This window comes from Oreochromis aureus, linkage group 3 (genome assembly GCF_013358895.1).
Source record: "Oreochromis aureus strain Israel breed Guangdong linkage group 3, ZZ_aureus, whole genome shotgun sequence".
Taxonomy (NCBI): Eukaryota; Metazoa; Chordata; class Actinopteri; order Cichliformes; family Cichlidae; genus Oreochromis; species Oreochromis aureus.
In genome coordinates this window covers 83,330,121-83,452,310 of record NC_052944.1, presented here as the reverse complement: position 1 = coordinate 83,452,310, position 122,190 = coordinate 83,330,121, and the positions used below count along the sequence as shown (strand labels likewise).

Genomic DNA, 122,190 nt, shown 5'->3' with positions numbered 1-122,190 from the left:
TAACTAACATTAAAAACATGTTTAAGGAGGAGAGAGAGCAAATAAATTCGATTAACAGCTGATCTTTGGGTTTTTGTTCAGTAATCAGCGTGACATGCGTATAAACGCATAAAAGAGATAGCGTTGGTGTTTCCGTCATGTAGTAACTGCTGGCTTTAACTGTACAAAGGTTGAAACACATACAGACTGCATGATGTTCGGCTAATTTTTTTATTGTGAATATTAATCATGAGGGTAAACGGACCTGTACACCACGGAGCGAGGTCAGCATATCCACGATATCTTCAGTTCTCTGAGTTAACACACAGTTTCCCAGCTGACTAATCTAACGGTCATCTACAAATATGTCACGGGTCATATCAATATGATTTTACAGAAAATCATCCTTAATACTGCCAACTATTCCAGAGACGTGGAAATCTACAGCATAAAGAACAAAAAAATATAGCAGTCTAACGCTACACTGTAACAGAGATGAACCGTCAGTTTGTCGCAGATCAAAGTGGAATGAAAGTGATTGGTTGAACTGGTGTTCGTCATCTGTGTTTTCTGCATTTTCATCAGCGTAACAGACTCAGCAGCAGATTAAAATAACATTTATACATTTAATAAATCACCAAATGAATACACTCAAGAAAAGATCGGACCTGTTCCGACAATTGGAGTTTGTATTCCCTCAGCTGCAGACTCGCTGCTGTTTAAATGTTTGAGAGGAAGATTAGATATAAAGCAAACGTCAAACATAGACTCAGTCTGCGTTCACATTTGATATGAGGCCAGCACGTAAAATTGTTGTCTGACCTGCATCGATCCAGCCGCTCAGAGTCCGTGGTTACCATGGTTACTGCATAAGCAGCTGTAATGTAAACAGCTGGCACAGCGGAAACCTACCGGCGACATGAGTGTTTATGTTTTTCATTGCAAAAGAACTGTCTGAATGGTTAGCTGAAGTAAACTTGGATAAATGATAGTTAAGGAGTATCACAGATAACACCCACGTGAGCTGTGTGACTGTTCACCACTGCACTGAAATCAGTAGGCTATTACTGAAATACACGTGCTATATCATAAACTATGATATAAATAGGGAGGTCCTTTTAACATGTTTAGTTTTAAAGGACACCTTCCTGCCTTTAGTCTCATTCATGAGCAGTATTAGTTTTCTTCTAACATCCAGAAGTCTGCACGATGTGTTTCATAGTTTGTAACAAGCCTTTGACAGTTAAACATAGCATGACCGAAACAAAAAAAAAAAAAAAAAAAATCACACAAATTATATGTTAATGTGGCAGGATGAACGTTATTCCTTGGTTTAACCCACTTTCAGCCTGGCGCATTAGGGGGCGCTAGTATAAATAGTGGCCATTTGAGTGTCCCTGGATCGCTTACCTGTGATCTCCCCTTTGGTCACCTGACTTCCCTTTGGTGTTGCCGAGATCATTTGCGGGTTACACTTCTGAAGCCTCCATCGCGGCTGGTAGGTGTTTACTCATTGTAGTGTGTACATTACCTTACTTGGTGGTAAACGGCTATTGTTTGTAGGTCGTAGCTGTAGAAGCCTCCTCCGAGCCATTCTGCTCACGTTCTATGACACGGCTTACTTGGTACGTAATCAACTTTTGTTACGATCTCTGCCTTCTATTGTTCTTTTATAGTAATTATTTATTATTCTTTGCAGGAAGTGTGGGCCTTAGTTTTACGCCACGCTACGCGAACTGAAGTGCTGCTGTTTTGCTTTGCTTTGCTGTGCTTTTACCGTCTGTTCCTGTTGCGAGATTTCTTTCCCTGCTGCTGCCAGCTCTTACAGTGGACGTCGGCGTGGACAGCGGCCATATGCATGCCGGTTATGGGAGTCAGCTGGCTTGCATATTGATTCACCGTTAACTTGTAGTCGTGCAGACGGCAAGTTGGAGCAATACGGCAATTCCGTTTGCTCCAGATGTTAGAGTTTTATCCAGATTGTATGTTGTTTTACTGTTGTTTGATTTGTAGTTTGGATTTTTGTTACGCCACTGGTGGGAGGCCCTTTTTCTAGCTGTAGATCACCAGTGTGGTCCTGCAGTTGGGTTATCCCCCAGCGCTACACATTAGTTTGTTGTAATGTATTAAAATTTTCTTTGTTTCTTTTATTCAGATGCGGAGCGCCGACGTGGAGGAGACTAGGGTGCCTTGGTGGTGGGATCCTTTGAGTGTACACACCTGCCTTGTTTCGTTTATTAGTGTGAGTGTGTGATTTTGTGTTGCACTTGTGTCTTGGTGTTCTTTTTTCTGTTTGTGCGTGGCATCCCTGCCCCTCCACTGGTAAGCCTCAGCTCTGAATACCTTTAAGCATATTTGTACATGGATATTTATGATTGTGCTTTTATATGCTGTTTTAAATAATTATTAATAAATTGTCAACTTGTTTATCATTGAACCTCGTCTCTGTACTGAGTATAGCGAACTTAAGTGCCTTTGTGGTGATTTTGTGTTACTTCCAGTATTCTCTGGGTGAAATTCCCAGAGTGGCGTTGTCTTTTAAAACTGTGAAGAGTATTTACTTTATTCCCACCTCGTGCTGCCACAAACTTGGCGTTGCCGACAGGACATACTCTTTAAAAACAGAGACGTGTGTTCCTTTGTTTATATTTTTATTATCTGGTGTAACGTAAATTGTTTTTTTAAATTTATTTTGTACAGGATAAAAGCAAAGCAGCAGCTACTTTGGTGTGGGATTCCACAGCTGTGGTACAAGAGTTACAGGAACTCAGGGACTTGATCGCGCAGCTGAAAGCAGACAATGAGAGGCTGCGTCAGGAGAGGGCTGTTGGGTCAGGTACTAGTGCTACACCTTCTACTTCAACTGCATCATCTGTTAACCCCCCAACTGCTAGTGTCTCTGTAGCAGAGAGACTAGTTTTTGTGCCCCGTGACAGAAAATGCCCTATGTTTAGAGGAAAATCAGGTATAGGGTTGAATGAATGGTTGGAGGAAGTAGAACGTTGTGCTAGAGCACGTCATTTGTCTTTGGCTGATAAAGCATTTTTCCTGTTTGGCCACCTGGAAGGGGAAGCACGTGAGGAGATCAAATATCGCTCTAGTGCAGAGAGGTCTGATCCCGCTAAGATAATCACTATATTGCAAGAACTTTATGGCTGTTCAGACTCCTATGTAGCATTGGAGGAAGCTTTCTTCTCTGGAAGCTTTCTTCTCTCCATCTTCTCTGCCACATTAACCTCATTTATTTTTAGTTAAGTAAACTCTAAAAAAAAATTCTAACAGACAGCTGGTGCTTAGAATACAGTTGAATAACTATTAAAAAAAACAGATGATATAATATTTCTGTCCAGGTTGCAGTCTTCATGATGAACATGCTGTTGCAAACTCTGCTTCTCTCGGAGGAAATGCGCCTTCTCTTTCCTTTTTGTATAAAACATTTTAAAAGTCAGTTTAATCTCAAAATTCACTGTTAAATCCAAAACACACCAGAAAAGCGAACGGTTCAGTCTAATCTATTATCTAGGCAATCGATTATCTAGGATCGACCTGTTTTGACTTACTTTGCATGGCAACCAATCAAATGTTAGAGAAGCTGCATGGGCAGCGTTAACCCCGCCCACTTAGTTTGATGAGTGAGGCTGACAGATAAAATTATTTCAAGGAGAGAGATGAAGGGGATAAAAGTGCCAAAATGAATTAAATAAATCATTAAATAATTAAAACTGTCAATAATTAATTAATTACATGTGTTGTAAATATTTATGTAATTAATTATTTCCGATTTTAATTAATTATTGCCACATTTAATTATTTAATGGTGTATTTAATTCATTATGGCAGTCCTGGCGTTCCATAGGTCTGGGCCACTTACTAGAAATTAGGTATATAACCTTAACTTTAATACACTAAAGTTAGAAAAAAATCACTTAAAAGTGGTCAAATATGTTATATTATTGAATAAAATTAAAGACAAAACTGCCTTCATCACAGCTTTCCATAAATGGATCTTTATTGATTTATTCAGAAAAAGCTTTGGTAGCTCATTCTCAGAACAGCAGCCTCAGATTTCTTCTTAGACAGAAGATTTACAGTACAGAGAAAAAACAAAGGGGGAAATGGGACGGGTACATTTCAAGCTTGTTATTAGGCTTTTGATTTGATATACCTTTATTAGTCCCACAAGGGGAAATTTCATGTTAAGGCTGCCGACCTATTCCACGCAATGGCGGCGCCATCTTACCCTCCGACCATACATACATTACACAAAAACATCACATGGGGAAGACAGGTCAGAGAGGTATAACAATGGAAAATGCACCACATGAGGAAAGATAAGGAGAAAAAAATAACTCCCCCCAGACTGAGCTCCAACAGGGAGATCAGTTTGAGAACAGAAAAAAAACACCTCTGCACATAGCACATGAAAACTCTTAATACACCAAAGAAACACATGACAAGCAACAGGGGTGGGTAAAGGGTGAGAGTCAGCCAGTGTAGACAGTACATCCGGGCCTGCAGCCTATGCGCTGGTCTCCATGATCCACCGTCAGCATCGGAGGGGAATAAGCGTTGAAGGCGTTTGGAGGGGGGAGGGGTGTGTGTGTGTGTATGTGTGTATATATATATATATATATATCTCATCCTTGATTGCGTCAAAGCAGGTCACCTCACTGCCGGACATGTTGACCTTGCAGTGGTGTGTGTGTCCAGAGTTCAGCTGAGACAGTGTCCTTCGCCCTGCCAGGCTAAGTAAACAGTCTTCCAGCCAACCCTGGTGGCCTTGCATAGAATGGGAAGAACAGTCTAAACACAGTCGTTATCAGGGTGTTGTTGTTCAGCTCCAGCCTTGAGACCGCAGCTGGCGCCAAAGGGGCATCCACATGAAGTGATGGTGGTTTTAACTTTAATGCGAACAACTCATATGAATTTCAAAGCTGTTCTAACGACACTGGTCTCTCAATCTCCCGTTGGAGAGCCGTGAGCTTCTCCATGATGTTATCAAACTTACGCTCCGTGATGTTGTCATTCTTGTGGTCAAAGAGCAGGTTCTGAGAACTCACGACTGCAGTGCGCTTCCCAAGATGTGATCCAATTTGCGCTCAAAGGTGTTATTTCGAGCGAGCCCCTCCAGATGTAATCCAGTTTGCACTCAGAGGTCTTGTTCTGAGTATTCACGGCAGCCGTAAACTTCTCCAAGATCTTATCTGTGCTGCACTCAATGAGCCCATTTTGAGAAACTCCCGCCTCGTCCCATCGTTTCAATCCCAGCGGGCAGCCTTGTGGGGGTGTGAATAGCTGGTTCCGCTTCCTTAATTCTTCGATAAGCCAGGGCCAAGCCAGCTCCGATCAGCAAGAACCCTGTTATCATGGTTCCGAATAGGTAGATATCTTCAGCAGTCAGGCTCACCCGAGCCCAGACTTCTCATTGAAGGGGTGTCAATTGCATTCAGAGACCAGTTGATCAAATCCATAATTCCTCTTTAGGTTTTAGAGAACAGACTGTGAGAGAGTGTTCCAGGGGAAAGTAATACAAAAAAAACACGAGACTAGACAAAGGATACAAGAAGCTAAGCAGGGAAGCTAAGGGAGAGGAGGAGAGGAGAAAAGTGCGACCGCCTTCGCCAAGAGCAAGAGAAGAAGTCTTAGTCTTAGAAGACTTAGAAGTCTTAGAAGGCTTAGCAACACACCTATGAACGTTCATTTGAAACGGTTATAAACATTAACAAACTGAACTGGAATTAATAACAGTGTCATGGTCTGGGCGGGCCTGAGTAATTTTCCACGGCATCAGCTCTCCTCCTCTGGGTGGAGCCCTTCCTGCTCTTCCCCGTTCCTCAGCTGCAGGCAATTATTCTGGCAGTATTTAGGAGCAGCGCACACTATGAGTCTTCGCCAGATCGTCTGCTAACCCCAGTTAGTTCACAGCTTCATGTTCCTGTGTATTTATCAGTGTGTATACTTACCTCTCTCTTCCTGTCTCCTAGTCGGTACCTGGACTCATCATTCCAAACCCTGCCATAGCCTCACTCCTGGATTCCGGTCAGCTGCTGCTCCATCCTTTTCAAACAAACTGCTTTTCACACCTGCCTGCCTCCCTGCATTGGACTCAGCACTCACCTGGACCTCGCCTCGCCCCCACCTCCAGCTAATCCCCGCCATGGACACGTAAGCCATCTCAGCTTATCAAATGGAGAAACACTCCCAACTCTTTGGACAGTTCTGATTTTCCTCTCCTACGTTTCAGTGCCCTGGTCTGCCATAGCTTCCACCAGCCCCACTCCAGTCCCAGCAGTTTAGTGACCTGACTATTCCATGCTTGCCCTAGCCCCGCACCTCACAGACACCACGTTTTTGCACCAAGTTTAATCTTGTTTTCGGTCTTGAATATTTATGTTAGGAACACGTGTAAATAAAAGTTTTTGTTTTTCGCAAATCACTTCGAGCTTCCGGTCTTTGGTTCTGCGCCTGAGTCCATTCCACGCCACGGGCCTCCGGGCTATGACAAACAGGAGTGCATATAATTTTAGTAAATTATTTTGGTGAGTTTCAGCTGCGCTGGGTATGTAAATCGGGCCATCCAGCCGCGGTGCTGATCGTCCGCCACTCGTGGCAAAAATCCGGACAAATGTCACTTGATCAAGGAGCAGATCTTTATCAGATGAGATCAGCTGACTTTGCGTGTGCGTGCGCTGTACACAGCGGTGTGTACTCTGTGTGTGTTAACAAGAAAAACGCAAATAAGAAAGTGGTGCGCAAAAGCAGGTTAGTGACAGAATTGATGCGCATTATTGATATTTGAAGCATGTGTACCTGCACATGCATGCTTGTTGCGGCTCCTCCAACCTACACCCGCGGCAGGCTAAACATGAGGACACAGATGACGCGCAACAATAAACGCATAAAATACACTTCTGTGCCATTTGCTTCTTTTATTCCACATGCAACGGTCCAATATACAAATCAGCACATGGGATTAACTATTAAACAAATGCACAGACTGCACAAACAAATAACTGCAACTCACAAATAACTGCACTAATTACAATGCCAAATTATAACTTGGCCTATGGCATCAATTAGTGCACAAATATACATAAACCATCAAGTTACAGTCAAAATACATGAAAATAATTCAAGCTGTGCTCAAGCTGCGGTCAACAGAAAGTTTTGCCTCATGCTCACCCTACCTTTCTGCTCATGAACAGGTGAGTGCAACCACATTTATCATCTACCACACCCATGAGACACGCCCCACACCCGTGCACCAATACAGTGAGTCCATTTAAACCAACCCACTTAGTCAAAAAAGAGCAACTCATATGGCTCCTACAATGCTTATTAGCACACGGGTACTGTGGAATATATTTTTTACTCACCTAAAGCGCTCGTGCTCTCGTCCACTCCCCGCAAAAAAATAGCAGCTGTGCGGCGTCTGTGGCATCAGTGCTCTCATCGCATGCGATGGAGTAAAAATCAAAAGCACAGCTTTATCAAACAGTTGCAGTTTAATGTTGGCTGACGAGTCTTCAATGCGTCGCACAACTGTATTTCTGGACATGCTGACGTTGTTGAAGTCCTACACTTTTTCCGGGCACGTTATTTCGGTGACTTTAACGAGGCCGTGTTTTATGAGGTCTCCATCTGAAAAAGGCTTGCCATATCTTGCGATGAGTTGGGCGACCTCATAGCTGCTATTGGAGCCTTTTCCTGGACTTTTTGAGCACGAAAAAAATACTGTTGCTGACCCTGCAGGTAGGGATGGGTATTGAAAACCGGTTCTTGTTGAGAACCGGTTCCCACTGTTTCAATTCCTTGGAATCGTTTGCCATTTTTGCAAACGATTCCCTTATCGATTCCAGTCGCCCCGAATGACGTCACCACGTTGCGGAGCGTCATTTACCTGGCAGGAAACATGGCGGCTCAAATGCTCAAAAGTTTGTTTATACTTTACCAGAACGGATGACAACAGCGCAACTTGCAATACTTGCAAAGTAGATATTTCACTTAAGGGAGGAAACACTACGAATCTGCAAAAGCATTTGCTCACAAAACACGCGATGACCTTAAATGAATGTCGTGTTTTTAATTCCGCTCCGGACTCGTGAATCTCAACCCGGCAGCAGCGGTAATGTTTGCGCGTCCTCTCCCAAGCACGGCAGGTAAATAATCAACTAACAGTGCATATTATGTTAGCGCAATCTGCTTTATTACAAAACCTGCCATTACTGTGCATTTAGGTGACCGTGATGAGAGAGACAGACAGAGTCTGGCTGGCAGTTTTCGCTGCAGTCTACCGTTAGCGTCTCCTTTCAGGCCAGGATGAATGTCACCGAGCAGTGACTAAGTTTGTGGTCAAAGCCTTGCACCCATTTGTCACAGCAGATGCCCCCAATTTTCGGTAAGTGAAGTTGTTTAATTGTAGGGAGGGACATTACTGGATATTCTTGTGTAATTGCTACAGAATAATTTATGTTATAGTACAGAAAAATATTTATTTTATTATTTTACATTTACATTTTTTTTTCCTGGGGACCCTGTGACACCCCATTGAAGGCTGGTTCTCTTGAGATCGCACTGTTGGGTTTGTAAGGCCATGTTACTCCTAAATTTCTATCTTGTTCAAAGAGAAGATAAAAACAAAGTTCTAAGCTAATCGACCCGAGTGTTCTCCTTTTTCAAAAGAATCGATAAGAGAATCGATAAGAGAATCGATAAAGAATCAAATCGTTAAACAGAATCGAAAATGGAATCGGAATCGTTAAAATCTTATCAATACCCATCCCTACCTGCAGGAGAGCTACCCTTTGCTTTAATTTCTGCTCTCATTCAGCACCAGTGTAGCCTGATGTTTGGTTTCATAATGACGTCGTACATTATACTCTTTCATAACTGCCACAGTTTCAGTGCAGATCAAACAGACACTTCCCCTTGAATTCTTTGAAGAAATATTCACTCTCCCACCGTGTCTGAAATTTTCTGCACTCACTTTCTACCTTTCGCTTCTTTGGTTCTGCCATGTTTAGGAACTTGGGGATAAATTTCTTCTGTGATTGTCCTTTTTGGTGGAGCAACTGCCTTGATCAACAGTGGCTCCCCCTGGTGTTAAAACTAAGAAGTGCAATACACTCAAGTAAAAGTTGAAGCGCGGGCCATATTCTATTCTATTTATAAAATTACTTGCAGGCCAATAAAAAATGGACCGTGGGCCGCATTTGGCCCGCGGGCCGGAGTTTGGACACCCCTGGCATAAGCGAATCACTCAGGACTCACTAACCCCTCCCTTCCTGTGCTGAATCATAGAGGGAACAAATCACTTACTGGCTGTATCCCAATTCAGGGTCTGCAGCCTTAACGGTCCTCAAGGGCTGCGTACTCAAAGACCGCTAAGGCCGGAAGTACGAGGCTTGTAGGCTTGTGAAATGGGACAGTCTAGCCTCCGTCGCACTGCCCAGGTTGCCTAGTGTAATGATGTAAAATAATGAATATGGTTTTGTTGTTGTTAAATTCCTGTTAAACTTGGGATCGCAACCATGGGTTTATTTTGAAACTTTTATTTTGAAAATAAATCCGCAGCGGAAGTCTGCTACTGGTAAACTAGTTTTCCCTAAGCTTATCTGTTAGTAGCAATGAAGCTTTTGCTGTGGTAAGTTCTTTCTCAGTCCGCCCTGACTGAACATGAGTTTAAAACATATTTGAAGATCCTCATTGAGGTTAACATGACAGTGCATTAACAGCATGAACTGCCAATACAGTAGCATCTGAGTAGATTTCAGTTTTATGATCTTGTTTTCCAATGGGTTAGACGGTAGGAAAAATGGACACGCTGAGCTAGCGGCTAACAGCTAGAGGAGACTGTCATGTCTAAAAATTCGAAACTTTTCTTGATAGTTTGGGCGGAATCCTGTTTGCTGGAAACCCATGGTTATTCATGTCCCATGTTATTGCAGGTATGTGTATTTTGAAACATGTATTTGGTTGAGCTGCAGGCTAACTCTGTTTAAGAAATACTGCTTATTAAGTTTTGCCCAGTAGATGGCAGCATTGTTCCATTTAATATTGTACATGAAAGGAAATTTTGGCTTTGGTCTGGAAGTTTATTTATTTTCACATGAATGTGCATTTAAGTGAATTAATTTCCCTTTTTTTTTAACCTAAACCACAATGCAGTAATATTTTTATTTTATTTTCCGTAATAAGTTTTGTTGCCATTTTATTTTTCAATCAATAGTTGTTTTTTATTTATTTTAAGAAAACTGAGAGTTCCACTATACGATCATTTGTTTATCTGTTGGTAGCAATGAAGCTTTTGCTGTGTTCGGGCGGAATCCTGTTGCTGGAAACCCATGGTTATTCATGTCCCATGTTTTTGCAGAGACCCACAAAAGGAGAATAAACCACGCCTGAGCTCTACCCATCTCGAGTTCAGAGAGTTTTACTCATACAGCACCGGACATAGAGACTGAGTGGTGTTACACTAGCAACCATGATACTAACCGCTGGAAACATTTCACACAGCTTTGTTTGACAGAAATGAAGGAGAACATATTTTGTTCATTTTTTTGTTTCTACATGAGCTCTGTGTGCTCTGTGTTGAGTATCTGAGTCTGAGACCACAGGACTCTAAAACATGATTGTTGGGTTTCATTTCTTTACTGAACAGTCATTTTAAGATTAGTTAGTAAATAACAATTAGCTAATGTTGTTCATGAGACTAAAGTCAGTGTAAATATAATATGGCCAATATTATAGTTATTATATTAATCATGATTAGTTATTACAGCAGTGAGTTTGAACTCCGTGTCAAATACTGAGCTTCAGTAAAGATTCAAGTAGCAGTTATTTATATTTCCTATCACCTTAAATCTTCACTCAAAGACAAGTATCTCTGACAGTGTATATACAGATGTATTGTATATAAGAGACAAACATTGTTCGTTTAATATGTTGGCATTACTAAATTTGGCTCAATGCTTACATATATGTGTAAAAGGAAAATGTACGAGCTGTGATAACTGTTTCTGATAGAATGAAGATCAGACTGATATATGAAATGTTCCTTTATTGGGTGAGAAAATCAGACCATGTCATAACTGCTTTAAGTCATACAGAATAGATATCAGAGCCTTAAACAGGCTGACTTCTGCTAAATGGGTCAAACTGGGCAGAAAGTATACAAACACATAACATCCTTATAGAATATGATGTAACACTATAGATCAACTTACCTCAGAATATATAAAGCATATAAACAATCACAGCAATATGATGCAACAAACACAGCAGTACTACTGATCCAAAATACTCAAAGCTTCATAGAACTGAAACAAACATTTATTTTTAGGTCCATTCTGCTGCTGATACATACTTTATGTTTCTGAATATTAAACTTGTTGCTGCCTTTCATAGTGTGTAACTTGAAGGCCCTGAGTACTTTCTCCCACACTGAAAACACTGGGATGATAACATTATTTGAACATTACCTAATAAGACTGATTCAGGACAGACAATTAGTTATGTTAAACTTTCCTAGCAGTCCTTCACAAACAGGGAACAGTCTGTCTATTCTCTCCATCTGTCAGCTGCTGCTGGCTCTTCCTCCTCCTCTTCCTCACACACTGTTGAGTTTGTCTTGGTGGATCATCAGGGTGCAAAGCCTCACAGATGATGTGCAGCAGTGGGTCCCTCAGTCTGTCCTCACTCTGGACACTTGCAGTTGTCACACATGGAAATCAAAATGTGATAAGCTGCAGGATTCAAACACAAGTGTAACTTATAAATACATGTTCATACTTTTATTCCACAATCAGAGAGAAAGAAACAGAGAGAGTGCAGGACAGACAGACAGGTGACAGTCTCAGGTGTACACACTGCTACAAAACAGCACAAGAGAAGGAGGATTTAGTGTTTGTGTTATTACGAGTGCTAAACAAGAAGAGTTCCAGATGGTCCAGTGGACACATGTGTGACTCCTGTGATTAAAGCATCTTTCTTTCAGCTTAACGAGTGAACCGTCAGCTCGTTCAAACACACGTTAAAGTCCGTTTGGCTCGACACCACCGAACAGAGGCAGCAATATAACATAGCTAACATTAACAGTGCAGTGAATCCTGCTTGTGCCGTCATATTCAGGACTGCAAACCGAGCAGCATCACTGACTTTCAGCTCGTTGTGTTTGTGGATATATGACTGACTTTAATTATCCATAAAATCATCACATTCTCTGTAAGATTAAAGTCGACTATATATATATTTAGAAGTAGAGGCTTTAAAACCAAGTTACCGCTGAAAGTACAAACATCACTAATGTCACATAACTTCGCCGACATGTGGCCAACAGTAATGTTTTAATGTTCTTCATTATTAAACATTCGCACATAAATAAGTGACATAATATTCAGTACTTACTTTTAAAAGTTTACTCTTTGGCTGCTCCGCTTCAGCCGTTTTTTTTTTCGGCAAAATTATCCACAGTGACTGCCGTGTTCTGAGGCCTGGGATATATTGGGCCATGAAGTCTACACCGCCACATCCTCAAAATTCAGGGAAATGAAGAACGCATTTGAGGGCCGCATTTCGAGCAGCCTTTGAATTGCTGTTTTCGCGATCGCGTCGCGCATGAGGATATCACCAGGTAAACTCGCAACATTTTTATACATTTTGTTGTTCAACGGCATCAAGACTGACGGAGTGTGTTTGAGATAACCTCACAAGTGTCACAGATGACACATTTGGCGTTTTTTTTGCTGGTTTGTCGGTAGCAGCTCCTGAAACGCAAGACTGCCACACATCTGTTCGACCAACGCCAGTTGATCTGGAACAGAGGACAAGGAGCACATCATCCATCAGCCCCATATGAGAAACTCGCTGCAGTGAACATAGAAATCTGGATACTCCAGCATCCATAAGAAGAAATTGTCCTGTAAGTGATGACATCCAGCAATGATAGCAGTCTGTGTAAATGTAAGATACTAAGATACATAAGATATTATAAGACACGGGGTAATGGAATACGTTTACATGTAAAAGGTTGAAGCCAACTTTTTCCACTTCTTTGTTTTCTTTACATGCGTTTTTTTCCTATTTTATTGTAATTCTGAGCATTTTGTCGTAGTAAGTAAATAATAAGTAGTAGTAAACAGTAAATAATGACCGAAAAGCAGTAACAGTATTCATTTTAAAGTGTGTCTGAATTAAATTCAAGTAAAAAATGTTAATGAATCACTCGCCTTTCTGGTGAAATGTTAATACTAGCGAATGACACACAGATTAGTGTATAATGTACACACTGTTAGTAATGAGACCCTGACTGCTCTGTTTGGGAAGCGGCCTTCTTCACTGACTCCTCTCCTGCTAATAAAGGTTAACAGGGTTAATAATAACTCTTCACAACAAGAAGGAAACTGTAAAATGATTCATTTAATCATTACTGTTAAAACCATATTAAGCCATCACTGGAAATAAAGGTTTCTGAATAAAACTGTGTGAGTTAAACATTAGGCATTGCTCTGATCTGTTTGCTTCTTCAAACTTTTTTCTCACCACCTGCACCAAGTTTACTGTCAAGGAAATGTGGATTTAGAGTAAATGTTCCAAAAGAGTCAGACTGTGCCAGACAGACATGAGTGGATGATGTAAAAGCCTCATACATGAGCTCTCCTTACAGTCAGACAGGTTGTACTTTGGAATTTAGGCCCAGTTTCAACATCATATCAGGACACGAAGCAGACACGCCTCAACCTTTGTCCTATCCTGTCTTTTATAGTAATGATAAAAGTTGTGAAATATCTTGTGGCAGGCAGGTTGTGCTTCATAGTATCAGGGTAATAATCAGAGACCAAGACTTCTTCGGGATTATTGTGCTTGATTCAGTTTTACACACAGGAGTTAGATTCACACTCACAGCTGATTTGATGTGAATCCATTAACATGTTTTTTCATGTTTTCACGTTATTTTTTATCCCATCATGATGAGGAGAAGAAACACTGACGGTTCTCCTGAACTCCTGACAACAATAAGTGATCTGAGACCTTCTGGTTTATGTTGTTCAGGTTACTTAGTTGATGTTAATCAGTTTATAATAAAGTTCAACAGTTCCAGATGTCTCAGTACATCTGTTCACAGTTATGGACAATGAAGCAGCAGAAACACACACACAGACATAAACAGCAAATATTCTGCAGACAGAGGATGTTTCTGTTTCAGCTCTTCCTTCTTGATGGAAATGAGAAGAATGTGAAATCAAACCAGTTTGTCTTTCTGTCAGGTTTAAACAGCATTTATTATTAATCCCTCATGACTACAGCTAAATGCTGCCTCCTCCATAGAACAATATACATTTTCATACAGTGAAGTCATTTTGAAGTCCTTTGGCTGATGATGGTCTTTAGTGTGTAGCTGATGATGATGATGAGATACGTTATGTTTGTGTTGTTCTGTGGAAATCATTCAAGAACTGAACCTGTTAAACACTCAGACCTGCTTTAGATTTCACCACTTTAGTTATGACGCACTTATTTATGATGGTCCAAAGTCCAAAGTCCAAACATCACTCTAACGCAACTTTGATAAGAGACGTGGAAGTGTGGAGCTGGAGTAAGTGGCCGAAAGACAAATCTTTCAACTTTATTTAAACCTTAAACTTAAACTCATGTAGTCAGATTTAAACTCAGGTTCAGTTATTCAGTGAAAATACATAGACACTGGAATAAATTGCATGTTGGATCAACTGATGGAGGACAAGGAGCACAGAAATGTCTGCTGTAACTGCGTCACTCTGCTCCACGCTGATGTTTGTCCTGTTCGTCTCTGCAGGTGAGATTTAACTGTTAGAAACTAAACTGAGTTTATTTCTGAGATAAAGAGTCTCAGTCTGGTTTACATGCTGATAATATTTCTGTAAGAATTAGTTTCTTATTCATTCAGTGTTGCGATCGACACAAAGCTGGGTGGAGTCTGTGTGTGTTGGTGCAGTTTGCAGCACAGACACAAAGAAGTGTAATGTGTGTGTCAGTGTGATGTGTTATGTTCACTTATTATCAGCACATGTTGTTGTTCTGTGGAAGCTAACATCTTGTAGTTTCTGACACTTTGCATGTTTAGCATGAGGCTAAAATTCCCCCTCAGTGGGTCACTGGTGACCTGCTGGATGTTCAGAGGTTCATTAAATCCAACATGACTAAAAACTCAAATGTCAAAGGAAATAAACAAAATATTTAAAGTCAATCATTCTGATCATGATTGTACTTTGACCTTTAACCTCTCTGCTCTGTGTTGTTTCCTCTTTCAGACCAGAAAAACATCACAGCTGAGTCTGGACAGGACGTCACTCTGACATGTCGAGCTTCAAACAACAAGATCAAAGTTGTAAAGTGGAGCAGAGCTGACCTGGAAGATGAAAATGTGTTTTTGTACATGGATCAGCACTTTTTTACAGACAACCAGCATCCATCTTTTAAGAACCGGGTGGATCTGCAGGACAGACAGATGAAGGATGGAGACGTGTCTTTGATTCTGAAGAATGTGACGATTAATGACACTGGAACATATGTGTGTGCTGTCCTCACGGAAAGAACCGGCTCATTGAAGCGCATCAGCATCGTCTACTTGAGTGTAACTGATCCTCCAGGTGAGTGAGTAGAGTTGAGTGTGTGTGATCAGAGGTGAAGCTGCTTCCTGGTTGTTGATGTGTGTTTGTTGTATGGATGAGCTGGTGGATGTCAGAGGTAGACAGATGTTTCTCCAGCTGTTGTCTTTGTGGCTGGTAGTCTAGAGTTGTAGAGCAGCATTGTTTGGGTAAGGTTAGAGCAGAAACAAAGACATTTATGAATCAGTCTCTTCTTCTCTTGCTCTCTAACTCGTCTGTAAACATGTGTGGGGAAACTCAATGTTAAAGCCTACAGCTGGAGGGGGAGGGGAGGGGTGGAGCTGGTGGTTGTGAGTCTGTGAAAGTGAATCCTGCCGGTGCCATAGCTGCTGAAAACGTACTTAGTGCAGACACAAAACGTCCATCAGCTTCAAAGTGTGTCAGAAAAATGTCCACATGATGACTGATGGATGAGAGAGGTCCCATTTTTGTTGTTGTGCACAAATCATTGAACAACACAAACACTTAGAGCTCCTTTCAGTGCTGCCTGTTTTGTTACTGCACACATTTCTGATGGTCCTACAGTCCAACGTAGCAAACATCTCCCTGAAGCCTCTTCATAGAGACCAAAGGTTGGATCAGAGCAGCTGAAAGGACACATCTATGAATGCAGGCAGAGACTTTCTCACAACCTCACACTTCATCTGATCACAGTTAGACTAAGGTTCTCTGTTAGTCAGGTACAATTAAAACTGTAGGATCAGCAGTAATAGTAACACAGTGATGGCTACTGTAACTTTCTCGGTCTGCTTGACAGGTGAAGGTTAGTTTGTATAAACCAAACTGTGTTTACTTCAGAGATAAAAACTATCAGCCTGTTTACATGTTACGAATATTAATCTAACAGTCATTTTCAGATGAATTCAGTTTGTGTGAAGGAGACACGAGGCTGGGTGGACACTTAACATCTGTAGTCCAGCTGTGGCAGAGACAAAGAAGTGTAATGTGTGTGTCAGTGTGATGTGTTGTAGTGTCAGGAGTCAGTATACAGCTACAAAGCTTTTTGTTCAGTGTATACAAACAGCTGTAGCTCCATAAAGGCAGCATGCAGAGACTCACAGTGTCTTATAATGAGAGGCTGCTTTCTCTCACACATTATGTTCACTTATTATCAGCACATGTTGTTGTTCTGTGGAAGCTAACATCTTGTAGTTTCTGACACTTTGCATGTTTAGCATGAGGCTAAAATTCCCCCTCAGTGGGTCACTGGTGACCTGCTGGATGTTCAGAGGTTCATTCAATCCAATATGACTAAAAACTCAAATGTCAAAGGAAATAAACAAAATATTTAAAGTAAATCATTCTGATCATAATTGTACTTTGACCTTTAACCTCTCTGCTCTGTGTTGTTTCCTCTTTCAGACCAGAAAATCATCACAGCTGAGTCTGGACAGGACGTCACTCTGACATGTCGAGCTCCAAACAACAAGATCATAGTTGTAAAGTGGAGCAGAGCTGACCTGGGAGATGAATATGTGTTTTTGTACCGGGATGGACACGTTGTTCCACAAGTCCAGCATCCATCGTTTAAGAACCGGGTGGATCTGCAGGACAGACAGATGAAGGATGGAGACGTGTCTTTGATTCTGAAGGATGTGATGATGAATGATGCTGAAACATACGAGTGTTGTGTCTTCATGGAACAAACATGGCGATGGCAGTCCATCAGCATCATCCATCTGATTGTCGTTCCTCCAGGTGAGTGAGTAGAGTTGAGTGTGTGTGTGATCAGAGGTGAAGCTGCTTCCTGGTTGTTGATGTTTGTTTGTTGTATGGATGAGCTGGTGGATGTCAGAGGTAGACAGATGTTTCTCCAGCTGTTGTCTTTGTGGCTGGTAGTCTAGAGTTGACTTGTTCTTACTTATTATCAGCACATGTTGTTGTTCTGTGGAAGCTAACATCTTGTTGTTTCTGACACTTTGCATGTTTAGCATGAGGCTAAAATTCCCCCTCAGTGGGTCACTGGTGACCTGCTGGATGTTCAGAGGTTCATTAAATCCAACATGAGTAAAAACTCAAATGTCAAAGGAAATAAAGAAAATATTTAAAGTCAATCATTCTGATCATGATTGTACTTTGACCTTTAACCTCTCTGCTCTGTGTTGTTTCCTCTTTCAGACCCAAAGATCATCACAGCTGAGTCTGGACAGGACGTCACTCTGACATGTCGAGCTCCAAAAAACAACGTCATAGTTGTAAAGTGGAGCAGAGCTGACCTGGGAGACAAATATGTGCTTTTGTACCGGGATGGACAGTTTGATCCAGCCAACCAGCATCCATCTTTTAAGAACCGGGTGGATCTGCAGGACAGACAGATGAAGGATGGAGACGTGTCTTTGATTCTGAAGGATGTGACGATTAATGACGCTGGAACATACGTGTGTCGTGTCCTCACGGAAAGAACCGGCTCATTGAAGCTCATCAGTATCGTCTACTTGAGTGTAACTGATCCTCCAGGTGAGTGAGTAGAGTTGAGTGTGTGTGTGATCACAGGTGAAGCTGCTTCCTGGTTGTTGATGTGTGTTTGTTGTATGGATGAGCTGGTGGATGTCAGAGGTAGACAGATGTTTCTCCAGCTGTTGTCTTTGTGGCTGGTAGTCTAAAGTTGTAGAGCAGCATTGTTTGGGTAAGGTTAGAGCAGAAACAAAGACATTTATGAATCAGTCTCTTCTTCTCTTGCTCTCTAACTCGTCTGTAAACATGTGTGGGGAAACTCAATGTTAAAGCCTACAGCTGGAGGGGGAGGGGAGGGGTGAAGCTGGTGGTTGTGAGTCTGTGAAAGTGAATCCTGCCGGTGCCATAGCTGCTGAAAACGTACTTAGTGCAGACACAAAACGTTCATCAGCTTCAAAGTGTGTCAGAAAAATGTCCACATGATGACTGATGGATGAGAGAGGTCCCATTTTTGTTGTTGTGCACAAATCATTGAACAACACAAACACTTAGAGCTCCTTTCAGTGCTGCCTGGTTTGTTACTGCACACATTTCTGATGGTCCTACAGTCCAACGTAGCAAACATCTCCCTGAAGCCTCTTCCTTAGAGACCAAAGGTTGGATCAGAGCAGCTGAAAGGACACATCTATGAATGCAGGCAGAGACTTTCTCACAACCTCACACTTCATCTGATCAGGTTTAGACTCAGATTCTCTGTTAGTCACTGACAATCAAACTAAGGGTTTAATCAGCAGAAATAATTGACCAATCTGTTCTAACTGCATCACTTTCGTTCATATGTTAATAATATTTAATAATAATAATATTTCCTAAAGATTTATTTTTATATGGATTCAGTTTTTAATTTTTTTCTTATTTTTGCATGTGTAACTGTAACTCTGTCCTTATATTAAAATTTTTGCATGTGATAAAAGAAAGAAAACCAGAAAATCATTCAGAAGCAATTCATCCTAGAGTTGTTTTCACTTGAAAGTTAAGTTCATTTTCTAGTTCTTCAACATATGTTTAATTAGCATGTGGCTAAACTTTAAGTGATGCACTGTTGACCTGGTGTGTGGTAACAGGTTAACTAATCACAACCAAATTAACTCAAATGTAAGATAAACAATGTAAAAATTAAACATCAACAACATCATAATTCCCCCATGATACAGTCCACTCAGCACTTCCTGGGGTTTCTGAGGCTCCTCATTTGCTCGTTCATTGACCCTGATTACTTACAGAGACTCTGAGCATTAGGGCTGGGTATCGTCACTGATTTCTAGAATCGTTTCGCTTTGATTTGAATCGGGGGAAATTTTGCCTCAGACAATAGAAATATTATAGAAATATTATAATTCTGATCACTAATCAGTGCATATCAATATTTTTATACCTATAAAAAGAAAGCTGACACTTGTGAGACTTCATCAGAGGTGTAAGCATCACAGCAGTCAAAGTAACTGAGGTTAAAACATAGAAAAACATGAAGGAGATTGAAGTACACTGAGGGAGAGAGAGAGAGAGAGCTGTGCATGAAGTGTGATTTTATTTTATTGTGCTGGAAGCAAATCAGCAAAAGTCAGAGGGAAACCATAATGATTTTTCGATCTACTTTTGCTGTTGGTTCAGTCATTTTGGATGGAGAGAGAAAAAACTTGTCAGCTTTCAGCCCTGACGGTATGTCCATGGGTGAGAAAGGCGACATCTCACTGATTCTGATCCACGGGGCCGCGCTTTGTGTTTACGTCTTTGTGCAGAATCCGTGTTCCTGCTCTCATTTAATGTTTTAGCTGTTTGGTGGTTGTTGAAATTTTGTGAGGTTTCACCTGAGATTCTGGCGTTTCGGGCAAAATAAATTTATATTTAAAAATTGATTCAGGATTTTAATGAATCGATATCACGTTATCCAAGCTAGAATCGATTTTAATTTGAAAATTGATCATCAAAACCCACCCCTCCAGAGCTTCAAACACTGGAAAAACAAAACAATGAGCACATTAACAGTACTGAATATTAAAAGTAATATTACAAAACCATCAAATGTTCTAACCTGTCCAAATGTTTGAGATATTTATACAATATAGAAACTTAAATAGTCAATTTTCTGGATGTTACATTGTTGTCACCCCTGAAACATTGTTTTCAGTATATCAAACTGTAAGTATGATGTTTGTTATATTGTGTACTGTACTGGTGGATTTTTTTGTGTGTTTTCATTTAAAATCAGGAAACACTTGATCTGACCAAAACTGCCTCCATCTTGTTTTGAAACATGGCCACCAGCCCCCATAAAACCCACAACAAACCTGCATTTCCACTATTTTAATAATGCTGGAGCATACACTGACTCATGTGATGATTCATATTTATGGATATAATTAGAATCTTTTTTTAAGATACTTAAATCACCAGTTGACTCCCAGGGCATAAATTATTATGATTTACTTACCTATATTATGTCCTGATAGTTTAACCTTAGAGTTTAGTCCATGTGTAGCTGAGCAGACTCGGTGCTCCCTGCATGTTTCAGGTGTTGCTGTTACAGAGAGAGGACGGCTGCTGTCACTCTGTCATGTTTAGATCAATCTGAATACAGGCAGTGCTTATTGTAAAGTATATATCTTTACTGTAGCTGTGTTGTAAGCAGTTTCCAAATTCCTGAATCACTGCCTGGACTGTTCTGCAAACTTTGGAGGAGACTGAGCTCATCAGTGATCCCTGACACATCTGGACCAGCTGTGATAAACTGTTGTACAGTAAATTCCATGAAAGCCTCAATCCACAGTTTTTGTCATGATCCGGAGTCTGTGACTCCGTGTTTATGTTTTAGTTTATTATTATTCTGTGGTTTTGGTTACCTTGGGTGTTTGTACTCTTCTGTTTCATGGTTCATGTTCCTATGTTCTGTGTCCCCCAGTCTGTGTTAAGTTTGTGTGTTATGTCATTACGTGTATGTGTTTCCTGTTTTACTTTGAAGGTCCATGTCTGATCTCAGTGTGTTCAGTTTACTTTTCCCCTGTCTCGTCAGGTCGGATTACTCCCAGCTGTGCCCTCCTTTTGTGTCTCATTCCCTCGTTATCCTTCTGTGTATTTAAACCTCGTGTCTGCCTCTGTTAGTTGCTGGTTTGTCTGTGTTCTTCCCCTCGGTCTTCCTGCGTCTCTCCGGCCGCCTCCCTGTGGATTTTCCTGTGCCTCCCTGCATCTACGTTTCTGGTTTGTTTTGTTAGTTTTGCCAAGTTTAGGTTTTCCCGTTTCGTGTTCATCCACCATTTCGGTTTGTGTCTTCTCGTGTTTAATAAATACTCGCCTGCACCAGAGCTGCCGCACTGTGGGTCCTATCTTCTACTCCACACGTCTGCCACACCGGACGTGACAGTTTTTCTGTGTAACAACTGTATTAAATATTGTGCATTTTACCTGAATTAATTCAATAATTGTCTGAGATAATGATCACACTGAGCTCACTGAGATGTTGTAGTGGAAAAAGTCATGTTTTAGCTATAACTTTGAAAGCAGTCTGTCAGTTTGCACTGTTTTAAATATTATTATTATTATCGTATTATTTGAAGTGCTTCATATATAAATATTGTAAACTGTGTACTGTTGCGAAATCAGTTTTACTCCGGATCTTTTATTCGTCGAGGCATCCAGAGACGACACCGGAACTCAGTAGTTATTTTCACAAAAACTTTATTCATCTTCATTTAAGCATGCACTTCTAGAAGGGAAAACGAGGCCGGTGTCCCTCTGCAAAAATCTTCACCCCTTTGTTAGTTACAGCCAGCTTTATAGAGGCGACCGCATCATAAATCCCCCATGGTGTGCTCCAAGCTCTGTCTCTGTGTGTATGCACGAGCACGTGAGTGCCTGTGTGTGCGCGTACCCATGTGTCTATGTGAGTGCACGTGAGTAAGTGTGCATGTGGGTGTGTCGTAACAGTCGAAGCACTGTTTGTGTGTGTCTGTGTACGTGACTTCCTGGGGGTCATAAAAGTCCATCTCCCTTCCAGACCACAGTTATCCAGTTACAAATGTTGAGACCCCCACACAGGTATCCTCTGGGGAATTTCCACTCAGCATTAACTCCTCTTTGTCTTACAGTTCAACTGGGGAGGGTCTCCTAAAATCTACTCCTAAGTTTATGACACAGTCAGGCCTTTATTTATATCCAGGGCAGTGTCAGTGTCTCACAATTCTACATCCTATCTAACACATTCCTAAACTCTAAAATAAGCTAAACATTCCTACAGCACACAGTGTAGTTTGGTTGGTGTGACAGAGCTGTTATCACTGAATCACAGGTTCAGATGTTTCAGCCTCATAATAAACAAACAGGTTCAGAGACTCAAGGCTTTGACCCTCAGACACGTTTTAATGAGCTCTCATAGATCTGCAGCCAAACAGGTCAAATTATATAGAACAGCTGGATGAACCCAACATGACCTTTGACCCTGAAGGAGCTGTCAGACCTGTTAAGTAATATTTTTTATTTTCATATATTTTTATGGTGAAAACAAGATGGCAGCTGCAGTTTCAGTCAGATCCTGTTTTTAAATGAAAAAGCAGAAAAATCCACCAGTATGAACATTTTCTCACTTTTTACATGTTGTGAATTATTTTCTAACCTAATCTCTTGAACTACATTAGGAAATGGATTCTGTTGTGTTCTTCACTCATTACCTGACAGCTGACACCTCACACCTGTTTCTCACCTGCAGGTATACTAAGAGGATATCCTGTATGGATGATTGGTCTGGGACTCGTTCTTGTTGTTGTTGTTGTTGTTGTTGTTGTTCTGATCTACAAAAAAATACAACAACAGAGAATAAAACGTCGAAAGCAGGCTGGAAGGTCTGCAGGGTTTTCAAAGCTGAACTCTGAGTATCCACCTGCTGTTCCAAGAAGTCAGAGCTGCCCAACACGGAGGAAAAAAGATGATCAAGGACAGAAAGAAACTGATGATGCTGATCTTCATCTTCAGTTTCCATAGCTGAACTGTGAGTCAGACAATCTGAGGACATAAATGAACTGTCCTGAACATCCAGCAGACGACTCTGATGATCATCATGTTCAGACTCAGACCAACAGTGTGTGTCTGTGCTGTCTGTCAGTGACTCTGAACTACAGTTTATTCATCTTCAGGCTGTTCATGAGATTTACTGACACAAAGTCAAACTGTGTTACAAACACACATGAATTTCTGAGCTCTGATCTCAGAGTCAGTGAGTGTTTTTGTGTTGGAGCTTCAGGTTTAGCAAATTAAATAGACTCTTTTATGTTGGTATGACTTTATTTATTACCTTCATGTGACTTTTCCCTCCTTAAGTACAGTCCACTGGAAAACAGTTTGTATAAAAATTCTCTTTAGCTGACATTTTTTTAGTTTGTAAATCCAGCTCATCAGATTTAACAGAGATTTAACAGTACTTTTATATGTAACTCTTATAGACTCAGGTATTTCTCACTCTCTGATCCTGCACAGAGAAGTTTGACAAGCTCTTCAATTTTTTTTTGACCTTTGAGCAAAAACACCCTGAACAACTTTGTTAGGCCGAAACCTGTTGACTTTTCCCAAACTGACCTATAATACACATTAAAATATTTTCATACTCATGTGGAAAATATTTTAATATTTTATACTGTTGTAAACATGATACAAATTTTCTTACGTTGGTGCTGTTTTGGGACAAGTTTGACTAGTATCTGTTCAGATGGATTTTCAAATTCAACAGTTCGGTTCAAATTAAGGAACATTGTGATTTGGGGGAAAGTTGACACTGAAAGTGTGCACATCATGTTTGTGTGGTTTTGTAATGAGACAGCAGTGTCAGAAGTCAAAGGTCACCTTGATTCCGCCATGTCTGTGTTCACAGTACATTCATCCTGCTGCCCACAGAAACAAACTCCTGCAGTGAATTAGAAAAATAACACATGGAGCACATGAGGAACAGAGGTCATACATGTCCTGACTCTACAGCTGCTGAAGTGGATTCTGGGTCTCTGACTTCCTCCCACAGTCCAAAGACATTAAGAGGTGTCTCTTATTTAGCCGTGTATACTGTGTGTGAATGTGCTGTATGAATGTGTCGTTCATACAGAACGTTATGCTCAGTGACACTAACATATAAACATGAGTACATTACATCAGCACATGAAGCACAACAGTGTGGCATGAATCATTCCAGCAGTGAGGACAGTGTTTAATCAGCAGTGTGATGAACTGATGCTCTGTTCTCTGGTCTGACCAAAGCTTTAACTCCAAACATCTCTCCACTGTTAGAGCTTCTGCACCGACTGTTTTAGGTTCAAATCATGGTTCTTATTTTTATGGCCTCACGGTGTGAAGCCTCCACCTACATCACTGAACTGCTCCACCCTGCTCCACTTCTCACTCTGTGGCCTTCTTTAAACAGCCTCTTGGTGTTTGTGGTGTTTTGCTTGGTTCATGTGTGTCCACTGTGCATTTATCAACACTGTTTGTTATATCTCTGTAAATAAGGGTTTGTTTAAAGACAAAGACAATAATAATGAGTGAATTTCTTATATGAATGAATGAAAAATGAGGAGTATGTAAGTTTTAATAAAGAGTTACATGTAAACCTGTTAAATGATGTTTTATGTGTCTGTCCCTGCAATAAAAGACAGACCTCTATTTCTGAAGTGCCTTTGAGCAACATAATAGACGTCTTCCTCTGTAACTTAATACTGTTGGTAAACATGGCTGCTCTTTGGATTTCCTTCTTTGTCTGAAAACAATGGTGAATAGAACTGATGCTGTTCACTTTGCACTGATTATGAAATTATGAACTTATATCTGCTGTGTGACCAGACTGATCACTGGAGATTATTTATAGTTTTTTGTTTATTTTTTTATAGTTTTATAGTTTATTTATAGTTAGAATAATTAATTGGACATGAGTTTATATGCAGATTGTTTTTGTGTTCAACTGAAAACTATTATCTTTGACATTTTTCATGGATTCAACCAAAGAAAGAAGACTATGCGTTTAGTGACAGGCTGCCAGCATCAAAGTGTCTAAAGATTGTTACGCCGACTTCACTGGTTCTTTTTGATGGTAGCGATCAGGCGGAGACTTTTACTTCCAAAATCAGACGTCTTTATTTGCGCTTAAAATAAATGAAATACAGATGCATCTGGAGACCAGCGCCCTGAATCCTATGCAGTCCTATTCTAAAGGCTGATCTAAGGAGCATTTCTCATACACACCTTTATATTAAATTTCAATTCAATTTTATTTATATAGCACTAGGAATGGGTACCAGTATCCGGTGCCATTACGGCACCAGTTCTGACATAAACGGTAGTAACCAGATGCGGTGCTTTATTTCGGTGCTTTTTTTTCCTGAGATGTCATACACTTTGGATTCTAGCCAATCATTTTACCTTTGCAAGGATAGTAGGCGGGCCCAGGTACGTATACGTTCTTTTAGAGCAGAGCTACAGATTTTGCATAATTTTAAAAAGTTTAAATTTGTTCAGTAGCCTATTGAACGGCAGAAATTAGGTTTTCTTTTCGGAAGTAATTAAAAGGGGGAAAAAACAGCAGCCGACAGCGCTGTAAACAACGGTAGACTTAAAAAGCAAGCGAATAATGCAGAAAACAGATTTTTAAATGGGAAACTGTTCTTGAAGTATACAGCGAGAGAGAGAGAGAGAGAGAGAGAGAGATGTGCTTGAAGTGTGATTTTATCCTGGTGGAAGCAAAACAGCAAAACTAAGAGTGAAATCATGACGATGTTTATGTGAAGCGTAGTTTGGATCTTCTTTTGCTGCTGGTTCAGTCAATATTGTTTGGAGAGAGATAAAATTAACAGCTTTAGAATCAGCGCAAAAAGGGCGTGAACACAAAGTGTGGACCCGCCGACACATCAGAATCAGCGAGCTGTCGGCTTTCAGCCCCGACCGTGTCCATGCTGTCGGGTGAGAAAGGCAACATCTCACTGATTCTGATCCATCGGCGAGTCCGCACTTCGTGTTTACGTCTTTATGCAGAATCCGTGTTCCTGCTCTCATTTACTCTTTTAGCTGTTTGGTGGTTGTTGAAATTTTGTGAGGTTTAACCTGAGATTCTGGCGTGTCGGGCAAAATACATTTATATTTAAAAATTGATTCAGGATTTTAATGAATCGTTATCACGTTATCCAAGCTAGAATCGATTTTAATCGATAAACCGATTATCAAAACCCACCCCTAGTGATACTGTGCAAAGGAGGTAACACCTCGAAGCTTATCAAACACCTGGCGACGCATAGCGATTTTTTTAAAAGCCGAGAAATGCACCGTATTTGATAGCTTGCTGCGAGACCTCACACCGAGCACATCTACTGCGGGTGGGTTGCCTGTTATCGGACCTGGAGTTAGCAACATCCCCCAAGACCCTGAAGAGTAGAGTCCTGGCCCCTAGCCCTGCCAGTGTAGCAGAAATGATGAGGATGATGATGGTAGCAGCAGCCGTTCTCCTCTGCATGAGTAGCTTAATGTTGTTCGTGTGTAATTAACGTTGAGTATGCTAACCATGTTATTACATTAATGCATGTAAGGTGAACTATGTAATGGAATTTCTTTTACTTATGTACTAATCACATTATTTTATTGTATAATGCCTTGGTGCCACTGGATTTTAACATGTCTGACACCCATACTGTAAGAAGGAAGTTGGGGGGAAGCAGACAACTCCACAGGAAGAGTCTTTTGTCTCTTCGAGGACTCTGGGAGGTAGCAAGGGAGTGTGAACCTTAAGGTGTGAAACAGCTGTGTACTGCCTTTTGTTCCTGGAGAAGGTATTTAACTGAGAGCCACACTAGGCTCAGTGAGACTCTGCTGACCCTGCCCCGTGGTCATGCAGGCTCTCCATCAAGCTTGGTTTTCTGTTCTGTGTGTTTTGATTAAAGAATGTTGGCTACCGCTCACCGCTCATCTGCAGGCTTTATTTAATGGAAAACTTCCACAACAGAATGGCGCTGTGAGCAGGATGGTCCGTGTGGTCGCTGAACAACGGTTCCGTGGACGGGCTGATCACCCCTGAGGGAAAAGGTACCTTTGTCCTACCGGCTGTTGAAACAAAGGAAATGGAGGAGTCACGGAGCCGTGTGTTTTAGCCACCACCGAGACCATCGATTTTGAGGGGACTCCTGCAGATGGGTGAGTGATAGCTAACTTGTAACAAGTCACGAGAGTTTTGTGTCTGGCCAAGGAGGTGAGCGTGTTGCAGCCTTCGGGGAGCCCAAGAAGATGTGTTACGACCTTCCAGGGCAAGAGCTCCGAGGGAGTCTTCGTGTAGAATCACGGAGAGTCTTCGTGTAGAATCACGGAGTGACATCTCTAGCGTCTTCTAAAAGATCCTAACTTCTTCAAAGGAGACTGGGGGTGGCGGTGTTTGTTCCTTGGTCCGTAGAAGGCAAGGAACCTCACGGGGGACGCCTCGTGTAGTAGGAAGAGAATCTAGATTCCAGGGGCAGTCAGCGGAGCCGGATTAGTGGCTCGAGAGGCGACTGTGGCAGACGTTCCACCAGGCGGCCAGAGACAAAACTCAATGTGTGACTGTATAGTAAGAACTGTGGGTAAAAGTATGTTGTGAGATGAAAGAGAATGGTTGTGTGGGAAAAAGTTGTTGTGTGTGTAAAAAAAACAGAGAAAAATGGGGTTCAAAATGTTGAAAATAGGGAACAAAAACAAGAAAAAAAAAAAAGAGAGGAGTGTAGAAATGTGCTTAAAAGTTGTTTCCAACTAGCGGGAGACGGTGGTACTGCAGGCCACCAGCTCCCCTAGGGTGGACACACACAAAATTAGCAGACTTGTTGATGAAAATAAGCAAAAAAGGAAAATAAGCAATAAAATAGGAAGAGAGTAGAACAACTACAATCTCTCTGGGTTTTTAAGAAAGGGGACTTCAGAACCAGAGAGGGGAGACGTGTTTCTTTAAGCAGTGATAAGAATGATCAAAATGTCTCAGTGTGTCACTTGCAGGTGAAGAGCAGACCCGGATCAATTTTCCACGTGCAGCAGTCGGAAGAAATTATAGGTTAACATCATTAGAAACACTCAAGCCAAGTTTTGGCTGAATTGTTTTACAGCTTAACTTCCATGTGTTTGTCACCCTGAGAACACAAGCTCCAAGAATCTCTCCCTGAAGACAAGAAATGCAGTTCCAGAACAACGAGATGGATATCAAGAGCTCACAGCAGTGTCCTGAGCAGTGAAGAAAAGTTGCAGCAGCAGCTGTGCAAGACAGCGACAGCAAGGAGAAAAATGGCATCATCATGACTGGATGGATGGATGTGCATTTCCAACGAGCTGCAACTTCACTGTGTGTGAATGGACCTTTGAAAAGACTGTCTGAGTTGGACATTTGCCACTTTTGGAGCAAAATGGCAAGATGAGACAGTGGAAAACACAGGACAAAGCTGAAAGACAACTGACTCTCACTGGACTGCTGCAAGGGGGGAGAGATGAGATGAGACCACAGTGGAAGGAGCAGGGGAGAACATGGAGGAAGGCTGTTTTAGTGTGGGAAATGAAATTTGGGTTTAGGAAACTGGGAAGAAAAAACGACTGCCTTGCGTGGAGAATTGAAAAGTGTCTGGAGCACCGCAAAGAGGAGAGGTACACAAAAATTACACAAACAGAAAAATGCATTAATCCTACTAACACAAACACACATGCAAGGAAGCTCATGAGGACCAAACAGTATTTTAAGCATGCGTTTCTGTTACCATCATCTTGTCCGGTTCACTTAGTGGGTTAAGAAGTGATACATAGACTAGTGAACTAGTATTATTTTGGGGAAGGATGATTGAATCATAACAGGGGTGAACAGAATGCTGCAGGGGGGTCAGATGAGTGGAGACTAATAGATTATTGAGTTTCTTGTTTCTGATGTGTGGGGGAGGTCTTATCATGACATACATCTGGGTACATGGGGGAAAACAAAACTCATTATCTAATAGAATATTGCTGTGTGAGGTGTGACTGGTGGGTGGAAGTTTTGGGGATTTAGCATTTTCCTTTGGTACCACTTTGAAACTGCCAATTAGTTTTGTTTTGATCTATCATTCTAAGAGAGCATGCTCAGACAACTTCTAAAAAGTGGCCTTAATATTTTTTGATTTTTAACAGTGCACTGAGATTTTTTTTTGGCAATTTTCTCTTTTCAAGCAGGCCTGCAAGATCGGGATCGAAAGCGCTACACAACATGTTGAACAATCGCAAGTGAGTTTCTCCAAAAATTAAAATGGGCTCGGGAGAAAGCCACTTATTTGGGACAACCAGAAAACAAGTCCCTGCCAAAAAGGATTCAGCGATGTAATCCAGTCTGAATTCTTTTTTTCTTTTTTTGAAATGACGTCATTGCTGGCAGTAGAAACTTATTGCATCACGAGAGGTTCTACTGTCAGCAAATAAAAAATGGGGACTGACTGGACTGACAAAAGCTTGACTGACTTGACACCAGTATGCAAGATTGCACCTCCACCTTGACCTGACAAAAGGGTGGATGTATGTATGTTTCTTTTTACAGGAGCAGAAAGGTGACAGCAACAGGTTGCATGGGCTTTTGGGCCGTGCTGACTTAACCTTTTAACTGCCACTTTCTGTGTCTTTGAATTTACCAGCGGTGTGTTGTTCATGACCTTGTATTGTTTACGGTGCAGAGGCCACTGTGAGAAAGTGTGCATACAGATGAGCTGCGCTAACCTATATTTTTCCACAGCAGAGGGTTAATCATATGATCCAATCACATGATTTACAGCAGGACACACCGCTGGCTAATGTTTTACCTTTTCTTAAGACAGGGCCTGGAGTGAAACTACTCCAGGGGAGAATCCCTGGGAATTTTTAAGAGACAATGCACAACTTCATTGTGCATGTCTAATTGTGTTAAGCTGACATAGGGCAAAAGAGGGTTTTCCGTGGAGCTTTCATTTTTAAATTGCAGGGACCGTGACATGAGGGATATGGAAAAAGAGACTGAAGTGCAGATCCAGACCACGACTGGGAGAGAACGCTTCAACAGGACCAGTGAGAAGCAGGGACCATCTGCAGGACAGCAGACAAACAACAGTGGGCTGCACCACTGGGCTTCCAAAGGATTGTCACGAGGAGATTTTGAACAGCAAAATCTTAAAATAAAATGAAAGAGTTTCGCCGTTGACGTTGAGGAAGACAACTAAGGTGTACGACGTGCTCTGCCTTAAATCTACAGCTGCGTTGGAACAGAAATCAAGGGATGAAGAGAGCGTGCCAAGCTCCAAAAGTGACAGCACAGAGGGAGACCAGCGTTGGAATTATGACTCTGTAAACGGCACAGACACCAGGAGCCATGACGGTGACTGGGAATGACCACCTAATGCTGTTTCACTTTGCCATGCAAAGTATTTTGACACTATGGAGAAGACCTTTCCTCTGTATCATTGTTGTTGCCATTTGCATGTGAGAGCTTAGATTGTGGGGAAGATTAAAGATGAACAAAGGGTGGTGTGAGAACAGTGAAGTGAGGATACACAGTGTGAAACTCCTTTAAGTGTACAATAATGTTGATGTGATTACAGAATGTCAGGAAAGAAATTCTGGTATTAATGTGATTCTTGATTTAAGAATCAAAGGGTGGGATTGTAATGGAATTTCTTTTACTTATGTACTAATCACATTATTTTATTGTATAATGCCTTGGTGCCACTGGATTTTAACATGTCTGACACCCATACTGTAAGAAGGAAGTTGGGGGGAAGCAGACAACTCCACAGGAAGAGTCTTTTGTCTCTTCGAGGACTCTGGGAGGTAGCAAGGGAGTGTGAACCTTAAGGTGTGAAACAGCTGTGTACTGCCTTTTGTTCCTGGAGAAGGTATTTAACTGAGAGCCACACTAGGCTCAGTGAGACTCTGCTGACCCTGCCCCGTGGTCATGCAGGCTCTCCATCAAGCTTGGTTTTCTGTTCTGTGTGTTTTGATTAAAGAATGTTGGCTACCGCTCACCGCTCATCTGCAGGCTTTATTTAATGGAAAACTTCCACAACAACTAGCAAACACCGTCGTAGTTACAAGCGGCTGTCTTCTTGTTTGATGGCAGATACTCCCTTCACCCTGGCCAAAAAGGCTAAAATGACCAAAGAAAAAGTGGAAAACAGTTAAACATGAGAGGTTTTTGGACAAAGTTTGTGTTTTTTCCATTGTTTAAGCACTGCTTCCAGCCAAGAGTGATGCCATATATCCATATAGCTGCAGAAAAGGCTAACATTGTTATCTTTTACAAAAAAACAGCTGAACATGAGAGGTTTTTGGACAAATTTTGTGTTCTCCATTCTTTAAGCACCGGTTCGAGCACCGTTTAAGCACCGGCACCATTTCAGAAGTACCGGTTTGGTACTGGTATCGGATAAAACCTCAACGATACCCATCCATATATAGCGCCAAATCACAACAACAGTCACCTCAAGGCGCTTTATATTGTACAGTAGATCGTACAATAATAAATACAGAGAAAAACCCAACAATCATATGACCCCCTATGAGCAAGCACTTTGGCGACAGTGGGAAGGAAAAACTCCCTTTTAACAGGAAGAAACCTCCGGCAGAACCAGGCTCAGGGAGGGCGGGGCCATCTGCTGCGACCGGTTGGGGTGAGAGAAGGAAAACAGGATAAAGACATGCTGTGGAAGAGAGCCAGAGATTAACAACAGATATGATTCGATGCAGAGAGGTCTATTAACACATAGTGAGTGAGAAAGGTGACTGGAAGGGAAAAACTCAATGCATCATGGGAATCCCCAGCAGCCTATGTCTATTGCAGCATAACTAAGGGAGGATTCAGGGTCACCTGGTCCAGCCCTAACTATATGCTTTAGCAAAAAGGAAAGTTTTAAGCCTAATCTTGAAAGTAGAGATAGTGTCTGTCTCCTGAATCCAAACTGGAAGCTGGTTCCACAGAAGAGGGGCCTGAAAACTGAAGGCTCTCCCTCCCATTCTACTTTTAAATACTCTAGGAACAACAAGTAGGCCTGCAGTGTGAGAGCGAAGTGCTCTGTCAGTTTTGGCCGGCGGTCATTGGTTCTGTCCAATAATATGATGCGAGACTGGAGTAAAATACATCCATGGATTGGCACTTTATTAAAGAAGGAACATGATAACAGCACAAAAACACTAAACTACAACTAAACAAAATGGCTTCCTTTTATACTCTACTGCTGTGTCCCAAAACGTCGGCTGCATCCTTCGGAGGACCTGGCCTTCGCGGTCTACGTGGGCCGGGTCCTTCGAAGACCGAGAAGGCCGGAAGTGCGAGGCTGTGAAATGGGACGGTCTAGCCTTCAGATTTGCGTCACCGCTGTGTCGGTGGAGTTTAATAAACTCGGCCGTCTGCTCCTTGCTATCTAAAATATAACAGGACACTGGCATAAATTCTCGACTGTCTCACACTTCTGTTTAATCAGTTTTCTTTTTGACGTTTATTCAGCTGTGTGAAAATCCCGGAACCCACCTGATGGATTAATAAAGTTTTATTTAATCTAATAATCTAATAACTTTGATCTCAGCCAACCCGATTTACTCACGAACAAATAAAACACCGAAATAAGGCAAACAATTACATTTTTAAGTTATCCGAGTGACTTATATATCATGTTTAACCTGAGTAGCGAAAGAGCGGGGGGTCTGAAAACGATGAAGCCGGGAGTCCGCTGCTCTCGCCGGCTCGAGCGACCATTGAATCCCCCGGCTAGCTATCGAGCTGGTGGGTAACAGACGTCTCCGAAAACGTCGGCGCACTTTTGCAAATATGCGATGTCTTAATAAACCAAGCAGATATTTGAAATTTACACCGCCACTTTCTCGCCTGAAAATATAACTGTAAGTATAATGTAAATTTCAAACCTCTGCAGCGCAGTACCTGTTCTAAAAGCTCTGGTCAGAGGCTGTAGAAACATACCCAAAGGCAGCTTACTGATGTTATTTAAAGGTTTTAGCTGCAAATTCAGCTGATAACATGGAAGAAAAAACTATGAGCTCTAATAAAATGACTTCCTGGGTCAGAGTCAGAGGCCATCTCTATTGTGCAGCCTGCACTGAGCCTCACATACTAAGATGTTGGACTAGGTTTGGATTGTTAGGAAAAAGTAGAAAAATGCAGTTTTAAAATAGTGATTATACTTACAGTCATTATTTAAAATGGCCTGAGGTCTGCCAGTGTGACAGACATGCAAAAAAGCAGGAAATCAGGAGTCCCTCCTCTACTTTTTCCCAGTACTGTAACAATCAGCCGTTTCTGTCATTTGTTGATGCGCTTACAGTTGGCTGCATGTATTTGGTTGTGTTTTACAGTATTTCAGAGTTTTGTAATTGGAGGATGAGAAAATGAGTCTACATCCACTTATAATCCAGAGCTTGCAGACAAAGCTTAGAAGAGGACGAAACATAAGTAGCCACAGGGCTATTGTTAAAACACCAGTGGAAGCTGGGGGTCATCCAGGGGTAATACTATCTTTTGTGTCTCCATCACATAGAATGAAGTCCAACTTGGATTCTAGCAAAACTGACCTTCCTCTCATGTTTTAGACACCGTTTAGACAGGTTACGCATTGTTGTCATAGCAACAAATGCATCTTTAATTTCCGCGGATTTGAAGGATGGGTCGGGTGGGTCCTTCGTGGCCCAAGCTATCTCAGAATTCAAAGCACAGCCCAGCCAATTCCAGTTTCAACAATGGCGGCCGCTACTTAGTTTTAATATTACTATTATTAATCTCTCTGGGTCACAAAATAAACTTTGAAGATATTTTCAGACGAGAATGTAGCTGTGTAAACTTCAAATATCTGCTCGGTTTATCAAGACATCACATATTTGTAAAAATGCTCCGAGGTTGTCAGAGATGTCTGTTACCCACCAGCTCGATAGCTAGAAGAGAACGCATTGAGGGCACATTGTTTTCAGATCCCCGCAGTCTTTCGTTACTCAGGTTAAACATGATATATAAGTCACTCAGATAACTTAAAAATGTTGATGTTTGGCTATTTCCGGTGTTTTATTTGTTCCTGAGTACGTTGGTTTTGCTGAGATTAAAGTTTTAGTTTTCACAGCTGAATAGACGTCAAACAGAAAACTGATTATACAAAAGTGTGAGATGGTAGAGAACGTACTCCAGTGTCCTGTTATATTGTAGCAAGCGAGGAGCAGACGGCTGAGTTTATTAAACTCCATCGAGACAGCTGGTGACACAAATCTGAAGGCTAGACCGTCCCATTTCACAGCCTTGCACTTCCGGCCTTCTCGGTCTTCGGAGGACATGGCCGACGCAGACCACGAAGGCCACATCCTCTGGGTTTGGGGACATAGCTAGAATCTTTGTCCACATCTCCTATTTTTCTCAAAACGACAGTAAAAAATGACATTACCTATTATTTGCTATGATTGGCAGCTTGCAATTTACTACAAATTGCATTTCCTGAAAAAATGTGTTGCAGGGCTGGTTTTGATCTTTACAGCTCAGTTACAGCACGGCCAAATGTTCTGTGGCACAGACGTGGCGCTGAAGTCACTCCACACGAAGGAAACAGATGAGCCCTGTGTGGGCCAAAAAACACAGATACTGTATGTGATTCATACTAAAACACATCAGGGGTGTCTCATTGTTGAATCAGCTGACACGTCCATTCATTACCATTGAAACCCACTGCAGGTAACTGTCTACAAAAAACAATAAATACATTCAGTATTTTCTGTTTGGGAGATCCTAAATCATCTGTTTTGATTTTAAAAAGTATAAAACTGTATGATTATGAAAGATCTAATTTTGCTGGTTCTGATATAGTGAGACTCATTCATCCATTTCCACACCCAAGTGTTTCCTGTAGTGGTGCAACGGATCACGGTTGATCCGAAATCCGAACCAATCCCACTCCACGGTTCGGTACGCACGTGATCCGAAGATTCGAAAAAGAAAAAAAAGAATGCGTATGGTGCGCGTGGTCAGTCTGTCAAGCGGTAGTTATGGTCAGCGCTAGCGGTCCAAGTAGCGGAGCAGAGGAGTTTGCGGCATTTAAGCAGCCCTTTGCTGCCCAGTCCGACCGGGCTAAAGCTAAAAGCTAATGGGGTGTTTAGCTGCAGACGGGAGGCCGTCGTCTGTTGTGCAAAACTGTGATGAACGTGCTTGAGCCACGCTATGATATCTCGTTGCGCGTCCACTTCAGTGATCGTTCCAAGCATGTATGAGCAGGAGAAGTTTAAAGTTATGGCTGAACTGTCCCAGGCATCTTCTGTTGCTCAAACTACAAATGGGTGGAGCTCCAGCGCTACGGAAAGCCACGTGACCGTGACCGCTCATTATATCACAGCGGAGTGGTATACAAAGCCCTGCACTTCCCTATAGATTATATTAGATTAGATGAAACTTTATTTATCCCTCGGGTGGGTTCAAACTGAAATTCAGTTTCCAGTAGCACAGCACCAACAGAAGTTGCAGAATGTGAGCAGAAATATACCATATATACACATTTATAAATACAGAGAATACAAAAGGGATAAATAGAATAAATAGGAATAAGAATACAAGGGAACGGCACATTTCAAGTATTGAAGTATTGCACCGTTGAATATTAACAAAAACTATTGCACAGGGAAGAGGCACTACAGCTACTTGTTGCCCCCTCCTCTGTCCCCGTTTCCCCTCCAGCGAGGAGTTAAACAGTTTGATGGCGTGTGGGACAAAGGACTTTTTAAGTCTGCTGGTCCTTGACTTTGGGAGAAGCAACCTGTCACTGAACAGACTCCTCTGGTTGTTTATGGCCGTGTGCAGAGGATGCAGAGGCTGCCCAGCATGGTCCATAATGTCCATATGCACCTTAATTTGTTTTTATATAAGTGCATGGAATGAGTCTTCAGTTGAATGTTTTTAATAGGCAAAAAATACTTAAATAAGTAAACGGCGAGTTATATAATAAGTAATATATATAATATATAAGTAATAATGTAAATAAATGGCGAGTAGAATTTTTGTCTTTTTTTTCTATTTTTGCTGATCCGAAAATTGATCCGATCCGAACCGTGAGATTTTTGATCTGTTGCACCACTAGTTTCCTGTGTAGCTTGATGTTTGTATCTTTCCCAAAGACTTCTCAGAGTGCAGACTGGAACAACCAGGGTGAAACCACCAACCTTTCAATTAGTAGACAACCAGCTCAACCTCTGAGCCACAGTTAGCCTGTAAACATTCAACAGGACACACAGAGTAGAAATGTCAGGAAGTGTTGTTTAATATAATATTGAAATACAGAGCTGAGATTCAACAGGATGACTGCTGATGTTAGGATGTTAAGCACAGGTTCTCATTCATCATATTGATTTAATCTTGAGTATACATGATAAGAATTAAGCATGATTAACTATTATCAAAGGAAACAAAAGTATAACCTTAAACTTTGTCTATTTAAATCATCGGAGTCGCTGTTCTGCTATCAAGTGTGATGATGATGCCCAGCATGACATTGATTATCTGTATTTCATCATGTTTGGTGTCAGCACTGAGAGTTTAGAGCACCAGCTGAAGACTCAGTTTAGAGTTTCGCAGACAGTCTAGTCCTGATCATCGGGAGGCTGGAAGGAATTCTGACTCTGTGGCTTTTGTTTTCTGCAGAATGATAAACCAGCAGCAACAGCCACACCTGCAACTATCAGGCCAACTATCACTCCAATAGATCCAGTTCCACCCGGTCCTGATCGATCTGCAGGTGAGAAACAGGTGTGAGGTGTCATGTCTGGGCCAAAAAAACAGAGATACTGTATGTAATTCATACTAAAACACACCAGGGCTGAACAACATGTTGGTCCTGGACCAAGCTCTACACTGGAGATCAACAGAGGTTCCCCCATAAGCCTTAGAGGAAGATTCGGCCGACCGCAATCTGGGTCTACATGTGACATTTACATGTTCTCCACTGTTCTCCACTGCAATTGCTGATGACCCCAGTTTTTCTCAACCATCTGCCCCAATTGCACCTGATCCTGTTCCAGTTGTGCTTGTCCTATGATCCACTTTGCATGTAGACCCTGAGAATGGTGGGGCTGCAGTGGGCAAGCTACACCATGTGGACCAGCAGGCACAACTACTAAGGCATCAGTGTTGAACACTTGTTCTAATGTTTTAGGGGAAAAAGGGCAGTGCTTACATTCAATCTTTGGTTTGTATTTGTTTCCTCCTGAAAGCTAGGAATCAGTGAGTGTTATTCCCGGCTGCTATACAGTGATTACCATTATAATATCTGTTCCACTGTGAAGCACTTACAATGTTTATTCTTGCACATATGTTACACTTTAAAGGAGCTAATTTCATCACTGCACTTCCCGTGTGTCCCCCGACCACTGTTAGGTGACCAAAATAGGAAAGTTTAAATTAGTGTAACATTTTCACTTTCCAGCATGTTTTAAGTGACATATAGATTCTCTGTTGTAAATGATTTACAGAAAAATCAGAGTTACTCACTCACCTGGAGGAATTCTCAGATTGATGGTGATGTTTTTCCATGAATGTGTTTCTGCTATTTTAACACGACACTTGTATGTTCCAGAGTCAGCAGTGGTCGCTTTCTTCACAATCAAAGACACGTCTCCATCCTTCATCCCTCTGTCCCGCAGAGCCGCTCTGTTCTTGTATGATGGATGCTGGTTGTTTGGAACAAAACGCCCATCCTGGTACAAAAAGATATTTTTTGGTTCCAGGTCAGCTCTGCTCCAAACTACAGCTGAGATCTTATTTGTAATTTGACATGGCAGAGTGACGTCCTGTCCAGACTCGGCTGTGATGTTCATCTGGTCTGAAAGAGGAAACAACACAGAGCAGAGAGGTTAAAGGTCAACATGCAATTATAAGCAGAATTATTTACTGTAAATATTTGTTTATGTCTTTTAACATTTGGATGGATTTAATGAATGTTATTGTCTTAATTATTATAATAATTTTGTTTTTTTTCTGCTCTTGCTCTTGACGAAGGCGGTCGCACTTTTCTCCTCTCCTCCTCTCCTCTCCCTTAGCTTCCCTGCTTAGCCTCTTTGTCAGGATCCTGGGTCCGTTTGACCCAGCGTTTTGTGTTTTCTATTAGTGTGATTTTGGTTCTGTTCTTCCTCTGTTTAGTGTTTTCTCTGTTCGGCCCGTGTGTGTCCTTGTATGTGTAGTTCCTGTTTTATTGTGAAGGTCTGTGTCTTATGTCAGTGTGTTCTGTTTACGTTTTCCCCTGCCTCGTCAGTTGTGATGTCTTCCAGGTGTGTTCCCCTCCTGTTTGCCTTCCCCTGATTCCTGGCGTGTGTATTTATAGTGTGTGTTACCTCGTCCTCGTTGCTGGTTCGTCTGTGTTGTTTCCCCTCGGTCTCCCTGTGTCTCTCCATGTGTGTTTCCCCGGACCTCCCTGCTTCCTCGTTTCTGGTTTGTTTTGTTAGTTTACCCAGTTTAGGTTTTCCTGTTCATGTCACCTGCCATTTCTGTTGATTCGTACACCTGTCATTAAATTCTCATCTGCACCCGAGCTGCTGCTTCTGGTCCTAAATAATTCCACACGGCTTGCCCCGGCAACCGTGACACTCTTGTGTCCTTGTCTAGTCTTGTGTTTTTTGTATTACTTTTCCCTGGAACACTCTCTCACAGTCTGTTCTCTAAAACCTAAAAGAGGAATTATGGATTTGATCAACTGGTCCCTGAATGCAATTGACACCCCTTTCTCAACGAGAAGTCTGGGCTTGGGTGAGCCTGACTGCTGAAGATATCTACCTATTCGGAACCATGATTCTGGCTTGGCCCTGGCTTATCGAAGATTAAAGGAAGCGGAACCAGCTGTTCAAACCCCCACAAGGCTGCCCGCTGGGATTGAAATGATGGGAAGAAACGTGAGTTTCTCAAAATGGGCTCATTGAGTGCAGCACGGATAAGACCTTGGAGAAGCTTACGGCTGCCGTGAATACTCAGAATAAGATCTCTGAGTGCAGACTGGATTACATCTCGGAAGGGCTAGCCCGGAATAACATCTCTGAGCGCAAATTGGAAGACATCTCGGGGAGGCACACTGTTGTGAGTTCTCAGAATCGGCTCCTTGAGCACAAGAATGACAACATCACAGAACGCAAGTATGGCGAAGCTCGCGGCTCTCCAACGGGAGATTGAGAGACCAGTGTTGGACTGTAGAACAGCTTTGAAAATTATATGAGTTGTTCGCACTAAAGTAAAAAGCACCATCACTTCATGCGGATACCCTCTGGCGCCAGCTGCTGTCGCAAGACTGGAGCTGAACAAAAATACCCTGATAATGGACTGTGTTGTGACTGTTCTTCCCATTCCATGCAAGGCCACCTGGGTTGGCTGGAAGACTGTTTACTTAGCCTAGCAGAGCGAAGGACACTGTCTCAGCTGAACTCTGGACACATACACACACACGCACACACATACATATACACTGATATGCACACAATCGTCCCCCCTCCCTTTCCAAACGCCTTTGACGCTTATTCCCCTCCGATGCTGACGGTGGATCATGGAGACCAGCGCACAGGCTGCAGGCCCGGATGTACTGTCTAAATCGGCTGTCTCTCACCCTTTACCCGCCCCTGTTGCTTGTCATGTGTTTCTTTGGTGTATTAAGAGTTTTTCATGTGCTATGTGCAGAGGTGTTTTTTTCTGTTCTCAAACTGATCTCCCTGTTGGAGCTCAGTCTGGGGGGAGTTATTTTTTTCTCCTTATCTTTCCTCATGTTGTGCTTTTCCATGTTATACCTCTCTGACCTGTCTTCCCCATGTGATGTTTTGTGTAATGTATGTATGGTCGGAGGGTAAGATGGCGCCGCCATTGCGTGGAATAGGTCGGCAGCCTTATGAAATTTCCCCTTGTGGGAATAATAAAGGTATATCAAATCAAATATCAAATCAATTAATGCCCAGCAGAGGCCTGTACTATAAAGCAGCATTTGGTTCAGGGTTTTCTGTGCTAGGAAGTTGGTTCACGTCTTTTAACAATGCATTGCCATGGTAACTTATGCTAATGTAACTTATGCTGTGAACCTGCTCCAGATCAGATTAAATCCAGATTAGAGATCATGATGTATAAAAAATTATCTGGTTGAAAACAAGATACCTGCACTTAACTTGTGGAGCTTATGTTAAATTAAATTTAAAGTTTAAATTCTGTTTTTGTATTTAGTCTTAAACAGCACAGAATCTGCATTCAATCAACATTTTTTCATCACCTGACTGATTATCCTGATTTTTCCATTATCAGAGTAAATAAATGGGACAGACATGCCCTGTTGTTGATATCACTTCCCAGAACAAGACGAAGGTCATGAGGAGGAATTTTAGCCTCATGCTAAACATGCAAAGTGTCAGAAACTACAAGATGTTAGCTTCCACAGAACAACAACATGTGCTGATAATAAGTGAACATAATGTGTGAGAGAAAGCAGCCTCTCATTATAAGACACTGTGAGTCTCTGCATGCTGCCTTTATGGAGCTACAGCTGTTTGTATACACTGAACAAAAAGCTTTGTAGCTGTATACTGACTCCTGACACTACAACACATCACACTGACACACACATTACACTTCTTTGTCTCTGTCACAGCTGGATTACAGATGTTAACTCCACACAAACTCCACCCAGCCTCGTGTCTCCTTCACACACAGACAGTCTACTTTACTCCTCGTTTTCATTATGTTGGTTTCTAACAGTAAATCTCACCTGCAGAGACGAACACGAAGACGCTGAAAAACAGCAAAGTTGAGCCGAGTGAGACACTGACAGCAGACATTTCTTAACTCCACCCTTCAGAGTCAGAGAGAGAGAGATGTTAGGCTGGCTGGAGCCCTCGAATGGCTGCGCACCGCTGGTCTGAAAGGCTCTTAGCATATAAACCGTACGTACTAATTTACTTACTCGGGTTTCATATGTGATAGTTTGAGCGCAGCAGCTGTTTGTATGCAGGACTTAGTTTTAGGGCTGAAAATGAATCTGAATAAATCCTGTTTTTCCCTCTCAAAGACAAAGACAAATTACTGACATCCCTGTTAGAAAGAAACATCCATATTTGGGAATAAATGTTTGAGAAATTTAAATTTAAAAAAATCTGCCAACATTTTCAAATTTTGTCCCTGAAACCGAAAAAAAGGTAAGTGTGGTTGATGAGAGAGATCTGCCCTTAAATGGACTTTGGTGAGGCTGATCTGTTTGTTCTGTTACTGACAGTTAAAGTCTGATATACTTTGATTTGATATAGAAAAATTAACAAAAGAAATGATTTAAAACTCTTGTAAGTCAAAACATGATGGTGGACTAAAAGTTTTACGTCTTTCAGTATTACAAAATTACTGTTATTTAAAAAAACAACACACTTTTAATCTGATCGGTTGAGCTAAATTATGGCATAAATGTGATGTTGAAATTAAAGAGCTGGCCGGAAAGTCGCCCAGTTTTCATCTCCCACTCATTCCAGTGTGAGAGATGATTTCCCACCTGTGAGGGATCAGGCCTGTCCTGCTCTCACACAGAGACTGATGACAGACATGCTGAGGCCGTTAAGTTTGCTTTTCTGATTAATATGTCTAATGAGAATTAGCAGATTTGTATCATAAACCATGAGGAGACACGTGGGAAGAAACTCTCATTATCTTTATTTGGACCTTTGTTCTGCTGTGGAGGAGATCATCCAGCGACGTCGGGTCATCACGTCGAGGTTTCTTTCTCCATGTGTTCCACCACAGAGAGGAGTTGAAAATACCTGTAGTCAGCAGAGGCATGTCACTCTTGCTTCCCTCTGCCAGTGTCTCGGTGGCTCAGGGATGTGTGGAGCAGGTGAGAAATGGCGTTGTCTGTGGAACGATTACTCTGGTGTGCAAACTGAAGTGGGTCAATGGTGAGAGGAAGTGAAGGAGTGACGTGATCTCTTACCAGTCTCTCTAAACACTTCATCACCGTTAAAGTCAGTGCTACTGGGCACCGTGGGAATCATTGCGTCAAGCGGACTGTTACTTCTTTGGGACAGGGACAATGATGGACTCTTTGAAGCACGTGGGAACCACTGCTTGGGCCAGGGAGAGGTTGAAGATCTCCCAGTGCTAGCTGGTCAAAGCAGGCTCTCAGGACCCGACCTGATTGCATCTGGTCCTGCTGCCTATAGCGTTCAGTCTCCTGAAAGCTTTCCTGCTCTGTGATGGTAAAAGCGCTGTTGTCACTGGTGCACTCTGAGACACAGAACTGTGTCTCTGGTATACAGAGGGGTCTGACAGCCTGAACGAAGATGCTGTTATTCTTTGTGTTGGACTGCCATCTTGTGTTGAATTGTTTTCAATCTTTAAATGCACCATGCATTTTTTGCATGCTTACACAATTAGAGTGATGAAACTACATAAAAACATTGTCATGGTGGCATTTGAGACAAGTAATATTAACTGTATTTATCTTGTACTGATGCTTTTTCAGAAACTACATCACATCTACTCCTCATGCACCGTCACATAGTACATAAAATAAACTTTCTCTTACACGTAGATCTCTGAATGTTAACTGTGCCGTCTGACTTAGGATAATTGCAGTAACATAATCCAGTATTAATTGTGTGTAAATATTTATTAACAAGGTGAAGTTGAAGATGACACAGGGTGTAGGTGAGGAACTTTACATCATTTACTCCTTGCAGCATGAGTTAAATTAAGGAAAGTGGCAAACTTCACAGTTCAGGATCAGAGAGAAATTTTAGAAAAATCCATTGATGTCCACTTATTAATTGCAGATCAAGTCCAATGAATAGCTTGAAATGGTGCAAAGGTAAGTATTGAACTTCCACAACAAAAAAGGTAAGGTTACCCAAAACTGAAAAATAATGTACATTTCAGAATTATACAAAAAAGGCCTTTTTCAGGGAACAAAAAATGGGTGAAGATTTAAAGCTGTTCTGCAGTTATGGAGGTTAATCAAGCCTTGAAAGCTGGTGCTACTAACTCCTACAGGTGTTCCAACTTTTCTGCATTTCTTCCAACCCCCTCTGTCTGCATAAAAGTGCTGGAACACACTGTGGTACCACACCCATGAGCATCAGGTGAACAGTACTGCAGAAAGTAGTGTGTTGCTATAGAAATGGTGAGAAATGGGAAATTAACAATGGAAGAGAGACAGACCATCATAACACTTAAAAATGTTGAGTATGTTCTTACAGAGAAATTGCCAAGAAGAGCACAGCTTAATCACGGTCATAGGAAGCCTCAGTTTCAACTTTGAAGAGAAGACTTTGAGCTGCAGGATTGACAGGATGAGTCGCAGCAGGAAAGCCACATGTCAGAATAAAACACTGGATTGCCTGGACCATGAAACATTAGACTACTGAATGAAAGAAGGTATTATGGACTGATGAATCAAAATTGTAAATCTTTGCTTCATGCAGGATCTTTGTACGACGTTGAGTAGATGAACAGATGTTTCCACAGTGTGTGGCATCAACCAGGTGATGGTCTGGGGCTGTTTTGCTGGATCCAGGATCGGTGACTTGTCTAGAGTGAGACGCACAGCAGTGGCAGCTGTTCTGTTTGTTTACTAAAAAAGCTGATCGCTGCATGAGGATCAGTTTGTTTGGTCCACAAGTTCTTACAAACAGCTGAACCTGAAGCTCCAAGTCCAGTTTGAGAAATATCTGTCATCTAAAAAGATTTCATTGCCTTTGGCAGTTGAAATCACAAGTACACAAGGCCGAACCCCAGTCTGTCTAGAAACACATGGACACAAAAACACATCCTGCATAGCCTTGATTATCTAATGTTATCCTTCAGCTTATTCAGACTCTTTAACCAGAGACTTAAACTAAAACTAATATCAGTGTATGTGTAAGCATGCAGCAAAGACTCTCAAGCACTCTGCGTCCACTCTTCAGTACTTCAGCCCAGTCTTAGCACCGGAAGAAGCTCATGATCCTCAAAACACAGAGTGCCAACTCGAGCACATTTGCATTGTGTATATATTCAAATAATAAAACAGCTTTATTTAATTATTTATAAACAATTTATATTTTTTCAATCCAAACAGTCGGAGTCTGAACATTAATAATCAGACATGTTAGACGTCTACAGTCGTCTGCTGGGTGTTCAGCAGAGTCCTGACTCATCATTACATCAGTCACAGACCAGCTCTTCAGGGGAAAGAGGCTGTTCATCCTCTGGATCATCATGAGTGTTAGAACGGCATTTTCTTTTGTAGATCAAAAATCCAACAACTAAAACAACAGCAGAAACACCGATGATCACTGCAACAGATCCTCCTGTCGGACCTGCAGGTGAGAAACAGCTGTGAGGCGTCAGGTAGGCGACGAGTGAAGAACAGAATCTCTTTCTTTGTCAAGTAGATTAGGTTAAAGAAAAGAAAAAAGTGTGAATAAAGAATGACAATTTGGACACTGTGCATTTGAAGTATTTCAATACTGCCAGAGCTGATAAGAGGATTTATATTTATGGGGAAAAATACCATTTAAATTTCCCCCAGACAGAGACTGATTCATAAATGTCTTTGTTTCTGCTCTAACCTTACCCAAACAATGCTGCTCTACAACTCTAGACTACCAGCCACAAAGACAACAGCTGGAGAAACATCTGTCTACCTCTGACATCCACCAGCTCATCCATACAACAAACACACATCAACAACCAGGAAGCAGCTTCACCTCTGATCACACACACACTCAACTCTACTCACTCACCTGGACGATCAGTAACACTCAGACGTACGTAGCTGATATATTTCCATGAGCGTGTTTCTTCCATAAAGACACCGCACATGTATGTTCCACTGTCAGCAGCCGTCAGATCGTTCACAACCATAGACATGTTTCCATCCGTCATCTGTATGTCCAGGAGATCCACCCGGTTCTTAAAAGATCGATCCTGGTTGTCTTGTTCAAAATTCCCGTTCTGGTACGAAAGAACATATTCACCTTCCAGGCGAGGTACCATCCATTTTACACCTGTGATGTTGTTGTTTGAACTTTGACATGGCAGAGTGACATTTTGTCCAGACTCAGCTTTGATGTTCATTTTCTGACCTGAAAGAGGAAACAACACAGAGCAGAGAGGTTAAAGGTCAAAGTACAATTCCTTTGACATTTGAGTTTTTAGTCATGTTGGATTTAATGAACCTCTGAACATCCAGCAGGTCACCAGTGACCCACTGAGGGGGAATTTTAGCCTCATGCTAAACATGCAAAGTGTCAGAAATACAAGATGTTAGCTAGCATTCATAGATGTGTCCTTTCAGCTGCTCTGATCCAACCTTTGGTCTCTATGAAAGAGGCTTCAGGGAGATGTTTGCTACGTTGGACTGTAGGACCATCAGAAATGTGTGCAGTAACAAAACAGGCAGCACTGAAAGGAGCTCTAAGTGTTTGTGTTGTTCAATGTGCACAACAACAAAAATGGGACCTCTCTCATCCATCAGTCATCATGTGGACATTTTTCTTACAGACGCCACAACTTTAACATCCACCAGCTCATCCATACAACAACAAACAACAACAACCAGGAAGCAGCTTCACCTCTGATCACACACACACTCAACTCTACTCACTCACCTGGAGGAACGACAATCAGATAGTTGTTAATGAGCAATTTCCATGAGCGTGTTTCCTCCATGAAGACACGGCACATGTATGTTCCACTGTCAGCCGTGTTCGCATCCTTCAGAATCAAAGACACGTCTCCATTCTTCATCTGTCTGTCCTGCAAAGTCAGACGGCTCTTAAAAGATGGATGCTGGTTGTCTGGATTTAAATGCCCATCCTGGTACAAAAGGACATATTTATCTCTAAGGTCAGCTCTGCTCCATTTTACACGTTTACTGTTGTTTGGAGCTCGACATGTCAGAGTGACTTTCTGTCCAGACTCAGCTGGGATGATTTTGTGGTCTGAAAGAGAAAACAGAACAGAGCAGAGAGATGTTAGTTGTTTATTTACTTTTACATCTGAGTTTTAGGGCATTGTGGTGGTATGGTAGTTATCACTTTTGCCTCTCGGAAAAGTCCTTGGTTCAAATCCATGATCTACTCTTTCTGTATTAGCCCTGCAGACCGGCACCCTGTCCAGGCTTCACCTGCTACTAACTCAGTATCTGTGATACACTCCAGGCCCAATAACCTTGGCTTAGTTAAACAGAAGGAGATGGATTGAAGTTTTTCGCCATTTTCTCTTTAATTCATGTAAACCTCATAGCATCCACCAGATCATCAGTGTAGCCTCATGCTAAACACAACAGCTAGTGGACCTCTGAAATCCACAGCAACTGGGCCTCGCCCACCATAATGGTATGTAAGAAGGATGGGATATACTGTCTCTGTGTTGTTGGCTATCCACTGGACTCAGTAGCAGTTTTTGATATAGGCAACATGGGCGGTTGCCCAGGGAGGCATCGTGGTAGGGGCGGCAAAAAAAAGTTGCTCAGACTCATGCTGGACTCATGCTTCCCCGACATCATGCCAGCGGATTTTGGGGATGGCATAGGCACCAATCGGTTTTCTATCGCCCATTTGCTGGGAGTTAGGGCGCCCTCCATTTGTGAGGTGTGCCTGCTGCTTGCGGCACAGGGAGGAGAGGGAAGATGGGCAAGAAAAGTTCAAAGCCATCAGGTGCTCAGTTCAGAAAAAAATGGAAAAAAGAGGAGGAGAAACAAGCAAAAGATACAGGTAAGCAGATGAAATGGCAGGTCATGTATCCTGAAACATAATAATCAGAATGCTACTGGATACTGATGACACAGTGACACAGGCAATGTTTCTGTACTATCACAAAGGCAGGGGAATGTGAAATGTGTGTTGGCATACGGCAGTCAGAAGCTGGCAAGAACTGAACAGAACTATTGCACCATTAGAAGTGAATTACAAGCCATTGTGGATTTCATGTCGCATTTTCGCCAGCATCTCCTTGGGCAGCCCTTTAGGTAGGCACAGACGATGACAGCCTGTGCTGGCTAAAAAAAAATGAAAGAGCCTGGAGGACAGTTATCTCGGTGGCTGCAGAAGCTGACCTAATACACACTGGTCGATTGGTCTATTGCACACTGATGCTTATAGTCTTTCAGAAGACCTTGCCACCAGTCCTGCCCATGCAAAGAGCAGGATCCCTCCAGGCACCAAGGGAGTACTAGTCATCAGGCAGTCCAGTGCAATTTGGACTCTGAAAACAGGTCCCTGCTGCTGAGTCTGGTAAAGATAATTCAAGACGCCCCTAAACCTAGTACAGAGACTAAAGAGAAAAACTCATACCGATGTAGACACATCATAGCGGACATTCCCACTAATACACACAGTGTCTTTAGATTAGTCGACTAGTCATGATTACGACGACGAAATCGTCGACGACTAATTTAATAGTCGACGCGTCGTTTGAAGATTTGTAAGATCCCAAAAGACGCAGGGATAAAGAGTAGGATTTAAGAGTGTAATAACCAGAGATGGGCAGTAACGCAAGCGAGTGCGACGTTCGTGACAACAGCTGTGTGCAGATCAACAATGGATAATATATCGAGTGCGGGAGAGAGTATGAGCATGCAGCGTTTAAAGCGTGGAAGTACTGACCTTACTTTGAGTTTGATTCCATAAAAAGTGACAAAAACATTAGTGTCCATTGTGCGTGGGAAGAAAACTTCTTTTTACAGCGAAAAAACCCCCTAAACTTCCAAGCAAGCACCAAGTGCGCTACGACGTAATGTGAAATTCACAGAGAAACTCGCGGAGTCTTCAACTGACCGCCGCGGCACACCTGCACCAGGGTAAACCTCTGCCTAACCCAGTCCTGCTTTATAGGTGAAAATAGAGCAACAGGACCGCTAGTCTTTGATTTTATTTATTTTCTGCTGTGTTTTACTTTCATCTAGAGTGAGTGTAAATACAAAAAAATATTTTATTTTATGTGCTGGAATGTGCAGAAAATAGGTTTAAATGTTAAACAAATTTCTTCCAGTCAATGAATGTTGCATATAATTTAATGTTTTGCTTGATGCATAAAGTTAAAAGATTTAAAGTTTAAAGTTTTAAAAAGAGATGTTTCCATTTTATTACATTTTGTATGATGGATTATGCAGAAAAAGTAGAATTGGGCCGAAAGATCTATCGCTTTATCACCTATTCAGGTTGTAAATCGTGTTTTTAAAAAGTAACTAAGTAACTAAGTAATTAATTACTTTTGAAAATAAGTAATCAGTAAAGTAACGGGATTACTTTTGGGGGGAAGTAATCAGTAATTAGTAATTGATTACTTTTTTCAAGTAACGTGACCAACACTGGTAATAACTAAAACAGAAGATGGCAGCACTGCATGCAGAAGGATGCCAGCTGCCGTTAAACCCCGAAGAAGACGAAGCTGTGTCCGGTATCGTAGCTGTGTCCAAATTTAGGAACCGCATGCTCCTGTGCCGCATTTGCAGGCCGATTACGTTATAGTGACACGACGAAGACGGTCCAAATTCGAAGACTCCGACAAAAGCGGCCGACAAATGCGCGCTTCATTTTGGGTGTATAGGGGCCCGGCCGGGCACAGCCCGAAGAGGAGACATGGGCCCATCCTCCCGCAGGCCCACCACTCGCAGGAGGCGCCATAGGGGCCGGGTGCATTGTGTGCCGGGCGGCGGCCAGGAGCGGAGGCCCTAGCGGACTGATCCCCGGCTGCCAAGACTGGCAATAGGGACATGGAATGTCACCTCTCTGGTGGGGAAGGAGCCTGAGTTAGTGCGTGAGGTTGAGAGGTACCGGCTAGATATAGTTGGGCTCACCTCTATGCATGGCTTGGGCTCTGGAACCAATCTCCTGGAGAGAGGCTGGACTCTGTCTCAGTCTGGAGTTGCCCCTGGTGAGAGGCGGCGGGCTGGGGTGGATACTTTAATATCCCCCGGCTTGCTGCCGGTACGTTGGGGTTTTTCCCAGTGGATGAGAGGGTTTGTTCCCTGCGGCTCAGGGTAGGGGAACTGGTCCTGACTGTCATCTGCGCTTATGCGCTAAGTGGCAGTTCAGAGTACCCAGCCTTCTTAGAGTCCCTTGGGGGGCTGGAAGTTGCCCCACCTGGAGACTCTGTTGTCCTGCTGGGAGACTTAAGTGCTCACGTGGGTAACGACAGCGAGACCTGGAGGGGCGTGATTGGGAGGAACGGCCTCCCTGATCTGAACCCGAGCGGTGTTTTGTTATTGGACTTCTGTGCAAATCACAGTTTGGCCATAACAAACACCTTGTTCGAACATAAGAGTGTCCATTAGTGCACGTGGCACCAGCATGCTCTAGGCTGCAGGTCGATGATCGATTTTGTAATCGTATCACCAGACCTGCGACCATATGTTCTGGACACTCGGGTAAAGACAGGGGCCCATCTCAAGAGGGGAAAGCGGTGCACTACCTGCACTGTGTATAGTGCTGGCAGAGCGCTGCTGACGTCGACTGAGAAAATTGTTAGGCGGTGGAAGGAATACTTCGAGGACCTCATTAATCCCACTGACATGTCTTCCGAGGAGGAAGCAGAGTCTGGGGATGAGGGGAATGACCCGCCAATTTCCGGGGACGAGGTCACTGAGGCAGTTAAACAACTCCTTGGTGGCAGAGCCCCTGGTTTTGATGAGGTCCGCCCCGAGTTCCTGAAGGCTCTGGACGTTGTAGGGCTGTCCTGGTTGACACGCCTCTACAATGTTGCGTGGAGATCAGGGGCAGTACCGGTGGACTGGCAGACTGGGGTGGTGGTCCCCATCTTTAAGAAGGCAGACCAGAGGGTGTGTTCCAACTACAGGGGGATCACACTCCTCAGCCTCCCTGGGAAAGTCTATGTCAGGGTGCTGGAAAGGAGAGTTCGTCCGCTAGTCGAACCTCGGATACAGGAGGAACAATGTGGTTATGTTCCTGGTCGCAGAACACTGGACCAGCTCTTTATCCTCTCAAGGATACTTGAGGGTGCATAGGAGTTTGCCCAACCAGTCTACATGTGTTTTGTGGACTTGGAGAATTAATTTGACCGTGTCCCTCGGGGTGTCCTGTGGGAGGTGTTGCGGGAGTATGGGGTGTCTGGCCCATTGCTATGGGCCATTCGATCCCTATACAACCGTTGCAAGAGTTTGGTTCGCATTGCCGGCAATAAGTCGGACTCGTTCCCGGTGGGTGATGGGCTCCGCCAGGGCTGCCCTTTGTCACCGGTTCTGTTCATAATTTTTATGGACAGGATTTCTAGGCGCAGCCAAGTGGCGGAGGGCTTTCACTTCGGTGGCCTCAGAATCTCATCTCTGCTTTTTGCGGATGATGTGGTTCTGTTGGCTTCATCGAGTGAAGGCCTCCAGCTCGCACTGGAATGGTTCGCAGTCGAGTGTGAAGCAGTGGGAATGAGGATCAGCACCTCCAAATCTGAGGCCATGGTTCTCAGCCGGAAAAGGGTAGAGTGCCCACTCCGGGTCGGGGATGAGTTCCTGCCCCAAGTGGAGGAGTTCAAGTATCTCGGGGTCTTGTTCGCGAGTGATGGGAGAAGGGAGCCAGAGATCGACAGACGGATTGGTGCTGCGGTTGCAGTGATGCGGACGCTGCACCGGTCCGTCGTGGTGAAGAGGGAGCTGAGTGTAAAAGCGAAGCTCTCAATTTACTGGTCGATCTACGTCCCTACCCTGACCTATGGCCACGAGGTGTGGGTAGTGACCGAAAGAACGAGATCGCGGATACAAGCGGCAGAAATGAGCTTCCTTTGAAGGGTGGCTGGCCTCTCCCTTAGAGATAGGGTGAGAAGTTCGGCCATCCGGGAGGGGCTCAGAGCAGAGCCGTTGCTCCTCCACATCTAAAGGAGCCAGTTGAGGTGGTTCGGGCATCTGACAAGGATGCCTCCTGGGCGCCTCCTGGGTGAGGTGTTCCGGGCATGTCCCACCGGGAAGAGGCCCCGGGCCAGACCCAGGACACGCTGGAGAGATTATATCTCTCGGCTGGCCTGGGAACGCCTTGGTGTTCCCCCGGATAAGCTGGAGGAGGTGGCTGCGGAGAGGGAGGTCTGGGCTCATCTGTTTAGGCTGCTGCCCCCGCGACCCGGCCTCGGATAAAGCGGATGAAGATGGATGGATGGATGGTTGGGTGTATACTTCGTGGCCCAACCTATTCCAGAATTCATAGTGGGGGTCTGCTCAGTTTTCAACAATGATGGCAGCTAGCAAGTTTTAACATTACGCTTATTATTCTTTCTGAGTCACAAAATAAAAATTTTAACATATTTTCAGGCGAGAATGTAACTGTGTAAACCTCAAATATCTGCTCAGTTTATCAAGACCACATATTTTCAAAAGTGCTCCGACATTTTTGGAGATGTCTGTTACCCACCAGCTCGATAGCTAGCCGGGGTTCAAGGCTCACTAGAGCCGGTGAGAACACCGGACTCCTGGCAAATTGTTTTCAAACCCACCGCTGTCTTTCGCTACTCAGGTTAAACATGATATATAAGTCACTTAGATAACTTAGAAATGTTATTGTTTGGCTTTTTTAGTATTTTATTTGTTCCTGAGTAAATCGGTTTGGCTGAGATTAAAGTTATAGTTTTTTTACACAGATGAATAAAGCAGACAACTGATTATCATTAGTGTGAGATGCTCAAGAATATACTCCGGTCTTGATGCATTCTCAATCATCCAGGAAAGTAAATCTTCAAAAGTTGATTCTGTTCATCTGGACGTACCGTTTTGTGGGAAAAACGTTTCGTCACTCATCCAAGTGGCTTCTTCAGTCTCAGACTGACTGACGTCCAGATGAACAGAATCAACTTTTGGAAATATACTCCAGTGTCCCGTTATACTTTAGATAGCAAGGAGCAGACGGCTGAGTTTATTAAACTCCACCGAAATAATCTGCAAATTTTATTAAAATGTAATAAACTATCATCCTGTCTTTATTTTTAGTTAGCACATAAACACTTAAAGCTGTAAGCTAATAATAGTTATATAAGAGCAGATGCATGCTGGTGCAATAAGCTGTACATTGTACGTCCAATGGATGCATGATCTGATTAGTCGACTAATCACAAAAATAATCGGTGACTAGTCGACTATCAAAATAATCGTTTGTGGCAGCCCTAGTTTCAAGCCCAGTATGCTGATGTAACCATTGCACCCAGCCGAGGCTGGATGGAGGCCAGCAATGAGTGCCCTCCAGGGACTACTGTTTCACCATGCAGCCCAGTCCCTAAGACATACTAACACTCAAGATGTGGAGTTGCTTCTACTGCATTGATGACACCCAGTTTTAATCACAAATTAAGCTGCCTATGCTCTGGAGCACATTACATTAAACATTATGGGACCACTGAATTATACAGTGCAGAAACTAGCTGTGATACAAGACTATTTTCCAAAGTGGACAGAAGCATTTCCTGTCCCAAATGAGCCAGCAGTGACTGTCACTGAAGTTGTGCCATCCAAGTAGGTGTGCTGTTACAGGATACCTCAAGGACTGCACAGTGACCAGGAACACAATTTTGAATCTGAAGTGTTCCAGGGGAAGTCCAGGCCGCTGACTGGACTTCTTCGCCGGAGCAGACAACCTTCGAACCTGCTCTATTGCCGCCATCTTCCACTTGGCCGGCCTCCTGAACTGTGTCACCGCTGCTGCCTTCTGCACGGCCGGCCTCCACATCTGCTTTGCCTTTATCTCCACCAATGCCTTCCGCATGGTCGGCGTCCAGACTTTCGTCGCTGCAGCCCTCTGGACCTGCTGGGTTATGAGCTATTGAGCCATCGGCCCCCAGACCGACCCCCTGAACTTATAATGAGCTGTTCCTTGAGCTCCAGTCTCATTGGTGGACGTTCAGTTTTGGACTGTTCCCTGTGCTCCTGTGCCCTTGATGGCCATTTTGTTTTGGACCCTGGATGTATTTTTTGCCCCTCTGAACCTTTCTAAGTTGTCTACAGAGCTCAGAAGAAAAAGCGCCTGGACTTCTTTAAGTTGCTTGAAGACGTTTCACCTCTTATCCGAGAATCTTCTTTAGTTCTAGGGTCAAATGGTGGAGAGTCCCAGATTTAAGCCCTGTGAGAGAGTCCCCCAAGAGGGAAAGTGGACCACCTAATGATCCTCTACCTAATCACATGAGCCAAGGTGTGAAAGCGGGTGTATCAGCCAAGGTTTTGGGTGAGCTCAGGGCTGGACTGGGACAAAAAATCAGCCCGGGCATTTTGACTAGAGACCGGCCCACCAGGTATTATAGGAAAAACCATAAATCCTTTGAATGAAAACAAACGCTGTTGTCACAGTGATGTACACTGTCGTGTTGGTATATATGTATCAGTCTAATAAACTTAAACCTACACCATCCTCCCTAAGCTGGTATTCTAAACAGTACCTGAAAGTAGACTGCTTGGTCGAGTTAACCTCCTGAACTATCTACAACACATGGTGAAAACCTGAAATTAAGACAGAGAAGACTAGAGGTGAGACATGATCATTACTGATTACTGATGACAGATGTAGATATATTTTTATAAACCATTCATTTGCCACATCAATAAACAGCATGGCAGGGCAAAATATTTTTTCTAACATGGCAACCTTTAAAAAGTGAAAGGAGACAGAAAGACAGGTGAGAAAGAAAACTTAACTGACTTTTTGATGGCATTTTACACACAGTACTGGTACAGTATCTAGAAAATGTGGGAAAATACTGGCATCATAAACAGTACTTAGCTACTTCTGAAGAAATTATGATAGGACCCTAAAAAATACTATGTACAATAATGGATTTCTATGCATTTTACATCAGATAAAAACGTTTGTTGTAAGATTCAGAGCGATAAACAAACAAGAGAGAAAAGCCGATCAGCTGATCACTGATCAGTTTCATGATTGAAGTAGAAACAGGAGAGGGAGGGGGAGAGAATGAGAGAAGAAGAGGCAGCTGTGCAGCAAAGACACAGAATAACTCCAGCTTTGTGTCTTTTTCATTCTAGCTGAAATACGGGACAAACTGTGTTCCTTTTCACCTCAATACGAAACGCGCAATATTTTCTCTGAATACGAGACGATTCTGTTTTTTACGGGACGGTTGGAAACTCTAATAATTAACCTTATAAATAAGATAAAACAAGTTCAACATCAATAATATCATAGCACCCGCCCAGCAGTATAGAAACGAGTTATTGTAACTGACTGTAAAATGTCAGCATAACGAAAATAAACTCCACCTAAACTTGGTTTATATCTGACCCAGATAGACTGCAGGTCATAACTTCTTACCTGAAGTTCAGTTCACCGCCTCAGGTCTCTGCTCCTCCTGCCTTTCCGTCATCCACCTGCCAGCGTGTTGCATCTGCTGGCCTCCACCACTTGCTAATGTTACTGAATCTGTAGAAGCTCCGCAAAAGCCACCACCAAACAACTGAGTTATTTTTACACATCTCCCTTCATCTGGCCAATCCACCACCTTTCAGTGTTTATACCATTACGGAAAAAAACGAAGAAAAAAAAAACATCGGCCCATAAAAACGAAAAATCACCATCGGCCCACCAGGCAAGTGCCCGGTATGCCCGATGGCCAGTCCAGCTATGGGTGAGCTCAACCTAACCCCACCCTATCATGTGATGCCTTAATGCTCACTCACATCCTGGGCCATCTGACCTCAGGAAATCACATGATAGGGTGGGGTTAGATTTAAGCTCACCTGAAACTTTGGCTGATTTTTATCTGCATGTTTTCAGAGAGATCTAGATTCTCTGCTGGGACTACTGAATGATTTACAGAAGTTTACAGTTACCTTGCTCACTCACCTAGAGGAACACTGAGATTGATGGTGATGTTTTTCCATGAACGTGTTTCTGCTATTTCAAAATGACACTTGTATGTTCCAGAGTCAACAGTGGTCACTTTCTTCAGAATCAAAGACACGTCTCCACCCTTCATCCCTCTGTCCCGCAGTGCCACTCTGTTCTTATATGATGGATGCTGGTTGTTTGGGAAAAAACGCCCATCCTGGTACAAAAAGACATTTTTCGGTTCCAGGTCAGCTCTGCTCCACACTACAGCTGAGATCTTATTTGTAATTTGACATGGCAGAGTGACGTCCTGTCCAGACTCGGCTGTGATGTTCATCTGGTCTGAAAGAGAAAACAACACAGAGCAGAGAGGTTAAAGGTCAACATACAATTATAAGCAGAATTATTTACTTTAAAAATTTATTTTATTTCGTTTGACATGTTTAGTTCCCATGTTAACGTCTTAAAGTCCAGCAGAGGCCTGTACCATAAAGCAGCATTTGGGTTCAGGGTTAACACTGGGTTTTCTGTTCTAGGAAGGTGGTTCGCGTCTTATAACATCCAGTCCATGGTAACTTTCGCTATGCTTTGAACCTGCTCAGATCCAGATTGAAACATCAATCAGGTTCCACAGAATAAAAACATGTGCTAAATTAGCCACACCCCATTTTGCAGTTATTTATTTGTAAAAAATGTTTGGAATCATGTATGATTTCCGTTCCACTCCTCACGTGTACACCACTTTGTATTGGTCTTTCACGTGGAATTCCAATAAAACTGATTCATGTTTGTGGCTGTAATGTGACAAAATGTGGAAAAGTTCAAGGGGGCCGAATACTTTTGCAACCCACTGTATGTCATATGAGTTCAGCAAGTGCAATGTAGGTATCCTGTGTCAGAATCATATTTTAACAACTGCTGCCAAAATTTCAATATGTATTGTATTGCAATATATATATCTATGTGTGTGTGTGTGTGTGTGTGTGTGTGTGTACTTTTGCAAGCCACTGTATGCATATGAAACAGGCCTGTGTTTGAATTTAGTTTTAATATTCAATCTTTATTCTCAAATGAAAAAATGGAAATGGAAGTGTTGCAGGAAAAGCCTTAACTCATATGTGATGAAAGCTCAGTGGTTTGTGGTGTGTGCGTGAGCGTAGGTAACGTTTTTGTTTTACAGCATGTTTTCAGTGTCAAATAGATTATCTGCTGGGAGAATACAGAAAGCTGTACCTTACTAAAGCCAATGAATGAAACACAGACTCCATGCCAGATTTACAGAAAAATCATTTTTATCTGACTCACTCACCTGGAGAAACATTCAGATTGATGGTGACGTATTTCCATGAGCCTGTTTCTGCTATTTTAACACGACACTTGTATGTTCCAGTGTCAGCAGTGGTCACTTTCTTCACAATCAAAGACGCGTCTCCACCCTTCATCCCTCTGTCCCGCAGAGCCACTCGGTTCTTGTATGATGGATGCTGGTTGTTTGGAACAAAACGCCCATCCTGGTACAAAAAGACATTTTTTTGTCCCAGGCCAGCTCTGCTCCACTCTACAGCTGTGATGTTATTGGTAACTCGACATGGCAGAGTGACGTCCTGTCCAGACACAGCTTTGATGTTTATCTGGACTAAAAGAAGAAACAACACAGAGCAGAGAGGTTAACGATCATCATACAGTTATGAGCAGAATTATTGACCTTTTGTTTAATTGTTGTATATTTCTCCTCCGTGAGTTGCCACCTTATGGTGGTAAAGGACACTGTGTGTTCCTGGGATCCCAGGGGCTATGTTGTCTTGGACCTTTTGCTCCATGGTGGGGTCTCCTATGGGAAATTGGTCCTCAGTGAGGAACCAGACAAAGAGACATTTATAGGACACCTTTTAGAAGGTTCCCCCCAAGGGTTCCCCTGCTTGGGATAGCACTCTGCACCAGAGCCAGGCCCGGGGAGGGCACCCGAGGGTGAGTGTCTGGTGGTCGAGCCCTACGCCATGTGGTACCGGCTGGACACAGCCTGAAAATGGGACATGGGTGCATCCTCAGGAGGCAACGTAGTGCTTGGGTCCAATGTTTGTCAGAAGTGAGAAGGAGGATCCAAATAGCAGACAGTGGCAGAGGTGCGAGTGAGTTTTATTTACAGTGAACAATAACCAAGGTGAGGGCAGAACTGAACATTAACATAAACTGAGAAAAAACTAACAAACAAACGTGAAAACATAAGTACAGTGGGACATACACAGAGATGGCAGATGGAGAAGGCTGGGCACAGAGACACGGAGTAACACAGACGACGCGACGACGAGCACAGGCAGACACACACTATAAATACACACAGCACTGATCAAGGGATGGGAGACAGGAGGGGAACACACCTGGGAGAAATCACAGCTGACGAGGCAGGGGAACGTAACCTGAACACACTCACATAAGACAAGGACTTTCAGAATAAAACAGGAAACTAACAGACACAGAGGACCAGACAAAACACTGAACTTAACAGACTCACGAGCAGACACAGTGACACCATGGACAGACAGAGGGAACACAGGCAGGTATAAAACCAAACTCTAACACACAGCAAACCTACAAAAAGACATGACAGAATAAACAAGAACATAGAATAATACAAAGAAACACAAAACACTGAGTCCTCAGACTCAGGACTCTAACTGCTCCTGAAGGTTTTTCATGTTCGAAGTAGAATAAAGGGCCATGCTCCAACTGATGTTTAGCCAGTATTTTATTTTATTTTCACCAGCAAACACTATGGTGAAATGATCAATGAAAAACACGGATATTACATCAGCAGAACAAAAATTACAACTCAAATAAAACATACACACAAAGTAAATGCACCAACATACCGTGTGCGCCTTTCTACTGAACATTCATGAGCATTTGTAGTCCATATCTTCCATATTTCCACCTTTTACACAAACCAGCGTTCTCTTTCTGGCTGGAGCCTTCAGTCTCTGGTGACATGTGCGCTTAATTGAGCATCACCCCAAAGCATGCGCACCACAAAGCACCACACTCAGGTCCACCAGTAGGTGGCGACAACACAACACGAATCCAGATTAAACACCAAATTTTGAACATTGCAATCACATAATAATTACATTTCAATGCGACAGCTGCAAGGACCATGACAGAAGGTGGTTTGCCTCTTACAACAGTGCACTGCCATGGTATCTCATGCTAACATTTAACTAGTTAACTTATGCTGTGAACATAACCTGCTCTGGATCAGATTAAGATCCAGATTAGAGATCATCAGGTTTCGAACATCTATGGACCGTTCAGTTCTCCAGAAAATAAATAGCATAACTATTCCTGGATGATCCCTCAGTCCTCTGCGCGCAAAGAACGGGGCGGTCCAATTTTTTTTTGTTTTGTTTGTGATTGGGTCTAAAGTACCTGCACTTTGCTTGTCGAGCTCATATGAAATTTTGACAAAGACAAAGTTTGAATTCAGGTTTTGTATTTAATGTTAAACAGCACAGAGTCAGTATTTAATCAATGTCTTTTCATCCCCTGACTGATTATCCTGATGTCCAATGTCAGTTTGAATAAATTCAGCATACCCTGGATGTTGATATCACTTCCTAGAACAGGGCGCAGGTCACTAAGGACCATCTGCTTTGAGTGCTCAGATGAGTAGAAAAGCACTATATAAGAACCAGTCCATTTACCATCTGTGGGTCAAGCTGTTAGCTTCCATAGAACAGAATCATGTGGTGTCAACTTCTGACATCCACCAGCTCATCCATACAACAAACAAACATCAAGAACCAGGAAGCAGCTTCACCTCTGATCACACACACATTAAACTCTACTCACTCACCTGGAGGATCAACTCTCAGGTTGATGATGGTGAACTTCCATGAGCGTGTTTCTCTCAAAAAGACACGACACTTGTATGTTCCAGTGTCAGCAGTGGTCGCTTTCTTCACAATCAGAGACGCGTCTCCATCCTTCATCCCTCTGTCCCGCAGAGCCACTCGGTTCTTGTATGATGGATGTTGGTTGTTTGGAACAAAACGTCCATCCTGGTACAAAAAGACATTTTTTGGTCCCAGGTCAGCTCTGCTCCACTCTACAGCTGTGGTGTTATTTGTAACTCGACATGTCAGAGTGACGTCCTGTCCAGACTGGGTTGTGATGTTTATCTGGACTGAAAGAAAAAACAACACAGAGCAGAGAGGTTAAAGGTCAACATACAATTATGAGCAGCATTACTTTAAATATGTTGTTTACTTTAAGTAATTTTAACATCTTAACATCCATCAGTGTCCTGTACTATAAAGCAGCATTTGGGTTTATTGATAACTTTGGGTTTTCAGTGCTAAGAATAATAATAAGACTGCTTCTAATCAGACTGCATCATCATGGTAACTTATGCTAACTTTTAACTAGCTAGCTTATTGTTACCTCACCAGATCCATGACCTCGATCCATAGTAAGGAGCGCGCTGTCAAGTGAGCCATCATTTGTAAGCCGCTGTCAAGTAGTGATGTGCGATACCACTGATTTTCTTTCCAATCCAATACCAAGTAATATTCAGGGTGGTATCGACGATACTGATCCGATACCGATACTTTGTACAAAAACTTATTTTATTTATTGTATCTCAAATTATAGCATCATAATGATTACAGGACATCAGATTACTTGTTCTTATCACTTAATAATGTAGAGTTCATCATATAGAAATTAAAAAAAACTGAAGTTGTGCGCTATTTGAACACCTTGCCTGCCTGCAGCACTAAAGGACTCCGTGAGAGACGTCTGTCTCGCCCTAGCAGCACCTTTAAAGTTATTAAAGTTATTAGATTAGATTAAATTAAATGTAACTTTATTAAACCCTCGGGAGGGTTCCTCCGGGGTTTTCACACAGCTGAATAAACGTCAAACAGAAAACTAATTAAACAAAGTGTGAGACGGTTGAGAGTTTACGTCAGCGCCCGGTTATATTTTAGACAGCAAGGAGCAGACGGCAGAGTTTCACTCCACCGAGGGAGCTCGTGACGTACTACCCGGCTTTCTTTAGACCACGAAGGCCGGGTCCTCAGGTGGAAGCAGCCTTTGAATTTGGACACCCCCGCTGTTTCCGGGCCGGCCAATAATAACGGTGACATTTAACATATTTTATCCGATAAATAAACACTGTAAAATGAATTTATCACCTCCCCAACAGCCCTTTTGAATGTCTCCCTAGTATGGCCACAACACCTCACTTTTTTGCCACATGTATCGCAAACTACGTCTCAGCTGTTTGTGGAGGTAAAATATGTTCGCACATGCCTGCCTGCAGCACTAAAGGACTCCGTGAGAGACGTCTGTCTCGTCCTAGCAGCACCTGTCCCTCTCCTCTGTTAGGTTTTTGTATTGTGATTGTCATTTATGCTTAGAAATATTTAACCATATATGCTTAGAAGTGTATAATCAATTGTGTAGTGATAGGATGTGTGATCTTTAGCAGGAATGCACACCTACATCCTGGGAGCATGGGAAGAGGTCGTACCTTGTTTTATTGTTTTATGGTAGGATAAACGTATCTGTATCTGTTTTAGGCTAAGTGCCTTTTTTTAGATGAACTGCTGGACTTCCAGGCCAGCAGGTTTAGGGAAGTCATTTATGGGTTCATACACACACACACACACACACACACACACATGGTATTCTTTGTTCACATGTATACCTATGTAAGATGTCATAAGTTAATGAACCTATGCATATTCATGTACCCACAATAAAAGGAGTGCTATGGGGAACCTGGCTGAGAGTCTGACGGAGGTCAAGTGGGTGGAACGACACTTGGCTCTGGGCAGGCTTCCCTCATGCATGAGTAGCCCACTGAACTTCCGCGGGTGTGACTCTTATTTTGAGCGATGAAAAAATAATAGAATATAATTTTATTTTTATATTTCAATATCACAATAATCTTCCAATTTAGAACTATGAGTTAAAAAGAACTAACATAAATAAAATACACTTCAGCTAAATACTTCTAATTTATTTGCCCAAACCATGCGGAGCCGCACTACAAGGACTAAAGAGCCGCATGCAACTCCGGAGCCGCGGGTTGCCGACCCCTGCCCTAGCACATACTACATAACCTAAACAGGAACATAGGGGAAACAAAGGGACACTTAGAAGCCGCAGGAAACAATATTATACTGAAAGGACTAGAGACACAGCCCAAACATAATCCCCAAGTAAAACTCCAAAAGAACAAGTTATGACTTACATAAAAATGAAAAGATCATAAACCTCGGTCATTACCCGCAGCTCATGGCCATAGGTGAGGGTAGGACGTAGATGGACCGTTAGATTGAGAGCTTTGCTTAAACACTCTTGCCTTAACCGAGCTAAGATCCTGTGGGACTTCCAGATACAGACAGACAAAATGGTGGTGGCTAACCAAACGCACATAGTGGTGGTAGACAAACATGAGAAGACGGCCGTAGTGATCGATGTAGCGGTTCCAAATGACAGCAACATCAGGAAGAAGGAACGTGAGAAGCTCGAGAAATACCAAGGGCTCAGAGAAGAGCTCGAGAGGATGTGGAGGGTGAAGGTGACGGTGGTCCCGTGGTAATCGGAGCACTAGGTGCGGTGACTCCCAAGCTAGGCGAGTGGCTCCAGCAGATCCCGGGAACAACATCGGAGATCTCTGTCCAGAAGAGCGCAGTCCTGGGAACAGCTAAGATACTGCGCAGGACCCTCAAGCTCCCAGGCCTCTGGTAGAGGACCCGAGCTTGAAGGATAAACCGCCCGCAGGGGCGAGTGGGGAATTTTTTTTTATATGTATATACATATATATATACATATATATATAGATAGATATATATGTGCGTGTGTGTGTGTGTGTGTGTGTGTGTAGTGAGTGAAAAAAAGTAATAGCTGCGTGCAAAAACTGTTTTTTAGTGTTTGCTATTATCCATACACACACACAATAGCAGCCCCTTGCTCTCAGTTTTTGCATTTGCGCTTGCTCGCAATGTGTTGCTTGCGCTCTCAACATTTCTGTACACTCAAATTTAGCTTTTCTTCGCTCAAAATACATTTCTCCTCAAAATGCAACACTTTCAAAAATTTTTTTTACGTGCGCTCAGAATAGTGGCACAAAAATAACGCCATAGAGGGGCTGTAGTTACACTCGCAGTAGCACAGGAACAGAGCGGGAGGGAGAGACAGAGAGCCAGGGACAACAACGTCACATAAGAAAGGTATAGCAATCATCCCCAAAAGTTGAATCTGTTCATCTGGACGTAGCGTTTTGTGGGAGAAACATTTCGTCACTCATCCAAGTGACTTCTTCAGTCTCAGCTGACTGCAGGTTTCCCCAAATCTTATAAACAGTACATTTGCATAATGACTGAAACCAGCCCACAGAAGGAACAATGGGCTGGGAGGTCAGTTCCTTAATCATAATTATGCAAATTCTCATGACCATTGATCAACAATCACTGACCAAAACCCACTTTTTGTTTTCATATTTTAATTTATATTTAATTGTGTTGTGGTTTGCAGTGTTTTTTGTTGTTTCATTTTAAATTTGTTTAAAAGGAAAAAGCTGAAATTTTAAATAGTTAAAAGCTGAAATGTAAATAGTTGTTTTTTGTATTAAATTATTTATTTATTACATTTTATGTGGAGTGAATAAATAAAAGTATATTTACGGTGGCTCCATGAGACAAGACACGTACAAACCTCAAAGCACGTACAACTCCAAAACACGTAAAAACTCAGTAGCACGTACAAACTCCAAAACATGTACAAACACAACAGAAGTGCTCCGGGATGCTCGGCGCAGTGTTGAGCTTTTGTTACCTAGTGGCTACACAAGCCAGCAAGTACCAACGACCTGATTTGGTGTGTGGTAGTAACAGGTAAATGAACATTTTTTTTAATTATTTGAATATATATGAATGCTTGTGTATAAATACACAAACAATACACATATGATTTCAATTGTGTAATTTAAGTGATCTAGGTAGCTCTGTTTTGGAAGTTCAGTTAACGGTAGAAATGTGTTTTGGAGTTTGTACGTACTTTGTCTCTAGGGGCCACTGTATATATTTATATATAAACATATATAAATAAAACCACGTTTTTTTTACATTAGTAATTCCTTTTGTGCATAATTTATTATTGTTGTTAATTAATTAAAGCAACAAAACAACCTGAAGAGTCGGTTGGGAGCCGAAAAAGTCGGATCTTTTTAGTGAGTCAAGCCAAAAGACCCGGTTCTCTAAAACCAGCGCGAAATCCCATCACTACAGAGGCCGATATGACGATTAACTTTAATATTGTCTACAATATTGCCAAAGAGTGTGTGTTGGCTGTTATGCCGTTTTTCTTCGGTAGCTACTCGTAATCCCTTTCCCCCTCTCTCTCTCTCTCTCTCTCACACACACACACACACACACACACACAGCAAGGGGCCCTATACATTTCCCTTGAAGGGCGTAACATTGTGAACTGTGAACCTCGCCAACGTCTGCTTCCACAGAACAAAAACACGTGCTCGTAAAACGTGAACATAATGTGTGAGAGAAAGCAGCCTCTCATTATAAGACACTGTGAGTCTCTGCATGCTGCCTTTATGGAGCTACAGCTGTTTGTATACACTGAACAAAAAGCTTTGTAGCTGTATACTGACTCCTGACACTACAACACATCACACTGACACACACATTACACTTCTTTGTCTCTGCCACAGCTGGATTACAGATGTTAACTCCACCCAGCCTCGTTTCGCCTTCGTCTACTTATCGTTTTCTCAGAAGAGCATCATCTAACAGCAAATCTCACCTGCAGAGACGACCGTGAAGACGCTGAAAAACAGCAAAGTTGAGCCGAGTGAGACACCGACAGCAGACATTTCTTAACTCTAAACTTCAGAGTCAGAGAGAGAGAGCGAGAGAGTGAAGTGACGTCAGGCTGGCAGGACCCGAGCCCACCAATGGTTGCGCTGGTCTGAAAATCTCTGGACAAACAAACGTTACGTAGTAATTTACGTCCTCAGGTTGTGATGGTCTGAGCGGCTATTTGTAACCAATCTGACTAAATCAGTTTTCCCCCTTTTAAAGACTCTGAGCTCTCACAAATTATTGGCATATCTGTTATTGAGAAACTTATATTTGGGAGTAAATGTTTGCGAAAATTACATTTAAAAATAAAACTGCACACCTTTCAAAATTTTGTCCCTGAAAAAATGTGTTGTGTAGTTAATGAGAGGTGTTTACTGAAAGGTATTTTTGAAAAAGGCCAATCTGTTTGTGTTTTCTTATTGGCAGACAAAGTTTGATTTGGAAAAATTAACAAAATATTTTTTTTTAAATCTTGTGATGCAAAAAAATAAAAATGATGGTGGACTAAAAGTTTTACGTTTTTCAGTGTTAAATAATGTTGCTTTTAAAAAACATCAGTTGAGCAACATTATTGCATAAATGTGACGAGGAAATGAAAGAGTTGTCCGGAAAGTCGACAGTTTTCATGAGAAAGCTCTTCTGACTCAGTTCCAGTGTGAGAGACACTCAGAGGGATCAGGGCTGTCCTGCTGTCACATGCAGGCTGATGACAGACATGCGGAGGCATTTATGATGAATTTGTCTAATGAGAAATACCAAACTTATATCATAAACCATGAGGAGACATGTGATAGTTCAGATATTGAAGAAACTCTTTATCTTTATTCAGACCTTTGCTCTGCTCTACACTCTACCTGCTGCTCCTCTTTCTCCATCCTGTGTTCATGACAGAAGCTCGGTGGGAACAAAACCAGAGAAAAATGAATTTATAATGAGGATTGTAAAGAAAAGTGTTGGATGTTTTTCTTTCTTTCTTTCTACAGCCTCACTTCCTGCCTGCATACTATATGGGTCAGAGGATGGAGTCAAGCAAGCCAACAAATTGAAAGCAGAAAAACTAGAGATCAGAGTTACAGCTGAATATTTTCTACCTGTTTTGTTTTCATGCTTGAAGCCACGGATGCTCTCTGTTGTTGCTCTCTCTCTCTGTGTCTTTCTGCTATGAGTCAATGGAGCTCACCCAGCAGTCTGAGTAATGACAGTAACCATCAGAATATATTGATGCCATTACACTTTGGATCTCAGCGTTTAAGTGGATGGATGGACTACACTGATCTTCATTCACAGAAAACATTATGCCAGCAGCAACACGTCCACAGTCCATCTCGATCACGTTACACATTACCTACACAGCTTCGTTTTTTAGAAACATCAATATTTTTTACCCTCCTGATGTCAAAGGTCAAAGGTCAGATAAAAACCAACAGGCATTGTTGGACAAACTGAAGCTGCCACCTGTTGGATCTTTACACAGATATCCATTCATACACACCTAAATGCTGTTGATGGAGGAGAAGAAACTACCTTAATATGTGTTGTATATTATATTATATTATATTATATTATATTATCAATACTCCGTGTCCACAGCTTTCAAGTGTCGCTAACTTTGTAAATAAAGTCTTGTCAGAAAACTCGTGTCTCCGTCTGAATCTGCATGTGGTGCTCTTTCGTGCTCCGGCCTACGCTGCCGTAACACGTATGTCACACAGCCAAATAGAAATATCATAACAACACTAAAGAGAAGACGCATGCAAGACATTTGAATTGGAGGGTGACATCGGTTTTTGTTATTAACATTCATTATTTTTATATTAATGTGGTCGATGATGAACCTTTATTATATACGCTCTCTTTGAGTGACCAATCTGAGTCACACTGAAACACTCCAGCTTTGTTTTCTTCTTAGCCTAACCTAACCCTAACTACAGAGCAAGACCACATGAATGAGCAGTAAATAAAACATGATCAACTATTAAAGAACATGGTTGCCTGTGCTTGCCCCACGTTTATCTCTTCCTTCTTTATGTAATTTAATAAAGCACAACTGCAACATGTCACTGCTACTTAGATATATGAAAAAGAAACAGTTTATTCCCTATACACAAAGTTCCTGTATGGTTTTAATTTGCCTCACGGTTGGTTTGGTTTGTCCATCATCTGTTTTACGTCATTGTAAACTTAAACATTTTTGCTTGTTTGACTTACTTTATATGGGCTTTAGCAACAAGGCCTAACAAGCATTTATGGACAGTATAGAAACATTTTGTCTCTAGAAGAATTTAGCAACATGTGTCCAAATGTTCAGGAACGCAACAGTTGTGGTTCAGTGTTGCACAAGATTCCAGCAACACTACCCTGTAAAAACCCACACACAGTAAGTACACAGTGTGTGTGGAGAACTACAGGAAAGGGGCCTAAAGGAAGGATCCTGAGACTTAATTTAGATTTTCTTAAGTTTGGTTAATTTTTATTCTGCTCCATGTCTTACTGCTTTGGTTACTTTGGTTTCTGACTCACATGGCTTCTTATAGACTGTAAATGTAGTGTTGAATTTCCCAATCCTTGAAAAAAATAATTCTTCCACTTCTTCATGTGGGCTGTCCAGGATATTTATACACAATACCCCAAACAGTAAAGCTGTTAGGGTTGCAGTGGCAGCGATGGTGGGGTCAATGTTGCACTTCATTGTAGTGTTATATCAGCTAAGTCTTCTTCCTTTGTTGTCTGACACGAGTTTTGTTGCAGCTCGTGGTGTTAGCAGTCCCACACTCTTTAGCAACACCATCACTTTGGGTCCAACAATAACTGGATCAGCAGGGCGTGCTCTTCAACCTCTGCTGATCCTGGATGAGCCCCCAGAAATCTGTTACACGCCCTGCTATAGCGGGCGTGAAGACGACAATGAACACAGGAAGCACGCGGCTGTTCACCTGGTCAGTCTTGGAAGAATTTATTCACATAAAAACAAACATGTCTGCTTCACCTCTTTTGTCACTTCGTTTCACCACAACTGAGTGCACCTTTACACTGCACTTTAAAAAGATTCAGTATATTTTACTGTCAATCAACAGTATTGGCATAAACAAAACATGAAGTTAAAATAAATGAACCAAATGGATGAATTCACCCGTTTCACATAAAAAAAACAAATAAGGAAAATAATCCACATTGTCCTGTTAGTAACTATTACAAAAGAACAACTCTCCCTTCACTTTTACTGTACCTGCAAACATTTGTGTTGATACTCCTATTAGCTTTCGTGCTTTGTATGTTTTCAGACAAGTTTGGTTCTAACAGCATTAAAACAGCAATTTTATGAGTGACCTCAGGCCGGCTTGGAACATTTTACAGACACGCTACACACACACACACACACACACACACACAAATAACAACAACAAACACTTGCAATGAAGACAATGTTACAGAAGTATACAGGAACTGTAAACATAATTGGATCGCAGTTTCATGTCGTACAGAAGCGAGTGTAACTGCTGAAAGACAATAGCATCCACCATTACTCAGGCATGCAGCAAAGCTATTAAGTTTGGCAGAGCTGGAATAGCTCAAGTAAATACAGTGTAATACAGTGCACATCATAAACATGTCTTAAATTATGAAAGACTAAATATCACAGTGTCCAGCTGTGCGTTTCCATACATTTGGGCACATTTCTGAAACAGGAGAGATAATGAAAGCAGGAAACACACTGCTCGCCTGGTCAGTCTTAGCAGAATGGCAAACTGACGGCAGCGACGCACACAACTCAGTCCCAAGGCACTCTGCCCTCTGCTGTCCAAGGATGGATGGATGGATGGATCTAGCTTATGTACACATATACACACATATAAATACAAAATATATAATAGGGATACAAAGGATAAATAGTGCTCTCATACTCATTGATGAGATGTATTGTGAGCCTATTGCACAGTGAAAATCACTACAGCTCAGTTGTTCCCGCCATCCTATGTCCTCCTGCTTCCACTCCCTCTCCCCTCCAGCAAGGAGTTTGATGGCGTGTGGGATAAAGGAGTTTTTATGTCTGTTGGTCCTGGACTTTGGAAGAAGCAACCTGTCACTGAGCAGACTCCTCTGGTTGTTTATGGCCATATGCAGAGGATGCCCAGAGTTGTTCATAATGTCCAGCAGTTTCCTTAATGTCCTTTTCTCTGACATCATCCAGTCAAAGGATTCGTTCGACTATTAAGTGCTTTGCGCTCTCAAAAGAATTTGTATCTTAAGTTATTTAAAAAGATAGAAAATGAATATCTTTTTATAATATTTATATCTCTTAAGAACATTGCAGGCTGAAAATATTAGCTATATTAATAAATGGATTTTACTCATAATTTAAGAAATCTGTGTTGCCATCTGTCTTTTTTCGCCTTTCTCAGCAACCTCTCTTCCAATCTGAGACTAACATAGACAGGAAGTTTTGACTATATTTAAGATAAGATAAGATAACCTTTATTAGTCCCACATGTGGGAAATTTGTTTTGTCACAGCAGGAAGTGGAGAGTGCAAAAGTTCTGAAGCAAAAATTAGAATATAATAAAAATAAATATTGTACACAACTGTACAGAATAGAATAAAATAAAATACTATATACAGTAGAATAAAATAGAATAAAATATACAATAGGATAAAAATATAATACAATTTATGAGTAAGTGAGATTTCCACACTTTTTTGAAAAGAAAAATCCATCATTAAAGACGTATGAAGTGCAATAATTACACCCTGAAAAACAAAAGTTCAAAGAAATCATGAAAACCCCCAAATGATCACGGGATTCATGAATATATAAAGTATATAAATGTTTGAGCAGAATCATTTTATTGCATCAAGTCAGAAAGAAAGCTCCATGTCATGACTCCATGTCCATGTGTGTGTGTGCTGTGAGCCACCATGGTAAATGGACTGGTTCTTATATAGCGCTTTTCTACTCTGAGCACTCAAAGCGCTTTATACAACTAATCCAGTCACTTCTTCTAAGCTGTTTGTGCCTATCTGACATTCACACTCCGATGGATGCATCTGAGAGCAACACGGGGTTAGTATCTTGCCCAAGGATATTTAGACTACGGGGAAGCCAGGAACTGAACCACCAACCTTCCAATCCTGCTCTACCGCCTGAGCTACAGCCACCACATGAACACATTGTTTTCATGTTTTGATTCCACTTTTTGCTTTTTCTGCTATGACCCAAAAGTTCTGTGTCTCTTAAAGAAGCACAGAAATACATGCAGGCTTCAATCATTTGTCCCTTCATGGAATCATGTGTGTGACAAACATCTGCAGTTAATGGGTTTGAAGCCTCTAAGGGCTCAGGGCCGTCCTGTTGTCATGTTATCAAGTGCATGACGGCTCTCTGCACACACTTTGAGTCCTTATCTCTGTGGATCTGAGGGATTACCCACAGTTCATGGTGCTGTGATGTTCAAAGCATTAAGAACAAGGATGGAAATAAATAAACAGTCAAGCCAAACGTTCAGAGGAATGTAGCTCATCATAAAAACGTGCTTCATGATGAAGTTTTTACAGTAATGATAAAGTGAACTATTAACTGTGGCAGCATGGTGGTTAGCACTGTCGCCTCACAGCATCATTCGTTTATTTTATAGGAAATGCAGTTTAACTTGTTTCCAAAACAGAGGATTAAACTGATGCACTGTTCAATAATTTTAAACCTAAATTTGAGAGTCACAGGTTTTTATATGTTTGTCACATGTAAATGTTTCAGATCTGGACGGTAAAGCTTTGGATTTGTTCCCTTAATAACAAACACCTCCATTTAGAAACTACATTTGGTGGTTTGTATAATATTTAATGTGGTTGATCTGAAACATTTAAGTGTGACAAACATACATAAAATAGTAAACCAGGAAGTAAAGAAACACTGTTTCACTCTGTAAGTGTTTGTTTCCATCTTATGTTCTTATGATCAGTATTTTAAAGCTCTTAAACTGAACTCAAACACATAAACTACAAACTGGTCAGACATTAGAAATAAATTGTACCTCTGAGTATTTGAACCTGCTGTTGTGTTGCTCACTGATGGCTGCTGCTATGACAACAAACACACAAACAGTTTGATGTCATCAGAAATCACTCTGGAAATACTCAGAAAAAAATGTGGTTTATAGTTTAAAGCTGATTTACTTTCACACTCCAACACTGTTATTATGTTCTGCTGTCTGAGTGTGTAACAGCACTGCCCCCATGAGGTCAAACTGGAGCATTGCATATGATAATTCTCATCCAGCAAACTTAATTAAACCTCCACTATGGGCTCAAATTGTGCTCATTAATATTTTGTGTAGTTGTGAACTGAGTTTTGTGAGCTTGTAAACCAAAATATATGAAAATTTTATGTTTGTGACTCTACAGATGAGAATTTGTGTGTTTGTAAAAAGAAAATATTTACAAAAGTTACAAATTGTTATTGTTAAGATATAAAGCAAAGAACTACGTATAAAACACTGCACTCAAGTTTCCTGGCTGTGTGTGAGTTTCAACTTGCAAGGACGAACTTTGACCTGATTTTTCTTCCTTTCAGCTGATTGGTCAATGTCCTGTCAATCACAAATTTAACAATCCAATCAGAGAGCAGATGGGTTTGGCTGTTGAAAGGACGCTTTGTGCAAGGAGAGGAGAAGGTCGTCAGGAGAAACCACAAGGAATTACTAGGAGAGCCGCAGCTACACTGACGCTAGTTAGCACAACGATCCAGTGAAGAAGCAAACTCTCCCACAGTCTTAAGTAGTGTGAGGAGGACATCACGCATGATGAGAAGCCAGCGGTGAATATGATGGCCACAGGTCTCCATTGTAGGCAAGGCCAGAGGCAGGGAGCAAGGTCCAGCTCCACCCTGGTGAGAGAGGGGTGAAGACAGCAACCCGCAACAACACATCCTACAGATCCTGGAGACCATGGCATGTTCAGATTCAACAGAACCAGATACAAAGCATGAAAACATGTGAAAAACACAACAGCCTTAAAAAACGCAGAGCAGTTTGGACCTGGAAGCAGGATTCATACGTCATCACTTAAAGATTGGATAGATGATGTACAGAGTTCCTCAGTACAGTCAATTCATTGGTTTCAAACAGTGTGTTGTTGGCCTGCATACAACTGTGGGCTTCAATTTGAACTCCATGCTGTGAGCCTTCACAGCATGAAAGCTGAGCAGGCTGTCCTCTGTGAAGGCAACCTTCACAGAGGACGACCACTCAGTTACCCGTGTGCAGGCCGATGAGTTCAGTAGCCAGCGACTGAAAATGTTAGCATAGCTTACCAGTGATGGCAGCCAGTGGTTTTTCCCAGCTGATCATGATGGATGGATCTCCCACTTCCTCCACTTCATGCTCTTTGAGACCATCAGGTGCTGTAAAACAAACAAGTTAGAACCACTGTGTGTGTGATGTTGATGCATGACACAAACTGTATTTCAGTCTGGCTGCACTTATTTTTAAAATTAAGATGATGGGAAAAACACCAGAAATGGAGTCAGAATATAAAGTATGAGTGTTCACACCTGTTGTTTGTCAGGTAGTAAGAATGAGGTTGTCCTCGCCTCCCTCAGTAACATCACAGACATTAACAGTGTACCAGGGAGAAGCTCATTAATGTTCACAGAGGTAGCCGTGCAGGACACATCTGACAGAAACAAATATCTTGTATCAATAAATCGGTGATGAGCAGGAGAATTTGTGAGAATTTGTAATCAGGCAAAATTTCAACACACAATATTTTTTGAACTGAACTTGTAAATGTCTGTATCTGCCCCTACCAAGAACCACAGGCTATCCAGTGCTGTGTCCCTGCTCAATGAGCCCGTACTCCACTCTGAAACCTGAAACTATGTCCGAAGCTGCTGGAGGTCATATCGGTCACAGACTCTGAGATGTCAACCGCAGGTGGAAGAGGGTTGGTCTGACCTCGTGTTGTAGCCACTACAGGACAAACAGAGAAAGTCAGAGATTAGTTACTCAGGACAGTCTCATACACGCTCCTTCAAACCCATCAGTGATGCAGCACTGAGGTGACTCAGCCAGCCTCTCTTAACTTACACGATCCATAAGTGGTGGAGAAGTCAAAATGTGGACCTGTTTGTGTCCAAAATGCAGCACACTGATCAGCTGACCCACGTCGGTGAGTTTAGATGGCCAGGAACTGCCACCTCTCTCCTCGGGCTGTGAGAGTTTCCTGTAAGATGACATGAGATGTAAGATAATTGGCTGAGGGACAGTTTACAGGCTGAAATTATTATAAATGAAAAAAAGATATTAAGTTTAGCTCAATCATGGAGGAAGAGAAAACACATCTAAAAAAACAAACGCTTTCCATTCTCCATTTAATATGTCAAAGGCTAAATTGTAAACAGTTTTAACAGGTTGAAGTACTTAAACCTGAATGTAAAATGTGAAGGCATTACTTATGGGATATAATTGTTTTTCTCATCACAATCCTTATCCAGCTTATGACAAGCCAGGGTCATAGTGCCACTTGACCTGTGCACACCCTGTGATCACCACCGTAGAACTGAACCTCATGTCAGAAATCAGCTGCGCGCTCCCACAGACGGTAATCACTTTCTGCCTGACGATCAGTTTTTGGTACAACACCTGGAGCTCAGGGGGCAAAACAATCGCATGAGTGCTGCTGTTTGACTGAGGAAGAATAAAGTAGTCGTGGTAAGTCAATCACATGACCACTTAAAGATGACAAAGTAACAAGGTGACATATACCAGTTTTTAAATTGTGTTGATAGGCCACGTAAAACCAGAGTCATGATAAACAATATATATGCTGTGTTTTTTTCCTCAATAGTTTTGTCACGTTTACTGTCTAAGGACAGAGCTAGTAAGTACGAAATAATTTTTTTGGAGTGGCACAAATAATTTGTGTGGCATCTTATTGAAGAACAGCTGATTGTTCTGTAAATAGTTTGAAATGGTTATTTAAAAAATCAAGGTAAAGGTTAAATGGATGCAAATAACTTTGATGTTTGCAAAACTTGTGCATAGGACTTTAAAATTGACAATTTATATTTGCATTTAAAGTTATGAAATATCATTCATTAAACATGTTTGTGGTTGTTACAGTAAAAAATATAACTTTTTCTACTCGGATTTTATGTTTATTGCCTGAGTTTAGATCAATTGTGTTAATACAGTATGTCAAAATGAGAACATAACTGTAAATTCAGACACGTGAGGTTGTGCTCAAAAGAATGATACCAAACAAGACAAAGTAAATAGTTTTTAAAGGTGAAATGTGGAGGGAAAATCAAAAGTAGTTAAAAATGGCCAATTATACCCTGGACCCCAGAGGGTTAAAGGTTTTTTAAAGTAATGCAATAGTTACTTTTCAAGTAATTAATTACTTTTAGAATCTTGTAGCTCAGTTACTAACTCGGTTACTTTTTTGAAGAAGTAACCAGTAACTATAATTAATTACTTTTTCAAAGTAACTTGCCCAACACTGGTGGTGAGTAACCTTAAGTAATAGTAATAAATTACACAGCAATAGTACATTCATGTAGTTGCAAAAAGCATGACAATATATTAAGTAATCCAATGTATTCAGAATACTGTAGACACACACCTATCAGTGTTCTGCCAAAAAGTGATTTTTTAAAATGTTTCTGTGTGTTTTTAATGTGTGAAATCTTTACTGATATTGAAATACTGCGTTTAACTGGATTTACAAAGAGTCTATATTTTTAAAAGAAATTAGGTGATTTGCAAGAATCTTTATGACATTATTGTATGTACACTACTATAGAACTGTGATCTTATATTTGTTATAATTTCTGTAATATCTACAATACTTTACTCAAAAATAAATTTTTAATTGCAATGACAGTCACTTTGCCAAGTGATTGCAGCTTTGACCTTGTGACAGGAAGTTTATTTCCTACTCAAAATGACTTGATATCATTAATGAGGAAAACGTTATCTTTTTTTTACTCACTATAAGCCAACAAATCATTCACAACTGTTTAAATTCTCACAATCATTTTTAGGCAAATGAGGGGAATCATTTGTTGGCCCAGTACTCCCTCCATGCTTCTCCTTCTCTTGCTCTCAGGTAACAGCTGACATTACATTAGTCAGCTACATCCATTTCCTGAGCAGCAAACCAATTTTTATGTTCTGACAGAGCTCCGGTGCTCACGCTTGCACTGAAGTCACTCAGACTCCCTGGCCAAAAACACTTATTAAGTCTTTTCCTTGTAATAAAGCTATTTTATTACACGGAAGGATTTCAGGGTGGCTGTAGCTCAGGAGGTCATCTACTGATCATGGTTGGTGGTTCAATACCTGGCTCCCCCTAGTCTGCATGCCAAATATCCTTGGACAAGATATTAACCCCAAGTTGCTCTCCAGTGCATCCATCGCAGTACGTTTGTGAATGGTAGCTAGAAAGCACTTAAAAGCATAGAAGACAGTGCTTGTGTGATTGGGTGAATGTGGCATGTTGAGTATTTTGAGTGCTCCATTAGAGTAGAAAAGCACCGTATAAGAATCAGTCCATTGACCATTTTAGTTGAAAGCCTTTGTGTGCCGAGTCTGCTTTATGGGTCCAGATACTGGAGTAATATGACATTGTGTCAGGATGTGGTCTGTGGCTCAGCTGCAGGGGAAGGGTGGAGCAGTGGGCTCAGGGTGTGAAGCTTTGAAGAGAGCTGCGTCTCAGCCTGAATGGAGATACTGTTATTATTTGTGTTGGACTGCCATCTTGTGTTACATTTAAGAATAGTTTCTAATCCTTAATGCACCATGCATTTTTCGCATGCTTGCAGAATTAGAGTGATGAAACCACATAAAAGGATTGATTGTCAAGGGGGCATTTGACACCAGTTATGTTGACTGTATTTATCTTGCAATGTTTCTTTTTCAGAAACCACATAATGTTTACTCCCAATGCACCGTCACTTTGTATATAAAATAAACTTTCTCTTGCACAAAAGTCTCTGGATGTTAGCTGTGCCTTCTGACTGGGGACAAGTGCAGTAACACAATCCAGCATTAATAATTTGTAAATATTTATTAACAACATAACATAACATATAATTAACAATTTATTAACAATGTGAAGTTGAAGATAGGACAGGGTGTAGGTGAAGAACTTTAAATTATTATTACAGATCAGCTATACTACCAGTCAAAAGTTATAGAAAAACCTTTTTTTTTTGCCTACTCCGTTGAGTAGGTGAAAGGATTGTTCCACGGTGTGTGGTATCAACTGTCAAACATGGCAGAGGAAGTGGAGCTGTTTCACTGGATAGTGACTTGTACAGAGTGAGGGGCATCCTGAACCAGAACGGCTACGACAGCATTCTGCAGCACCATGCAGTACCCTCTGGTATGTGCCTAGTTGGACAGGGGTTCATCCTACAGCAAGATAATGACCCCAAACATAATCCAAGCTATGCCAAAACTGCCTCAGGAAAAACCCCATCGAGCTGGTTTGGGATGAACGGGACAGAAGAGTGAAAGCAAAGCAACCTACAAGTGAGACACATTTGTGGGAACTTCTGCAACAGATATTAAAAGAACTTTCTGAAGAATATTTGATTTCTATTGTAGAACGAATACCACGGGTGTGTTCAGCTATCTTCCAAAGGTGGCGACTTTGAGTCAGAAGTTTAGAATACATTTTGGTCTACAAATTGATTCCATTCTTTTTTTTTTTTTAACTACAATTTCTTATTTGTACCATGCTTTCATTTCAGACTGCAATGAGACGTTAAACTGCATAATTTTCAATATAAAACTGGAAAAATTGGGGTGTTGTAAAACTTTTGACCGGTAGGATACATGAATTTTTACTTTCATACAACTCTCACATCAGTAGGGATGGGTATCGTTTAGGTTTTATCCGATACCGGTGCCAAACCGGTACTTTTGAAACGGTGCCGGTGCTTAAACGGTGCTCAAACCGGTGCTTAAAGAATGGAGAACACAAAATTGGTCCAAAAACCTCTCATGTTTAGCTGTTTTTTTGTAAAAAAAAAATAACAATGTAAGCCTTTTCTGCAGCTATAGGGCATATATGGTATCACTCTTGGCTGGAAGCAGTGCTTAAACAATGGAAAAAACACAAAATTGGTCCAAAAACCTCTCATGTTTAACTGTTTTCCACTTTTTCTTTGGTCATTTTAGCCTTTTTGGCCAGGGTGAAGGGAGCATCTGCCACCAAACAAGAAGACAGCCGCATGTAGCTATGATGATGTTTGCTAGTTCACCTTACATGCATTAATGTAATAACGTGTTAGCCTACTCAATGTGAATTACACACGAACAACATGAAGCTACTCACGCAGAGAAGAACGGCTGCTGCTGCCATCATCATTTCTACTACACTGGCAGGGCTAGGGGCCAGGACTCTACTCTTCGGGTTTTTGGGGGGTTGTTGCTAACTCCGGGTCCGATAACAGGCACCACACCCGCAGTAGATGTGCTCGGTGTGAGGTCTCGCAGCAAGCTATCAAACACGGCGCATTTCTCGGCTTTTAAAAAAACGCTATGCGTCGCCAGGTGTTTCATCGGATTCGAGGTGTTACCTCCTTTGACAGTATCACAGTATCAGCTTAAAGCACTTGTTGCAGGCTGCTGAGTTTGCATCGTTTGCTGCGAAGTACAGCCAGACTTTTGACCGCTTCGCCTTGGACATTTTTAATCTGTAGGTCTGCTCTAAAATAACGTATGTACCTGAGCCCGCCTACTTTCCTCGGAAACGTAAAATGATTGGCTAGAATTGGCTCAAGAAAAAAAAAAGCACCGAAATAAAGCACCGAAATGTGCGCTGCTTTTCGGTCTGGTTACTACCGTTTATGTCAGAACCCCATCCCTACACATCAGTAATAATAATAATAATATTAAGTAACATCAGGTAAAAAAAAAAAAAGGCTGGCTATACAAACTTGTTTTTTGTGCTCCACTTAAAGAGGAAAAGGTCACAGGATGTTATTTACACCAGCACAAAAGATGTCTGCTTAATTTACATTAAAACAAACAACAATTTACATTCAAAACCCAAAAGGCCAAGTAAGTTCTTACAAATATCTGCTAAACCTGAAGCTCCAACACAAAAACACTCACTGACTCTGAGATCAGAGCTCAGAAATTCATGTGTGTTTGTAACACAGTTTGACTTTGTGTCAGTAAATCTCATGAACAGCCTGAAGATGAATAATCTGTAGTTCAGAGTCACTGACAGACAGCACAGACACACACTGTTGGTCTGAGTCTGAACATGATGATCATCAGAGAAATGAGAGATAACACCACGTTATGGATGTTTGACGTCTGCAGCCATCTGATGGATGTACAGCAGAGTTCTAATTCATCTTCAGATCATCTGAAGTGGAAAGAGGCATTGTAGCATCTGGATCACTAACAGGTTTAGAATCACAAAAGTTTCTTTGTGACTTCACAAAGTTAACAATTGCATTAGCAGCAATAGCAGCGGCAGCAGCAACAACAGCAGCAAGATAAAGAGCAACAATCAGTAAAACAGATCCGTCCTCCTTTCCTCCATCTTTGTTGTCTTGATCCTTCTCTTGTCCTCCTGTCTGACCTGCAGGTGAGAAACAGGTGTGAGGTGTCAGCTGTCAGGTAGGTGATGAGTGAAGAACAGAACAGAATCCATTTCCTTGTCTAGCAGATTAATTTTAAAAAAGAAAAAAAAAAACTGTGACTAAAGAGTGACAATTTGGACACTACATACATACATACACTGGCTGGATTTATATTTATGGGGGAAAATGCTGTTTAAATTCCCCCCAGGGTTAGGTTAATTGTTTAAAATTATAATTAAAATATATCTTTGAGACATTTGAAAGGTAAAATCCTTTGAAGGTTTTTATAAGGTTTTTACAATGTACTTCTTTATCATGAGACTTTACACCTTCCAACTAGCTAGGGCAGGGGTCTCAAACTATCGGCCTGCGGGCCAATTGTGGCCCACAAGCCGATAGTTTTTGTTAATGTGGCCCGCGAGTTTCATATGTATGACACTTTACAGTGTTGTGTGCGGAGCTGAACGAACTTGCCAATCACAGTGGGACATGGATCTCAGGGGTGGGACATCGGCCAGGTTTAATGCAAGCGGAATAAATGAGTAAAAGTTACAGCAGTGTTACCCTGGAGTGTTTTCTTTCTTTTCCATGCCTGGCTGGCTGCCTCGTTTCTATTGGGCACAGCACGTTGTGTTCACAATACTAAAAAAAACTTCTTCTTTTTTTAAGCTGCTGCCCAGTGGGACATTATATGTATATACACATGTCAATGGGACTTTGAGAGTTAATATGAGGTCTCTCTCTGTGACAAAATAAATCAAACTGATGCGTATGCGGCAGGATAAAAGAAAAGTAAGGAACTCAATGCAGCCTAATTTAGTCTGCAGTCACAGAGCGACACCTGTTTATCTGTAAAAACAGTCCCTGGTAACCCAGACTAATTATAGGGTTGCACCATAATTTGTGGGTCGATGTTTTTTATTTGCATCACTCTGTTTGCATTGCCTCACACAAGAACATTACATATATTACAATATAATGTAAAGGTAGTAAACAACAGGTGATGTTATTTGTTATATGTCACAGTGTCATTTCCGCTTCTTTTTCCTGTAACAACAGCTTGGCGATAACAGTCCGTGAGCAGTCGCCTTTTTTGCTCTCGCTATCCCTGTACTTTCTACATCTGCAAATGCCTCAGTGTTCATGTCATCATGAAAGACATGAACATCGAGCGTAAAAACAAAGGAGACGGCTACTGGACTTTTATCCGCTGATTGCCATGCTAAGGCTATAGGAAAAAGAAGTGGAAATGACATTCTCTATGCGTTGAGACGTTCCCCGTCCGTCAGCTAAATGCTTGATTGAAACTTCAATGCGACAGTGACACCAAGTAGAATTATAAATGTTACATAGCCCAAACATGTCTTTTTCAAAGCCTGCAGTGAAGAGAAAGGTTGGTGATGAGCACAGACAATTTCAGAAAAAGTGGGAAATGCAATATTTCGTTGTTGAGCACAGGGGCACCCTGACATGTCTTATTTGCACAGAGAAAGTTACGGTGCACAAGGAATGCAATTTGAAACGTCATTACACAACTAGACATGCTGAGAGGTATATGCAAAATACCAGGGAGATGAGAGAGCAAACCAGGTTGCTCATCTTAAACATATCTACTGAGGCAGCAAGATTTCTTCAAGAAGCAACCAAAGAGAATAATGCAGCAGTCGAAGCTACATGGTTAGTGAGATGATTGCTAAATAATAATAATAATAATAATACATTTTATTTATAGGCGCCTTTCAGACCCTCAAGGTCACCTTACAGTAGCACATAAACAATACCATAAAAACATTAAAAAGATGTATATATAGCAAACATGGTAGATAAAATTTAGACATAAACAATCATAAAAGTATAAAAGCAAATATAAAAACTGAGCAAGGTAAAAATGGCCTAAGACAGATCAGGTGTATGCAATTCTGAACAGATGGGTTTTGAGTAGTGATTTAAAAGAGGTGAGACAGTGTGTGGTCCGTAGAACAAGTGGAAGTGCATCCAAAGTCTCAGGGCAGAACAACTAAAGGATCTGAGTCCAATGGTAGTCAGGCGAGCAGGTGGAACTGACAGAAGGGAAGCTGAAGAAGAGCGGAGTGTACGAAGGGGTGAGTATGTATGGAGAAGATCGGATAGATATGGAGGAGCGAGGTTATGGAGTGCTTTGAAAGTGAGAAGCAGGATCTTGAAATTGACACGGAGGTGAACTGGAAGCCAATGGAGTTGTTTAAGAACAGGTGTTATATGTTCAGTGGATCTAGTTCTAGAAATAATACGAGCAGCTGTATTTTGAACCAACTGCAGTTTATGGAGGGATTTATGAGGTAGACCATAGAGAAGAGAATTACAGTAATCCAGACGAGATGTGACAAGAGCATTGACAAGTATGGTGGTACTGTGTGGTGTGAGTGAGGGACGAAGGCGGTTAATATTACGGAGATGAAAGTAGGAAGACCGAGTGATATTATTTATATGTGCTGTGAAGGACAAAGTGCTATCGAGAATGACACCAAGACTCTTAACCTGAGGGGAGGGTGTGACAACAGAGTTATCAATGGATAACGAAAGACTTCTGGTTGGAACTGTAGTCAGTTTTGATCCGGTGCCTATTAAAATGAATTCTGTTTTATTGCCATTAAGTTTAAGAAAGTTGTGCGTAAACCAGACCTTGATTTCACTTAAACAGTCAGAAATGGATGGAGGTGGGAGAGTAGCTGTGGGTTTGGAGGATAGGTAGAGCTGGGTGTCATCTGCGTAGCAGTGGAACTGGATGTTATGCTTCCTAAAAATATTACCTAGGGGTAGGAGATAGATGATAAAAAGTAAAGGACCCAGGACAGAGCCTTGGGGTACACCGGAATTAACTGGAGTAGATACTGATCTGTGAGGGAGTAATTGAACAAACTGTGAGCGGCCAGAGAGATAAGAAGTAAACCAGGCGAGTACTGTACCACTGATGCCAATAGATGCTAATCTGTGAAGGAGGATGCGGTGGGAGATAGTATCGAAAGCTGCTGTAAGGTCAAGGAGAATGAGGATGGATATAAGTCCAGAATCAGCTGCAAGCAGAAGATCATTGGTGATTTTTACTAGGGCTGTTTCTGTACTGTGATATGAACGGAAGCCAGACTGAAACTGTTCGTACAAGTTATTTCCAATTAGATGATGATGAACCTGTGTAGCCACTATCTTTTCAAGAATTTTTGCTAAGAAAGGGAGATTTGAAATTGGCCTGAAATTATTTAGATTGGAGGGATCTGAACCATTCTTTTTCAGTATTGGAGTTATTATTGCAGTTTTAAGAGAAGAAGGAACAGAACCAGATATAAGAGAGGAGTGTACGATATTAGCAATAAGTGGGGCAAGAGACGGGAATGAGAGTTTAACAAGATTTGTCGGCAGTGGATCAAGTTTACATGATGATGACTTTAAGTTAGTAATTATGGAAGATAGCTGAGTTATTGTGGGAAGTTCAAAATTGGATAGAGAGGATGACAGCTGAGAAGGGGAGAAAATGCAGATAGAACAATTGACCATTTCACAGGACGAGGGCAATTGTTGATGGAGATTCTCAATCTTGGTATAAAAAAAGTCCATAAATTTGTTGCAAACTGCAGCAGAGTGTCTATGTATGACAAAGGTATCTGGGGGTTTAACAATATTATGCAATGTAGAAAACAAAGTGCGAGTGTTTCCTTCAGCAGATTCAATAACAGAGGCGTAGTAAGCAGATTTAGCATGATGAATAGCTTCCTTATAGTGTTGTATATGGCTGAGATACATGTCCTTGTGAATAGTAAGTCCTGTTTTCCTGGAGAGACGCTCTAGGCGGCGTCCAATAGCTTTAAGTTGGCGAAGTTCAGATGAATACCATGGCGCAGAACGAGAGAAAGAAACATTTCGAGTTTTTTGGGGAGCCAAGGTATCTAAGAGGTTGATAAGTTCATTGTTAAAGTGAGATACCAGGTCGTCTATGGAAGCTGAGGCATCAATGGTAGGTAAGTTATTAATGCCATGGGAAAGAGCTGATAGATCAATGCCCCTAATATTTCTAAAAGTAATTGAGCGGTTTTGTTTATTTTTGTATAGTGGGAGACTAGCATTGAATAAAATTAATTTATGGTCTGAGAAAGGCATGTCCAGTACAGCACAGTTTTTAGGGGTGACACCAGTACAGGAAACAAGATCCAAAATGTGTCCTTTGGAGTGTGTGGGCACGTCCATATATTGGTGTAAGCCAAAATTGTCCAGACAGGATATAAAATCTCTTGTGGCTGAATTTGATGTGTTGTCCATGTGGATGTTAAAATCGCCTGGCAGTATTTGGAGATAAGAGTAGGATTTCAGCGAGAAAGTTAGAAAAATCAGTTAAAAAGTCAGAGTTGATTTTAGGTGGACGGTAAACAGCAACTAATACTGTGGGGGTTGGTCCATTAATTTGAATCAGCATGGATTCAAACGAGGTGTAGGCAGGAGCAGAAAGCGAGGTTACCTTATACTTGCTGTTGTACAGGATCGCAAGGCCACCCCCACGTCCCGACACACGGGGCTGGCAGGTGTAAACAAATCCAGGCGGAGTAGTCAGGTTGAGATCGGCAAAATCATTTGGACGCTGCCAGGTCTCCGTCAGACATAGAAAGTCCAGGTTATGATCATTAAGAAGATCATAAACAAGAGGTCCCTTGTTGGAGAGGGATCGGACATTAAGCAATCCGACGGAAACGGGGTAGTCGCCGCAAGCTTTGCAAACCGACCGGGCAGGGCTAGCAAGCACACCAGGGTCAGAAGTCCGTTTACCAGGCTTCCTAGCGGAGCGGCGGTGAGATGACCACAGGGATGGTATCGAATTCCTGCTGTCGATCCTGTAGTTCCGTCTGGATCCGCGGTGGACATACTTTTGACGCGGGCGCCAGGCGATCGCAGGGTGTAGCAGTGAAGCCGGCGGAAAGGTCGAGAGGTGCTGGAAGCGCAGGAAGAGTAGCTCTGATGACGAGTACCTCAGCGTGGAGGAGACGGGCCGGAGTATGGACTGCAGAACAAACCCAGCGAGAAGAGCCCGGAAGAGCAGCAACTTAGCAGTAGTCATGATGTAATACCGGTGTTCTGACAAAACGTCCTACCTTGTCAAAACATCCTACCGTAGCGCTACCGTAGCGTAAATTTATGGTCTTGTCTATCAATCCGTGCTACCTTATCAGAATATGCTACCTTACGTGGTTAATGGCTCCATCGTACATATCTATAGGTAGGACGTTCAGATGGCCAAATCACACTTAAAAACTTGGATTTATTTCGCTAGGACGTTCAGAACATGTTTCCTGCTTGGATTTATTTAGGTAGGTAGGATGTTCAGATGGCCAAATCACACTATTAAAACATGCTTCCTATTAAGGTAGGACGTTCAGATGGCCAAATCACACTATGAAAACATGCTTCCTGCTTGGATTTATTTAGGTAGGACGTTCAGATGGCCAAATCACACTATGAAAACATGCTTCCTGCTTGGATTTATTTAGGTAGGACGTTCAGATGGCCAAATCACACTATGAAAACATGCTTCCTGCTTGGATTTATTTAGGTAGGACGTTCAGATGGCCAAATCACACTATGAAAACATGCTTCCTGCTTGGATTTATTTAGGTAGGACGTTCAGATGGCCAAATCACACTATGAAAACATGCTTCCTGCTTGGATTTATTTAGGTAGGACGTTCAGATGGCCAAATCACACTATGAAAACATGCTTCCTGCTTGGATTTATTTAGGTAGGACGTTCAGATGGCCAAATCACACTATGAAAACATGCTTCCTGCTTGGATTTATTTAGGTAGGACGTTCAGATGGCCAAATCACACTATGAAAACATGCTTCCTGCTTGGATTTATTTAGGTAGGACGTTCAGATGGCCAAATCACACTATGAAAACATGCTTCCTGCTTGGATTTATTTAGGTAGGACGTTCAGATGGCCAAATCACACTATGAAAACATGCTTCCTGCTTGGATTTATTTAGGTAGGACGTTCAGATGGCCAAATCACACTATGAAAACATGCTTCCTGCTTGGATTTATTTAGGTAGGACGTTCAGATGGCCAAATCACACTATGAAAACATGCTTCCTGCTTGGATTTATTTAGGTAGGACGTTCAGATGGCCAAATCACACTATCAAAACATGCTTCCTGCTTGGATTTATTTAGGTAGGACGTTCAGATGGCCAAATCACACTATGAAAACATGCTTCCTGCTTGGATTTATTTAGGTAGGACGTTCAGATGGCCAAATCACACTATCAAAACGTGCCTCCAGCACACAATCATCTAATGTTGACAAAGAATACAAAGAGACATGGAGGGGAAAAGACAGGTGTTTTTATTTGAAGTTGTTATGTGTTTTCCTTACATTTTTTGCATTTATATTCTTGATTGCTCTCTTTATATTTTGCACATGCAAAATGTGCCCATCTTTGGCAAGATTCACACTGCACCTGGAAAGGAAAAATAAATAGCTCATATTATGTTTGGTGAATACTATTAGTCAACATTTTAAACATGATTAGCAAGTAATGATACTAAGACTTATGTGTTTCTTTTTTGTTTTGTTTTACCATTTCAATCATGCTGCGGTCAGCATCAGCATCTAACATAGAGCAAACAATGCAGTAGTCCTCAGCGTTCCCTGAAACACATTCATGGTTAGGTTTTAATCAAACATTATTTATTGATTAATTAAAAAAAAAATAATAGTACATTTTTTCCACAAATACTTCATGGCAAATTAGTCCCTGATTTTTTTAATTAGACTTTCAGAAGGGTCTTATCTGAAAATGTTTGAAAAGCACTATTTGGTACTGTGCTGTTTGAAAAGCACTATTTAAATTGGAAGTACACACTCTAATGTGATAAGGACTTTACTGGACTTACCTCGATGTTCAAGTAGGGTGCAAGCTATCTGCATTCGCTCCAGCACAACTGCTTCTGTAGTGGTTAACACCTCACTGACCTCTCCAAAAGCAAGGTACTGTTCTGCAAACTGTGAGATTTCTCATTATTATTATAATGTAAAGTCCTAATTGTAGCTAACAATAAATGGAATCATTTGAATAAGGGTTACCTTTAACAGCAAAACTCCGCAACTGCTGGAATCCTGTTGCTTGTTGTGTTGCATAGTGTGTAACTGCCACTCCATGGTGTCTTCATGCCCTCTCATCCTCAGAAAATTCCTAGTTGAACAAAAATGTTTGTAATGAAACAAGAAATGTTTTATGTTTAATACCTGAACATAAAACATACAAGAATAATACCTCAGTATCATACATACCTCCAGTTGCGCAGAATTTTCCTGTCATAAACACCTTCATTCCCCATGGGGTCTATGAGCAGTATTTTCTGTGCAGAAATGTTGACAATCTAAAGAAAAAGTTAATAAATTAAAAATTACAATAGTTTTTGCCACTGAAAACCTATTTAAGAATAACACTTTGAGCAAGAAACTGCTTCCCAACAAATTATGCAAATTAATAACTAAATAAACACATACCACAAGAATCCAGTGTGTACCAAAGTTCACAGGGCACAGCCACATGTCTTCAACTGGGAACTTCATCTGTGGGATTGGAAGTGCAGAGTAATTTCGATTTACTTAGGTACCTTGCGTCTCAGGGTGTTTTCAAATATAGTCTTGTTTAAAGGAACCGAACTCTGTCCTCAGAAATAGAAATGACTCAACTTTTGGACCACTTCTGAACTTTCAACTTACCTTGGTGAGGCATCTGAACTGCCCAGAAAACAACGAGCTTGCAACTACTGAACAGAGCAGGTGTACAGCATTCTGTATAAGTATACAAAATGTTACAGAACAGTAAATACATTTTTTTGTATTTCAAAATAACTGGGCAAAGGACATTTCTTACTTACCTTTCTCTCTCAATAACACGGTGCAGGTATGCATCAATGACCTGTTTTGAAAAGTTAGAGTTTATACACCAGCAGCAACAATTTTTGAAGTAACTGCTTGAGTGCTGTACACAAAAACTTGGAAAGAAATATAATTGCTGATAAAGGTTCTTTCTGCATATACTGGAACTGGGTATTATGATGTCACAGATGTCACAACATCTGTGTTGTGGTTGATAACAATCTTTTCTATGGAAGTGAATGGGTGAAACCTTATCAGAGTTTTGCTATATAAACCCCCACCTACCCGCACAGTTTAAACTATTAATGGTGTCTGCACTGCAAATGCTTCAGAAGGAGAGCACTTCAAAATCAGAGTCAATAATGATAAGTTATCTTACCTCATCAGAAAGCCACCGTGACCCCTGCAGTGTTCGAAAAGAGGAATCAAATAACTTGTATGGTCCAACAACTGATTCCAAGCGCCCAGTATCCTTTGCAGCCCATAGCCTCTTTACTGAAAGAAAAATATGATAAGTTAGCTCAGGCATGCATGAGATTTTTAGTGGAAAAGCTGGGTAAAGGCCAACGGGCCACAACAGGAAAAAGTCAACACAATAAACATGCATTTTCACGCAGAGAAATAGGAAAGGTACAGCGAGTGGGCAAAGAGAAAATTACTGACAGGCAGATCCATTTCCAGACTTCCACAAGCTCAGTGCATGTTGCATGTTTCTTTACATCCAATATGAGTTGAAGACTGCAAAATGCAAACAAAGTCATGCAATGGTCAATCAAGTTGCAACGCCAAACTGGCAACAAATGACCAACGGGTCAAAAGAGTTGTTCACTATGCCACCTTCACTTTCTAAGCTTTGTTTCCGAGAGGAAGTTCTTGTTCACGCGCGTTTCTGGTCCTGGAACAGAAATAAACTCCCTTGTGGGAGCAACAACTTTTGTCAGCCGTTTTGGGTGCATAATGAATAATAGAGGGTCTGGTATCCTCTGGACTTTGCTGGCACTGAGGGTCAGCAGGAGGATGGCAGGGGGCATCTTCAGGTCTGTGCTGCTGTTCACTGTCTGACTGTGAGTTGGGTATTTTTCATTGTCACTGATATTTACATGGTGGCTTCTTCTGTACGGCTTGATATGGTCAATGCTGTAGTGATTTTTAAAGTTGCTCCTTCCGTGTTTTTAATCTCACACATTTGCCAGTGATGTCTTGAATGGTGTAGGGTCCTGAAAATCTGGATCAAACCTTCCTCCCTTCCTTCCACGTTTCCTCATGTTCAAGAGAAGAACTTCATCTCCAACGCTGTACACAAGGTTTCTGTACTTCTTCTGGACTCGTCTGGCATAGGCTTCCTTTTGTAAGTCTTGGGACTTTGCCATATTTTCCTCGACAGTTTTTTTAACTTGCTCTTGTGCGTCTCTTGTAGAAGATACAAAGTCACCGTAACTTTCGACTCCTCAGGGAGAATGATGGAGGACAACTAAAATTGTCACATTTTAAATTACTATTAAAATCATAAAGACAAATAATGCATGTGAAACATGAACTGAAAATTGTAGCTATAATAACTCATGTTTAAAAGTAAATATACTATTATAAAGCTTTGAGCACAGAAAGCCACAAAGATAGACTCATATCATTTTTTTTTATAGTCACTTTTTCCTCTTGATACACTTCCATAGGTGAACACATTATACTTAAAGGTCTCCTCAACATTTATTACTTTACATAAAGAAACAATCATAAAGAAGTAACTAGTCACTTACTTTATCTTTTAAATGTATCTTGCATATAGAAGTTAAGCAGAGAAGATTAAAGCTGCAGCCAATATCAATATGCACAATTTCCAATTAAGATGACATTTAATTTATGCATTATCATAGTTGTTGCATAAATAAAATTCCTTAATAACACTTACTGGGACTTCGACAGGAACTTCAGAAGGATACGTAGCCTCTCTCCCATACATTAAACGGAATGGTGTGTATTTGGTTGTGGTGTGGACCTTGGACCTCAAAGAAAACAGTGTAGCATCCAGATACACATCCCAGTCATTCTGTTGACTGTTGACTAATTTTCTCAGGGCTCTACATGTGGACATAAAAACCACAATAGTGACAGTGTCTTAAAAGCAAATGAAATGTTACATACAAATAAAACATACCTTTTATGTTGTCATTTGTCTTTTTCGTCGAGGCCATTTGTCTGAGGGTGATACGCTGCTGTGACACTTCTATCTATTTTCATTAAGCTGCAAAGTCTTGAGTTGAGCTTCAAAGAAAAAAGAAAATTGTTTTTAAAAACAATCACACAAAACCTTTGGCCTGGCAGCTACTTGGCACACTGTGGCCAAGTATTTACCTAAAGAGGTATGGAAAAGTAAACTTAACACTTACCTCGTTAACAAATTCCCTTCCTTGGTCGGATAAAATTCGTTTTGGACAGCCATGTCTATATATGATTGAGCACAACTGATGAGCTACCTCAGCAGCACTTTTGCTTTTTAATGGAAAAGCCTCAACCCATTTTGAAAAATAGTCTGTTGCAGTCATAATGTACTGGAAGCCACTAGACGTTTTTGGAAGAGGTCCAGTTAGATCTATTCGATTAGCTCCCAGACATGTGACACCTGTCAGTGATAAAAGAATCACATTAATATATAATGTACATGATAACATTACTATTTTCTACTAAAATGCTACTGATATTTACCTTTATACACTGCAGTGGTTGCACAGCAGCCAATGGTTTTCCCATTTTTGACACTGGTCACAAGCCAGGACCTTAAACATATTGAATGATCTTTATATTATCCAACAATCGCAATTAATTAAACAACAAAATTGCTAATGTTCTATAAAAATACTTGATCAAGTGGCGATACAGTGTTAATTACTGTACATCAATCTGGTACGGGTCTTCAGGATAACTATGCATTCTATTGGTGCACTATTAACATACTATATATAAATGACAACTTTAAAAATACATACCCAATTAACAATGTCAACCGACATTCCATACCAGTAAAATCTGGAACACATTGCAGTTCGAGTCTTGAGTACACCAGTGTGTCCACCGATGGGACTTGAATGAAACTCTTGAAATAGTCCCATGGCTTCTTCTTTTGTTTTTATCACTCTCCTGTTTCCAAACAAGAGCACTCCGCCTATATTTAAAAAATGTAAAATAATTATAACATGTATTTAACCAATAATTACATTTAGTTATTTACATTACAATACTGACCCTTCAGCCTGAATTTTGCGGCGTATCTCCTAAGGGTTTGCCTCTGGGACTTATCGTATTCAGATGGGTAGGACCCAACAGACAGAAACATGAGCAGTTCCTCGTATTTGTTCTCCATAACTAAGGAGAAAATCGGACAATTTCAACATGGCTTCGGAATCCATACAGTAAATAAAACGACTACACAACGTTATCACGCAATTAACAAGTATGTGGTGCAAAAGTACTTTCTTCGACATAACAACGGAGCGTTTATCCAACATAACAATGGCGAGTGGTGTCCAGTAACTGCAGGAGGACTAAAATAAATTTTAAAAGCACCAACTAAACACTTGGAATATGACTTCGATTGAGCAGCTTAAGGTAAACAATTATCATCTGTAATAAAGAAGTAAAACTTTTAATACAAACCTTTTTTCGAAGCAACGAGATCGGCACAAAAGCAACGAGACCGGCACAAGATCGGGGTAGGATGAAATAATAGGCGTGTACTATTTAAACCGGAAATATGGCAGTTTTGAATTGTGCGCATGCGCAGTAACAACGGGTAGGACAGCTTGATAGGTAGGACGTTTTGTCAGAACACCGGCTATCCGAAGACAGCGCAGCGGCTAGCAGCTGATGCTGACAGTTGGTGCTAACAGCTGATGCTAACAGCTGATGCTAACAGCTGACAGTAAAAGTGTCCAAAGCACACCGGCCAAACAGGTCAGGCAGGGAAGCACTTTACCTTGGAGACAGTAGATTCAGAGAACAAAAAAACAAACAAAGTTTTGTAACTATAGTAAGCAGTAAGTATAGATGTATACAGAGGGGAGCAGCGGCAGCCAAACGCGCCAGCGTCCACTCCTTCCTCCTTCCTTCCTTCCTAAAGCAGGAAAGCCATTCACAGAAGGTGAATTTGTCAAAAAGTGCTTATTTCGGGCTGCAAATATAGTCTGTCCGGAAAATAAAGGTCAGTTTAGCAACATCAGCCTTTCTGCCAACACCGTAACAGATCGCATTTCTGACCAGACTTACCGATGATCATCTTCAAGACATACTGAGGGTCTCAACTGCTTTCTCCCTCAGACCAAATCTGGGCTTGGCTATGCGAGAGGAAGCGCTGCCAGGTCTCTAGCAGCAGGGAGTAGGCAAGAGAAGCCATGTTCAGAAGAAAGTTAAAGAACTGTTTATACAGACATTTGAATCTGAATACAGCAGATATAGAAGACTGAAGAAACCACATAAGGTCATTGACTAGAAAAATCTTATTATTATTATTTCATTTATTTTTTACAGATTCATTTATTTTCTTATTAATTCTTAATTTTTTCTTTATTTTTCATCTTATTTTGTGTTAAAAAATAAAAATAAAGAGATTTGAGAAGACCAACCAGTATTAACTGTTTCAGGTCTATATTTGTAAAAAATAGGAAGACGGCACGAGAAACGCTGGAGGATCATTTTCAAGTGTAGGACAATGAGGGCGGTACATCTGGATCTCCTAAGTAGCTTAGACGCGGATGCATTCCTTATGGCCCTGGGGCGATTCATAGCCAGAAGAGGAATACCTGTGGAATTGTGGTCTGACTGTTGGACCAATTTTAAAGGAAGAGAACCAGAACTCAGAGAAGCTTTTACCAACATGTCAGAGACATTGCAGGGGCAGCTTGCCCATCAGGAAATCAGATTTCAGTTTAATCTCTCGGTTGCCCAGCATTTCTGAAGTGAATGGGAGAGAGAAAGATCCGTTCAGTGAAGTCAGCTCACTGCACCTGTGTGGGTTCGCAAACTCTTCACGAGGAAGTAGATTTCAAGGTTCTGCTGGAGGATTAATTGATCCTTAACGTGAAGCCCTTAGGCTATGTTTCCAATCACATGGTGTCTCTGGACCCTGTGACTCCTATAGTTTGCATCCACATGATGACTGTAAGCGCCATTTATAGTTACTTCATGTTTTTATTTTTGGTACATATTCTGAAATTTGATGTTTGAGAATACTGTATATCATTTCAGTTAATTTTTAAAAGTCTCAACAGGATCTTCAGCTTTATTGTGAAAGGTTTATGTGGAAAAAATGTAAGAAAAAGAGCGAACTTTAAGAAATTAATAGAGCCACTACAATGACCATCAAAACAATGAAAAATAGTGCCGTAAACAGTTTACTTTGTGACACCACAAAACAAACAATAACGTATAATATGAAATGATAAATGTTTACATATTGTCATCCGATATGTTTTATCTTATTGAACAGCTGTAATGGACGTGTCTACACCAGACCTGTTGTTTGATTGGTGGTTTTACCTGCCATGCCATTGTAAGAAGAGGTTACTGAGAAGAATAGCAAGTTGAAACTGAAAATGATTAGGGAGTCTTTTCTGGGAAGCAAATGTGTAACCACATTTGGGTGTTGATGATGCTCCGAGTGTTAATTTAATGACTGAAAACTTCTGGCAACACTGAGCCTTGAAGTGATAATAAAAAAACTGACTGTGACAGTTCAGCAAAGGGGAAGCTTCTTGTCCTCCTTCCTGTATCCTGACCAATACACTTGTTACATCTTGTTAGGTGCTAATCCTAAAAGAACTAGCCCTCAAATACTACTCCTAAATACAAACATTTTGACAGGTAAAAATCTTTAAAATCACATCACACACATCCACACATGTGCAATAATCTTTTCTGGCATCGTTGTATTTTTACTCAGTTGTATATAACATTTGTATTCTATTTTATGTTACTGTATATATTATTTTATTTTATTCTATTCTGTACAGTTGTGTACTGTTTTTATTCTTGTTATATTCAAATTTTTGCTTCATAACTTTTGCACTGTCCACTTCCTGCTGTGACAAAACAAATTTCCTACGTGTGGGACTAATAAAGGTTATCTTATCTTATCTTGATTGTTTCCTGGTGTAAAGTTACAGGATTTTCCTGCAAATATGTATTGTTGGTTTTAACCTCCACATTTAGCTAGTTTTTTTTCTTTTTTTTAAAGACTGTATTTCATTTCTTGTTTTCTCTGTTACTGATGCCCATGGTCTGTGTAAGTCATCAGTCTCAATAAAAAGCAAATGAGGAGCCTAATAAACCCAGAAGTGGTATCATGGGGATATGATGGAATTATGATTAGAGCTGTTTACTTTTAATATGTTTATTTCTTTTACAATCAAGTTTGTTTTTGTTATTCTGCATTAGATTAGTTAACCTGCAGGTAAACAGTGACCCACTTACAGTTTTACTCATAAGCTAAAGAAATTAGAAGATGTTATTTTTTAAATGAATTTAACTTGCCTGTTTATATTCATCTTCCTGTCTGAATGTTTGTCTGGTTTCCTTTGATATTTATCAAAATAATCTTCTAACTCTTGAAAAAACATTACAGTTTTTACTTATCTTACACTTTGAGTGCAGAGGGTTAAAGCAATGCTGCCTGTAACATTATCTACAACAAATAAGGAGCTCATGTAATAGTGTTTATATGGTATTAAAACACTTGCCCCGAATGTTAGTGCAATGGGGAAACAGTGCTCCCCTCTTGGTGTGGCCGATTAGGTGAGGCTGGCTGCAGTAATCACTGCCAGTCTGCTGAAGTTACACAAGAGGTGAGTTGTATTGTTCCCACATACTGTAGTGAAGTGTTACAGATACTATAAAACTTGATAAAACATGTTAGATCAAATAATGGACATAGAGTGTAAGAAGTGCTTAGTGGGCACATGTCTAACACCAATTTGGATGGGTCACTACCCCAGGTGGTCTACCCGGATATAGAGAACTAATGTACTTTTCATTTTTTTTAATATTGTGTAAAGCTGAATGCTAATGGAATATTCTGCTGTAGTGTTGTGTGCGGAATGGTGTGTGGCGAGCCATTTGCACTGACCCAACACCGTTACGTTTTCATTCAGGAAATAAATTAGCAACAATCAACCAGAGACTTCCTGTCTTCCTTAAAAATACAACACACCGCAGATTTGAAGAGGTTATTTGGGCCGGCTTGTTACAGCAGGGCGAAGCAGAACCCGGTTACACTCGTTATGAATGAATCCACATGTAAAACATATATATAAATGCTTGGTTAGAGGTTTAAAGATCATTTTAGGAAGACTCTGCAGACCTTTGGTTTTTCGTTTTACAATAAATATTTAAACTGCGTTCCTGCAGCTTCCACAAACAACATGTGCTGATAATAAGTGAACATAATGTGTGAGAGAAAGCAGCCTCTCATTATAAGACACTGTGAGTCTCTGCATGCTGCCTTTATGGAGCTACAGCTGTTTGTATACACTGAACAAAAAGCTTTGTAGCTCTATACTGACTCCTGACACTACAACACATCACACTGACACACACATTACACTTCTTTGTCTCTGTCACAGCTGGATTACAGATGTTTCCACCCAGCCTCGTGTCTCCTTCACACGTGACAACAAACCAAATTAAATAAACTCAGTTTAGTTTTTAACAGTTAAATCTCACCTGCACAGACAAACGCGACAAACAACAACGTCAAGCAGAGCGAAGTACTTCCAGCAGACATGTCCGTATTACCTTTACAGGCGATCCAACACTTACATGGTTATAAATGTCTGAGTCTGTTATTTTTAGTAAAAAGCAAAACATGAGTTTCAAACTTGAACTCATGAGATTAAATTAAAGGTTTAAACAGATCACAGGTGAAAATCACTGACTGAGAATATGTTTCTCAGTCGCTCACTCAAACTCTGCACTTCCGATGAGTCTGTTAAGGAAGTCACGATATAGTGACGTTTGGTAGGCTGGACTATATGACGATAAGAACTACGTTTATTATGGATTTTAATATAAAGAAGCTCAACAGGTTCAGTTCTTGAATGTTCGTCATAAATAATATGAGCGACATTTTGTTGAACTGAGTACAAAATTGGTCCAGAGCTATGTTGTGCCAAAGACAATCACTTTTAGGCACCTGTTTTATAGGTTAACTAGTTTTTACGTTAAGCGATTAGACAAATTCCAGTTTCCCCACTCATTCTTCCAGTATAGCGTGGTAATTTGCTTTACAGTCCATTAGCTGTCACATCGCTAGAAAACATGTAGGGCATGTTATAAAGTCCCAAACACAACTTAAAAACAACATATAGTCCATTACATATTTGTAGTCCATATTGCTCTCGTGTGTTCATTTAAAAAAGGAAACTGCAACAGCACACTGCCGTATCATGATAGAAAAAAAGATAAAAGAAAATGATTCTGGAGAGAACATTTTCACAAAGTTTGTTTCCTGTTTTACCAAAAGAAAATCAGCGCCTAATACTCATCTGTTTCACCCTCACCAGTTAATCTGAAATCACTTTGTGTGTGTTTACCCAAGTCACTAATTTTTTTAAGAACTTTATAACCATCTACTAGAGAGCCGCTTTTGACCCATATATATGGTGCTGATTACCAAAATACAACAACTATTTGATGAACTGAAACATTAAACATTAATATTAACATTAGTGCCTCCTCCATAATATATACAATATACATTTTCATACCGTGACGTCATTTTGAAGTCCGTTAGCTGATAATTGATGATGAGTTATGTTATTTGTGTTGTTTTGTGGAGATCATTCAAGAACTCAACCTGTTAAACACTCAGCTTTAAATTTCACCGCTTTAGTTATGACGCACTTTATGATCGTCCAACCTACCAGACAACACAACCGTGACTTCCTGAAGAGACTCGCGTTAGAAGTGTTGACTTTCCGCGACAAGCTGACAGTCAGATTTGTTATAGTAGTCAGTGATTTTGATTTAACCTTTAATTTAATCTGAGGTTTTAAATATATAATACATATTTTAAGCAAGTAACGGAAGTTATTTCAGACTCAGACATTTAGAACAAACTAAGAGTCAGATCAACAAAACTCGACAACACGGAAATGTCTGCTGTAACTGCTTCACTCTGCTCCACGCTGATGTTTGTCGTGTTTGTATCTGCAGGTGAGATTTAAATTGTTAAACTAAACTGTTTATCTGTGAGATAAAGAGGAATGAAGACAATGAACAGGTGAGATTTTACTGTTTGTTTCGTAGATAACGAGGAATAAAGAATATCAACATCTGTAATCCAGCTGTGACAGAGACAAAGAAGTGTAATGTGTGTGTCAGTGTGATGTGTTGTAGTGTCAGGAGTCAGTATACAGCTACAAAGCTTTTTGTTCAGTGTATACAAACAGCTGTAGCTCCATAAAGGCAGCATGCAGAGACTCACAGTGTCTTATAATGAGAGGCTGCTTTCTCTCACACATTATGTTCACTTATTATCAGCACATGTTGTTGTTCTGTGGAAGCTAACATCTTGTAGTTTCTGACACTTTGCATGTTTAGCATGAGGCTAAAATTCCCCCTCAGTGGGTCACTGGTGACCTGCTGGATGTTCAGAGGTTCATTAAATCCAACATGACTAATGTTAAATATCAACATTTCACCAAGTTCTTTTGATTCGTCAGGGACATCTGATGGAAGACAACACACTGCTCAGTAGATCATTTCACACTTTTATTCTCTTACACAATACTTCTAGAAGGGAAATGTGTCCTGCATGACACGTTGCTGCGGATCTCAAAATAGTGACACGCATTTAAGTTTTATTACCAGCTATCCCATTCTAGTTTAAACAACAGTGTTTCACAGGCATTCAGCAGTCATGTTGCACAGCGTCCTCATAGGTTATTGTCTATTAGCTGCAACACATCTTTTCTCAGCTCCGACGAAATTGTGACCTTGCTCTACACCCTTCTAGTAGATTTCCACAAGCAGAAGGTTCCCTGTTATCAACAAGCATGGGTGAGAGTCTCCTGCAAACCTACTTCTAAGAGAGTGACACAGTATAAGAGCCTTTATTGTTCAGGGCCGTGTCCACTTAACACTACACTATATGACTCTATAACACTTATTAATAAAAAAAGTATAGCATTGTTGAGGCACTTCAAATAATTTCATCTCAACACAAAAAAATCAAAAGCTATAGGAAATAAACAAAATATTTAAACTCAATCATTCTGATCATAATTGCACTTTGACCTTTAACCTCTCTGCTCTGTGTTGTTTCCTCTTTCAGACCAGAAAACTATCATCACATCTGAGTCTGGACAGGACGTCACTCTGACATGTCGAGCTCCAAACAACAACATCATAGCTGTAAAGTGGAGCAGAGCTGACCTGGGAGATGAATATGTGCTTTTGTACCAGGATGGTCACTTTGATCCAGACGACCAGCATCCATCTTTTAAGAACCGGGTGGATCTGCAGGACAGACAGATGAAGGATGGAGACGTGTCTTTGACTCTAAAGGATGTGATGATGAATGACACTGGAACATACATGTGTGGTGTCTTCATGGAAGGAACAGTGTTTTGGAAGCCCATCAGCATCATCTATCTGGTTGTTGATCCTCCAGGTGAGTGAGTAGAGTTGAGTGTGTGTGTGATCAGAGGTGAAGCTGCTTCCTGGTTGTTGATGTGTGTTTGTTGTATGGATGAGCTGGTGGATGTCAGAGGTAGACAGATGTTTCTCCAGCTGTTGTCTTTGTGGCTGGTAGTCTAGAGTTGTAGAGCAGCATTGTTTGGGTAAGGTTAGAGCAGAAACAAAGACATTTATGAATCAGTCTCTTCTTCTCTTGCTCTCTAACTCGTCTGTAAACATGTGTGGGGAAACTCAATGTTAAAGCCTACAGCTGGAGGGGAGGGAGGGTGAAGCTGGTGGTTGTGAGTCTGTGAAAGTGAATCCTGCCGGTGCCATAGCTGCTGAAAACGTACTTAGTGCAGACACAAAACGTCCATCAGCTTCAAAGTGTGTCAGAAAAATGTCCACATGATGACTGATGGATGAGAGAGGTCCCATTTTTGTTGTTGTGCACAAATCATTGAACAACACAAACACTTAGAGCTCCTTTCAGTGCTGCCTGTTTTGTTACTGCACACATTTCTGATGGTCCTACAGTCCAACGTAGCAAACATCTCCCTGAAGCCTCTTCCTTAGAAACCAAAGGTTGGATCAGAGCAGCTGAAAGGACACATCTATGAATGCAGGCAGAGACTTTCTCACAACCTCACACTTCATCTGATCAGGTTTAGACTCAGATTTTAATTCTGATTCTCTTTTAGTCAGTTACAATAAAAACTGTAGGATGAGCAGTAATACTACCACAGAGATGTCTGCGGTTACTGTGTCCGTCAGCTTGACAGGTGAAAGTGAGCTGGTATAAACCAAATGGTGTTTATATCAGAGATAAAAACTATCAGCCTGTTTTCATGTTGACTATTTTTGTCTTCTGATTATTTTCATATGGATTCAGTTTGTCTGTGTGTTTGAAGGAGACACGAGGCTGGGTGGACTCTTAACATCTGTAATCCAGCTGTGACAGAGACAAAAAAGTGTAATGTGTGTGTCAGTGTGATGTGTTGTAGTTTCAGGAGTCAGTATATGTAACCGCTAAGACTGTTGGATCTAAATCGTCAACAAAAACTCAGTTCACATACAAGAATAAGGGGAGTGAGTAGGTCAGCACTCAGGGCACAGAGACTGAGCTGGCCTTAAACACACCATTTATTTCTGTGGAAAAAGACAAAATCCAGCTTTACAAACATGGTTTCAAAAAAAAAATATTAATGCGTTAAAAAGAACGTTCTTCGTTAAAATCTACAACTATCCATGGAACGGTGCAACGTCTCTCATATACTAAAATTATACACCCCCCCCTCAACAGTCATGTGGTACCATTGTCCAGCCACGCTCAGGCGAATGTTCCTTATATAAAAAACAAACCAGGAGAGAAAGTTGTCTTCCACAATAGAGGCCACGCTCGGCAGGAAGCCAAGAAGATTTTCCTATGGCGGTTCCGTCCCTCCCTGACAGCCGCGTCGCCACACAGTCCCACCACGCTCTGCACTTGGGCTCTGGATTCCTCCGAATGCAACCTCCCTCATGGCGCCTACTGGAACAAATAAACACTGGACAGTGTTAAGGTTCAGAAATTAAGGAGGGATACAGGAGGGATACAAAATAATGACCACTGATCCGGCCGGGTGAAGTCCAATGATAAATTTTATGAACACACGTGCGGAGAGATCTAACCCTGTTTCCAGACAGCATCAGATCTCTGCCCAAAAAGACACTTCAGATTGCTTTTGATTCATCAGGGTAACGCCCCCTCTTTGTCAAACAGATACCAGACATACATGCGTCAAATCAAAACCACCATGACTTTTAACATAGTTTGAAAAGAACATTGTCTTCGCCTCAAAGCCAGGTGCATCCTGTCACTGCCGGACACTCGCTTATCGTCTTGGAACATCAGCAATAGTTCTGCAACAAACTGTCACGTATGCAGGCACAATTTTGCAGTTGCAAGCAAAACATGATTAAACTTTCACCCATAAATGAACCCACTAACTGAATGTGTGTCTCGTCCTTAAATGCTCTCTCATCTCACCCGTTGCACTTCTGAACTTTCACCAGAACAGAGGCTCATCCTTACATGTAATAACCTAACTGGAACTATATATGTAATCTACTGAATAAATGTTTTAGTCAAGAACCTCTACTAAAAGCTTAATCAAAAGATATAAATGTATAAAAGATGATAATAGCATCATCCAAACTGCTCCTCAGAATTACTTGCACTCAGACTCTGCTTTCGGTTTCACTTCCTGCAAAGCATGCAGTTTCCTGTCTTATTTTGAGTATACTCAGCGTTAGGCCTTTCTTTTACAATGCAGTCTGCATATAAACATTTAAGATTATAAATTCAACTCAACAGTTTAAGGTGGTTCTTACTGGACCTGTAATAAAGACTAATATGATACCAGTATGTTTGAACATCTGAATGCAATATCAGTATTAATAATTAATGGAATGGTAATGATGATTATAAAACTAGCAGCAAAATATCTTTCTAATCTCTACAACAGCAACATTTTTGGAACCACCGCAGCGACCCTCCCTGGCAAAGTTGCACCCGACATACGACAGTGGGGTAAAGCTTTACTCACATATGCAGGCAGAGTTATAACTCTGCCCGATGGTCGGTTACGCGCAGCATCTCCCACTGTCATCCCTCTTACTGTCGGAACTGGGTTGCCATGTTATGTTGATCAGTCTGTTTCCCAAAAGGCCCGTCACACCCCAAGGTCAGGCAGCCGGTCGTTCCTTCCCTACGCTAACCTGGCGTGCATTTCTTTTCTCCTGTTTATCTGCGCTCACCCTCCCCTTTAACAAGTCTGTTTGGCGGCTAATGGGACACCTCAGGGGAAGCCTAGTCCACAGTTGATTAAAAGACTATCGTCCAACAATACTAGAGCATGCAACATAAATATCAGAATAAAACCATACAAATAAAATCAACACTCTATACACCAATTCACAGTATAGTCCCAAAACAACATAAAACACAAATTTCCACTGTGTAACATCTACAGCTACAAAGCTTTTTGTTCAGTGTATACAAACAGCTGTAGCTCCATAAAGGCAGCATGCAGAGACTCACAGTGTCTTATAATGAGAGGCTGCTTTCTCTCACACATTATGTTCACTTATTATCAGCACATGTTGTTGTTCTGTGGAAGCTAACATCTTGTAGTTTCTGACACTTTGCATGTTTAGCATGAGGCTAAAATTCCCCCTCAGTGGGTCACTGGTGACCTGCTGGATGTTCAGAGGTTCATTAAATCCAACATGACTAAAAACTCAAATGTCAAAGGAAATAAACAAAATATTTAAAGTCAATCATTCTGAAAATAATTGTACTTTGACCTTTAACCTCTCTGCTCTGTGTTGTTTCCTCTTTCAGATGAGAAATTTATCACAGCTAAGTCTGGACAGGACGTCACTCTGACATTTCGAGCTCCAAACAACAAGATCATAGTTGTAGAGTGGAGAAGAGCTGACCTGGCAGATGAATATGTGCTTTTGTACCAGGATGGTCACTTTGATCCAGACAACCAGCATCCATCTTTTAAGAACCGGGTGGATCTGCAGGACAGACAGATGAAGGATGGAGACGTGTCTTTGATTCTAAAGGATGTGATGATGAATGACACTGGAACATACGTGTGTGGTGTCTTCATGGAAGAAACAGTGTTTTGGAAGCCCATCAGCATCATCTACCTGGTTGTTGTTCCTCCAGGTGAGTGAGTAGAGTTGAGTGTGTGTGTGATCAGAGGTGAAGCTGCTTCCTGGTTGTTGATGTGTGTTTGTTGTATGGATGAGCTGGTGGATGTCAGAGGCAGACAGATGTTTCTCCAGCTATTGTCTTTGTGGCTGGTAGTCTAGAGTTGTAGAGCAGCATTGTTTGGGTAAGGTTAGAGCAGAAACAAAGACATTTATGAATCAGTCTCTTCTTCTCTTGCTCTCTAACTCGTCTGTAAACATGTGTGGGGAAACTCAATGTTAAAGCCTACAGCTGGAGGGGGAGGGGAGGGGTGAAGCTGGTGGCTGTGAGTCTGTGAAAGTGAATCCTGCCGGTGCCATAGCTGCTGAAAACATACTTAGTGCAGACACAAAACGTCCATCAGCTTCAAAGTGTGTCAGAAAAATGTCCACATGATGACTGATGGATGAGAGAGGTCCCATTTTTGTTGTTGTGCACAAATCATTGAACAACACAAACACTTAGAGCTCCTTTCAGTGCTGCCTGTTTTGTTACTGCACACATTTCTGATGGTCCTACAGTCCAACGTAGCAAACATCTCCCTGAAGCCTCTTCATAGAGACCAAAGGTTGGATCAGAGCAGCTGAAAGGACACATCTATGAATGCAGGCAGAGACTTTCTCACAACCTCACACTTCATCTGATCAGGTTTAGACTCAGATTTAGACTGAACTTTAAATATTGATATAAATTTGTAGCTTTGATCTTCACAGACATGTAATGTTTGTCCCATTTAGCGAGTCAGATAAAGCTGTTAGAACGAAACAGAGTTTCCACTAAGTGTGGGAAGGAGCTGGGTGGAGTTAACATCTGTAATCCAGCTGTGACAGAGACAAAGAAGTGTAATGTGTGTGTCAGTGTGATGTGTTGTAGTGTCAGGAGTCAGTATACAGCTACAAAGCTTTTTGTTCAGTGTATACAAACAGCTGTAGCTCCATAAAGGCAGCATGCAGAGACTCACAGTGTCTTATAATGAGAGGCTGCTTTCTCTCACACATTATGTTCACTTATTATCAGCACATGTTGTTGTTCTGTGGAAGCTAACATCTTGTAGTTTCTGACACTTTGCATGTTTAGCATGAAGCTAAAATTCCCCCTCAGTGGGTCACTGGTGACCTGCTGGATGTTCAGAGGTTCATTAAATCCAACATGACTAAAAACTCAAATGTCAAAGGAAATAAACAAAATATTTAAAGTCAATCATTCTGATCATAATTGTACTTTGACCTTTAACCTCTCTGCTCTGTGTTGTTTCCTCTTCCAGACCAGAAAACCATCACAGCTGAGTCTGGACAGGACGTCACTCTGACATGTCGAGCTCCAAACAACAACATCACAGCTGTAAAGTGGAGAAGAGCTGACCTGGGAGATAAATATGTGCTTTTGTACTGGGATGAAGTGTTTGTTCCAGACAACCAGCATCCATCTTTTAAGAACCGGGTGGATCTGCAGGACAGACAGATGAAGGATGGAGACGTGTCTTTGATTCTAAAGGATTTGACGATTAATGATGCTGGAAGATATGTTTGTGGCGTCTTCATCAAAGGACAACAATCATGGAAGCCCATCACCAGCAGCTACTTGAGAGTTATTTCTCCAGGTGAGTGAGTAGAGTTTATTGTGTGTTTTCTCTTGCTCTCTAACTCGTCTGTAAACATGTGTGGGGAAACTCAATGTTAAAGCCTACAGCTGGAGGGGGAGGGGAGGGGTGAAGCTGGTGGTTGTGAGTCTGTGAAAGTGAATCCTGCCGGTGCCATAGCTGCTGAAAACGTACTTAGTGCAGACACAAAACGTCCATCAGCTTCAATGTGTGTCAGAAAAATGTCCACATGATGACTGATGGATGAGAGAGGTCCCATTTTTGTTGTTGTGCACAAATCATTGAACAACACAAACACTTAGAGCTCCTTTCAGTGCTGCCTGTTTTGTTACTGCACACATTTCTGATGGTCCTACAGTCCAACGTAGCAAACATCTCCCTGAAGCCTCTTCCTTAGAGACCAAAGGTTGGATCAGAGCAGCTGAAAGGACACATCTATGAATGCAGTCAGAGACTTTCTCACAACCTCACACTTCATCTGATCACATTTACACTCAGATTTTAATTCTGATTCTCTTTTAGTCAGTTACAATAAAAACTGTAGGATGAGCAGTAATACTACCACAGAGATGTCTGTGGTTACTGTGTCCGTCAGCTTGACAGGTGAAAGTGAGCTGGTATAAACCAAATGGTGTTTATATCAGAGATAAAAACTATCAGCCTGTTTTCATGTTGACTATTTTTGTCTTCTGATTATTTTCATATGGATTCAGTTTGTATGTTTGAAGGAGACACGAGGCTGGGTGGACTCTTAACATCTGTAATCCAGCTGTGACAGAGACAAAAAAGTGTAATGTGTGTGTCAGTGTGATGTGTTGTAGTTTCAAATGGTGGAGAGTGCCAGATTTTAACCCCTATGGGACTGTAACCCAAGAGGGTCATGGACCCCCTATTGATCCTCTACTTAATCACATGAGCCACGGTGTGAAAATGGGTGTCGGTCACAATCAGCCAAGGTTTCGGGTGAGCTTATAGGGCATTGGAGTTGACGTAACGCCGCAATGCATTGTGGGAGCACGGCGCCATTTCTCGATCTCGTTTGGCTCTCAGCGAAGGCGGTCGCACTTTTTCTCCTCTCCTCTCCCTTATCTTCCCCGCTTAGCTTCTTATGTCCTGGTCTTGTGCTTTTTGTATTACTTTTCCCTGGAACACTCTCTCACAGTCTGTTCTCTAAAACCTAAAAGAGGAATTATGGATTTGATCAACTGGTCCCTGAATGCAATTGACACCCCTTTCTCAACGAGAAGTCTGGGCTTGGGTGAGCCTGACTGCTGAAGATATCTACCTATTCGGAACCATGATAACAGGGTTCTTGCTGATCGGAGCTGGCTTCGCCCTGGCTTATCGAAGATTAAAGGAAGCGGAACTGGCTGTTCAAACCTGCACAAGGCTGCCCGCTGGGATTGAAACGATGGGACGAGGCGTGAATTTCTCAAAATGGACCATTGAGTGCAGCACGGATGAGATCTTAGAGAACCGCACGGCTGCCGTGAATACTCAGAACAAGACCTCTGAGTGCAAACTGGATTACATCTGGAGGGGCTCGCTCGGAATAAGACCTCTGTGCGCAAATTGATCATATCTTGGGAAGCACACCGCAGTCGTGAGTTCTCAGAACCTGCTCTTTGACCACAAGAAATGACAACACCACTGAACGTAAGTTTGGATAACATCATAGGAAGCTCACGGCTCGCCAACGGGAGATTGAGATACCAGTGTTGGACTGTTAGAACAGCTTTGAAATTCTTATGAGTTGTTTGCACTAAAGTTAAAACCATCATCATTTCATGCAGAGACGCCTTCGGCGCCAGCTGCAGTCTCAAGGCTGGAGCTGAACAAAACACCCTGATAACGACTGTGTTTAGACTGTTCCTCCCATCCTATGCAAGGCCACCTGGGTTGTCTGGAAGACTGTTTACTTAGCCTGGCAGGGCGAATGACACTGTCTCAGCTGAACTCTGGACACTCACACACATACACACATACTGATATGCACACACTCATCCCCCCTCCCTTTCCAAACGCCTTCGATGCTTGTGTCCTGCGGGGGAACACGGTGGGTCTGTGTGCCGTGCTGGAATGGTAGCGCTGTGCAGGGTGGCGGATTACTCCTCACCCCCCACCCAACCCTGTGGCTTCTCATGTCTTTCACAATGTTGTGCTGTGGACATTTATGTGCTTTTTGTGCAGAGGACTTTTTTTGTTTCCTGTTCTCATGCTGTCCTACCATGGAAGCACAGCAAGAGTAGAGGTCTCTTTTTTTCCTCTTGTACTTTCCCATTGTAGTGTACATTTCAATGTTTTTCTGTAACGCTACCAATCTCCGACTTGTTTCACCATGTAATGTCTGTGTTGTGTGTGTAAGGTCGGGGGGGGGGGATTGCACTTGCACTCTGGAGGAGTTGTCACCAAAACTGTTGGGTTTTACCCCGGTTCTTTTTTTTGCATCCAGAGATGGCACCGGACCCAGTAGTCATTTTCACAAAAACTTTATTCATCTTTATTTAAGCATACATTCTTCTAGAAGGGAAGACAAGGCCGGTGTCCCTCTGCAAAAATCTTCACTCCTTTGTAAGTTACAGCCAGCTTTATAGAAGTGACCCCATCATAAAACCCCCATGGTGTGCTGCAAACTCTGTGTGTCTGTGTGTATGCACGAGCACGTGAGTGCCTGTGTGTATGCGCATACCCGTGTGTATGTGTGTGCACATGAGTGAGTGTGCGTGTGGATGTGTGAGTGTAACAGTTTAAGCACTGTGTGTGTGTCTCTGCGTACGTGCCTTCCTGCCGGTCATAAAAGTAATCTCCTCACCCAAGCTACACCAAATGCCTCTACACCACAGAGAAAACAGAGTTAACATTTTACAAACACTGAGACCCCCACCCAGGCCTCCCCTGGGGAATTTCCACTCAACAGTAACTTCTCTTTGTCTTACTTTCACAGTTCAAAGTGGGGAAGGGCCTCCTAAAATCTACTCCTAAGTTTATGACACAGTCAGGCCTTTATTACATCCAGGGCAGTGTCAATTTCTCTACAACAATTCTACATGCTATCTACACATTTTTAACCTCACAAATAAGCTACGCATATCTTCAATTCCCCCTTTTTATCTGCCCTAAGGCAGATAAAACTAAAGTAAAACTAAACAGAATCACAATTCCATTGTTGGATCTCCTCTGTGCTGTCACTTTTGAAGCTTGGCACGCTCCCTCAGGTTCTAATGTTCCAACGCTGCTGAAGATTTTAAAGGCAGAGCACATCGTACACCTTAGTTGTCTTCCTCAACGTCAACATCGAAACTCTTTCATTTTATTTAAGATCTTGCTGTGCAGAGTCTCCTCATGACGATCTCCTGGAAGCCCAGTAGCACAGCTCTCCGTGCTGAAGGTGATCTCTGATCCTCCTGAAGACTCTCTCCTGGCCTCAGCTTCCATCGCTCCCCTCAGCCACTCCTTCTCGTCATGGCACCTCATGACATCTACAGATTAAAAAATAACACTCCTCTCGCCACATGGCTTCCGCCATGTGTCAACTCCCCAATGAGACATGTACAAAAATGTTGCACAGTCTCCCTAAAACAATCTCAGGAGCACACCAACAAAAAATGATGGCAGAGAACTCAATATCAGCTCGTCTCACTGCTGCTATCCAAGCGTGGCGTCTTCGTTTGGTAACATCAGATACATGAGATCCCTCACGTTGCTACCAGGAGGGGAAACGATAAAAAGAGAGCCCATTTTCCAGCTTATTCCCTTCCTGATCGTGCGATCTAACATTGCAACCGACAACACAGCAAGTACGAGCCATAGATGATGTGTGCTTTCGCTCCTGTAGCCCTTTGTTTGGCCTACTAAGATGGCGGCTCAACCAAAAATCGTGACCACGCCCCCTCCCGTGACATCACGCTGCAAAGCCCTATAGTGTAGCTTAGCCCCACCCTATCATGTGATTTCTTGAGGTCAGATGGCCCAGAATGTGAGAGGGTGTTAATGCGTCTGGGAAGGGATCTCAAAACTGGATTATAGATGGCAGACAGTTGGTGTCTGGAGATGAAAACCTTTTTGCTGTGCATCTTTGCTGACTTCATTAAAGCCCAGTTAGGATAACCACATTATCCTAATTGGGATAACCATTTTAAGAGATTCCTTTACATGCGTGTGTTCCTTCTTTTTCCCTTCAGGTTTAGAGGGAACATTTTCTGCCCGGTGTTGTAGGGTCCTGATTACTGATTACCCAGAGGGTGGTGGGAGTCAAAGAGGTGGTACCAAGCCATGTCTGTGGGCTTCCAGTAAACTTCAGTGTTAAGGTTTCCATTGCCTTCAATGTGCACGGCACAGTCCAGGAATGACAAGCAGTTATCCTTTGTGTCTTCCCTGGTGAGCTTGATGTTTTTATCCACAGTGTTGATGTGCATAGTGAAGGATTCCCCTTCTTGTGTTTTGATTTTGACCCAGGTGTCGTCTACATATCTGTACCAGTGGGTAGGTACTCTCCCTCTAAAAGAGCCAAGAGTTTTTCTTTCCACTTCCTCCATGTAAAGGTTGGCTACAGTAGGTGACACAGGGGAGCCCATGGCACAGCCATGTTTTTGTCTGTAGAAACCCTCGTTGTATTTGAAGTATGTTGTGGTAAGGCAGAGGTCTAAGAGTGTTCAAACCTGATCAGCGGTGAAGTTGGTCCTGTCTTCCAAGGAGCTGTCTTCTTGTAGTCGTTTTCTGACAGTCTCCACTGCTTCCGTGGTGGGTATGCAAGTGAAGAGAGAGACTACATCAAAGGACACCATGGTTTCATCTGGATCCAGGGTAAGTTTCTGGACCTTGTTGGTGGAGTTCTTGATGTGATTTGGGGTGTTCATTACAAGAGTTGCTAGGATGGAAGCAAGGTGTTTCGACATGTTGTAAGAGTCTGAGTTTATGCTGCTAACAATGGGTCTGAGTGGGACCCCTTATTTGTGAATCTTAGGAAGTCCATAAATACATGTAATGGCTTCCCTTGGGTATAGACGATGATATGGTCAATGACTTTGTCCTTTTCAAGTTCTTAAAGGCAACCGGTAACTGTCTTTTTGTAGTGTTGGGTCTGCGCTTCAGCAGGCCCACGAGTTCAGACTTATTCCCATGAACAAAGGTTAGACAGAACAGCGATCGATCAGTTTTACTTGCTAGCAAGGGAAGTCCGGTCGGAACCTCAGAACCAGGGCCGTGCAGAGACGTTTATAGGGGCGGGTGCTCAAAGTTAAAAAGGGGCACATTCAACCAGGCTGAATAACAACAACACACATTCATCAAGAATCTAATATGGGATCGCATCATACTATATCACTGTTGTGAGGCAAAGCAAACGTAGCCGATGTTGCTGCTGCTCCTGCTGCTGATAGTGCTGGAGGGCAGGGCTGTGCTGATCTGAGACTGTAGACATTAAAAAGTCCATAGGAGAGATGGTAGCTGATTAAACAAGTGTCATGAGATAATAACAAAATGCAAAGATTGGTGACAGCACTTGGAACCATAAGGCAACAAAAAACTGAGAAATAAACAAGGCTCTGCCTGTGAATCACTCTTTGCCTCTCTTCCTCCTTCTATGTCTTCATCTCATCGATCACTCTCCACTTGCTGTCTATCTGAGAACAAGGCACAACTTGCTTTTGCAATAAACTATTATTTAATTATCCACACTTAACAACTCTTACACTTAATCTATAATAAAATGATGACAGAAAAATGTTATAGAAGCAAAACATTCCAGTTGTGCTTATTATTATTTTTATACTGGAATACCTCTCCAACAACTGGTACATGTGTTAATGTTACCTGTGCTCTTTGTAATCCAGCTGCTGAGGGATCCACTGCCTTTAGTATCCTCACACAGCTGCTACTGTTTCCTCCTCATGTCCTTACCAGTCATGTCTGGACAATGTTATATTATGAGTAATAATTTAAAAAAATTATATAAATAAAACACACACATGCACACACAGGGACATTTTAGACCTTCAGAATACTGTATATAATATCGGCATCATGGTGCTGATCCAGAATCCTTCCCTTATTATTTATTACTAGAGCTACAATAATAAAGCAATGATGGAAAAAAAGTAATAAATATGAAATAATGTATTTATGATGATTCCATTTGTTTCACTATCCACTCTGTGCAGGCAGAAAGCTTATTACATTTTTAAACTGTAGAGATACAATAATTTTGCTGCTGTAAAATCAGCATTTTGTCTTATTTAAAATATAAATCTAATATAATCTGTTTCTTAATGTATGTTCTTTAAAATACAGCGTATGTTTTTTAAATATTATAATTATAATAATCCATTATTATTTGGACATGCATATTAGATCGTTTTTAGTGAAATATAATCCCTCCAGAAAGGCAGGAAAAGCCCTGTAACTTACTTTAAAACTAAATATGTTCCCTAAAACGGTGACAGAGCTACAGAACCATGACAGCCTTACCCAGTGAGCCAGCAGCTATGACCAGCACTACTTGTGTAGTTAATAAAAGGACAGGTAATGTTTGTCGCGCTGTTGCACACACAGCACGCTCATTTGTTTCAGTTTGTCAGTTGCCACAAGACAGCTTACCAACGTGTACGTAATAAGCTAATACTGCTGTGTGCTGTAGACTACAGTGTGCGCTGTACACCTACTTACTGGTTGTGTCGCATCAGTCTGTGTGTCTGAGGTAATTTGTGTTTCTCTTAAGGCTCCGGAGCGCAAAAAATGCGCGTGCTCTTTATGAGCTCGTTCCCGGCTCGTAACCAGCGCGTTCTGCCGTCAAGGGCGATCATTGGTTAATGGTGATCATGTGAATGATGCAAGCCAGATCCTTTTATTTAGCAAAACTGTGATTAATAGTTACATATTATTGTTGAGGGGCACAGACAGGACTCCGCACGCATACACACATTTAAAAAAAAATTAAAAATTAAAAAAAAATTTGCCTCAACAAAAGGGCACTTTGGGCACCCATCATGAAAGGGGCGGGTGCTCAAGCCCCTTCCGCCCCCCCCTCTGCACGTGCCTGCTCAGAACAGCGCTCTGACCTCGACCTCAGAAGACTCCGACCTCGGCTCCCTCTGCAGCCCTTTTTATTGAATACAGTTACAGTTTACACAAGCACCACCCATCGTAAAACCCCCTGTGGTGTGTCAGGCACTGTATGTGTGTGTGTGTATGTATGCATGTGCAAAGAACCCTCACATAGGATGTGCGTACAGTTACACTTTAGCCCCCTTCCCCATTCAACAGGCTGGGGAGGACAATAGAAACAAACAATGTATTTGATCATGCAATTTTAAGGCAAGGCTTACAAATTTAACTAACACAATGACAACATTTAACAATTTCAACCTAACATGTAGCTACTTGTGGGCTCTCATTTTAAAGCTTCATAGGTATTGTCATTTTTGTGTGTTTCCATTGTGTTTAGAACCATGGTGCACCTTCTGTTGTCAGCTGGTAATATGGTGATGATTTGGTCTGAGTTGCTTCTGTTTTTGTTTATTTATTGATCCGTATGGTTTCTGTGGCTGTGATGAGGTCCATTATGGGCAACTGCTAAGGAAAAATGGCAAAATTGAGTCCTTTGGCTAGCACCTTTTTTCAGGTTCAGTGAGAGTTCACATAGTTAACTTAAACAGGCAGCGCTGCTCTTGTGGCGACCAGCAGTTTGTCCCTGTCTGTCAGTGTCAGTTTGTTGTTGTTTTTTTTTAAACTTATTTTATTTCATATTTTGAGTTATTTTTTTATCTTATATTGAGGCTGAGGAAATCCTACAGGATTGGCTTGTACCTTTTCTTTTCTTTTTTTTAATGAAGATGAGGCTTTCATCCCGCATGTTTTTATTAATCCTGATGGTATTTTAAAAAAAATCAAATCGAGGAAGCGGGATAAGAAGGGAGGTCTACCTCAGCGATTGAGGAAGCAAATATTATGTTTTCCTTTGCCATCAATAATTCTGAGTAATATGCAGTCTCTGAGAAGTAGATTGGATCAATTGCATTTAAATGTCACACATTTATGTGACTACAGGGATACATGTCTCATGGTGTTCACAGAGACTCAACACATTCTCATGCCAAAATGTAACATACGATGCCATATGACAAATCGTTGGTGTGTTGCGCTTCCGGCCAACCAACCCGTCTGTATGTTACGCGGTTGGAAACATGTTTGTATATTAATCCTAAATTGTAAAAACAATACCGTCTGTAAACAGCTGTTTCTGCTGGACATTGAGCAACCCTTTGTGTCTATGAGGCCGTTTTACCTGCCGAGAGAATTCCCACAGATCAGCATTATCCGAAAGTGAATCCACAGATTGCGAAGGAGACAATCTCCAGTGTTGTGCACTCACTCCAGTCTCTCTCTCCTGAGGGCCCTAATATTGTTCTGGGGGATTTTAATCACTGTGACTTGAAGAAAGCTTTAGGCAGTGTTATCAATATGTGAACTTTCCCACACGCTTCAATAAAACTCTGATTCAATGTTATGATTCCATAAAAGGTGCGTATACATCTGTGGGATGCCCTGCCCTTGGACCACAACATGGTGTGTCTCCTGCCAGTTTATAATACTGTAGTGAGGAGAGAGAAACTGAGGAAACACAACATTAAGGTTTGGAGTGGCGATGCCTCTTTAGCCCTTCCCTTTGGACTGTAAGGACCAGATTCTGTTTACAGAATCTTTCAGAACTGACTGACATTGTCTGCAGCCCTCTCATTTTGCAGAGACATGATTATTCCTTCAAAAGTTGTGCATTGTTGTGGAAGAAAATAAACAAAATATTTAAAGTAAATCATTCTGATCATAATTTTGCTTTGACCTTTAACCTCTCTGCTCTGTGTTGTTTTTTCTTTCAGACCCAAAGATCCTCAAAGCTGAGTCTGGACAGGACGTCACTCTGACATGTCGAGCTCCAAACAACAAAATCAGAGTTTTAAAGTGGAGAAGAGCTGACCTGAAGCTAGGATATGTGCTTTTGTACCGGGATGGTCACTTTGTTCCAGACAACCAGCATCCATCTTTTAAGAACCGGGTGGATCTGCAGGACAGACAGATGAAGGATGGAGACGTGTCTTTGATTCTGAAGAATGTAACTATTAATGATGCTGGAACATACGAGTGTCGTGTTTTCATGGCAGAAACACGCTCATGGAAGCCCATCAGCATCATCTACCTTCATGTTGATCCTCCAGGTGAGTGAGTAGAGTTGAGTGTGTGTGTGATCAGAGGTGAAGCTGCTTCCTGGTTGTTGATGTTTGTTTGTTGTATGGATGAGCTGGTGGATGTCAGAGGTAGACAGATGTTTCTCCAGCTGTTGTCTTTGTGGCTGGTAGATGCACGCGAATAATGCAGAAAACAGATTTTTAGATGGGAAACTGTTCTTGAAGAGAGAGAGAGAGAGCTCTGCATGAAGTGTGATTTTATGGTGTTGGAAGCAAAACAGTAAAAGTCAGAATGAATTCAAGACGATTTTTATGTGAAGCGTAGTTTGGATCTTCTTTTGCTGCTGGTTCGGTCAATATTGTTTGGAGAGAGATAAAACTAACAGCTTTAGAATCAGCGCAAAAGGAGCGTGAACACAAAGCACGGACCGTCGAAACATCAGAATCAGCGAGCTGTCGGCTTTCAGCCCCGACCGTGTCCGTGCAGTTGTTGTGCCAGAAAGTGATTGCCGTCCGCGGGAGCGCGTGCAGCCACTTAAAGCTGCAGCGCCCGTTGGGTGAGAAAGGCGACATCTCACTGATTCTGATCCGCGGGTCCGCGCTGTGTGTTTACGTCTTTGAGCAGAATCCGTGTACCTGCTCTCATTTACTGTCTTAGCTGTTTGGTGGTTGTTGAAATTTTTGAGGTTTCACCTGAGATTCTGGCGTTTCGGGAAAAATAAATTTATATTATAAAATCGATTCAGGATTTTAATAAATCGATTTCATGTTATCCAAGCCGGAATCGATTTTAATCGATGAATCGATTATTAAAACCCACCCCTAGTATTGATATTGCATTAAAGTTGTTTATTGAAGATGTTCATTTAAGGATCCTTCCATTATGATTAACTTTTATTACAGGTACAGCCAGAAGTATTTCATACACATTGCATAATATTTGTGCTCATTCAGAGTTGTTGCATTAGTCTACAAGAGGGTCTTAAGCTTTGTGAAGCGTGAGTCTTCACAATCTATTGTGTCACGGACTAAAGCATAGAAGGATAATTGCATACATGCTTACAATACATATACAGGTCCTTCTCAAAACGTTAGCATATTGTGATGAAGTTCATTATTTCCTGTAATGTACTGATAAACATTAGACTTTCATATATTTTAGATTCATTACACACAACTGAAGTAGTTCAAGCCTTTCATTGTCTTAATATTGATGATTTTGGCATACATAACTTATGAAAACCCAAAATTCCTATCTCAAAAAATTAGCATATCATGAAAAGGTTCTCTAAACGAGCTATTAACCAAACCATCTGAATCAACGAATTAACTCTAAACACCTGCAAAAGATTCCTGAGGGTTTTAAAAACTCCCAGCCTGGTTCATTACTCAAAACCGCAATCATGGGTAAGACTGCCGACCTGACTGCTGTCCAGAAGGCCATCATTGACACCCTCAAGCAAGAGGGTAAGACACAGAAAGAAATTTCTGAACGAATAGGCTGTTCCCAGAGTGCTGTATCAAGGCACCTCAGTGGGAAGTCTGTGGGAAGGAAAAAGTGTGGCAGAAAATGCTGCACAACGAGAAGAGGTGACCGGACCCTGAGGAAGATTGTGGAGAAGAACCGATTCCAGACTTTGGGGGACCTGTGGAAGAAGTGGACTGAGTCTGGAGTAGAAACATCCAGAGCCACCGTGTACAGGCGTGTGCAGGAAATGGGCTACAGGTGCCGCATTCCCCAGGTCAAGCCACTTTTGAACCAGAAACAGTGGCAGAAGCGCCTGACCTGGGCTACAGAGAAGCAGCACTGGACTGTTGCTCAGTGGTCCAAAGTACTTTTTCAGATGAAAGCAACTTTTGCATGTCATTCGAAATCAAGGTGCCAGAGTCTGGAGGAAGACTGGGGAGAGGGAAATGCCAAAATGCCTGAAGTCCAGTGTCAAGTACCCACAGTCAGTGATGGTCTGGGGTGCCATGTCAGCTGCTGGTGTTGGTCCACTGTGTTTTGTCAAGGGCAGGGTCAATGCAGCTAGCTATCAGGAGACTTTGGAGCACTTCATGCTTCCATCTGCTGAAAAGCTTTATGGAGATGAAGATTTCATTTTTTCACGACACGACCTGGCACCTGCTCACAGTGCCAAAACCACTGGTAAATGGTTTACTGACCATGGTATTACTGGGCTCAATTGGCCTGCCAACTCTCCAGACCTGAACCCCATAGAGAATCTGTGGGATATTGTGAAGAGAAAGTTGAGAGACGCAAGACCCAACACTCTGGATGAGCTTAAGGCCGCTATCGAAGCATCCTGGGCCTCCATAACACCTCAGCAGTGCCACAGGCTGATTGCCTCCATGCCACGCCGCATTGAAGCAGTCATTTCTGCAAAAGGATTCCCGACCGAGTATTGAGTGCATAACTGCACATAATTATTTGAAGGTTGACTTTTTGTATTAAAACACTTTTCTTTTTATTGGTCGGATGAAATATGCTAATTTTTTGAGATGGGAATTTTGGGTTTTCATGAGTTATGTATGCCAAAATCATCAATATTAAAACAATGAAAGGCTTGAACTACTTCAGTTGTGTGTAATGAATCTAAAATATATGAAAGTCTGATGTTTATCAGTACATTACAGGAAATAATGAACTTCATCACAATATGCTAATTTTTTGAGAAGGACCTGTATAAAGGTTGTAAATGTTATACACAGTATAGTTTGGTTGGTGTGACAGAGCTGTTATCACTGAATCACAGGTTCAGATGTTTCAGCCTCATAATAAACAAACACACTTTCAGAGAGTCGAGGATTTGACCTTCCAAAAGTCTCAGACATCTTTTAATGAGCTCTCACAGTCTGCAGCCAAATAGGTCAAATTATATAGAACAGCTGAATGAACCCAACATGAAAAATCCACTAGTATGAACATTTTCTCACTTTATACATGTTATCAAATTATTTCTTTATCCTCACTTCCTGAACCAGAAGAGGAAATGGATTCTGTTCTGTTCTTCACTCATCACCTACCTGACAGCTGACACCTCACACCTGTTTTTCACCTGCAGGTCAGTCGGGAGGAGACACAGAGGATGGAGGGAATAGAGGACGTCCTGAATGGTTGATTGGTCTGATAATTTTTCTGGGAATTGTTCTTGTTGTTGTTGTTGTTGTTGTTCTGATCTACAAAAACATACAACAATGGAAAATAAAACGTCGCAAGCAGTTTGGAAGGTCTGCAGGGTTTTCAAAGCTGGACTCTGAGTCTCCGCCTGCTGTTCCAAGAAGTCAGAGCTACCCAACACGGAGATTCTGATCTTAATCTTCAGTCTCCAGTTTAGCTGAACTGTGACTCAGACAATATAAGAACATAAGTGAACTCTCCTGAACATCCAGCAGACGGCTGTAGAAAGCTGGATGTTCAGAGTCTGATGTTATTTCTCTGATGATCATCATGTTCAGACTCAGACCAACAGTGTGTGTCTGTGCTGTCTGTCAGTGAATGTTTTTGTGTTGGAGCTTCAGGTTCAGCAAATGAACTCTTCTATATTGGTGTGATTCATGTGACTTTTTCCTCCTTATGTACCGCCCACTGGAAAACAGTTTGTATAAAAATCTTCTCTTTGACTTTGGCTGTTTTAGTTTGGAAATCAGTCTTACCAAATTTAACAGATCGTACAAACTTTTATAGACTCAGGTATTTCTCTCTCTGATCCTGCACTGAGAAGCTTGCAGAACTCTTCAACCTTTCTTTAACCTGACACGCTGTTCAGGTCAGATTTGACCTGCTTTGACCTTTGACATCAGCAAAAATACCCTAAGCTACTTTGTTGGGCTGAAACTTGGTGACTTTTCCTAAACTGACCCAAAATACACAACAACATATAACAATGCATTTAAATATTTTATACTGTTGTACAGATGATACAAACTTTTGTACACTGATGCTGTTTGGGTCAAATGTGACTCGTATCTGTTCAGATGGAACTTCAGATCCACCAGTTTGGCTCAAGTTAAGGAACATTGTGATTTTAGGGAAACCTGACACTGTGAAAATGTGCATGTCGTGTTTATGTGGATTTTTAAGGTCAAAGGGCACCTTGATTCAGCCATGACTTCATGTCTGTGTTCACAGCACATTCGTCCTGCTGCCCACAGAAACTCTTGCAGTGAATTAATAAAATAATACATAAAGACATCAACCGTTGTTTGTTATTTAGCCGTGTATGCTGTGTCAATGTCCGGTTCATACAGAACTTTATGGTCAGTAACACTAACCTATAAACATGAGCACATGAAGCACAACCACTCACAGTGTGGCATTAATCATTCCAGCAGTGAGTTCAGTGTTTAATCAGCAGTGTGATGAACTGATGCTCTGATCTCTGGTCTGACCAAAGCTTTAACTCCAAACATCTCTCCACTGTTAGAGCTTCTGCACCGACTGTTTTAGGTTCAAATCATGGTTATTTTTATTGCCTGACAGTGTGAAGCCTCCACCTACATCACTGAACTGCTCCATCCTGCTCCACTTCTGTACTCTTCACTCTGTGGCCTTCTTTAAACAGCCTCTTGGTGTTTGTGGTGTTTTACTCGGCTCATTGAGCTTTGTAATAGTTTGTTTTTTTTAAAGAGAAAGACTATGATAATGATTGAATTATTTATGTAAATGAATTCAATATTAGCACTATGTAAGGGTTATTAAAGATTTACAACATACATGTTGAATGCTCTTCTTTTCATTGTTTTTGTCCCTGCAATAACAGACAAATCTATATCTGAAGTGCCTTTGAGCAAGTTAATAAATGCCTTCCTCTGTAACTGAATGCTGTGGGTAAACATGGCTGCTTTTGTCTTTATTTCTGTGCCTGAAAACAGCTGTTATGTATAAAACAGTGAATGGATCTGATTATGAATTTATGAACCTGTATCTGCTGTGTGACCAGAGTGATCCCTGGATCATCTTGAGTTAAATTTTGTCCCTGAATACCTAGTTTATGCTCCATCTCCTACTTGCCAAGCCATCTCGTACAAACACTTGACTGGATTAGTTTTAAAATAAAGCTGAGAGTCACTGACTGCAAGAACACATCAGGTTTTCAGCAGCTTCCTGTAAATCACATGACTGTAATCAGAGTACAGGAGAGTAACTGAGTACACTTCCTCTTTGTGATGGAGGTGATTTTCTTCTTTATATTGTGTCAGATAAAGTCTGACAGCTTTTCTTGAATTCATTTCATACAATGTGTTTTCACAGGTGAAACCAGTCAACAGTAAATCAAATGCTTCCCACTAACTCCACATGACCTTCATATGTAACCAGTAACCCCTTCCTGTTGTTCCCAAAGGATCTCTGAAATCCTCAGATACTTTGAATCCATCTCCCGGTTTTCAGGTCAAAGCAGCTTTGAGCAGTAATCAGCAGGATTCTGGTGAACAGCTGTTCAGGTTTAGGACGGAGCTCAGACGATCCTGGTCACACTGAGCAGTGACTGTTTGCTGAGCTGGACTCTGTACATGTTTATTAATGTTTAGGTTATTTTTCATGCTGTTGTTTTCATTCATGTGTTCATCAGGAGCTCACAGACAGCCATGAGTGAAGGTGTCCTCATGGTTCAGCTGTGTTCACAGCAACAGTACATGAATCCTCCAATGATCACACTCCACCTGTCAGCTGGTTACAAATAATCCAGTTATTGTTAATCTGTGTGACTGATAACACAGATTTAATCTACAGCTCTGTACACAATAAATCAACAGATAAATTGATCCAACCAGCATCTGTCTCTGCAGCCTCACTGCTGTCTGTGGGACAGTCCACAGTGGGTTTAGAGTGTGGATCTGTGACCTGCGTGAGAATCAGCTTCCTGACGTGAGCCTCTGTCTTGAAGAAACACACAGACAAGAAGCAGAAGTTATATCAGCAGCAGCAACAAGTGTGAACATTGCACAGATTATTGTAACTGGTTATTATCAGGATGTCCTAAAAACTGCCTGAAAAACCTTCAGCTGATGCAAAATGCTGCAGTAGAGTCCTGACAGGGACTAGAAGGAGAGAGCAGCTTTCTCCTATGACAACAGGATCCACAATTTAATTCCTGCTCCTCACGTACAAGGTCTTTAATGATCAGGCCCATTTTATCTCAGAGTACATATCATGAGTCAACAGCAGCTAGTTGGATGTCAGCAGGTTACATGGTGGAGATAAATCCAGAGTTCGGGTTTGTTTATAAACTCAGGTTTTAGAGAGTACCAGCTGATCCAGCCTTTAGTCTAAGATGAGTACTAAACACACTGTGTACAGGACTGTTTGGTGTTTACATAGATGAAAATCATGCAAACTGCTGAGCTGTTGAACCAGCTGATCCAGCCTCTAGTCTAAGATGGAGTCAGCCACACAAACAGGTTGAACAGGGTGTGTTCTGTGCAGCACCTGCAGGTAAAACAGAAGCAAAGCTGTTCCTGTGAAATGAAAGTGAAAACCTCTTTGAGCGTCTCCCTGTAGAAAATGGAGGCTGAGCTCAGTCAGAATGGAGGAGTGTTTGAGACGTGCAGACAAACAGTCACAGCTTTGTGTGGCTCAGGGCCGTCCTGTTGTCATGGTATCAAGTGCATGACGGCTCTCTGCACACACTTTGAGTCCTCATCTCTGTGGACTTTACCTGAGGGATTACCCACAGTTCATAGTGCTGTGATAGTCAAAGCATTAAGAACAAGGATGGAAATAAATAAATAACCCAACCAAAAGTTCAGAGGAATGTAGCTCATCATAAAAATATGCTTCATGATGAAACTCTCAGAATGAAGTAAATGACATCAATTTTTAAATGTGAGCATAATTCCACCAAACAGGTTTTTATTTTTTTCATTTTCAGGCTCTGGTTGTTTGAGGCTGTCAGATGTTCAGTTATACATGATGATGGTTGAATTCAAACAGTCAGACAACATGAAAGATGAGGAAATAGCCCAACTGCAGGTCAGGGATATTTGACTGGAAATCAGAGGACTCTGAGGACTGAGCCTCTGTGAGAGCTCAGGATTATAAAGTGACCTCTGTGATGTGCAGAACAGCACAGAGTCATGACTCACTGTCAGATCATCAGCCGTCACTGTGACACGTGCTTGTATGTTAGCATCTTACATACAAAAAAAAGGAAACCAGGAAGTAAACAAACACTGTTTCACACCTCTGTATGTGTCTGTTTCCATCTTATGTTCCTGTATGTTGTTTGATTTAAATTTATGGTTAGTATATTAAAAAATACTCAAACACACAAACTACAAACTGGTCAGACATTAGAAATAAATTGTTCCTCTGAGTATTTTAACCTGCTGTTGTGTTGCTTTTGTGTGCTGGTGTCACTGATGTTTGCTGCTGTGACAACAAACACACAAACAGTTTGATGTCATCAGAAATCACTCTGGAAATACTCAAAACAAAACATGGCTTATAGTTTAAAGCTGGTTTACTTTAACACTCCAACACTGTTATGTCTTGTAAGGTTTGGGTTTGTATGGAGTTATAAAATCAGTTTTTAGACCCTTTTAACACGATTACTAACAGATAACACACTCCGTTTACTAAACACACTGTGTACAGGACTTTGTTTGATATTTGCATAGACGAAAATCATACAAACTGCTGACCTGTTGAACCGGCTGATCCAGCCTTTTGTCTGAGCTGGAGTCAGTCACACAAACTGAAGGTGTGTCTGAAACACGCTGAAGCACGTTGAGTGCAATGATTGCAGTCTGCTCTGGGGCAACTGGAGAGTCACAGGTTTTTGTATGTTTGTCACATTTAAATGTTTCAGATCAGGAAGATGTAGGTTTGGATTTGTTCCCCTTAATAACAAACACCTCCATTTAGAAACTATATTCTGTGTTTTCTTTGTCTAATATTTAAATGTGTTTGATCTGAAACATTTAAGTGTGACAAACATGCAAACAATAGGAAACCAGGAAGGAAACAAACACTGTTTCACTCTGTATGTGTTTGTTTTCATCTTATGTTCTTATATGTTGTTTGTTTGAAACTTGTTTGAAACTTATGATCAGTATTTTAAAGCTCTTAAACTGAACTCAAACACATAAACTACAAACTGGTCAGACATTAGAAATGAATTGTTCCTCTGAGTATTTGAACCTGCTGTTGTGTTGCTTTTGTGTGCTGATGTCACTGATGGCTGTGACAACAGACACACAAACAGTTTGATGTCATCCGAAATCACTCTGGAAATACTCAGAAAAAAGATGGTTTATGGTTTAAAGCTGATTTACTTTCACACTCCAACACTGTTATTATGTCCTGCAGTCTGAGTGTCTAACAGCACTGCCCCCATGAGGTCAAACTGGAGCATTGCACATAATAATTCTCATCCAGCAAACTTCATTAAACCTCCACTATGGGTTTAAATTTTGGTCACAAATATTTTTGCATAGCTGTGAACTGAGTTTTGTAACCTTGTAAATCAAAATATATTAGAATTTTATGTTTGTGACTCTATAGATGAGAATTGTGTGTGTTTGTGAAAAAAAATATTTACACAAGCACCTTTTTTTAAGGTCTGGTTACAGATACAAAGCAAAAACATCTGTTTAGAACTCAATTTCCTTATTTGTGTGTTAGTTTCAACAAATTTTGACCCAATTTTTCTTCCTTTCAGCTGACTGTTCGATGTCATGTCAATCACAAATTTAACTATCCAATCAGAGAGCAGATGGGTTTGGCTGTTTGAGGGATGCTTTGTACAAGGAGAGGAGAAGGTCGTTAGGAGGAAGCACCATGAAACCACAAGGAATTACTAGGCGAGGGGCAGCTATACTGAAGGTCAAGGGCGTAGATTTGGTTTTGGCATTGGTGGGGACGGATGATTTAACCACCGAACCTTGTCCTAGGCTTTAGTTTACTTCAGCCATATTCCATATAAATCAGGTATCATACAAAAATAAAAATAGCCTCAAATACAGTCATGACAATAAAAGAATATGACTTTAAGGACTTAACAACATTACTTCAGTTATAGTGCACCAACATCTCTGACACATTAGCACTAAGGGAACACTGAATGGCCTGGTGGGTTTTGTCCATAAAACTACTCATCTAAGATTACCACAAAGTAAAAGATCTCTCAGCAAAATTATGCAACATTTTAGGCACTATTGCCCCGATCAAATCAGTGAGCACATATATTTTTTGGCCATTTTTTTATATTTTGAAATATATTTCAAAATACAATTTAAACTTATTTAAAATCATTCAAAAATATATAAATGTAACCCTTCACATATTTCTAAGAAAACACAGAAAGAAAAAATCTAAGAAATCTAAGAAAAAATCTTTATTTGATGTCTAAAACATACATATTGTCAGTGTCCTGGGACTGGGCGACCCAGGACCCCTGGGCAGTCATGGACCTGTTATATTATTATGTATTTTTGGTGTTGCTCCCCCTTCTTCTCTATGCTTGTACATATGTGTGTGTGGGTGGCTGTGTGTCTGAGCACTTGTTTATAGGCGCCATCAGGCCTGGTGGGTGTGGCCCTGCTGGGGGACTGGCCACACCCGAAGCCACGCACCTGCTGCTGATCAGGCCTCGTCGGGGGAGCTACGAGAGTCTTGGAGCTCCCACCGACGTGGGATCATTTCGTGAGACTTCCCGTCAGTTCTCCAGCTGGTCTATTTGTGAGTGTGAGCTTACCAAGTGTACTGAGGGTGCTAACAACTGCCTCTATTTTCCCAGGAAGGATTGCTGGACGAGAGGGCAGCAGACATAGAGAGCACTGGCACGAGGGAGCAGACACATGAGCACAAACACTGGGAGAAGACACGGAGTGGAAGTCGGGAGCACACGGGGATGTACTATTGTTGTGTATCAGTTCCATCACTGTGAATAAACGCACTGCTTGTACATAGAGCACCGCGACTGGGTCCTCCTCATTCCCTACACCCCACGGTCCGCCATGCCGAACCGTGACAGAATGATCCCGCCAAGCATGGACCCAGCGGTCTCTGAGGAAAGGCTTAGGAGGGAGGTAACGGACAAAGTTTATAGACTCTGTGAGTTATGGTGGGAGAAGGAGGGGTTGCGTCGCGCCGTGGAGAGGCGGCTGCAGGAGACGCTGTTTAAATTCCCCTGGCTGGTGGACTCCCTTAATGCAGTTGTCCTGGACTTCCTGTTCTCGACCCTCCACCTCCACTCTCCTCCTCAGGCTGCTCACCGGCTCGGACAGCTGGTGGATTCGCAGCCTGATACGCCGGCCCCGACGTCTACACGGAATCGACGTTCGCGCCGCCGGCGTTCCTCACCGCAGCCTAATCCACGGACATCTCAAGAGCCGGCTGTGGTGAGTAGTACGGACAATTTTCCATTTCCCTCACCATCTGTGTTTGTGTCTGCAGTGGACGAGCCGTCAGCGCAGGTAACTTCACCTCGGTCAGTGGTCTCCACACCACTCGCTGCTTCACCATCTGCAGCTGTAGCACCGCCGTCGTCTCATCTGCCTGCAGCCACTACACTGCCATCTTCTTCACCGGCTGCTACGTCGCCACCCGGACCTGCGCTGCCCAAGCAGGAGCTCAGCATGCCCGAGCAGGAGCCGTCCAAGCAGGAGCCGGAGCTCAGCGAGCAGGAGTCGGAGTTCGCGCCATCAGCTGGGGAGCAGCTGAACAAGCCGGAGCAGGAGCCGCTGTACGAGCCACCAGCTGAGGAGCAGCTCAGCAAGCCGGAGCAGGAGCAGCTCTGCGAGCCACCAGCTGAGGAGCCGGAGCAGGAGCCGGAGCTCGGTGAGCAGGAGCCGCCCGAGCAGGAGCCGGAGCCGGAGCTCGTGCCGTCAGCTGGGGAGCAGCCGGAGCTCAGCGAGCGGGAGAAGCCAGCGCCGCTGCCGGAGGAGCTCAGCGAGCGGGAGAAGCCAGCGCCGCTGCCGGAGGAGCTCAGCGTGCTGGAGGAGCTCAGCGTGCCGGAGGAGCCAGCACCGCTAGCTGAGGAGCTCGGCGAGCGGAAGGAGCAAGAGGAGCCGGAGCATGAGCAGCTCGGCGAGCGGGAGGAGCTCAGCGAGCCTGTCAAGCCCAAGCTGCCACCGGAGCAGCTCGGAGGTCCGGAGGGATCCGCTCAGCCGGAACTGGAGGTCAGTGTGCCGGAGGGACCTCCACGTCTAGCACACCCTCCACGCCGCCCACGTCTAGCGCGCCCTCCACGCCATCGCCGTCCAGCGCATCCACGTCAGCGACCAGCGCTTCGTAGGCCATGTGCCGCTCCTCGCTGTTGCTCATCGGAGCAACGTCGTCGCTGTCACTGGACCCGGGGCAAGCCGCCGGAGCAGCAGCAGCAGCAGCGCCGCCGCCGCCGTCACTGGACCCGGGGCAGGTCGCCGGAGGCGCAGCAGCAGCGCCGCCGCCGCCGTCACTGGACCCGGGGCAAGCCGCCGGAGGAGCAGCAGCACCGCCGCCGCCGTCTCTGGACCCGGGGCAAGCCGCCGGAGGAGCAGCAGCGCCGCCGCCGCCGTCACTGGACCCGGAGCAGGCCTCCGGAACCGTTTCGGCGCTGCTATCGGACCTGTGGCAGGCCACCAGAGCTGCAGCCCCGCCACCACTGGATCAGTGGCAGGCCCCCAGAACCGTTTTGCTGCTGCTGCCGGACCCATGGCCATCTGCCGGAGCTGCAACGTTGCCGCCATTGGACTCGAGGTAGGCCTCCTGAACTTTTTTGTTGTCATGATGGGCCGCCTGAGACTGTTTTGTGGCGTTTTTCTTTTTTTTGCACCGCTGCGGGATGCGCGGTCTGACTTTGGGACTGTGACCTGGGAGGGGTTGT

General features: G+C 41.8%; 4 protein-coding genes and 2 long non-coding RNA genes across 8 annotated transcripts; 1 reads left to right on the top strand and 5 right to left on the bottom strand.

Moving 5' to 3' along the window:
• The first annotated feature begins 14,574 nt into the window (after window positions 1-14,574).
• LOC120438306 (neural cell adhesion molecule 2-like) lies at window positions 14,575-24,728 on the top strand. Its single transcript, XM_039608720.1, has 5 exons — window positions 14,575-14,791; window positions 15,267-15,605; window positions 16,986-17,321; window positions 17,742-18,080; window positions 22,777-24,728. Exons 1-5 carry the CDS (start codon window positions 14,731-14,733, stop codon window positions 23,046-23,048), a joined length of 1,347 nt encoding a protein of 448 aa, XP_039464654.1. The 5' UTR covers window positions 14,575-14,730; the 3' UTR covers window positions 23,049-24,728.
• Window positions 24,729-36,307: 11,579 nt separating this feature from the next.
• Window positions 36,308-40,982, bottom strand: LOC120438329 (butyrophilin subfamily 1 member A1-like). 2 transcript variants are annotated; one of them, XM_039608753.1, is made up of 4 exons: window positions 40,973-40,982; window positions 40,778-40,861; window positions 37,547-37,873; window positions 36,308-36,784 (listed from the first exon to the last, which is right to left on the bottom strand). In XM_039608753.1, the coding sequence occupies exons 2-4, from the start codon at window positions 40,845-40,847 to the stop codon at window positions 36,636-36,638; spliced, it is 546 nt and encodes a 181-aa protein (XP_039464687.1). In that variant the 5' UTR covers window positions 40,848-40,861; window positions 40,973-40,982; the 3' UTR covers window positions 36,308-36,635. The 2 variants fall into 2 exon arrangements, with proteins under 2 accessions (XP_039464687.1, XP_039464686.1); XM_039608752.1 differs by lacking the exon at window positions 40,973-40,982 and having other exon boundaries at window positions 40,778-40,949.
• Window positions 40,983-42,637: 1,655 nt separating this feature from the next.
• On the bottom strand, window positions 42,638-63,760 carry LOC116320223 (obscurin-like). Its single transcript, XM_039608717.1, has 7 exons — window positions 63,627-63,760; window positions 58,651-58,980; window positions 56,110-56,436; window positions 54,816-55,142; window positions 45,642-45,974; window positions 44,775-45,116; window positions 42,638-44,348 (listed from the first exon to the last, which is right to left on the bottom strand). The coding sequence occupies exons 1-7, from the start codon at window positions 63,694-63,696 to the stop codon at window positions 44,194-44,196; spliced, it is 1,884 nt and encodes a 627-aa protein (XP_039464651.1). The 5' UTR covers window positions 63,697-63,760; the 3' UTR covers window positions 42,638-44,193.
• A 7,150-nt stretch (window positions 63,761-70,910) lies between these two features.
• LOC120438357 lies at window positions 70,911-71,823 on the bottom strand. The gene is made up of 4 exons (XR_005611836.1): window positions 71,764-71,823; window positions 71,484-71,646; window positions 71,229-71,350; window positions 70,911-71,078 (listed from the first exon to the last, which is right to left on the bottom strand). It is a non-coding gene; the product is annotated as an uncharacterized LOC120438357 (long non-coding RNA).
• A 4,449-nt stretch (window positions 71,824-76,272) lies between these two features.
• On the bottom strand, window positions 76,273-82,628 carry LOC120438322. Its single transcript, XM_039608744.1, has 2 exons — window positions 81,769-82,628; window positions 76,273-77,281 (listed from the first exon to the last, which is right to left on the bottom strand). Exons 1-2 carry the CDS (start codon window positions 82,360-82,362, stop codon window positions 77,210-77,212), a joined length of 666 nt encoding a protein of 221 aa, XP_039464678.1. The 5' UTR covers window positions 82,363-82,628; the 3' UTR covers window positions 76,273-77,209.
• Window positions 82,629-85,189: 2,561 nt separating this feature from the next.
• LOC120438346 lies at window positions 85,190-87,265 on the bottom strand. Of its 2 annotated transcripts, XR_005611818.1 has the most exons (4): window positions 87,101-87,265; window positions 85,855-85,929; window positions 85,571-85,686; window positions 85,190-85,231 (listed from the first exon to the last, which is right to left on the bottom strand). It is a non-coding gene; the product is annotated as an uncharacterized LOC120438346 (long non-coding RNA). The 2 variants fall into 2 exon arrangements; XR_005611817.1 differs by lacking the exon at window positions 85,855-85,929.
• Between the last annotated feature and the right edge of the window lie 34,925 nt (window positions 87,266-122,190).

What these genes read in the sequence shown, in the direction of transcription:
- LOC120438306 (XM_039608720.1), top strand. Translation starts at nt 14,731, where the DNA reads ATGTCTGCTGTAACTGCGTCACTCTGCTCCACGCTGATGTTTGTCCTG. An exon ending in TGTCCTGTTCGTCTCTGCAG is followed by an intron (nt 14,792 to 15,266) that starts GTGAGATTTAAC and finishes TTCCTCTTTCAG; the next exon opens with ACCAGAAAAACATCACAGCT. An exon ending in GAGTGTAACTGATCCTCCAG is followed by an intron (nt 15,606 to 16,985) that starts GTGAGTGAGTAG and finishes TTCCTCTTTCAG; the next exon opens with ACCAGAAAATCATCACAGCT.
- LOC120438329 (XM_039608753.1), bottom strand. Translation starts at nt 40,847, where the DNA reads ATGTCTGCTGTCAGTGTCTCACTCGGCTCAACTTTGCTGTTTTTCAGC. An exon ending in CTTCGTGTTCGTCTCTGCAG is followed by an intron (nt 37,874 to 40,777) that starts GTGAGATTTACT and finishes TTCCTCTTTCAG; the next exon opens with ACCAGATGAACATCACAGCC. An exon ending in CAATCTGAGAATTCCTCCAG is followed by an intron (nt 36,785 to 37,546) that starts GTGAGTGAGTAA and finishes TCTCACCTGCAG; the next exon opens with ATCGATCAGGACCGGGTGGA.
- LOC116320223 (XM_039608717.1), bottom strand. Translation starts at nt 63,696, where the DNA reads ATGTCTGCTGTCGGTGTCTCACTCGGCTCAACTTTGCTGTTTTTCAGC. An exon ending in CTTCACGGTCGTCTCTGCAG is followed by an intron (nt 58,981 to 63,626) that starts GTGAGATTTGCT and finishes TTTTTCTTTCAG; the next exon opens with TCCAGATAAACATCACAACC. An exon ending in CCTGAGAGTTGATCCTCCAG is followed by an intron (nt 56,437 to 58,650) that starts GTGAGTGAGTAG and finishes TTCTTCTTTTAG; the next exon opens with TCCAGATAAACATCAAAGCT.
- LOC120438322 (XM_039608744.1), bottom strand. Translation starts at nt 82,362, where the DNA reads ATGACTACTGCTAAGTTGCTGCTCTTCCGGGCTCTTCTCGCTGGGTTT. An exon ending in TGTACAACAGCAAGTATAAG is followed by an intron (nt 77,282 to 81,768) that starts GTAACCTCGCTT and finishes TCTCACCTGCAG; the next exon opens with GTCAGACAGGAGGACAAGAG.